The 115,820-nt window shown below is 35.4% G+C and overlaps 4 protein-coding genes across 4 annotated transcripts in view; 3 read left to right on the forward strand and 1 right to left on the reverse strand.

Moving 5' to 3' along the window:
• Positions 1-4,473: 4,473 nt before the first annotated feature.
• On the forward strand, positions 4,474-57,006 carry LOC123541349 (uncharacterized). The gene is made up of 7 exons (XM_053527119.1): positions 4,474-4,592; positions 14,761-14,902; positions 16,465-16,621; positions 18,828-19,679; positions 53,573-53,761; positions 54,501-56,127; positions 56,838-57,006. The coding sequence occupies exons 2-7, from the start codon at positions 14,813-14,815 to the stop codon at positions 56,989-56,991; spliced, it is 3,069 nt and encodes a 1,022-aa protein (XP_053383094.1). The 5' UTR covers positions 4,474-4,592; positions 14,761-14,812; the 3' UTR covers positions 56,992-57,006.
• A 27-nt stretch (positions 57,007-57,033) lies between these two features.
• Positions 57,034-95,285, forward strand: LOC123541348 (uncharacterized protein KIAA1958-like). The gene is made up of 7 exons (XM_053525947.1): positions 57,034-57,073; positions 57,888-58,013; positions 59,367-59,485; positions 62,240-62,435; positions 69,208-69,297; positions 91,998-92,268; positions 92,889-95,285. The coding sequence occupies exons 1-7, from the start codon at positions 57,034-57,036 to the stop codon at positions 93,670-93,672; spliced, it is 1,626 nt and encodes a 541-aa protein (XP_053381922.1). The 3' UTR covers positions 93,673-95,285.
• LOC123541350 (uncharacterized) lies at positions 70,694-77,125 on the reverse strand. Its single transcript, XM_045326778.2, has 2 exons — positions 76,938-77,125; positions 70,694-72,506 (listed from the first exon to the last, which is right to left on the reverse strand). The coding sequence occupies exons 1-2, from the start codon at positions 77,065-77,067 to the stop codon at positions 72,313-72,315; spliced, it is 324 nt and encodes a 107-aa protein (XP_045182713.2). The 5' UTR covers positions 77,068-77,125; the 3' UTR covers positions 70,694-72,312.
• A 9,070-nt stretch (positions 95,286-104,355) lies between the features above and the next one.
• Positions 104,356-115,820, forward strand: part of LOC123540436 (heat shock 70 kDa protein 12A-like) — a 13,390-nt gene continuing 1,925 nt past the window's right edge. The window contains exons 1-6 of the mRNA XM_045325466.2: positions 104,356-104,725; positions 107,930-108,081; positions 108,732-108,956; positions 110,343-110,487; positions 111,309-111,443; positions 111,572-115,820. The exon at positions 111,572-115,820 is cut by the window's right edge and continues 1,925 nt beyond it. Of these exons, the coding sequence (XP_045181401.2) occupies positions 104,578-104,725; positions 107,930-108,081; positions 108,732-108,956; positions 110,343-110,487; positions 111,309-111,443; positions 111,572-112,494 (1,728 nt within the window). The 5' untranslated portion in view covers positions 104,356-104,577 and the 3' untranslated portion in view covers positions 112,495-115,820. The remainder of the gene's footprint in view (positions 104,726-107,929; positions 108,082-108,731; positions 108,957-110,342; positions 110,488-111,308; positions 111,444-111,571) is intronic.

The following is a 115,820-nucleotide window of genomic DNA, read 5'->3' on the forward strand; positions in this document are numbered from 1 at the left end:
TGTTAAAACACACGCTGGAGTTATTCTCTCTATGAACAACCATCCCACATAATGACGGAATAAATGTATGCAAGTATTTGTTTACAACAGGTCGATCATAATAGAAAATTGCCGAATAAGGAAACTGTCCGTTTGTTGAACTTTGTACTTGAAAAGGATAACTTCTGATTTGGCGTTAATTAATATCTACAAGAAACCACACGGCAACTGGAACTACCTGCTTCTCTATTCTGTGAAAAAAAAAAAGATAACAAAAACAAATAACAAGCAATCAATATCGCGACTACACATGATGTCACCAGAAACAATGTAAGGATGGAATCTCTTACGTGTAGTCAGATCAAACCACACAGGAAAATTATACTAACCCATGTTTCAGTAATATGAGCCGCACCATGAGAAAACCAACATAGTGGCTTTGCGACCAGCATGGATCCACGCAATCTGGTCAGGATCCATGCTGTTCGCTAACGGTTTCTCTAATTGCATCTGGCTTTGAAAGCGAACAGCATGGATCCTGACCAGACTGTGCAGATGCGCAGCAGGCTGGTCTGGATCCATGCTGGTCGCAAAGCCCCTGTGTTGGTTTTCTCATGGCGCGGCTCATATCTCTTTTTCATCGGTTATGTAACTTGTTTTTTAGACAGAAATTACCATTCATCTGTGATAGATATAGCTTTTGAAAAAAACTATCACAGATGCCACAAAATGATGTATTATAACGTGTTCCATAAGCAATTTCCATCCTTGGTGCTAAGTTATAATTCATATATAGGTGGTATCAGACCTTTCAAAGCTGTCTATACACTGTTCATAGTAAGTATAAAAGAACCGCTAAATAATTTACGATGAACAACTTAAACAGTGGTGCATCTGATAGCTTAATCTAGCCACTAGACTGATAATAATATATTTCTACATTTTTCATTTTTTGATGAATTTAATATCATAGAGACAAAAGCCAATCTATTTTAAGAGATTTTCACAGAGGACTGATGTTGGACATAGAATAAAGACTGGCTCAGTTCACTAAATTTAATCATAAAAATGTAAAAAAGAGATATATCATAGTCTAGGAGCTAGTCTGCTGATAGTGATACTGATCTACTGATACTGTTTTTTTTATAATATTCTCCTACAGGAAATTTTAGTGTTCTCATATCCGGAATGTACTTTATAAGTATTATGTGCGTGCATTTTGATAAGGTTTTCCACGTTTTTCCGCCGTTCGACGCCACGTCACGTCCGTTGTATATATTATTATGTTTATTATCTTGATAAACGTAGATGTAATAAAATTATACAGACAACATTTCTATGTACGTGTTATTGTTGAAATATCTACCACGTTAATTATCATAATGTTAGGAAAATACAGTAAACAATAAAAGGGGCAATTGCTAAATTAAGAATTAATTCAATACGTAAAATACGTCATAAACACGAAAATGGCTGCCTCCAGGGTTAGCTTTTTTGCTAGAACTTTTTCAAGTGTTCTGTTATAAAGAATTCTTTTAGCGTTATGAATTGCCAGACGATGAGTTTCATATAAAATCAAATTATCATCAGGCATGACCCACCTCTTTAATCGTCACATACTTGTATCTCGCAAAATCAAAACATTTGGAAATGAAAAACGGTGCCTCCGTGATCCAGTAAATAAGTTCTATGGCGTCAAAAATTGACCCTCGAACACCACTTCGGGATGTAGAACTTTGAAATGTCAAGAAGCTATCCAGCTGCCTTATGGAAGTACAGAGTTTAGATAATACTTGGAGAGACACCTGCAGAGGTCTTCCTCCAACATTATAAGCTTGAAAATTGCTTTATGATCTTAGATCTTTTGTCGGTGTAACTTAAAGATCACAGCAAAAAAGCAAAAACAACTAAAAATATTTTAATACGGCTCGCTTTTTAGTCGGTTAGACAGAGAAGGAAATGAAGCATTGTATATTCTGTCTTAAACCAGGGTTGACACGCGGACGGGTGAGAGAACTTCATGCCGTCAATCATGACGTTAAATTGTCACATGACGTCCGTTGCATTACTCAGTGTATGAAAGAAGTCTAACACAATTTTATGAATGAAATAACGCCTTTGTGCGGTTTATCGTCTAACTTACCACAGTTCATTGTTCAGATGCTTGACTATTTAACCACTCGAGCTAACGCCCTCGTGGTTCAATTCCTGCTCTTCTGAATTCTGACCCGTGATAAATCAGATAATAAACCACGCGAAGATGTTGATTATCGTACACATAAAAGTAGGACTATTATATTGCTTGCAGAAATCTATGTGTAAGCTCTTTTTCTGATTGTAAGTTCTTGTTGCGCGTTGTCACCGTTTAATCTGACGTCTATGAAAGACCGGAGGTGACATTTCAATTTCAAGAATTCATGATTTCTGATTATGAATTCGTGAAGTATAGCATAGATAGAAATCGCATGCCAGTTTTTTTTTTTAAAGAAAAGACAGAAACAACAACAACAAATACTTTTATTTCCAGTCAGGTTACAACATGGTAACAACATGACAAAATAAAGTAAAAAGTTTCAACAATATATGGGTGTACAAGCATAGAAAAGCTATTTTTCATGGGGACAGTTAAACGTACAAAATGTATTAACTATTCAGCTTTGGAGAACTGAAAGTAGACAGTTAAAATTATAATTTACACTTATATTTTTATATAAAATTACAGTCGGCCTCTAACTTAAGTTCATAAGTAATTCATAACATAAGGTAATTCGCAAAATGATATAATCATTAGATCTATGCCCTGTTACAAATATTCGATATACACTGTAGTCACAAGTAACACAATAATATGTGCAGTACGTTTTCGTAAACATCGTGTTTGTAAACATTAAAGATTGCCTTTTGTAACCTTAACTCAGGGTTCCATATTTTAGTGTGTCTTGTATAAGAAAAACGTGAGCTTAAGCTACAAGAAGACATAATAAAAAAGTAGAAAGGTTATTTTGTAAGTAGAGAAATTTTGATTTGAAAACGTGTAAACACGGATGACCTAGTAATCGAACTGTCAGCTTGTTGAATAAATACACAGACACTTTTTAAGAGAATTTACATAAATTTCGATGGGTTAGGAGAATTGATCAATGTGCACGTGGGAATCGAATATTTCATTCACTGTATGCTAATAATAGAATGTGGTCAGAGTACTACTAAGAAAAGACAACATCCACACTAAGGCCCGCGGGTTCTTTAGCATAGTGCTAGACGCTTTAAATTTCAAATTGGGCAAAAGTGAGATATTTAATTGTTTTCTGAAGCGATGTTTTATCGTGCAATGTATCATTTAATAATAATCCGATCCTAAATATTCTGGTATTAACATGACCTTTAAAATGATGCATTACTATACAAGTATTGACAATCTGACTAAAGTACATCTCCTATTACGCTACGCTTAGGATCTGAGAACGAGCTATTGATAGCCTCGTTCTGACGACCCTTTCGCTAGCCAATCAAAAATTATCTTACAACATTTTATAAATCTATATTTAGCCTTGGTTTTTGATATTTGCAATTCTTATGTCGTAATGTGTCAGATAGCCGGTTAGCTCAGTCGGTAGGTCACTTGCTCTGTAAGCGAGGGGTCCCAGGTTCGAGCCCTGGAATGACTGCACACTTTTCTTACTCTTTGACATTCGAACAAGTCGTCTGATTGGTTCAAATAAAAGTAGATTTGCGAAACTAAAAATAGCAATATTGGAAATCCAAAATATACAGAAGACGAATGTGAATGGGTCATTCTCAGATCTTCGTTTAGAAGATCAAGTACTTTAGTAAGATTGCAAGTATTTGACTAACTTTCCTTGTAAACATCAACTCACTCCTCCGTTATTTTTCAAAGTCCGTAAATATAAAATAGATCATAAATGCAGCAAATACTTGAATACTTTTTCAAAGTCTAAAAATCTACTGACTTAGAGAATTTACAATACAGGAATGAGTCAGATAATGTTGGCAACATAATTTTAATTTAATTTCAATTTTTCCCCGGCTCCCCCCCCCCCCCCCCTTTGGGTGCATGACTTCTCCAGAAGAATGTAAGTAAAATTTGTTTAGGAAGTGGCTAGTAGTATATATATTTGTGTTAGTCAGAAAAACAAACAGATCAAACAAACAAAAAAATATCATGATCACATCAATCGCATTTTCATTTTAATGGTTCTACTAAATTATTTGAGAGAAAAGTAAAGGTCAAAGATATTTTGCACAGTCGCCATGTATCATAAACTTACCTTATATATAAACATGAATAAAAAAGTGCAAAACTTAGTAATTTGACTGTTTTTTTTTCTATTTTCGAAATTTTGTATCATATTCTTAGTTAGAAAAAAAACCATTGGCATGATTGATAGTCTGGTTCAGTATTGTTAAAATATAAGAAAGTATTTTTTTGTGAAAATAATATCTTACAATTTCTAAATACCTGAGTTTAGTAATGTAATATTGAACCGCATTCCTTCAGGGACGGCTTGTGTCATACGGCGTTTATATAAGCACATTTGTTTCAGTAATCTCCCCTAGGTAGAACTACTGCTGCAAAACAAAAGAAATTTTTGGTAGGTCTGCAAAAATGTTACCATAATTTTCGTATTTTTGACATTGTCAAGTAATTTGATAAATTGTACCGTCGCATCAGCTGTGGATGTAATCGTCAAAAGGCTAAAATGCTTTCATATTTGTTGAACAAATTATTTCAACAGTTGACTCGTCCCAAGTCTGCTCGTACCAGTATGTTCGGTTGTTGCTGTAGGGCACAGGCGCTTGAAACATTGTATTTGGGCTTATAATAGATAAAACAGTTTTTGTGTTGATAAAACAGGAAAGCCTTTCTTGCAGACCAGACAGAGATTTCCAATTTTTTACTAGTGCTGGAAAAATCCATCTCACCCCTCCGAGGGGGTATGACTGAATAGCGAAATCTAGTAGATTTCGCGAAATCTAATCAACTTAGCGAAATCTAGACATAAAATGTAAACTAATGAATATTTTTAAAAATCCTTTTAAGCTTTTGTTAAAAGTGTAAATCTACGTTTGCATGCCAATTTTCAAGAAAAAATGTTTATATTTAGGGTGGGTTTGAAGCGAAAAACGTATACGGGTCTAGATTTCGCCCGATTCTACATGCGCGGAAATCTCAAGTGTCAGGCAAAATCAAGATATAAAATCTAAAATGATGAATTTTCTTTCTAAATCTTTTTAGGTTTTCATTAAAAATATATTTATAAGTTTGCATGTCAATTTTCAAGAAAAAAATATTTATATATAAGGTGGTTTTGAAACGAAAAACGTATACGGGTGATGATTTCGCCAGAGTTTATATGGGCAGAAATTTCAAGTGGCAAGCAAAATCTAGACATAAAATTTAAACTAATGAATATTTTTAAAAATCATTTTAACCTTTTATTAAAAATATAAATTTACGTGTGCATGTCAATTTTCAAGAAAAAATATTTGTATTTAGCGTTTTTTGAAGCGAAAACGTATACGGGTCTAGATTTCGCCCGATTCTACATGTGCGGAAATCTCAAGTGTCGGGCAAAATCAAGATATAAAATCTAAAGTGATGAATTTTCTTTCTAAATCTTTTTAGGTTTTTATTAAGAATATATTTATAAGTTTGCATGTCATTTTTCAAGAAAAAATATTTATATGTAAGGTGGTTTTGAAACGAAAAACGTATACGTGTGATGATTTCGCCAGAGTTTATATGGGCAGAAATTTCAAGTGGCAGGTAAAATCAAGACATAAAATTGAAAGTGATGGATATTTTTTGAAAATCATTTAAAGGTTTTATTCAGAATAAATTTCTACGTGTGCATGTCTATTTTCAGGAAAAAATATTTATATTTAGTATGATTAATAACATATACTGATGTTGATTTCGCCCGATTTTATATGCGCTGAAATCTCAACTGAGAGGCAAAATCAAATCTTAAAATTTTAAGGAATGAGAGTTTCTAAAAAAAAATCCTTGTGAGCTTTTATTAAGAATATATTTCTACGTGTCCATTTTAAGTTTCAAGAAATAATGATAATTAGTGTGGCTTTGAAAAGAAAGCCTATGAATTTGCCTGATTCTATATTTCTACCTGTCCAAGTCAAATTTAAAGAAAAAATATTAATATTTAGCATGGTTTTGAAAAGAAAATCCTATAAGAGTGTTCCTTTCATCCTATTCTGCGCGGAAGCAAAATCAAATCGTTAATTATAAGTTTGTATTATTTATTATATAATTCCACATTTACATGTCGAAAAATAGTATTGTTTTGTATAACGTATACGGGTGTATCTTGATGCATTATTCCAATATTAAATCTAAATTGGGTTTTAAAGTTGCTACTTATTTTCATAATAATCTGGTAATTTAATCAAATAAGGAAGGTGTGATAATAATTGGACCGTGTTGCAGTGGGACAGTGTTACATGCAATGCACGCGGTGGCAATATACAACACAATACACAAAGCTTTTATCAGGAATATAAATATACGTTAGCATGTCAATTTTCAAGAAAAAATATTTATATTTCGGGTGGTTTTGAAGCGAAAAACACAATTATACGGGCCTAGATTTCGCCCGATTCTATATGCGCGGAAATCTCAAGTGACAGGTCATAAAATTTAAACTCTTTAAATTTTAAGGAATGAAATTTCAGGCGTGTAATTTAAATATTATTAAAAATATCGCAGTTATAGTCCTGACCGATTTTAAAAGTCTATGAGTGTATAATCAGTACACTAATATTTAAACATCACTTGGATTTGAAATTAAGATTTCAACATGACGAAAATAATCCCAGATGTATCTAAATAATGCGATTGTGTTTTACGCTCGTTCCAACAATTTTCACGGAACTGCAATCCGTTGATATACAGAGACTATAATTTTCTACAAAAATTTGATTTCTGTAAGTTAAATATTTCTAATCTTACCTCACAGAAGATACAACGGTCGTCACACTGGTCGCATATACAGTTGATTAGTTAATCAAATTAAATTAAATCCAATTAGTTAAGCGGGGGTAAACGATAATTTAATTAAAGGTGGTTTTCTCACACGTTTAAAGAGGTGCGAAATGCAGCAGGTAATCATTCGGTCAAAATTGTGCCGATTTATATCATCCGACAATTATTAGTTTATTATGTAACAAACAGTAATTATTTAGATTTGCAATTTATTTTTCATTAACACATTTTCCATATGAAAACGTCTTTCTAAGAATTAAATTGAAGTTAAATGTTTAGGATATGGCCCATTTTCTTAATGTCATTCATATATGCATTCTTTCCCCAATCATTGTTGAATACAATCTCTTTCAGGTATTAAAAAATTTAGATGATGATTGATAAATATGACATGTGCAAACATAATTATATTCTCAATAACGGCTCAACACGATTTTAATAAATAATACAAACTTTTAATTTTTCGAGTTGATTTTTTTTCTTTCGCGCAGAATAGCACGAATCAACACTCGCATAGGATATTCTTTTCAGAACCTTGCTAAATATAATATTTTTTCTTGAAAACTGACATGCACACGTAGAAATGTATTCTTAATCTTAAAAGGATTTTAAAAAGTATTCATCACTTTAGATTTTATGTCTTGATTTTGCCTGTCACTTGAGATTTCTTCGCATATAAAATCTGGCGAAATCAACACCCGTATACGTTTTTCGCTTCAACACCACCTTAAATATAAATATTTTTTCTTGAAAATTGACATGCAAATGTATATTTTTATTCCTGATAAAAGCTTAATAGGATTTTAAAAATTATTCACTACTTTAAATTTTATGACTTGATTTTGCATGTCACTGACCATCTGTCAAAATCAACATCCGTATATATTTTTCGTTTCTAATTAATAAAAATTCTTGAAAATTGACATGCACACGTAGAAATATATTCTTAATAAAAGCTTAAAAGGATTTTAAAAAGTATTCATCACTTTAGATTTTATGTCTTGATTTTGCCTGTCATTTGAGATTTCTTCGCATATAAAATCTGGCGAAATCAACATCCGTATACGTTTTCGTTTTAAAAACAAACTTTATATAAATACTTTTTCTTGAAAATTGACATGCACACGTAGAAATATATTCTGAATAAAGCTTTAAAGGATTTTTTTTTACTTTAAATTTTATGTCTTGATTTTACTTGTCACTTGTAATGTCTGCCCATATAAACTCTGGCGAAATCATCACCCGTATACGTTTTTCGTTTCAAACCACCTTATATATAAATATTTTTTCTTGAAAATTGACATGCAAACTTATAAATATATTCTTAATAAAAACCTAAAAAGATTTAGAAAGAAAATTTATCACTTTAGATTTTATATCTTGATTTTGCCTGACACTTGGGATTTCCGCGCATGTAGAATCGGGCGAAATCTAGACCCGTATACGTTTTTCGCTTCAAAAACACCTTAAATATAAATATTTTTTCTTGAAAATTGGCATACACACGTAAATTTATATCTTTAATAAAAGCTTTAAACGATTTTTAAAAATATTCATTAGTTTAAATTTTATGTCTAGATTTCGCTAATTTGATTAGATTTCGCGAAATCTACTAGATTTCGCTATTCAGTCATACCGCTCCGAGGTGTAAGATAACTCGTGTTGTAAATGACGTATTACCAACTACATATATTTCTTGATTCAAAAAATGTTTTTTATTTTTATTAAAATTCATAACCTTGGGCTGCAACTGATAAAATAAAACTGGAAGTAAACATTGTTATTTGTCTTTGAAACGTCATTCATGACGTCTTTCATGTTTACAGACATTGCTTTCCCGCACTTTATGCTGCTATAAGAAAAAGTTATAAAAAGAGTGCTGTTCAGTTGATTTTATTTATTTCTTGAATTTGGTATGCAAGAAAAAGATTCTACCACTGGCTGTAGCTTCAGATGGGAATAGAGGCAGAGCCTCGTTACCGCCTAAAAGGTTAATTACCCTCGAAGCTGGAAATTCTCATCTGCACCTACAACCAGTGAAAGAATCTTATATACTCGCCTACCTTATCAGGATCACAGGCAGGGGACACTTTTGGCTGCGATTTTCTTGTGTGTGTGTTTGTTTTTTTTTGCGAAAATCGCATAAAATTTGCACAGATGTGATTAAAAATCGCACCTGTGCGGCCGCGGATATTTTGCCGAAATTGCGACTTTTTGCTGCAATGTGGGCTTGCCATTACTTGCTGATCGTATGATGTTTATTAGGTGCTTGAATTTCGCTTTTATTTCCATAGAGCATCGGGTGATAATGACTACCAGGCAAAAATCACCCGTTTTCGCGGAAGTGTCAAAATGCCAACAAAGGAGAAATTTAAACGTTTGGAAGGCCAAACTTTGCATCCATTTGTGCGGACTAGTAGCGATGAGAATAACAACAAGGTGGAGAAACCCCTGGTAGAGTCCCTTCATAAAAATAACGTTGAGCGCCTGAAATTTCAAACGAAATGTTTGTAATTGAGGGGGAGGGTAGGGTCATTATGAGTTTGACTTCAAAGCTGTTCTGGCCTAATGGAAGTGTATCAGATCCAGAAAGATTAAAATATAACTGAACTTCCACATGGACAGAGCAGCTTTGAAGTGAAAGCTCAACGTTAACTCCTTACTGAAAGGAAAAATGCATATGGACCCTGCACTCGGCTACAATTTTGAGTTATGTTAAAAGTGTCTCTGAAAGAAACTGTTTTGTTTATTTACAAAGATAAATTGTTCTTACAAATAAACAGATGTTTGCTTTTCAGTGTAATAAAGGCTGTTCGCCGATGTAAAATCTCATTATAAAAAGAAAAAATCCCATTCATTTTGTCAAAATCTCATTGATTCAAGGCAAATGAGAATTAATCTCATAAGGGTATCTGCCAAAAGTGATCCCTGCACAGGTAATCTGTGGTTGAATAAAGCTGCTGTGTTGACTTTCTGCTATAATTTGACTGTTATTTTTTTCTATTTGAAATTCTTTACATTTAGGCAGTGGCTAGAGAACCGGATCAGTTCCCAGGACAGCGAACTTATTCGTCCGGAACCGGTTCTCTAGCCAAAGTACCATGCATAGGCTAGGGAACCAGAATTTTATTTTTATGCATAAAGCTGCCAAAATTCACTTTGTATCTTTTGATAAGTATCATGCATGTTATTATCTTAATCAATTTTACCATTTCAAGAAGCCATGCCTATGCGTTTATCTGTGTTAGTGTCTCCAAAAGTGTACTCGCCGCACACTGTCCGCCATATTGGAATGAAAACTAGTATGTACGAATGTGGAAATTGTTATCGGCATCGGAGCAGTTAAGCCAAAATAAACTTGAAATTTAAACTTAAAAGGTGCAATAAATAAAAGAAATAATTCAAACAAATTAAGTAATTTCTGTTAATTAGTATTGTTCACATTTTTTTTTCAATTTGATAATCACTTGCAAACTTTAGTCCAATATAAAAACTGATGCATGTGAAATGCCAGGGTATTATAAACTGATCAAAGAATCCACTGGAAGCTTTAATGGCAATTAAATTATTTTGTACACATCCGTAAGCATCTTATGAGGCATATACGAAACAATACAATTTTACATTTAAATAATCTAAACGTAGTACATGTTTATAAAGCAGATAACATTTAAAAACAGCAAAGTAGTTTTCACACATTCATTCATACTATATATTATATATCATACATATTTATATTATTCCAATATGGCGGACACAGTATGCGGCAAGTACACTTTTCGAGACAGTAAACACAGATAAAAGCAAGGGCAAATTAATCAAGATAATGATATGCAAAATACTTACCAAAGGAAACAAGGTGAATTTCGGAAGCTTTATGCATAGAAATAAAATTCCGATTCCCTAGCCTATGCATGGTACTTCGGTTGGAGAACTGGTTCCAGACAAATAAGTTTGCTGTCTAGGAAACTGATTCCGGTTCTCTAGCCACTGCCTTACAAGTTACATAAATTTTATTGTCACCAAACAACAGGTGATTCAATCTGGCCTGGCAATGAAATGACAAAATCTGCTAGGATAGTTTTAAAGAGCGTAATTCCAGGTGTGCGCATGCGTTTTCACTGCGAAGCTGGGCTCAATCCACTTCTGTTGGTTGAAAAAATGGTGTGAGAGCTACCTTGTCATTTTTTAATTATCATTGGCAAATTCATAATATTTTAAAGAAGCATTTAAAACGAAAGTTCTGGGTCATTTGGCGACTATATGTAAAAATTTGAATAGGAGAAATTACGTCAAATGACGGCAGCTAGTCAAAATGGCGGCTTAGCTATATGTCCAGGTGCAAGGTAACTGTGATATGGATTGCTTATGAATGATTCTGAGACTTTCTAGTTGACACTAAGCTGTGGAGGACAGCGACAACCCATAGTTCATAACGCTGTCCTAAAAGTAAAACAGAGTAATTAGGGGTCCAATTAGCCTACCTACTGGTTTGGCACATTGGAGGCTTAAAACTACAGGTAATTGTTGAATGGTGGTTGTCTGATGATACAAGTTATCTCGAGAAAATTAAATGGTCATTATCACTTTCCTCAAATGACTAAATGAGTGAAACCAACTTATTAGAAGTGACCCGACTTCTGTCCTAGATGCCATAAAACTTTACTCGAAATTACTATGGCATAATTCAAGCTCTGTCTACTTACATGTAGATACATGTAAAATTCTCGGGAGATTATATAGTCTTTGACACTATTTTGTAAACGGATTGTTGTTGAACTAAGCAGTAGGGATTTATATTACATTAATTTAAACTTATACTGTTTTGACTTTTCAAAAAGTATCTTACCTCACATAATTTCACTAAATCAACATTTTATTTACTTGTATTTTTAAAAACACCAGCATGCCCACAGGATTTTTAAAAAGTGGGTACCTGTACCCACTACTTTTGGAAAAAGTGGGTACAGGCTTAAAAAATCTGGGTACACTGAATTTTCCCAAACATGAACATATGTACTGGTATGAAAACTAAAAGCAACAGATATTAGATAATGTTTACAGTATTTATTCAGTAAACACAGTCATACTGTATTTATATAGGCCTAGCCTGTTAACTATATGCTGCTAAGGCATAAAGAACAGTATTTAACTATTACGAATGTCTAAGGCCTAAATGCTTCAGCAGCTTTTGATATGATATTGATAAGATTTTTCTCTGGCTTATGTATTTGCTTACAGTAGTACTCGATGACCATTCTGTTCTGCACATTATCAACAGTACGCCTGCACGAACTTGCTGTATGATGCCTATTTTGTAGTGAAAACCCGGCCTTTCACATGGCACTGAGGTCAATTTAATATTTCCGCCCAGAATGAAGTTTTTCATGCTCGTCTGCCATTTTTAGCTCATCTGATTTTTTGAAAAAATAAGTAATATTTTGTCCCAAACAACAGGTGATTGTCGGCTGGCATGAATGACGAATTGCTGGATAGTTTTAAGGGTAATTCAGGTGCGCATGCGTTTTCACTGCGAAGCTGGCTCAACCTATTGTGGTTGAAAAATGGTGTGAAGCTACTTGTCTTTTTATAATATCATGTGCAAATTCATAACTCATTTAAGAAGCATTTTAAACGAAGTTGGTCATTTGGCCCTATATGTAAATTGAATAGGAAAATTAGTCAATGAGGCAGCTATCAATTGGTTAGCTATATGTTCCAGGGCATAACTGTATTGGATTGCTCTAAATGATTCTGAGCTTTACTGTGACACTAACTTGAGGACAGCGACAACCCATAAGTCAAACCTGTACTCAAAATATAAACCATTGCTTATTAGGGGTTCATTAGCCTCCTACTGTTGGCACTTGAGGTAAATCAGTTATTGTTGAATGTGGTTCTATGATACAAGTTAGTCAGACATTAATGTTCATAAACTTTCTCAAAGACTATGATGAACCAATTTAAAGTTGACCACACTTTGTCCTAGATGCCATAAACTTACCTGAAATACTAAGGCAAATCAAGCTCCGTCTTACATGAATACTGTAAAATTCTCGGGAGATTTATATGTCTTTGACTTATTGTAAACATATAGTTGTGAACTAAGCATAGGTTAATTACATTATTTTAGTCTTAACTTTTTACTTTTAAAAATACTTATCACAAGCTATTTCACTGAAATCAACACTTTATTTACTTGTATTTAAAAACACAGCCTGCCCACAGATTTAAAACAGGGTACCTCCACTCTTTTGGAAAATGGGTACAGGCTAAATAATTGGGTACCTGATTTTCAAACAGAAACATTGTACTGGTAGAACTAAGCAGATATTAGATTGTTTAAGTAATTATTCGTACACAGTCAACTATTTATAAGCTAGCCTGTTAACTAATGCTGCTAGCATAAAGAACAGTATTTTAACCATACAATTCTAAGGCTAAATGCTCACACTTTTGAATGATCATTGATAAATTTATCTCTGCTTGTATTTGCTTACAGTAGTACTGATGGCCTTCTGTTTAGCACATTATCAAATCAGGTACGCCTGCACGAACTTTGCTGTATAGCACTATTGTAGTGAAAAACCGCCTTCAGCACTGAGGTCATTTAATATTCCGCCAGAATGAAGTTTTTATGCTCGTCTGCATTTGTTAGTGACGTATTTGGAGTAATCTAGATCGCGCAGATGTTTGCCGCTGGAAGCTTATTGGTTTTCTGTTCAAAAGCAAGCGTTTCCCAGGTTTCAGGTTAGCGACCACCAATTTTTGAGCCGAATTCGTTTATTTGCCGGCCACAACAAATATGCGTACCTGCACGCACGGCCATCGAAAAATTTGCGTGCACATCGTGTTTTCTGCTTGAAAAACGCAGGATTCTGCCTGACTGGGCATGCTGAAACACTGTAAAACATTACCAAACCGAGACTTTAGAAACATATTACTAACACTTTCTGTGACAAAATAACTTAACTGAAATTCAAGCACCTACATCAGAAACTGGGTTTAACCTGTTTGACATGTCTGTTTCTTCTAATGCATGCCAACACAAGTGGGATCAAAGAACATTTTATCCTATATGATGTCACTGCCGTTGACATGTATTTAATTCAGGACAAGTGCAATACATATTTTATATTAAAAAGGAGTGTACTGTTAAATGCTGTTATGGGTTTTTGTGATTTAACTGTTTGTGCACTTAGCACTTGGAGCTTGATTTCTTTTATTTTCGGAGTATGAAATGTCCTTTACTGTAGATTGTATTTATAATAAAAGGGTTTTCTTGGGTTTTGCCAATGATTAGGCAAGACTGAAGAAAATACTTTGAATAACAATCTAATCACATTAGATTCACAAAGATATATATAAAGAAAACAGATTCATCTTCATTTTCAGTGAATTTGTTACTTACTTTAAATTAATAGACTTTAACAAGAGCATTTAGTTCCTTTTTCAACTTGCAATTTGTTGATGCTAAAATCTTCCCATTTCTCCCTAAAATCTTTCCGTTTCTTTCTAAAACCTCACAGCTTCTCCCTAATTTTAGCTAACTTAAGGGAGAAGTGACTTCTTTCTAAAATCTAAGCTTAGCTTAAGCAGTAGCACATCTAACAAATTTGTGTTGAGAGAGGTCACGACAAGTTAGTATCTGGTTAGGACAGTTACTTTCAGAGAGTACTTGTGTGATGGGACAGGTGAAAAAAAAGTGAATGTCAAGCCCTGTAGCTGCTATATCACCTTCAGCAGAATTTCTGTTTTAGATGTTGACAGGAGAAGCTTGATGTAAGGCTAAAGACTTAAAGGAGTATCACCATGGCAATAACTGGTTTGGAGGAGGTCAGACAAATGCCTGGATTCACCACTATACTGAAAGCAGTTCTGAAGAGCCAGATACAGCACTTGGTTAGTAAAAGTTCAGTGATATACATGTGTTATGTCACTTTATATAATATTTTATTAATAGTAACACTTCATATCACAGTCAGAAGAGGTACTTGTACAAGTTATTTTTGAACAAATTTCTTGCCATGATTAGCCTATATATCTACTACAGATCATATTCTGTAATATTTATTGTTTTACCCATACTGGTTGTGAACGAGTATCCGGACAGGACCAGTTTCCAGACACATGTAATAACAGCTTTATGTCGGCGTTATTCGCGTAATTTTTCATCTGGATCATTTTGATACCTCACCTGTGTTTACAAAACAACTTTCTGTCTTAATGGGGCATGAAGATAGCATTGCGCATGCGCAGTAGATTACACTTGTTGAGGGAAATAAACTACGTTATTGATTGTCTGCTGATAACTTGTGCTACTTTTAATTCCACGGTAATAGTTAAATAAAATGCAGGGCTGTTGATTTTTGCACTAATTTTATTCTATATCTGTTGGAATTATGAAGAATTCGTGTTAGACGAAAAATTTTTTATAGTTAGCCTCTCTATGCCTTTGTAGCTGCTATTGAAAGTCAGGTTATCTTTCATGTGCATTTTTGGAGAGATTTATGATAAAGAAATGTGTAAAAATTGTTTAATTACTTATTTTGATATTAAAATAACAGCAAAACATTGTCAAAATATTTGTTCGGCTACTGGTTTACCTCTAGGGAAAAATAACTTCTTTTTGTGACCCTGTTTGAGGCCCCATGGAACCCATATCTTACGTCACAAAGCGATGCTGATTACAACATCGGATGCAGAAGGAGCTGAAGTTTGTGCAGTCTGGGCTTCATTTATGTCAAATATTTTTTTTAGGAAATAATGGAGCCGAAATATGAAAATTTGTCCGGCTACTCAGGTTCCCAACCAGTAAATCACTTCTGTAAGATTTTTTTTTTCAAAAATAACTTCCTTATTGGAGAGGTAGTTGCAAGTGGTCATTTTTATTTGGTCAAAAATACTCCATGTACGTGTCACATGGTCTTTGGTGACACTGGTATCACTGTATTGAACTCGTCCTGTAAACCGAAAAGGGGAAAACAAGACTTTCAATCCAGAGGTTGCCAGATCCATGATCTCAAATTTCTCAGTGCAGTGTAATCTTAGGAAAAAAAATGATCTTACAATTCTTCTTGGGAATGACAACAGCTTTTCCAACCCTTAGGTAGCATGGATAATCTGGTACATGTAGTGAAAACCCTATCTTACACAGGCAGGCATGTAAGACCATTATTGTTCAATAATTTGTTAGGAATTATCAGTAAGCTGAGGAGAGCAGGTTGGCACTAGTACTTTAAACACCTAGAACAGCATTATTGCCATTTTGGTAATTGTTTTACAACAAAATGAAAGTTAGGAGTTACATGTAAATATCAGTCTGTCAGATTGAGCAAGAGAGAATTTTCATGCATATGGAATGTTACAGAGTTGTAGGTGAAGGACATGAAAGTGTAGCAGAATTTATTGTGTGTTTGTTGGGAATTTTATACATTTATTTATACATACACTTACAATTTTAGGTTGATCAGCTGGCCAGGGAAACACAAGAAGAATCTCTTGTTGTTGCTACGTGTTTAGAAGATGGAACGATTAGCCATCTTGGCTCGGAATTGGGCAAGGATTTTCTGGAAGATAGTGCAGATATGAAATCCAGTTTCTTAGGATTCTGTTTAAAAAGTAAAAAATTCTCCTGTTTTAGTTTTGATTTACCTTTATGTGTCATAAAGATGTAAAATGATTTTGTACCCAGACTTTGAGAGCATGCTAAGAGTCTTTTATGTACTTTAATTTTGATGATGGACTGTTATTTACACCAATGAATGAGACTATTATGAACATTGCATTGTGACATACTTGTTCCAGTTCACATAGCATTGTCCAATAGAGTATAAGTGTGTACTTAACACTGCCTAGCTAGACTGCTGTTATAGCACTCTGGTAGCATGTCCACCTTAAGTGTGAGAAGTCTTGTATTGGAGTTTCCATCAAGCCATAAATATTTTCTGCTTGTTAAAGTATGTATCAGACTGTTCCACTATTCTGTATTATGTGCTCACCTTAACTGAAGGTTTTGGATATGAAGTGTCAGTCATTCACTGACACATGAATATCATAATTCATGTGGAAATTTGTCCTGTGACAGTGCAAGATATTTAGTAGTTGGCACTGGCTCATGTTCCACTAAAATATTACTCATGGAGTGTGATCGGGTTTAAGTTTTGACTGTCGCAGGGATCAGTGTTTTACATAAAACTTAATGTTAAGGAAATGATGAAAAATTTTTCTCTGAAGGTTTTTAGTTAAAGCTTAGAAATGTTTTACAGACAGCAGGAGCTAGTCCTCCTCTAAGCCCGCTCGCTTAGCTCAGTAGGGAGAGCGTTGGTCTACGGATCGCAGGGTCGCGAGTTTGATCCCCGGGCGGGGCATATGTTCTCCGTGACGATTTGATAAAAGACATTGTGTCTGAAATCATTCGTCCTTCACCTTTGATAATTCATGTGTTGAAGTTGGCAGTTACTTGCGGAGAACAAGTTTGTACTGGTACAGAATCCAGGAACACTGGTTAGGTTAACTGCCCACCGTTACATGACTGAAATACTGTTGAAAACGGCGTTAAACCCAAAACAAAAAAACAAACAAAAGTCCTCCTCTAAAGGAGTTTGTGTTTGAAAGGGTTCTTTAAGTCAAATTTGGGATCCTCACAGTCATAGGAGTCATTGTGGTACATAGAGATACATATGGACAGCAAATAATTCCTCTTTTCTCAAAGTGCACTGCATTCACACTAGGGTATTTGTATTTAAATATGTTAAAATCTTGCTACAGGGTTGCCAGGGCTAAAAAAGACCGTACTAGTAAACCTCTCTTGAATGATTTGAGAAACACTAAAACTTCGTTCTTTCAAACTTGATGGGACAAGCAAAATTAGAGTTATGTAGTTTGATCGTTGAAACAATATACAGGAAAGTTGCAGAGAATTGACAGTGTGTTGGAGCAAAGGTGGTGTTTAAATTTTCAAGCAAATCCATTGCCTAAATTTATACAACAATGATTACTGTAGTGGTAAACAAGGCATTTTTATATGCCTGTCTCTGAAAGAGCAGGGTGTATTATGTAAACACCCATGGTGTTTGGGCGGACGGGCGGTTAGCATCCAAAAGCATGTCCTCTCTCTAAGTCAAACAATTTTCATCTGATCTTCACCAAACTTGGTGACAATGTTTGTGTGCATAATATCTTGGCCAAGTTCGATAACCAGCAAAACCGCCCCAGGTACTCTTGGGTTATGGCCCTTGAGTTACTCAAAATCTACACATTTAGCCTTGTCTGCCCTCTTAAGTCAAACAGTTTTCATCCGATCTTCACCAGACTTGGTGACAATGTTTGTGAATATAATATCTCAACCAAGTTTGATAACCAGCAAAATTGCCCCAAGCACTCTTGGATTATGGCCCTTGAATTACTTAAAAAACTGCGAATTTAGCCTTGTCCGCTCTCTGAGTCAAACAGTTTTCATCCGATCTTCCACAAACTTGCAGGTAATGTTTAAAGGCATAATATTTTAGCCAAGTTCGATAACCAGCCGAATCTTTCCAGGCAGTCTTGGATTCTGGCCCTTGAATTACGCGAAATCTGCAAATTTAGCCTTGTCCGCTCTCTAAGTCAGTTTTCATCAGATCTTCACCAAACTTGCTGACAATGTTTGTGGGCGTAATATCTCGGCCAGGTTCGATAACCAGCCAAATTGCTCCAGGCACTCTTGGGTTATAGCCCTTGAATTAGGCCAAGTTCGATGATGGGTGTATTTTGTGACAGTCTGTCACTCTTGTTGGCATTTACAAGAAATGACATTATTTTAATCAAGATTTCTGTCATGTTGCAGGAAAATACAGACAGATGTCAAGCAAAGACCAAGGCCCAAACCGAAGCAGTGAATCAGCAGATTCTTATGTTAGTTCTCCTATGCTTGAATTGGATTACACATCAGCACAGACATCAAGTCCACACCCTGTTACATTATGCCAAGTTTCAAGTTTCGGGCAAGGTGTTGTTCAACTAAAACAGCAAGAATTGTCACATCATGGACAACAGAACTCACCCGGAAAGATTAGAATCTCAGGAAAACATAGACATGAACCATATAAAGGTAAAGGTGAACAGAAAAACAAGACAGGTTCTCGTCAAGAGCAACATAAAGGAGGTAGTACTGTGCAAAGTGAGGACCTTGCTGTAGATTATATTAATGCTTCAAATAATTCTTCTAGTCTTGGAGAAGAAGATGGTAATGTGTCCATCAAAATAGAACCGTTGGATGAAAGTGATAAACAGTTACAAGAAGAAACTGCAGTAGATAGTGATACAAGGTTTCCTGCTCATCTAAGTAAGGGAGCCAGTACTGACCCAATTTCAGGTGATACAAACTCATCTCCAACAAACAAAGTGCAAACAGGTGATGCAACTAAAACTATTCCATACCCATCATCAGTAGGAATGTATTCACCTTCACAAGAGTCATTTAATATGGAAAATCAATTTTCAGAAGTCATTGTAAAAATTGAGACCTCTGTTGACATGTATGATCAAGAGGAAGAAACAAGTAGTTGTAGTTTAGACCTCGCGGAGACAAAATATGAAAAAATGGAGCAGTCAATATGTGAAATCCAGTCAGGCAAAGAGAAGGGAATAAAAGAAACTGTGACAAAACCAGAAGAATGTCTTTTTTCCGAGAAGAAAAGTGAGTAAAGTTTGGTAATTAAAACATAGAATGGCTAATAACAAGAACATTTATGAAATTCTGATAAACATATCAGAAGTATCTAGCAGGTTAAATAATACTGATTTGATAAACATGATAAAGATGAAATCCTTAAAACACTTCAGTCATTTATTGTTTTTGTTGATTTTCCAGCTTAAGGTCTCTGGACTTGGCAGATGTTTTATACTGCATAGCTAAAACATTGAAAAAGTCCTTAAAGACTTCACCTTCATGATACATAAAATAATAGCATTTTAGCAGGTATATTTACCATACCTACAAGATTAAGCATTCACATCCAAATTTCCAGTTCAGCTTCCATTTATAGATGGGGTATTCTGATCACCCTGTGTCTGACAATAAATATAACATCTTCCTACAATGACAGTAACACTTAGTGTTTAGCCCATTCTGGTCTGTATCTTTATGCCAGTAAAATCTCAAACAAGTTCAGTATGGGGTCATTATTGGTAAGAAATTAGAACTATTGGTTAAATCATAGAAAAATCTGTCAAATCATAGAAAAATCTGCTTTGCACTGAAGATCACATTTTGTGAAAATATATTAAATATTTGCTCTGAAATAAAACAGTTAAAATACGTTTTAGGGTCTAGGATATAAACACATAACGAAATAAATATTATGTCGAGCATTACAATAATTTCTTTCAATTATTGTTAACTTCAAAATTTCATAAAATGTAAAAATTATCATAAATCTGGCAATTCCTTTACATCATTTTGAGAAAGCCTGTATTTCAGGACAGTTTGAACTGTTACAGCTTAAAACCTTTCACAGAAAATAAACATGTATCCTTGGCTTGTAGATTTGAATCTAAACTGAAAAGGGGACTTTTGGGTATTGCATTTTCAAAGTTGCTTTTTCTTTTAAGTATGAGTGTGTGTGTTTGGGTTTAATGTCTTTTTAACAACTTTCATTCGCCCGTCTCTGAAAGAGCTGGGCGTATTATATGACCACTGTGGCGGGCGGTCGGCGTCCAAAAGCAAGTCTAACAGTTTTCATCCGATCTTTATCAAACTTGGTGACAATATTTGTTGGCATAATATCATGGCCAAATTCGATAATCAGCAAATTCGCCCCAGGCATTCTTGAGTTATGGCTCTTGAATTACTCAAAATCTGCAAATTTAGCCTTGTCCGCCCTCTAAGTCAAATAGTTTTCATCCGATCTTCACCATCTTGGTGACAATATTTGTGGGCTTAATATTTCGGCCAAGTTCAATAACCAGCCAAATCACCGTAGGCGCTCTTGGATTATGGCCCTTGAATTACTCGAAAAACTGCCGCTGTCTAAGTCAAATAGTTTTCATCCGATCTTCACCAAACATGCAGATAATGTTTATGGGCATAATATCTCAGCCAAGTTCGATAACCAGCCAAATCGCCACTGGCACTCTTAGATTATGGCCCTTGAATTAGGCCAAGTTTGATGACAGGCATATTTTGTGGCAGTGACTCTGCCACTCTTGTTAAGTCATATGAACGATGGTGTCTACTTGTAGGAGAGAGCACAATGCCCAACTTTATGGGCTGCCTCACTGGAATGTCACGCCATAGATAGGGTACATGATACTCCTCCCAGTCACATTATACTGACACCGGGCTGACCAGTCCTAGTACAATCGTCTTCATGATGAGCGCCAAGTGAGAAAGCTATTAGTACCATTTTTAACATCTTTGGTATGACACAGCCAGGGATCAAACCCATTTATCTTTTACTTTTAAGTAGTCAGTGAAATATGCCAGAACTAGAAAAAACCTAAGATACATATAATGTACTTTTGTTATAAGTTTATTTGAACAGGCCTCATAAATGAGTGTTTATTGAAATTAGTCCTTATGCATGGAGCAAATTGTTTCGTTTGCTTTTTATGCATCACACAATGTCAAGAAAGCTTAGTGCCCTTTATCACTGAATACAAATCTCATGTTTTTAGATTATCTGATCATGAAGTGCTCGGGATGAACTATTGTGATCACTGACTGTCAGACAGCCCTCAGTTTTCTATCCCTCTGTCTATCCACTCTTTTCTTCAGACAACATCTGCTCTGAAACCGTTAAATGGAAAATGATGAAAATTAGTCTTGATGTTTCATGGTTGGCCTCAGCTAAAGTTGTTCAAAGAATTCCATTCCATGCAAAGTTATGGTTGCTGTGTATAGGTCCTCTACCAAGTTTGTTCAAATCATGCCCCTGGGTTCAAAATTGGCTGTGTTCTGGAGTTCACTAGAAAAGAAGCCCTGTCCTGGGGGTCTGTAGTTTTACACATACTTATATAGGAAAAAACTTCAAAAATCTTCTTGCCTGAAACTGCAAGGCATAGGCTTTTGATATTTGGTATGTGTAAAACTAGAGACCCCCTGGGGCAGGGCTTCTTCTCACCCCACGGTAATAATTTCAACAATCCTTGTAAAGGAGCATAAGACAATGCTTCATATCAAATATCGAATGCCTAGGTCTTACCGTTTTAGACAAGAAGATTTTCAAAATTTTTTCCTATACAAGTTTATGTAAAACAGTTTATGTAAAACTTTGGGCCCCCGAGGCTGGGCCTCAATTGACCCTAAGGGCACAATTTGAACAATCTTCATACTAGGACCATTTGATGATGTCACATGCAAAATATCAAGGCTCTACGCCTTGCGGTTTTGGACAAGAAGATTTTAAAAAATTTTCCTTTTGGTTGCCATGGAAACAAGAATTCTGCATCAAATTCAATTTCAACAAAGGATCATTCCTGTAAAGTGTGGTGTAATTTTGCACATTGGTTTTTAAGAATAGTTTATTTGTTGATGTGAAAACACAACAGATGACGCAGGACTAACAACGACGACAGACATTGAGCGGTCACAAAGCTCAACCTGAGCGGTGAGCTAAAAACAACTTGTAAGGCACACGTATATATATATGTATAACTTTTTTCTTATGATTATAAATCTACAATACTTCATGTTTTTCGGTGGTTTGTCAATTTGTCATATGTAAGGTTGGATTGTATCCAGATAATCTCACTAATCCACTCAGTGAAAATTATCAAAATTTTCTACCTGCATTAACATCAAAATATATACCTGGTAGCCGGGCTCAATGAATGCTGGAAACCATAAGACAGTGCAAAATGACATCATATTTGCTATGCTTTCTGGTGATGTTACCCACTATATTTGACATTTTATTGAAACAAACTTACCAAAGTTATACATTAAAATTTTCAGAACAAGAGCTGTATGTAAAACACAAATGCCCTCTTGTATGCAATCAGTTATTCGGAAAAAGCTAGTCAAACTATGCAACAAACCTTTCTTAAAGAAAGATATTTAATTAAGTCACTCTAAAACTGGTGCAAACCCTATTAACATGAAAATGAATAGAGGTCAAACCCATCCATTTGTAAAATCAAGTCATGTTTGAAAACTGTATGCCAACTGCTTCTTGACTAAAAACCACCACATCAAGATTTTATAATTAAAGGTAGTTAGTATTGGTGTAATATCATGATAATTTCACTCATGAAAACCAAAACTACTTATTTCACTTGTGGCTGCACCAATCATGGCCATTCATGAATATATTGCTTTTGGTGCCCACTCGGTGAAACCAAGGCATGGTACTCGCCTGCTTAGCTCAGTAGGTAGAACGTTGGTCTATGGATTGCGGGGTCGTGAGTTTGATCCTCAGGCGGGGCATATGTTCTCCGTGACTATTTGATAAACGACATTGTGTCTGCAATCATTAGTCCTCCACCTCTGATTCATGTGGGGATGTTGGCAGTTACTTGCAGAGAACAGGTTTGTACTGGTACAGAATCCAGGAACACTGGTTAGGTTAACTTCCAGCCGTGACATGACTGAAATACTGCTAAAAAACGGCGTTAAAGCCAAACAAACAAACAAACCAAGGCATGATATTACAATGGAACCAACAACTGTCCTCTGTACAATTTCAAAATATAATACAGTCCAGGGAAATGCCTATAGATTACTGCATGATCATTAATCACATTCAATATTGTTTGGGAATTCGCTTACATAATGTGCATCAGGTAACTGAACATCAACACACAAACTAATAATTCTTTGCACATCTGTTATATCATACATGGATGACTTCAGATTTTGCAATACATGAACATGTCTGACAGTCAGTCCTAAATACTTCAGAAAGTTTGGATTACCTATGGGTATGAGAGAATGCTGAATCTTCCTGTAATTTAAGAAATAATGGCAAAAATTGTATTTGAACATTTACACAATTCCTGACATTTGCACTTATTATGTACACCAGATAGTGTAGAAACAGTGCTAGAACTGCTAGTCCCAGACTCAACAGTGGAGAACCGTCTGTCAACTAGTGTTTCGCCCTGTTACTCTCGATACACTCTCCTGATGGTGGGGCCAGCAGTGTTGATCAGGCACTGCTTGTCTGCAATGGCTGCCATTCCTTATCATTTCGGCGTAACCAGAGCCAACTGAACGCTCTCTTGGCAGCTTTTCCTACTGCATGGGCTGTGGCTTTCCTTACTTTCCGTTTGATGCTCAATGCGTCAAGCATTCTCCATAGTGACTGGGCTGGGAATCCCAAATATATCAATGAAACCAAACTGAATATTTCCATCACTGTCAGTGTACATTACTGTGAATGAGTTCCTTTCAGTAACTTGTGTACTTTTGAGAATGAAGTAAAAGATGTCTAATCATCATTCTCATGTAGTATTAAGTGAAAACATGCAGCCTACTTCCAACAAACTCTTTCATTTTTGTTCTCAATCCTTAGGAAGTGTATACTGAATGCTTTTTCCAATACAGAAAACATTGTTGTGCAGTTTAAGACCTAAACTTATTTTGTGCCTTGTCATAAATTCCTTTACAGTAGGCAAGTTGTTTGTGTCATCTGATAAATTTTCAAGTGGTAAAAGTTGGTGACATTTCACTGCACTCAAAATTTGGGCATCAACATTTTGTGTGCCATGAAAGAGTTTTATCAAGTCCTCATTTAAAGATTCAAATGGAAAACAACTGTAGACCCACAATGGACCTAGGTCACGGGCACATTGCGACAAATGTAAAAGGCTGTGTGTATTTAGAGTACAATAGCATTCACTATACAATGGTTGCATCATATTAACAAAATAGTTTATTAATAGCACATTGCGATGTTGAAGTTCTGCAGCTAAAATTCTGTCTTGAGATAGAAGCCAAATCCCTTGCACAAATGCACAATAGTGAAAATAATACACAGGTTCCATTATAGTACATAATATTGGCAAAGAGTAAAGAAAAGCCATGAACTCAATTCAGATGCCTTCCAGTATTTTAGATGGTCTAAAATGGAACGTGGTCTTCTAGTTATCCAGTGTGGCGGTTTAATGTTTGAGAGACAACTATTAACAAAACTAATGTGCTGCACAAGAGAAAAGATTTCTTTAGCGAATGAAACTGAAAACCACAATGTCATTAATTTTTTCGTGATTCCAAGTAATGCACAGTGCATGTAGTCAATACCTGTAGAACATACAAAATCATACGTTTTTAAACCAAGAAAGAAAGTTGGCCCCTTTATAACCTTCACTGTGTTACCTTCTATAATTGCATTTTGTGCAAGTTCTTTTGAAGATAAATGGCTTCTAGCAGAACCCACTGGATCATTTTCTTGATAAGGAAACATATGGGTGTGTGAACGTTCAGCAATTTTGAAAGTTCTGCCTTCTTGCAGGCACCGGGAACAGCTATTTTCCCCATTGAATTGAACCATATTGAATGTAATTGCTCTTGCTGGCAGATCTGCTGAACCACAAATAAGAAAAGCCTTAATATTTAAAGTTTTCCCCTCCATGTTTACCTAAATTCCTTCATTTTCCATTGTTTGTAAACTTTCCATCAACGGTTCACAAAACATATTGATGATTGGCTTCTTTTCTCCAAACCATAATCCATAAAACATCATATTTTGTTTTTCCTTACAAACTTTGTATGGTAACTCGTTTATTATTAAATAAACTGCCCATATTGATATATTGGAACTCTTGAATACTGAAACTCCATCTGTATTCCAAGTAAAGGATATATTATAAGGATTAGATAAAGGTCCACCTTGATAATGTTTTGTATATTTCGCCATCATATAATATTATGTCTTCTATGCCATCTTTCTGCCTTTTTAACTCACCTGTCACAAAGTGACAAGGTGAGCTTTTGTGATCGCGTGGCGTCCGTCGTCCGTCCGTCCGTCTGTCTGTCCGTGCGTGCGTAAACTTTTGCTTGTGACCACTCTAGAGGTCACATTTTTCATGGGATCTTTATGAAAGTTGGTCAGAATGTTCATCTTGATGATATCTAGGTCAAGTTCGAAACTGGGTCACATGCGGTCAAAAACTAGGTCAGTAGGTCTAAAAATAGAAAAACCTTGTGACCTCTCTAGAGGCCATATTTTTCATGAGATCTTCATGAAAATTGGTCAGAATGTTCACCTTGATGATATCTGGGTCAAGTTTGAAACTGGGTCACATGGGGTCAAAAACTAGGTCAGTAGGTCTAAAAATAGAAAAACCTTGTGACCTCTCTAGAGGCCATCTTTCTCAACGGATTTTCATGAAAATTGGTCAGAATGTTCACCTTGATAATATCTAGGTCAAGTTTGAAACTGTGTCACGTGGGGTCAAAAACTAGGTCAGTAGGTCTAAAAATAGAAAAACCTTGTGACCTCGCTAGAGGCCATATTTCTCAAGAGATCTTCATGAAAATTGGTCAGAATGTTCTCCTTGATGATATCTAGGTCAAGTTTGAAACTGGGTCACGTGCGGTCAAAAACTAGGTCAGTAGGTCTGAAAATAGAAAAACTTTGTGACCTCTCTAGAGGCCATATTTTTCATGGGATCTTTATGAAAATTAGTCAGAATGTTCACCTTGATGATATCTAGGTCAAGTTCGTAACTGGGTCATGTGCGGTCAAAAACTAGGTCAGTAGGTCAAAAAATAGAAAAACCTTGTGACCTCTCTAGAGGCCATATTTTTCATGAGATCTTCAGGAAAATTGGTGAGAATGTTCACCTTGATGATATCTAGGTAAAGTTCAAAAGTGGGTCACGTGCCTTCAAAAACTAGGTCATTAGGTCAGATAATAGGAAAACCTTGTGACCTCCCTAGAGGTCATATTTTTCAATGGATCTTCATGAAAATTGGTCAGAATTTTTTATCTTGATGATATCTAGGTCACTGTGTCAAATAATAGAAATAACGACATCATACTCAGTTCAACACTAGGTCATGTGGGGATAGGTGAGCGATTCAGGACCATCATGGTCCTCTTGTTTTACGTTTGTTGTTAAGATTTTGGCAAAAGTCTGAGCGTTGGTACTTACTTCTCAACCATGTCAACTGTTCAATTATTGGAAATTCTATAAAACAGATTTTGCCCCAGGTTTTGTTAAATCTTTGGAACAAAAAGTTAAGTAGGACATTTCATCATCTGTTCTGTGCAATGACTACAGAAATAGTGTTTAATTGAGATTTGTGAAGTAATTTTTAAACCGCTCAACAGTTCTGAGAGCAGGGTTTTCCATTAAACAGTGCGCATTTATTAATGTAAGCAAATCAGCTAACTGACTGGCAGTAACTGAATAAATAAGAATGTAAATCCATATTAAAGACACACTTTAGTGAAAACTGTTGGAAATTTTTTTTTTTTTTTTTTATTAAGGGAGACTTTTCAAAATTATTTTTGTGTCAAAAAATGAATACAAACAAGGGGGTTATACCTTTAGAACATCAGTATGTTGATTTCTAACATCACTGACCATGAATGTTTAAAGCATAAAATGGTCAGTTCTGCTTTAGGACTTTCCATAATCCTGATAATATTTCCTTTTGTCGCCGCGACCGGCCATTCTAAGCTCTTTAACAGCCTTCAATAAAGCTATACTTTCTGGCCATACTTTCTAGTGCTGTATTTCTATGGGCGCAGCCATTGTTAGTGATGGAGTAAATAATCCACGTATGCCGATTGGTCGTAGTATATATCAGTAATTTTAATTGGTCGATTTAAGTGAGGTCATGCATATTTATAAGACAAGTCACGGAAAACCCAGAATATTGACATTAGGAGAATCCAAAGCCATTCGCCGTCTGGGCAACTATATTGGAAAATTGACTCGACCAGCTTTAAATCAGGTTGCACTGGGTGACTGGGCGAGTGTTAATTTATATATTCCCTGTTTTTCCATGGAGCGTTGACTAGTTCTAAACTGCCTGTCTGAACATAATTATTGTAATGTATGAAGAATGGGCGAAAAATTGTCTAAGAAATAAATGGTGGTTCGATTCTATGATCCTCTTGTAAAATAAGTATCAAAAATATTTTACCTTGGTTAAGCGTATTGTCACTTAGGTGATCTGTGATCCTTGTATAACTTGATTTTATTGTAATGAACTTCGAAGAGTCCGAATGACAATACATGTCAGGAATATTGAGGAGCTAACACTGTAAAGTATAGATCTATTGCTGAATCATCCAGGTGAATGTACAGAAACATTTGATTGGATACCGATATATTACGGTCTATTCGGAGAGTTTTACTCGATGGGATTATTTCATTGGTTGTCGGAGTTTTCCGAGTTCCGCTTCGGATATTTGCAAAATAACCAGTTGTTATCGATGCTGTCATTGGTAGATCTGTAAAAGTTACAGAGCGCAGTAAATTCAAAGCACGCTACTAAATATTGAAAGAACAGATTAACAATCCAAAATATCAGCTGAAATATGGCAAAAAGAAGCGTGAATGTGCCAATTCATTTCAGAGAGGGTAAGTAAGTCATCATTCTGTCATATAGGTATGCTTCCTTCTCTAATAGCAAACTGTTGTTGATGTTTTTATGTATGGCATTCAATTTTGCGACTACCGATGCAGCCATTTGACCGATTTGTTTTATTGCGGTCAGTATATTTTTGATTAACGTTTAGTAGATCTATTACATAAGCTGGTAATATGGTGCAAATGATGTCGCCATTCATAATACATAATTATGTAAAATATGTGTTATGGCAAATTTGCTGAATAAAACACATTTAGGAGGTTGCTTCCTCTAGAATAAAAACATGCATACCACAGTATTATACTCCTTCTTACTGGCCACAGCTAGGGCTAAATTTCGATGCTGTTGTGGTTATTTTTTGTATCATTTGAATAGTGATCTAGATCTACAAGATCTTTGATCTAGTGAGTTGTGTCTGGTTGCTGAACAAGACTTAGTAAATAAAATGACTATAATTAATGATCTCTGTTGACAGGGTTTTTAGCTCACCTTCAGCCTTTGTGAGGCATGTCTAGCACCTTGGAAGAGGGAGGGTATGTTCCCTGCAGTGATTGCTATAATAGAAGGTACTATACTTAATTTATTTAATTAAAGAAAATAATTCCATGCAGTATATAAATTATGTAATCATTGCAATATAGATTCTATAGATTCAGAATGATGTAATTAATAATGTACAACCTCTTCAGAGTGGCCCTCAAAAATCCTCGTCTTCTTGAAAACCACAGGGCAGAATTACACCTTACTTCATAGGAATGATCCTTGGGTGGCCCCCTTTTTCAAATTGTTCAAACTTTAAAATCATCTTTTCCAATACCGCAAGGCATAGAGCAGACCTGGGTTCAATTATTTTCAAAAGTAATTAATTAATTATAATTTAAATAGAAATGCTTCAATTAAGTTACAATTATAATTACTTGCTTTTTACGGAAGTAATTAATTAATTACAATTATTTTAAGGAAAATAATTATTTTTTTAATTATTTGGCAATATATTCACAAATAGAATCATGATGTTACTTTCATTCTTTGAATAGTCAAGCTAAAAATTGAAATCCACAAATTTACGTCCCAACAAAACAGCTGTTTTGGCCACAACCACAAAATTTTGTGCCAACAAAACTAAATGATTTCACAGCGACTTTATAAAAAAAATCCAATGCCAACGCCGGGGCCAGTGCAGTAGCTCTACTTTTTCTTTGAAATGTTGAGCCAAAATCTAAAATCTTCATGTTTGGTATAAAATGTCAATTAAATCACATCATTTTCCATTGAATGTCTTACCCCACCTACACCTCCCCCACAACCTCTCCCCCCCACCCCCACCCCCCAAAAAAACAACAAAAAACACATGTACATTACCTGCCTGTTTCCATTTTGTAGAACTTTAAACTGTTCAAGCCAGCAATTAATCTCCCTCTCGTTGTCATAAGGCCAGAGTTTTTTTAATTTTTTGTTACTGGGATTCTGGACAGAAAAATGTTGATAGGAGGAGGAAAAAAAAACCAAAAAACAAAAAAGAAGAAAAAGGCAGTAAATTAAGAGACGATAAGTGATTAAAAGTTTTATCGGATGACTCCTAGAGTAATATATACGCTATCATTACAAAAACTACAAAACATGTGTCAGTATACTGATATAAACATTGAATTCCGGAAAAGGACTGCCTAACCGGGTCCATCTTCCAGACAGTCAAACGCCTTTAAAAACTCACCATTTTCAAAGAACTGTTACACAAGTTTGTTTTGATGCATTTGCAGTTGCGTGCGAGTGTTGAAATTTCACATAACTAGGTGGAACACAGTTTTCAGCAATTGTTTATTTTTATTTCTTTACAAATGGCATTCATTTTCAAAGGGGGACAACTTTTTCAGAATATTTTAAGTACGGGACAGTACGGCAGAACATGTAATGGTCAGTTAAAATATTGGTAACGATGTTGTTCGTTTATCAAAAATTTCTGTGTTTTGGTGGTATACTCCTAAACCTTAAATTTCTGTTTTTATGCCCCCGGCATCTACTGATGCGGGAGGCATATAGTGATCGTCCTGTCCGTTCGTCCATCCGTCCGTACGAGGTTAACCAAATGGGACCGTTTCGTCTAGCATCAGTACCGCTTACAAGAATGAATTGATACTAATACAGATGTAACCTGTGACCATTCCTCATCTTCAAACATCACCTGACCTCAGTTTGACCTTTACCTCATTTTGGACTTAGGTTGCTTTATATGGGGCCATCTCTTGGTTAACCAAATGGGACTGTTTCGTCTAACATCAATACCGCTTACAAGAATGAATTAATACTAATACAGATGTAACCTGTGACTATTCTTCATCTTCAAACATCACCTGACTTCAATTTGACCTTGACCTCGTTTTGGACTTTGGTTGCTTTGTATCAACAAGGATGCCACCAAGGGCATCAAGGGTTTATTGAACGCAGCTCCTTGTTTTTTTTTTTTTTTTTAAATGACAGAAAATAGGGCAGGAGGGTCTAAGTAACAAAAAATCAACAGGCTCTGGCCTAATTAGGTAGGTGTATTTATAATTAACAGCTGATTTTAAATGTGATATGTCTTGTTTGAGGAATTAAGAATTTTACTTGCTTAATTTGCAGAGAAAGTTGCAAAAAAGAGGAAGGACAGCAATCCAGAAAAATCCCCCAAAACTGCTGTTGTCAAAAATGACTTTTAAAACTCCTGCTATTTCTCAAACTTACTCAAAAGCATCCTACTATTACATTTCTGTATACTGTAGCATTCAAATTTGTTAAATTTTGATTGTTACTGTGTTTTTACATTCATTTTGTAAGAGCTAGGGGTATAAACAAAAGTTAATTCTCCACATTATTAAAGTTAATTGCTGAGGTGTACAATGCATGAAAGTACTTTAACTTTTATTTTTCGTGATAATTTTCTGAAAAAAATATTAAAGTACTTTTATTAATTATTTGGAACAGTTTCGAATGAATGAGAAATGAATTCAAGTAGAAGAACTTAAATTTATTGTTTCTTCTTGCAAGAAAAGATTCCAAGCTAACTTGGATGATATGGCAGCAAAACTGGGCAGTGTTTTTGCCACAATTTATCAAGTTCAGTATTACAGCATAAAAGAATCTTTCACTAGTTGCTGGTAAAGATGGGGATGGGTATTCCCATCTTTACCCGCTGCCAGTGACTGATTCTTTTCTTGCAAGCTTTATTTTATTCAACTGGTTTAATATTGTAGAAGATATAAAGAAAAACAAAGGTTTTCATTTAAGGCGCTATTTTGTTATAGTAGCGTATGAATTTACGCATTCATTCACAAGGGCGGCAAATTCAATTGTCCCTATTGCCCAGGTTGTCCCAAAGCATGTACGGACAAGTGAAATTTGACCAGAATTTACTATATAACTGTCATACGGACAAGTACAAAATAGTAATTGACAAAAACCGGACAAGCAAGTCAAAATCAGATTTTGCCGTCCCTTATTCATAAATTGAAGCACGTGAGTCAATTCTTATGAGTTTTTCTAGTACCGGAAAAGCATGCAGGCCTCCTAGTGAAACCTTTTAAACCTTTAAAAACCTTTAATTTCAGAGCAAATCTTTAAAACCTTTAAATCTTCTGAAAAAACCTTTAAAATGGCCAAATAGCCTGTAATTTTCATTCCAAACCTATATTTTTGTTCAGACTGCTTGCCGTGCCAGTTTAAAGCAAGTAATGGTTATACTACTGTATTTCTTCTCCCCTTTTAAGTGTTGTTATTAGGATACTGCTTGTGTATCTTTCATCTTGAGTTTTTCAGAATGCTGTTGTGTTCACCAGACCACATACATGTAGTAAATACCTATATATATTATGTGTTTTCAACGAGAATTCCGACAAAAATAGCCTTTATTTACTCTTTATTTTTTAATATTTTACACTAAAAGGCCTTTATTTCCATAGATTGGTGCCTTTATAAAAACCTTTATTTTTGTTCAGGCCTGCTAGGAGGCCTGAGCATGGGGAAATCCTGTCCGGCATGCAAGAAAAAGTTTGATTATACTCTGCCCAATTAAAATCCAACATAAAAAATAACTCCCCAACAGCCCCTGAGGCAAAAAAGTGTTGAAGTTTTACAACAGTAGCTTTCGGAAGCCAGGTGAGCGTTATAGGGCCATCGTGGCTGTCTTGTTCCCAGAATTTTCTTGATATTAGATTTTGATTTGCTTTCACTCTCTTTGTTTTCTTTCCTTAATGTTCCTTTTGATGATTGTCCCAGTTTGTCGAAGTCAAATTTTACTTTTAACTTTTCCATTCTGGATCTAAAAACACAAGATTTCTTCAGTAACTATCAGGCAGAAAGCGTCCAAAACCTGTTAAAGGCTTAAATTGAAATACATGGATAAAAATATATTGTTTGCACCAGTTCCAACAAGATTAAACCAGATTTTAACTTCCAATTTTCACAACTACCAATTTGTCTGATTTTGATACACAAATAGTTTCATAGACTGCCTTATCCTTGAGCAAAAATTGTTCTTTAATATCGTACTTGCGACCACCTCCATTAAGAGATTTTTTTGTTGTTAAACGGCCTGTCAAAATGCCTCCCAAATGTTTCATAGTTCGATGAAATCATACATGCATGTTCATAATAAATACAGTTACATTAACAGTTAAAAGTAATTTTTCTCTTTCATTAAGACACCATTTCATTTAAGAGACCATTTTTTAGCAGTTCTTTGGGTTGTCTCTAAGACTTATCACAATGTCGACTGTAAATTTAATGTATAATCTTGGCTTGTTACTATGCTGGTGTATTCAGTAAAGACTGTCTAGTGAGTGACCAACCTTCCGAGAATTTTAAAAAGGTCATTGTAGACAGAGAGTCTCTATACACAATCTGACTAAGAAAGGTATTGGTTTAAGGGAAATAAGACATATTCTAGTAAGCATTTATCAAGGACCTTTAAAAATTCTCATAAAACACAGAATATTTTTAAAGGCCTTTCAGTCTGCTTCACCTAATTTTCATTGATAAGGCAGTGACCCAGTTATCAAAATCAAAAAACACACTCCATGATTGGTATTTGAGAAGTTTTCTCTCTTTGAAATAAAGCTTCAAAGACTTGGTTTCGGGCTAATAAATGGTCGTTGTACACATCAGGCAGCGGTTCGCCAGAAAAAAAGCTTATTTTAGTGTGAAATGCATCGGGTGGAAATAAAAAGGTCATTGTAGACAGAAAGTCACTGAAAGCAAGGGGTCGCTAAGCCAGTCTTTACTGTACTTTACATAAATTGTGTAAGAAGTAATGTACTAACACCATGCCTAAAAATTAATAATCATTACATACTTCATTTTTTTAAACAAATACTGATTCAGAACTTGAGGAGCTAAAAGAAAAGACAGAAAATGTGTCCGATGGTCATGCTGGTGAGATGAAGGACTACACACCAAAAAAGGGCATCAAAATCCCAAAGGCGGATTACGTAAGTTTCTTTATTACATACATGCTTCTTTACTCCTTTAAGTTACAATAGTACCAGAAAATGTCTGTATTTTTCCATACATTGACGCCTGAATTTCATATCAGGTGCATTGTATTCTTGATTTAGTTCAGTATTGCCAATCTTATTCAGGCTGTTTAACAAATTCATAATATTTACATATCATTTATACGTGTAGATACATATGTAATAAAAAGATAATGCCCGCCTGGTTAGCTCAGTCAGGTAGAACGTTTGTCTACAGATCTCAGTGTTGTGAGTTCGATCCTCAGGCATGGCATACGTTCTCCGTGACTATTTGATAAACGATGATGTGTCTGAAATTATTAGTACACAGTATCACAGAGTCACTGCAAAACCAAGTGTTAAAACCCAAATAAATAAATAAATAAATTCTTCCCAGCTAATAAACTAAGAATATACTTTTTTTTTTACTGATATATAGATGCATATAGATTTTAGTATACCTAGTGTAATATAGCTATACAATGTATATTCTGATTAATATTATAAAGCAAATTTATTTAAATTTGATTTTCAGATTGTTTCAGACAGTCCTTGTCCTGGGTATATACTTTTTGGGGGCCAAGGCTCTAGAGTGCATGTAAGCTTCATTTATTAGCTGTAATGAACAAATGTTGAAGAATTAACTAATCAGTTGTTTCTCTTTCTATGTAAAACTCTGATATTCATGAAAACATGTAACCAATGTTTGTTTTTAGCTCGACTATTCGAAGAATAGTCTAGCTATTCTACTCACCCTGGCGTCGGCGTCACACCTTGGTTAAGTTTTTGCATGCAAGTACATACAGCTATCATTTAAAGGCATATAGCTTTGAAACTTATTTATTCTTTTTCTAGGTCAATTACCAACCTCACTGGGTCAAGTTCCATAACTCTAACATGTATTTTGAGCAAATTATGCCCCCTTTTGGACTTAGAAAATTTTGGTTAAAGTTTTACATGCAAGTTACTATCTCCAAAACTAATGCAGATATTGAATTGAAACTTCACATGTGTCTTCGGGGTTATAAAACTAGTTGATAGCACCAAGTCCCATAACTCTGACCTTCATTTTGGGCAAATTATGCCCCCTTTTGGACTTAGAAAATTCTGGTTAAAGTTTAGCGTGCAAGTACATACAGCTATTACTAAAAGGCATATAGATTTGAAACTTATTTTTTCTTTTTCTAGATCAATTACCTACCTCACTGGGTCAAGTCCCATAACTCTGACATGTATATTGGGCAAATTATGCCCCCTTTTGGACTTAGAAAATCCTGGTTAAAGTTTTACATGCAAGTTACTATCTCCAAAACTAATGCAGATATTGAATTGAAACTTTACATGTGTCTTCGGGGTTATAAAACTAGTTTATAGCACCAAGTCCCATAACTCTGACCTTCATTTTGGGCAAATTATGCCCCCTTTTGGACTTAGAAAATTCTGGTTAAAGTTTTGCGTGCAAGTACATACAGCTATTACTAAAAGGCATATAGATTTGAAACTTATTTTTTCTTTTTCTAGATCAATTACCTACCTCACTGGGTCAAGTCCCATAACTCTGACATGTATTTAGGCAAATTATGCCCCATTTTGGACTTAGAAAATCCTGGTTAAAGTTTTACATGCAAGTTACTATCTCCAAAACTAATACAGATATTAAATTGAAACTTCACATATGTCTTCGGGGTTATAAAACTAGTTGATAGAATCAAGTCCCATAACTCTGACATGTATTTTGGGCAAATTATGCCCCTTTTGGACTTAGAAAATTCTGGTTAAAGTTTTGCGTGCAAGTACATACAGCTATTACCAAAAGGCATATAGCTTTGAATCTTATTTATTCCTTTTCTAGGTCAATTACCAGCCTCACTAGGTCAAGTTCCATAACTCTTAACATGTATTTTGAACAGATTATGCCCCCTTTTGGACTTAGAAAATTCTGGTTAAAGTTTACATGCAAGTTACTATCTCCAAAACTAATGCAGATATTAATTGAAACCTAACATGTTTCTTCGGGGTTATAAAACTAGTTGATAGCATCAAGTCCCATAACTCTGATATGTATTTTGGTCAAATTATGTCCCCTTTCGAACTTAAAACTCTTTTGATATTTAACATTTTGGGTAATAATTTCCTGCTTCTGTGACAATATTTCGAATAGTCGAGCTTGGCTGTCTTACGGACAGCTCTTGTTTTGGATAACATTATATTTCATACAACTTGATTAGGTAACTGGTAAGAATGTTGTATTTCATTCTAACACCTGCATCACTCACTTTAAACTCAGGAATTTTAACCATTTAGGCCATTCATGGTGGTGAAGTGTTCTTTCCAGATTTAAACTGCACAGTGCAACACATATTTCTGGAGAGTCTTGATACCATGTTTAAAAATGAAGTTTAACTATATTGTAAGATATGACACCCCTGTGATTGGTGTACATGAGCTGCATGCAGTTCAAAGCTTGTGAGTGATATATCAGTGTATAAGCTCAACTATAATTGACATGTTTTTAGCTCGACTATTCATAGAATACTAGAGCTATTGGACTCGCCCATGCGTCGGCATCCGCGTCCGCGTCTGCGTCGGCGTCCGCGTCTGCGTCCCGATTTGGTTAAGTTTTTGTATGTAAGCTGGTATCTCAGCAACCACTTGTGGGAATGGATTGAAACTTCACACACTTATTCACTGTGATAAACTGACTTACATTGCACAGGTTCCATAACTCTGTTTTGCTTTTTTAACAAAATTATGCCCCTTTTTTGACTTAGAAATTTTTGGTTAAGGTTTTGTATGTAAGCTGGTATCTCAGTAACCACTTGTGGGAATAGATTGAAACTTCACACACTTATTTACTGTGATAAACTGACTTACATTGCACAGGTTTCATAACTCTATTTTGCTTTTTTACAAAATTATGCCCCTTTTTCGACTTAGAATTTTTTGGTTAAGGTTTTGTATGTAAGCTGGTATCTCAGTACTCACTAATGGGAATGGATTGAAACTTCACACACTTGTTAACTGTCATGATCTGACATGCACAAAGCAGGTCCCATAACTTTATTTTGCTTTTTTTACAAAATTATGCCCCTTTTTCAACTTAGGAGTTTTTGGGTTAAATTCTTATATGTAAGCTGGTATCTCAGTACCCACTAATGGGAATGAATTGAAACTTCATACACTTGTCCACTGTCATGAGCTGATAAGCACTATGCAGGTTCCATACCCTATTTTACTTTTTTACTAAATTATGCCCCTTTTTCGACTTTCTTATTCATTCAAGCGACAAGGCTGTTAAATAGTCGAGCGTTGCTGTCCTCCGACAGCTCTTGTTTTTTTTAGCTCCACATGTTCAAACAGTAGGTAGAGCTATAATAGATTCACCCATGTGTGCATTGGCATCCCAGTTTGGTTAAGTTTTTTGTGCCCCCCCCATGAGTGGTGGGGGCATATAGATTTGCTCTTGTCCATCCGTCCGAGAATGTTGTGTCGCGCCTAGCTCCAAAAGTATTTGACCTAGAGTCACCAAACTTTACAGGAATGTTGGTCAGCATGTGTAGTTGTGCACCTGGGGTTTCGCGTCCGGATTCATTCAGTCATGTAGGAGTTATGGCCCCTGACTTTGGTCATTTTAGTGTTGTGTCGCGCCTAGCTCCAAAAGTATTTGACGTAGAGTCACAAAACTTTACAGGAATGTTGGTCAGCATGTGTAGTTGTGCACCTGGGGTTTCAAATCTGGATTCATTCAGTCATGTAGGAGTTATGGCCCCTGATTTAGTAAAAAATTGGTCATTTTAATGTTGTGTCGCACATAGCTCCAAAAGTATTTGACCTAGAGTCACCAAAGTTTACAGGAATGTTGGTCAGCATGTGCAGTTGTGCACCTGGGGTTTCGCCTCAGATTCATTCAGTATTGTAGGAGTTATGGCCCCAGACTTAGTACTTGACTTAGAATCATAAAACATTAGAGGATTGTTTTATAGCTTTTTATAGTTTTGGTTCTCTTTAGGATTTTACTCAGCTAGGCCAGAGTTATGGCCAACTAAGTGAAAAATACACATAAGGTTCTTAAAAGTGTGTGTTGCAAATATCTTAAAAATTGTTTAACCTGAGTCATTAAACCATGTTACAGTGGCAGGAGTGGGGGGCGCCTGTGTCCTATGGACATGCATCAAGTTGTATGTTACCTGGGTATCTCACTAACCACTTGCGGGAAAAGATTGACACTTCTCACACATATTCACTGTGATAAACTGACTTATATTACCCATGTTCCATAACTCAATATTGATGTTTAAGCAAATTATGTTGTTTTTTTTTACTTTAGTAATTTTTGGTTAAACGGATTGAATCTTAATTCACATACTTGTTCACTGTGATAATCTGACATGCAATGAATAGGTTCAATAACTATTTTGCATTTTTACAAAATTATGGTCTGTTTTCGTCATAGAAGTTTTAGGTTAAGGATTTATATACAAACTGGTATCTCAGTACCAACTAATGGGAATGAATTGAAACTTTACACACTTGTCCACTGTCATAATCTGATATGCAATATGCAGGTTCCACAATCCTTTTTTTACAATTTCACAAAATTGTGGCCCTTTTGACTTTTATATTAATTCAATTGACGAAGCTGTTGAAAAGTTGAGTGTTGCTGTCCTCCAACAGCTCTTGTTAATTTTTTTATTCTTTTCATTTAATTTATAGGTGTCAGTGAAGTGGTCAGCCACCATGACTGCCAAGACCAGAAATATGACCCCTTCAATGGCCCTCAAGAAATATATGGATGGGTTTCTAGCTCCATGGGAGTTACAGTCTGTGTCATCTTCATCAATATCTGTGCTGACAGGGGACAGAAGAGAAATTTTTGACGGCTTACGCTGTAAGTAGTTTGATTTTTGAAGTCATTAATTTAAATTTTATCACTATTCAGTAAATACAAATTGTGTGTGGGGTGGGGGGTGCGAGTATTGAATTCACAAAGATTTCTGAAACAAACAGTTTCCTTAAAGCTATAATACTGTTCAAAATTATCAGACTGATGGTCAACAACATGCTTATTAGAAAATTAAAAGAAAATAAGTTATGCTCAACCATTTCTCTTATTAGTGGATACAAAAAACTTTATCATATAAAATTGTTATGCCCCGGCAATGAAATCTTGAGGGGGGTATTGAAATGGCGTTGTCCATCCGTCCATGCATGCGTCAGTCCGCAGCCATTTCTCAGTAACTAGCAGGTACAATTTCATAAAACTTGAAATAAACATTAATCAACATACTGCGATGATGCCTGTCAAGTTTTTTTTTTTGATTGGTCAATTTCCCTTAGAGTTATTGCCCTTGATTTCATGAAAAATCCACTTGTGCAGCCATTTCTCAGTAACAAGCTGGTAGAATTTCATGAACCAATATACTTAAATGATGCCCGTCATTTTTTTTTTAATTGGTCCATTTTTCTTAGAGTAATTGCCCTTTAATTGTTTAAAAATCCACAGATTTATACATAACAAACCAACCAGTTGGTAGAATTTCATTAAACTTCTTTCATTCTTTTCCATGAACATTTATTATAAACATGAAATTGTGTACCCACACCTGGTCACCATTTTGCCTTGGTCACACCCCCTCCCCCTCCCAACCTTGGTCACACTCCCAGCCCCCCACCCCCACCCCAAAAAAAATCAATATTTTGGGAGCGAAGACATAAGACCAAATGTCCAAATGGCTGTTCAGTGTATGTGCGTGCGTCACTGCGTCCGTCCGGATTTCTTTGTCTGGATCATAAGTTTGTCATTGATTGTGGAATTTTAAAATAACTTGACAGAATTGTTCACCACCATGAAACAGCATGTCGCGCGCAAAACCCATGTCAATATCATAAAGGTCAAGGTCACACTTTGAGTTTAAAGGTCAAATATGGCTATAATTGACTTTGTTGTACTGTTTCCCCACCTCACTCTTTCACCCAGTCATGCCCACCACCCCGATCATGCATGCACCCTCCACTCCTTGTCTTTTTTAGCTCATCTGATTTTTTGAAAAAAAATGATGAGTTATTGTCATCACTTGATCGATGTTGGTGTCGGCGTCGGCTGGTTAAGTTTTATGTTTAGGTCAGCTTTTCTCCTAGACTGTCAAAGGTATTGCTTTGAAACTTGGAACACTTGTTCACCATCAATAGCTGACCTTGTACAGCATGAAACATAACTCCATCCTGCTTTTTGCAAGAATTATGGCCCCTTTTGGACTTAGAAAATATCAGATTTCCTGGTTAAGTTTTATGTTTAGGTCAACTTTTCTCCTAAACTATCAAAGCTATTGCTTTGAAACTTGCAACACCTGTTCACCATTATAAGCTGACCCTGTACATCAATAAACTTAACTCCATCCTGCTTTTTTCAAGAATTATTGCCCCTTTTGGACTTAGAAAATCAGATTTCTTGGTTAAGTTTTATGTTTAGGTCAGCTTTTCTTATAAACTATCAAAGCTATTTCTTTAAAACTTGCAACTCTTGTTCACCATCATAAGTTGACCATGTACAGCAAGAAACATAACTCTGTCCTGCTTTTTGCAAGAATTATGGCCCTTTTTGGACTTAGAAAATATCAGATTTATTGGTTAAGTTTTGTTTAGGTCAGCTTTTCTCCTAAACTATTCAAGCTATTGCTTTGAAACTTGCAACAGTTGTTCACCATCATAAGCTGACTCTGTACATCAAGAGACATAACTCCATCCTGCTTTTTGCAAGAATTATGGCCCTTTTTGGACTTAGAAAATCATGGGTAGGACAATTTTTCTATTATACAAAAAAAATCAGATGAGCGTCAGCACTCGCAAGGCAGTGCTCTTGTTTATATTTACCATCAATTTTTATAATCAACATGTGAATTTTTGTACCCTCACCTGGTCACCTTCCCCCCTACCCCCCAAAGAAAAAAAACAAAAAACTCATGAAATTATTTGCTTCTTGGTAACATCCTTAACTTTTTGCCAGATATATTTTTTGCCATTCCTCACCACAAACCTTTCGGTGGGGGATACCAGTTCAGCGAATTTGCTTGTTTTAAAATCATTTTATTCTCCCTAAAGGGTGAGCATATAGTTGCCACTTTATCCTTCTGTCCATCTGTCACAGTTTTGTCCGGATTATAACTTGAAAGGTAAATGTATTAATCGCATTTGATTGAAACTTCATATAATTTAAGAGGCCATTGAGACAAAGTACAGTGACAAAGAATCATAATTCTGCCTTTACTAGTTTTTGAATTATCCCCCTTGATCAAATAAGGCTTGTCCAGAGCATTACTTGAAAAGTATTAATGGCATTTCATTGAAGCCACTGATGGGAAATGCAGTATTAAAGAACCATAATTCTACTTTACCTAGTTTTGATTGTCATTTTTGTCTTTTTATTAGATCCATTTTTAAAAAATTTTTTCTTTCACAATCATTGTTTTTAAATGCATACTAAACCATTGGTGAATGTTGAACTATTTGAGATTGTCAAATTGAGGCATTAAATTTTATTACATATTCGAGAACATAACTATTAAAATGGTTGCAATTTTAAATCTTTGCTTAAATCATTAATTTATTAACATGCTTTAGGAATAGTGGGGGCATAATAAAAGAATGTATGCCATCTAAATCATTTAAAAATGTGTTACAAACTGTCCAGGTAAAAATGAAAGGTATAACCTTTAGAATAATTTAAATCATCTTCATTTTGTTTTTCGGAACCAACTGCCTGCTGTATTTTATTCAACGATAAAAAAGGGAACAATTTATGATTTCGCTTTGAACATTTTATTTCGCTGCAACTAGCCCAAACTTTATTTAATGCATAATAGCAGTCATGCAAAATACTGTGTGGAGGCACTTGTTTGCAAACGTCATGTTATTTATGACACATTGTCCTTTGAATAACATGCTGTATTTATTATAAAATAGAATACAGGCTTTTCCAAATATGTTCATATACGAAAAGCAGCCCCTTGTGTTAGAATGAATCTTAAGGCCACAACAGACGGTAGGTTCTAGTTGTACAACACTAATTATCTCAAAGATGTACAATTTTAAAATTGTACATCTTTCACATTCAGACAGTATTCCACTCCCATATAAATCACAGAGATTTACCTAGTAAACATAGTGCATCAGGTACTGAAAAGAATGTAACCATTAATAATAAAAAATGATATTCACCTATTTATGTCCCATGAATTTGATTACGCATGACACAAATGAGCCACGCCATGAGAAAACCAACATAGTGGCTTTGCGACCAGCATGGATCCAGACCAGCCTGTGCACCCGCGCAGTCTGGTCAGGATCAGTGATGTTTGCTTTTAAAGCCTAATGCAATTAGAGAAACCGTAAGCGAACAGCATGGTCCAGAGTGAGCAGATGCTGGTTGGAAACGCACTATGCATGTTAGTTTTCTCATGGCGTGGCTCAAATCATTTAACTTTTCAGTGTCATCCTTTTTCCATTATGCATTGGAAGCCATTTTATATTCAGATTTGTGTTTATTTTTTGAGCAGTTGTTTCTGGAATTTCATTCACTTGCCTCTTATCAACTAATTATTTACCAATTTCTTGCTTGTCAACGTGGATGGTACGTAAGGCAAATCTTACGAAATAGAACGTGTCCTAATCTGTAAGTCAAGACTTGAGATTTATGAAATGAAGGAATAGCATCGTACACATGATAATATTTGGCAGTACATCCTAAATTTAATTGGTGTTGTACAACAAAAACCTATGGTCTGTTGAGGGCTTTAATGATTTGTGTAAACAATTATATTTGAGTCATTTATTTTTCAGTGTTTGCAAGTAACCATCTAAAGATGTCCGAACAAGAGTTTAAAAAGGCAGTGAACACCAAGGCAGGAGCCTGCCGACGGACAATGCACAACATTTCTCCAGACACAGCCATTCCAAAAAGGAAAAAAGGATTCCCATTGTCACACATAGAGGTCAAAAGTCAAATTCAAGAATGACTTTGTCCAGAGCATTTCTTTTTCATGCATGAAGAGATTTTGATGTAACTTGGCACAAATGTTCACCAACATGAAGTACCATTGTTTTTAGAATGACTTCCCTGTTTTTTCCCTTTATAAATAGCTTATAAGTAGAGAAAATTTGATGCCTTTCAGTTCAGGTACCTTGCAGCTTGAAATGCAGCCAGAGTTTTGACTAGGCCCAGTGATTTGATTTTTTTTTATTTCCTGTTTGAAATTCTTTACATACATAGTCACTAAATCAACAACCACATTTGATTTAAATGCTTTTTGAATTATCCAGAATTTTCCAGTGATATAAAAAAAATGAGAAGGTAGCTGTCGTGCCATTTTTTCAACTAATGGAAGTAGATTGAGCCGGCTCGGAAGTGAAAATACATGCTCATGCCGGGAATCTCGCTCTTTTTACATGTCCTCACAGATTTTGTTGTTTTTATTGCTTGGCCAGATTCAATCCACTTCCATTGGTTGAAAAGATGACATGAGAAATACCTTGTAATTTTTTTTAATATCATCGGCAAAGAAGCATTTAATTTGAAAGCTGTGGGTAATTTGGTGACTGTTAATGTAAAGAATTTCAAATAGCTATCAGAAATAACAGTCAAATCACTGCGGGTAGTTAACAAAGAAGCTTTATTTCCAGCGGTAGAGTACCTGTGCCATCCTGTAGGGAATTTTGTATTGCATGGCAATACATTGTACTTCATTCACTTGTTTTATTAGCTCACCTGTCACATAGTGACAAGGTGAGCTTTTGTGATCACCCTTCGTCCGTCGTCTGTCATCTGTGCATGCGTCCGTCCGTCCGTGCATCAACAATTTCTTGTCTGCACGATAGTGGTTTCATTTATGATTTTATTTTAACCAAACTTGCACAAAACTTGTATCACCATAAGATCTAGGTTCCTTTCTTGAACCGGCCAGATCCCATTATGGGTTCCAGAGTTATGGCCCCTGAAAGGGCCAGAATTAGCTATTTTGACCTTGTCTGCACAATAGCAGCTTCATTTATGATTTGAATTTAATCAAACTTGCACAAAACTTGTGTCACCATAAGATCTCAGTTCCTTTTTTAAACCGGCCAGATCCCTTAATGGGTTCCAGAGTTATGGCCCCTGAAAGGGCCAAAATTAGCTATTTTGACCTTGTCTGCACAACAGCAGCTTCATTTATGATTTGATTTTAACCAAACTTGCACACAACTTGTATTACCACAAGATCTGGGTTCTTTTCTTGAACTGGCCAGATTCCATCATGGGTTCCAGAGTTATGGCCCCTTAAATGTCCAAAATTGGCTATTTTGGCTTTTGCAGCCATATAGATACTTCTTTTATGGTTTTATTTGATACAAACTTCCAAAATATCTTCAACAACAATAAATCTTGGATTCCATGACAAATCAGATCCAGTCGTAGGTTCCAGAGTTATTTTATATCTGATTACCTCCCCTGATTGTAATCAAAATGGATTTATATCAGTAAGTACTTATAGGACTTATTCGAAATTTCATTATTGTCATTAGTTGGACTGAGCCAATCAGGGTAGATAACTATGGACTGATTTTATGTCAAATTACCTCCCTTTATTTCAAATTAAAAAGGGTATATCTCTGTAACTAATGAAGATACTGATCTGAAATTTCATTTATGTCAACAGATTTATTTGGCAGATCCTTCTTTTGTTCACTTACAATAATTTTTTTTTAATTGCTTCCCTTTTGCGTTACTATAAATAGCTTATTTTTAGTAACTTTTTTATTATTGGCCGTAGGGAAAAACTGAGACCACTTTTCTGTGGTACAACATGGATGGTACCTCCAATTTTTAGGTGTATTTTGACATATCTGTACCTTGTAAGAATTTTTTTTCTTTTTGGTTAAATTTCTTCTCTTTGTTGTTCCTGTCCTTTGTGGACTTAGATATTTTTTCTGAGGACCTTCTTGTCCTCAAGTGCAGTGATAACAGGTGAGCGATGTAGGGCCATCATGGCCCTCTTGTTCATTTTTCATTGTAAATCAATTACATTAAAATGTATGAAAAACAGAAATTAGCATTTGAGATTTCTAGACATTTTCAAACTTCAGAATGCAAAATTAATCTTCATGAATTATATGACATATAGACTTAGTTATGTCTTGTATATTATTGATTGCCAGTTAAGCAAAAAAGAAGTGCAAGCGCTGTATATTGTGCAATAAACTATGGTTGATGCATGGACTGGTAAAAGAACATTATGAAGTTAAATTGCTGCTAGATGGTCAGTTCATTACTACTCATATAGATTAAGCGAAGCTTATTTTTTATAATATTATTTAGATGGACATATAAGAATGATATCAGTGGAGGCCTTCATGTGGTTTGTAGTCTAATTTACCATGGTTCATCCTTCAGATGCTTTGATATTTATAAACTAGGGCTAAAGCCCTCTTTGTTCAATTCCTGCACATATGAAATATGAACCGTGATGAAACTTGATGACAGTCCACTCGAAAGACATGATTATTATTTTGTTAAGTATTAACTACACTGTTTAAAAATGTATTAAAGAACCAAAGCTATACATTGTGTTCATGACATTATTCTTTCACCAAATGTAATAGGAAGAAATAAAAATGAAACATAATTCTATACCCCCCAAAAAAGTTATATATATATATATATATATATATATATATATATATATATATATATATAGTTGTCACCTTGTGGTTCGTCAGGCAGTCGGTCCGTAGCATAACTTGAAAACTACTGGTTGCATGGATTCCAATAAAACTCTACATTAATTGTCAAGCACATTGAGAGGAAGGGCATTAAGGCCTAAAAAAATTCTTTGTTTCTGGTAACATGCTAAAAAAAAGTCAGGTTAGGTAGGTCAGATTTTTTTTTAATTTTGTTTTATTAAGGGAGATTTTTCAGAAATTATCTTTGTGTCAAACAAATTAATACAAGTAAGGGGGTTATGACTTTAGAGCATCAGTAAGTTGATTTCTAACATCACTGACCATGTTTAAAGCATAAATAGTGCAGTTTTGCACAGCTTTGATTGACAAGAGGCAGAACTTTCTAACTCCAGATGCTTCAAAGAAAATTTCAGCAGATCAAATCGACACACGGGACATTTTCGGTGCGGGTCAAATATGAATTTTTTCTAGATTTTTCTCGGGTCAACCCAACCAAATTTTGTTGTTGTTTTTTTTTTTTTGATAATAAAAAAGTTATGGTTGGCAGGAAAAAATAGGGTCGGTCGGGAAACCGGAACCACACATTTTATTTTATTCAGCCTAATGGTAGTCTATTGGAAAACCACAGTTTCCATAACATTTTCGCAAATAGAATTTTTTGTACAATGTAGATTTTGATGAAACTTCTCACAGTCATAAATAAACATAATGATTACTGGTTGAGTTCATTTTCCTCTGTTAAATGTTTATTGTACGATCTCAACACGCTTACAACGTCATTTCAATACATACAAAAGTAGCTCCCTATCTTGGACCACTAGAAATGTCACAGTCTTGGACAAATATTTCCGAGCTTTTCCCGATGCATTACTCTTGGGGCTTACAAGCGGAAAGAGACAAATTCAGAAATGCACAGAGAACCTGATTACACTTTTTGGAAACATCCAACAACCTCGAGGTGACAACGTGGTATAAAATTAAGGTAAGCATGCTGACACAGGATGTTAAACTGTTCCAATTTTTGGTAATACTGAAAAGTTATTTATGCTGCTTTTATGAAGTAAACAATCACGTTCAATTTAATGCAGGCAGATGTTCTTCTTTTAGGGTTTCTGACAGAGTTTAGGAATAGAAAAAAGGTTTTAGCATATAATTATATAATTGTGGTTTGAGTGATAATAGGCACAGATCAGGCACTGCTGTAGTTTTTCTATAGATTTTCATTACCAATAATGGCCCAGTCTCATACACCAAAATACAGAAATGACCAAATATGATTCTTTCAGTGAGATAATATAACACACACACAAATGAAATTATAATTTATAGGCTTATCCACTCCCATTTTTTAGCTCATCTGATTTTTTGAAAAAAAATGATGAGTTATTGTCATCACTTGAGCGGTTGTCGGCGTCGGCGTCGGCGTCGGCGTTGCCTGGTTAAGTTTTATGTTTAGGTCAGCTTTTCTCCTAACTATCAAAGCTATTGCTTTGAAACTTGGAAGACTTGTTCACCATCATAAGCTGACCAGTATAGCAAGAAACATAACTCCATCTTGCTTTTTGCAAGATTTATGGCCCCTTTTGTACTTAGAACAAAATCAGATTTCTTGGTTAAGTTTTATGTTTAGGTCAACTTTTCTCCTAAACTATCAAGCTATTGCTTTGAAACTTGGAATACTTGTTCACCATCATAAGCAGACCCTGTACATCAAGAAACATAACTCCATCTTGCTTTTTGCAAGAATTATTGCCCCTTTTGGACTTAGAAAATCAGTTTTCTTGGTTAAGTTTTATGTTATGGTCAGCTTTTATCCTAAACTATCAAAGCTATTGCTTTAAAACTTGCAACACTTGTTCACCATCATAAGCTGACCCTGTACAGCAAGAAACATAACTCCATCCTGCTTTTTGCAAGATTTATGGCCCTTTTGGACTTAGAAAATATCAGATTTCTTGGTTAAGTTTTATGTTTAGGTCAACTTTTTCTCTTAAACTATCAAAGCTATTGCTTTGAAACTTGCAACACTTGTTCACCATCATAAGCTGACCCTGTACAGCAAGCAACATAACTCCATCCTGCTTTTTGCAATAATTATTGCCCCTTTTGGACTTAGAAAATCATTTTTCTTGGTTGAGTATTATGTTTAAGGCAACTTTTCTCATAAACTATCAAAGCTATTGCTTTAAAACTTTGCAACAGTTTTTCCACAATCATAAGTGGACACTGTACATCAAGAAACATAACTCTATCCTGCTTTTTGGCAAGATGATGGCCCTTTTTAGACTTAGAAAATCATGGTAGGACAATATTTCTATTATACAAAAAAAATCAGATGAGCGTCAGCACCCGCAAGGCGGTGCTCTTGTTTATTCACATGAAACCACTTTAGGGCTCAAGATGAGCTATGGTTCATCGTCTTTTGTCAACAATACACTTTAAAAAACATCTTTTCCTCTGAAAATACAGGTCAAAATAACACCCTGCTTGTCTGTAGCATCACTTTTCAAGTTTGTTCAAAAGAAGGCATTTGGCACCTTTTAGGAGCTGCAAGAGCTAGAAATAGAAAAGTTTTGACCTGTAAACAACTGTTACTTCTCGTGAACAACTTTATGGATCTTCGTCAAACTTGGTCTTCATTATTTTAAGGTCCTTTTTATGCCCCCGAAGGGAGGCATATAGTTTTTGAACCGTCTGTTGGTCTGTCTGTCAGTCTGTCAGTCTGTCCGCAATTTTCGTGTCCGGTCCATATCTTTGTCATCGATGGATGGATTTTCAAATAACTTGGCATGAATGTGTACCACAGTAAGACGACATGTCGCGCGCAAGACCCAGGCCCGTAGCTCAAAGGTCAAGGTCACACTTAGACATTAAAGGATAGTGCATTAATGGGCGTGTCCGGTCCATATCTTTGTCGTCGATGGATGGATTTTCAAATAACTTGGCATGAATGTGTACCACAGTAAGACGACGTGTCGCGCGCAAGACCCAGGTCCATAGCTCAAAGGTCAAGGTCACACTTAGACGTTAAAGGATAGTGCATTGATGGGCGTGTCCGGTCCATATCTTTGTCATCGATGGATGGATTTTCAAATAACTTGGCATGAATGTGTACCACAATAAGACGACGTGTCGCACGCAAGACCCAGGTCCGTAGCTCAAAGGTCAAGGTCACACTTAGACGTTAAAGGATAGTGCATTGATGGGCGTGTCCGGTCCATATCTTTGTCATCGAGGATGGATTTTCAAATAACTTGGCATGAATGTGTACCACAGTAAGACGACGTGTAGCACGCAAGACCCAGGTCCGTAGCTCAAAGGTCAAGGTCACACTTAGACATTAAAGGTCATTTTTCATGATAGTGCATTGATGGGCGTGTCCGGTCCATATCATTGTCATTCATGCATGGATTTTAAAATAACTACGCATGAATGTGTGACACAGTAAGACGATGTGTCGCGCGCAAGACCCAGCTCCGTAGGTCAAAGGTCCTAAACTCTAACATCGGCCATAATTATTCATTCAAAGTGCCATCGGGGGCATGTGTCATCCTATGGAGACAGCTCTTGTTCAATTTTTTTTTTCAACTGGAGGCACTTGGTCCGTGTTAGAGGCCACTAGAGCTGAAAATAGAAACACCTATTTAGCTCGTCTATTCGAAGAATAAGTAGAGCTATCCTATTCACCACGGGATCGGAGTTGTAGTTGGCGTCAGACCTCAGTTAAGTTTTTCGTACCAGTCCACATTATGGCAAAGTCTATTGAGATAGCGCTTTGAAACTTTCAACACTTGTTTACCATCATCATGTCCAGTTTTAGGCAAGAGTACATATATCCATCAAGGATTTTGGCTGAATAATGGCCCCTTTTAACTTACAAATCTTGGTTAAGTTTTTCATACTAGTTCATATTTTGTGTAAAGTGTTTCACATATGGCTTTGAAACTTTTATCACTTGTTTATTATAACAGTCTCTATCTGTAGGCAAGAGTACATAACTGTCAGCTATTTTGGCTGAATTATTGCTCTTTTTGGACTTTGAAATTTGTACAATTTTTGTACAAATCAGTGTTCTGTCAAAACTATTTGACATGTGGCTTTGAAATTTTGAACTCTTTTTTATCATCATGATTTCCATCTATAAGCAAGAGTACATAACTCTTTCAACTATTTTGACTGAATTATGGCCCTTTTTGAACTTGGAAATTGGTTCAGTTTTTGTACAAGTTCAAACTTTGTCAAAACTATTTTACATGTTGCTTTTAAACTTTGGACACTTGCTCGTCATCACAGTGTCCATCTGTGGGCAAGAGTACATAACTCTGTCAGTTATTTTGGCTGAATTTTGGCCCGTTTTGGACTTGGAAATTGGTTCAGTTTTTGTATCATTCATTGCTTTGAATAAGAATAGTCATATTGTCCAAAGCAGAATGAATTTTTACACTAAATCTTGTGGGGGTACTTATGTACATGTATTGCACTAATACGAATAAATGCTCTCTAATGTAAGCAGGTGCTCTTTAAGAATAAGACTGAGTTTAACCTGATTGACCCTGCATGCGACTGGTGACCATTTAAGACGTTCAAAATGTCCCTTATCAACATTGGGTTTAAACTGAAAATAAATCTGATTAATTTGTTCTGGTTACTTGTAACTTCTGTTCTTTAACTTGGCCCCTTTCAGGGGCTGTAAGACTTACAAATAGAAATACCTTTTAATGAGTTCTACTCATGAACCACTTGAAGGATCTTCATTAAACTTGGTCTATAGAATAATTTTAAGGCAGTCTTACAATCTTTTTCAAAGGGGGCACTTGGTCACTTTTATGGGCAACTAGAGCCAAAAATAGAAAAAAAACCCAAAACATTTAACAGCTTTTTCTCGGGAACTGCTTGATGGATCTTCATCAAACTTGGTTTACGTCAGCATCATTTTAAGGTCCTCTTACAAAATTTTGTTGAAACTGGGGCACTTGGATCCTTTCAGGGGCTGTTAAAGCTAAAAATAGAAATACATTTTAAAAACTTATAAGGTCATTTCACAATTTGTACAAATTTGGGTCCTTTGCCTCTTTTAGGAGCCACTAGAGATGAAAATAGAGAAACCTTTAAACAGTCTCTTTTCATGAACCACTTGATGGATCTTAAAGGGAAAGGCAATGTTGTTTTGATGTTAATTCCATCTGCTGGGATTTCTTTAACCATTTAAAAATGTGAAAGAATTTTCAAAATTGAGATAAAAATAAGAAAGTTGTGAGCATTTATATTTGATTAAAAAGGCAGCCATTTTGTTTCCATGGCAACAAAACAAAATGGCAGATTTATTAAATTTCTAGACACATATTTGAACTCTGTAAAATAATTTCTCCAATTTTTCAATCTATAATGAATCAGTTAGCATATTTTACATATTACATTTAGGAAACATTTAAAATTAATCTATTTAAAAGGTTATTTGCTGAAAAAAGAATTCAGCAGCTTGTAAATGATGTCCTAAACACACAAAAAGGCTGCCTCCATGATCAGCAACTTTCTTAAAATTCAAACTGCCATATCTTTTTCAATAGTGGTCCGATTTTAAAAATTCTTTCAGCGTTATGAAGGGCTTAATAATGGCTTTCATATAAACTTAACATATTATCAGACTTTCCTTGTTCTTTAATAACACTTGGTCTGTAGTTTCATAGAAAGGTCCTTACTCAATTTTGTTCAAATGGGGGCAGTTGGCTCCATTAGGGACTGCTGAAAATAGAAAAAGCTTTAAATAAATTCTTTCTGTGAACCATGTGATGGATGTCTATAGGTTTATTTTAAGGTCCTCTCAAATTTGCTCTGTTGGGTACATTTGGCCTCTTTTCAGGGACTGCAACAGCTGAAAATAGAAAAAAGTAAACTTTTAATGACTTCTTCTCAGGAACAGCTTGATGGATCTTCATCAGTCTTAGTCTGTAATATCATTGTAAGGTTCCCCTTTAAAAATTTTTCTAATGGGGTACTTGACCTCTTTTTAGGAACACTAGAGCTAAAAATAGGAAACCCTTAAACAACATTTTCTATTGATCAATTTCCATCAAACCTGGTATCTAGAATCATTATAAGGTCCTCCCTCAAAGTTGCTGAAATGGGTGCTATTGACCTGTAATATGTTTTTGTATGGTACCGGTAAACACAGATATTACCATTCCAAGTTCATTGTTTTATACATGTATTCAAAGTCAAAAAGTCAGGTGAGCTATTTAGGGCCGCTTTAGCCCTCTTCTTTATGATTGTTCTGCAGTCAAACCTACCCCTTTTGTTGAATGACATTTAGAGGCAAAAATGCCCACTGACACCTACTGTTAGAAAGAGACAATAAGAAAATAGTGCATTCATCCAGACACTTATAGAATATTCCAAGTTTCGCAGAAAGCATTGTATTGCTTGATTTTGATACAAGTTTTATGATTGCAATTAGTACCTTTTTATCCAGTTGACTTATGTCTCATTCATTCTTGCGGGTTAAATCCCTATACTTTGCAATAGTCAAAAACAACCTCTGACCTGAAGGTAAATTTTATTTACCATTGCTTTTAAGCTCACCTGAGCACAGAATGCTCAGGATGAGCTATTGTGATCACTCACCGTTCAGCGTGGTGAGGGAGACATATTGATTTACTCTTGTTTCTGTGTGTCTGTCTTGCCATAAGTCGTCGGCCAAGTTCGCTAATTACCGGTAGGCCGCTAACTCCAACATGCTTACTCCAACATACCAATAGGCCGCTTGCTCCAACATGCTTTAACTCCAACATTTATCTGATAGGCGGCTTACTCCAAAATGCTTACTCCAACACTTACCCGATAGGCCACTTGCTCCAACATGCTTACTCCAACACTTACCCAATAGGCGGCTTACTCCAACATGCTTACTCCAGCACTTACCCGATAGGCCACTTGCTCCAACATGCTTAAACTCCAACATTTATCTGATAGGCGGCTTACTCCAAAATGCTTACTCCAACACTTACCCGATAGGCCACTTGCTCCAACATGCTTACTCCAACACTTACCCAATCAGCAGCTTACTCCAACATGCTTACTCCAACACTTACCCGATAGGCCACTTGCTCCAACATGTTTACTCCAACACTTATCCGATAGGTCGCTTACTCCAACATGTTTACTCCAACACTTTTCAGAAAGGCTGCTTACTCCAACATGCTTACTCCAACACTTATCAGATAGGATGCTTACTCCATCATGCTACTCCAACACTTATCAGATAGGCCGCTTACTCAAACACTTATTCCAAAGCTATCAAAGATATATTTTCTGTGGGTCAACAGTATATTAAGACAGACTTACTGTTCAGATGATTAGGCAGTTGTGGGAGAAATGCATTTTTCTCAATAGCAGCTCTAGTTTCTAAACAGATTTTAGTAGTTATCTGGAATAATCTTTACCATGACCTACTCACCTAGTTTTTGTCACTGAAGCCAAAGCAAAGAAGTCTGTTTAATCAAGCAACTTAACTCAGGTGAGCAATATAGGGCCATCCTGGCCCTCTTGTTGAAAAAGTTAACATGTAGAGCATTCAAGCGACCCTATTTTAATGACTATTCAAACCAATTTTACCTTACTCCAAGCACTTAGCTGGTACATGTACCGTTTTACAGCTGGTTTGACTAAGACAATTGTGACAAAGTGCCTTGTCCAAGGACATACCACAATGGGCATGTGAAAGAGAGAATGTATAGAAAAGAACTTACAGGTGTATAAGATACTGTTCCTAACTATCCTTATACATTAATTTTGTATTTTATTTGATCTTTAAGTTATCACCAGGCTCTATCTTAGTTTTATTTGCAGATAGTAATGGTTGCGGCCTTGCTTCTGGCAATCTCCAAGGTGCAACCAGTGACCAGACCACAGGGTGCACTGTTGACCAGACCATAGTCTTCACGGGTGACCAGAACACTATAGACAACAGTAACAAGAGTACAGCATGCATTACTGAACAGACCACAGCTGATACCAGTGACCAGATCAGTAAAATAGGTAAAATTTGTGGAGATAAGAATAGCGTTATTATAACAGTAGCTTGATATGGGATATTGTATTTGATTTCAGTGGATTTTACTAAACCTTGATTACCCAAGGAGTGCAAGCAGTCTGATATGGTCTGGTAAAATCAGACTTGGTCAGAAGCATCCTTTTATGGATCTTTTTCAATAGAAATGCTATGGAAAAGCCAGGGAAATTCAGTTTTAATCAAGTGTGGGAAACCTAAAACTTGGAAAAGATGTTCACCATCATATAATTTTTTAGGACTAGTTACCTGAAAAATATTGTGTGGTTCTGGTCACCCGACCCTAGCTTTAAATTATGTTGACTCTAGCATATTTTAGACTAGTTTGTGAAACAATATTGTTTCATTCCTTAGTGCTTGTTTGCCTTTTGTGGTCATATGAGAAAATTAATGCTGTGCAAATCACTCTGCCTTTATTGCAGCCTGCATGAATGTTTACATGTGCAAATAGTACTGAAACAACATTTATGGCTATATTGGTGTTATATCTAAAATCTACATGCTGATAGTTTTTCACACTCAAGAATATTAAATTTGCACAGTATTGAATTCAGTATACTTACCAACCTAAACTGAAGCTAAATAATTGCTTTAAGGTCCTACTGAACAATGACCTATCCGACCTATTTTAAAAAAGCATGTTACACTTACCTCACAGTTTCTTTCAATACCTAGCTCTACTAGATATGTTCCTTTTTGAACTTTCAGAATTGGTCTGTGATGAAGTTACATTGGACAGCATCTGTGATCAACCCTTATCTGAGGTAATTAGTGACATGGTGGGCAGCATCAGTGACCAACCCTTATCTGACTTAATATGTGATAAAAACACAGCTGACATGATCCAGAATTGTACTGTTGAACTTGATAGACTTGATAATTTGTGGGATATGACTGATGACATTGACAATGACCCGGATTATGAAGAAGGAAGCTCTGCTGAAGATAGTGAAAGTTGTGCTGAAAATAGTGACTCTGATGAATTTTCTGACTCTACTGAAAGGAGAGATGAGTTGCAGGAATTTTTGCCAAGATCTACCTACACCAAAAAGACACCAGTTGAAATTATTGACTTGCGGAAAGCTTCCAGTGAAATCATGCCTTGCTCAAGACCATTCAATGAAGATGATTTTGATAGGTGTGTTAATTGCCCAAATATATACACAAAGAAATTAAGTAAAAACAGCAATGAAAATTCAAAAATCGGAAGGCTTTATGACAAGGTGCATGCCTGCTTTTACTGCAGAAATCTTAAAACAAACATTCAGTCACACCTATTGAACAAACATGGGAAAAAGGAAGATGTATCTGAAATAAAACAGCTGCAAAATAGGGAAAAGATGTTGCAAACCGAAGATTGTAGGACAGAAGTTCGAAAAGAGATAAAAAGGAAACAAGCTCTTCTAAGAAACAAAGGAGATGATAAGCATAATAATAGCATATGTCTTCTTAAACAAGGTGAACTTTTATTGGTACGCAGAAGACAGGTAAAGTTTAATTCAAGACTATATGGTGCTTGCCCTGAATGTAGAGAATGGATGTTACTGAAAGTGAACTATGGAAAACACATAAAAGTGTGTCCAGCTAAAACTATAATGTCTGTGTCATCTGCCATTGTACAATCAATGATTTTTAAAGACCATATTAAAACAAATCCATCTAAAGAACTACATGAAGTCTTCAGTTCAATGCTCAAGGATGATATAGGATATATTGCTCTTGGAGACAAGCTTATAATAGCATTAGGAGAGGCATACTTCCTGAACACATATGCAGACAAGTTAAAAAGAAAAAATTATTCTAGTTTTAGAATGCGTCTAGCAGCACGTTTATTGAACCTTATACGGAAAGAAATTGGTGATGATAATGCTTCGATGAGTGATTGCATGGTGGTGGAAAATGTTGACATATTTGCAAAGTGTGTCTTGCTGGCTTGTGGGAAAACCAATGATGAAGAGTTAAAATATCCCAGTGTTGCCTTGAAAATAGTCGAGGACTTAAAAAAGATGGTAGCAGCAAAAATTGCTTACGCAGCTAAAAGCAGAGATTTTCAAGCTAGAGAGGAAGGGAAGTTGTTTGATGATTTTCTTACAAATGAATGGAAAGCAAAGGTGAAAAACCAGGCAGCTGAGCTGCTTAAGCAACGACAGTTGAAGAAAAAAGACCCATTGCCTGATCCACAAGATATCGCCACATTGACAAAGTTTCTGATTGAGAATCTTGAAACAATCAAATTAGACAGTGACATAACAGTATACAGGAGAGTTGTCCTCCTGACAGAGGCTCGTCTTCTCTTATATAATCGTCAAAGACCTGGAGAATTGGAGTCATTAGAGTAAGTACATATTTTGTATTTCGTTAGCTTTATGATTATTGAATGGCCAGTTTGATCATTCTTTTAACACAAACTGCCATAAGGTCTTCTGTCAAGAGCAATCTTTCTGAATATTAACCATATTTAACATAGAGTATAATAGATATGTTGACCTGGCGTATCTTTGTGTCATGTAAATATTCCTCAGGGATGTTATATTAAAAATGGATAACCATTCTTATCACCAACAAATATTAAAATTAGAAGTGTGATTACTGCATTCAGTTTGCAAGATTTGTGAAATCAAAAATAATGTTCTTATGAGAGCTAGGTACCAGTAATTAGGTTATGCATGTTTGTCTGTGTGATTGCTGGACACCTAAGTTGGAGACATGGTTGGAATTATAAAATGATATATATGTGTGTTGTTTATTGAGTAATTAATATCAGTATGGAGGACTGTATATTCGATTTAATCAATTACTGTAACAATCAATGAAATAATGACCAGGCCATAAGTTACCCAAAAGTGGTAAATGACTGGGCAAGCACCGACAGAATTTTGTAATTGGCTAGATTGTAATCAATTCCCATATTAAAATCTAGTTGCTCCAAATAGTACCCCTGTAAAAGACTTTTTCCATTATGTAAACTTAGGTTTCTTTGTATTTGCATCATCAAACAGATTCTGAAGTTAATTTTGACTAAACACTTAAACCTTTATCTTGCAGCATTGAAACATACAAAAAGAGGTTGGCTAGTGTAAATGAAACAGACCTCAGTCTGCGTAACCAGTTGACTACATTGGAAAACAAGTTAATGGAGTCTCGGGAACTCGAGTTGAGAGGGAAGGTCAGTTTCATGTATTCTTCTTGTAACATGTAAAGAGTTGGCAGAAGTGACTATTTGACAAGAGTCACAGTTACAATGAATAGGAAAGAGGTATTTCGTGATGACTTAACTTTTTGTAAACTTTAAGGTATTGTAAGAGGCCGACATGCTTAAAAGGCATTATATATTACATATCAAGGACTGAGCGCAAATTTATTGTATCTTGTTCTTTATTCATACACTGTTACAATAGTTTCAGGCTCAGCCCATGATATTTACAAACTTCACAATGATGCAAAAATATTACCCCCAAGCTTAGCCTTGAATGATAATTTTATTCTCTTTTTTTGTGTGCAATATTTAGTCATCTGCAGTAGCATTTACCAATATGCTCAACCTCCTGCATCTAAGCACATGAATTTTTACTTTGATTCATTATTTCTCTGGAAAGTCAGTGGTTCTGCCAAGGTACCCGCTTGTGATGAAATAATGCACGGGGCACCCAGGGTCTTCCGCCACCATCAGAAGCTGGAAATTCATCATATGACTATAATTGTGTTGGTGTGACGTTAAACCCAATAAAACAGATTTAGTATACTGTTGCTTACAATTTTTGCTTTCTTTAGCATGTTCCAGATTACACTGGCATCAACTAATTAGTTTGAAAACAGTGAAACAAAACCAAAAACACTGTGCGTCATTAAATAGAATTTTGTTAACAGTTGTGTAACTGTTCATTTTGCTGAATTAAGTAAACATTTATTTAACAGTATCTTAAAAGAGACTGTGATTGCATTTTATCAGATGTTTGAAGACTCCCAAAACTGCATGTTAACTTGTCAGCCGAAGTAGCATGTTTTGTCAGTCCAAATGAACTTTTCTGACAGAGAGACATATATGAAAGATCTATCTTTCATGTTATATCCTGTATTTATTTTCATTTCATTCAGTCAAACAACAAGTACCTCTGCTGCTACCAGATGACGTAAAAAAGCCTTTAGCTTATCTTGCTGACAGCCATGTGAGAGACATTGTTGGGATTGCAAAGGACATGCCATATGTTTTTGCAAGTACAGGTATCCAACTTGTTTTTTTGATCAGCCACATCAGTTTCTTAGGTTTCAAATTTTTTAGCTCATAAACTTTGGAATTCATAGTTTAAACTGTCAAAATAAAATGTGCAACTGATTTGAAAAGACATTGTTGTTGGTGGTATAGTGTCTCTTCAGATCCAATCAAAGATAGGGATGTATAAGTCTTTTTTTTTTTTAAATACCTTTTTTACGGATTCATTGGTGTTCACAATTGTAGAACAAAAATGCTATCAGATATATAAAAAAATAAGAAAATAAGAAAATTATAATGTGTTAAACCTTTTATTTTTGGACAGATTTTTATGTTTTATGTGAGTTTTACTGCTTTTCAATACTCACTTTGCCATTGAAATGTATGCTACACATGGTAAAATTTCACTGGAATGTGTAAAGAGAACTATTTTAATACAGTTGACGTACATGGTATATATTTTTTGAAGCTTCTAACATTAACCTGTCAAATGGTACTTTTATGATACTTATGTGATCAGATTTAACAAGCTTTTAAGGGTCAAAGTTTACCTGTTTTGACCACTGTCAATGGGATCACTGTCATCCATTATTTTAATAGCATTAAGCATATACAAAAAGAATTAAGTAGAAATCTCGAACCATAAAAAAGATATGATATAATTTGTCAGGGCACTGTTAATCAAATAAAACCATTTCAAATTAGCTTCTAACTTGTTTTGCATGAGAAAAGCTTTCCTCTTGAATTGTATGGCTAGAAAATTATTTTAAAATGCAAAATATAACATCTACCTTTAAAGAACCTTTTGTCTACCTCTGCACTAGGGAAAAATTACTGTAAACTGGTTTAACACAAGTGATATATTTGCTTCTGTCACGGTATTGTAATCTGATTGGTGCTGGCAGGCAATACAAGTGATCCAGTGAACCCAATTTTAGTATAGAGTATAATCCTATAAAACTGATCATTTCAGGGTTCAATTGTGTCCAGGGGCAACAAGTTTTTTTTTTTTAAACATGTCTAAGGTCAGAATTGTTATAAAGAAAATGAATAAATGATAAATTTCCATGACCAATTTTCATTAATTGTTTGAAATCAAAACCTTACAGTTATCATTACTTGTTCAATTAATTTCTTGCTCACTTTGCTCTAGTGGGTGAGAAAATGAAAGGGCAAAAATGTCAGAAGCATTAAATTTTTCAGGGAAATTTCTTAAAACTATATTCCAACGAATTGAGGGAACCATGCATTCTCAATGACACTGAATTTTCAAAGTTTTGGACCCTGAACCATTCCAGATCAAATGGGAAATGTGGCTGGATAAGTGTTTTTCCAAATAAATCTACTTTCTGTTAACATTTAAGGTAAGGAGCCAATGAGGGCTGGGGCTGCCCTAGATGTGGTCAAGTACGAAGCAGAATTGAAACACCCAGAGAGGATCTACGCAACAAATTTAAGAAAGTATACAGCCACTATATCACAGGTTAGTTTATTGAAACTGTCACTTTTCTCATTTTCAGCTTCACTATACAAAGTATGTGTAGAGCTATCCTACTCAACCTGGCATTGGCGTTGCATCCTTCCTCACACAGCTTACTTAAAGTTTTGATGCACTTCCTCTTTTTAGCTCACCAAAGACTCATGGTGTGCTTTCGTGACCTCTCGATGTCCGTCTTTCGTCGTCTGTCTGTCAACAATTTGTAAAAAAATCTTCTTCGAAACCACTGTGCAGATTTACACCAATCTTCACTGGTATGATCCTTGGGTGGCCCCTCTCAAAAATTGTTCAAAGAATTGAATTCCACACAGAACTTTAAAAATTTTCTTGTCCAAAACCGCAAGGCATAGAGCCTCGATATTTGGCATGTGACATCATTTAATAGTCCTCTATGAGATTGTTCAAATTATGCCCTGGGGGATGAACAGAGGCCCCACTCCTGGTGTTCCAAGTTTTACATAGATTTATATAGGAAAAAACTTTTTAAAAATCTTCTTGTCTGAAACCACAAGACCCAGGCCTTTGATATTTGGTATATAGCATTGCTTTGTGGACCTCTACCAAGATTGTTCACATTATTACCCTTGGGTGAAAAGGGGCACTGACCTACTGACCTACTTTCTTGTTTTGTAAGATACAGTCTTGAAATTAAGATGACAGTTTTGCACACCGATCTTAATGCTGACATTCAGTGACCATGAATATGGCCTACTGACCTACTTTCTTAATATTTTAGCATCAGTTTGACATTTGGAACATGTAGCTCATATTACTCAGGTGAGCAATCCAGGGTCATCTGACACTGTTATTTCTCTTCATATCTGTAATTACTTAATGGATTTGCTTCAAACTATTCCTCATCATCACCCACATCATATGGCACAAGGGCCATAACTCTTGCACCAATATCTCATGAATTATCTCCCATTTTACTTAGAATTTCAGGCTAAAGTGTTGGTGCACCCTGTCTAAGTTATTGATAAATGGATTTGATTCAAACTTAGACAGTTGTTCCTTATCATCACTCACATCATATGACACAAGGTGCATAACCTTGCACCAATTTTTCATGAATTATGCCCCATTTTTACTTTGAATTTTAGGTTAATTTCAATGTATTTTCACTATATCTCTCTTATCATAGAAGTGATTTGATTCATTTAAAATTTCGCATGCAACTAACTCAAGCTGAATCAGAGTAACAGTGATATATATTGAATTAAAATTTCATGCAATGCTTCAAAGTCATGAAACCTTCTGAAATAACCAGGTTAGATAACTCTTGATTGAATTTGATCAGTTATGGCCATTTTTTTGACATTGCAAATATGGTTAAAGCTTTGCTAACTATCAGGCTCAATTACAACTGAAACATCACACAATGCTTCCAAGTTCTCAGACCTACTGAAGTAATCAAATATATCTTGGTGTAATTTGATTTAAATTATGTTCCTCTTTTTACTGGCGAACCACTGCACCCAGGACCTTCAAACTTCACATGCTGATAGTACTTATTGAGTACACCACTCCTACTGACTTTGGGATCACCAGGTCAAAGGTCAAGGTCACAGGGGCCAATGTTAACTTTTTGCATGAAGGCACTTTACTCGCGAACCACTGCACCCAGGACCTTCAAACTTCACATGCTGATAGTACTTACTGAGTACTTCACCCCTACTGACTTTTGGATCACCAGGCCAAAGGTCAAGGTCACAGGGGCCAGCATTAACTTTTTGCATGAAGGCACATTACTCGCGAACCACTGCACCCAGGACCTTCAAACTTCACATGCTGATAGCACTTTTTGAGTACACCACTACTACTGACTTTGGGGTCAAAGGTTAAGGTCACAGGGGCCAATGTTAACTTTTTGCATGAAGGCACTTTACTCGTGAACCACTGCACCCAGGACCTTCAAGCTGCACATAGCACTTATTGAGTACATTACCCTTACTGACTTTGGGGACACCAGGTCAAAGGTCAAGGTGCTGCAGGGGCATTTGTCACCATTAGTGACAGCTCTTTTTATTTAGAAAATTCTGATGAAGTTTTGCATGCAAGTAATATATCAAGCTGTATCTTGGAAACAGCTATTTGTATAAGATTGAAACTCCATTCATTGCTTCCCAGTCATCAGACCTACCAAAATAACCAAATTAGAGAACTCTTGGTTGAATTTGGTTTAAAGTATGGTCCTTCCCCAACAAAGAAATTATGATTAAGTTTTGCATGCAGTTGTTACAGTTGTCATAATAGAATTAAAATTTGTAATAAATTTTAATAAAATAACTTAGTCTTGCCAAGTTATGGTCCTTGTTCAATTTAGAAGCCGTAGAATAGTCAAGTGGGCAGATTTGGAGAGCTCTTGTTATTCTTGAAACAGTATCAGCATCATTATTGTTAATGAGCATTCATTGCTCAAACGTCATGTGAATTATCCTTGCAATTACCTCCACCTTTTTGTTGAAAGTAAAGAAATCTGTGGAATATCATGATTATTTGGCCATTTTGGCCTTTTAAGGCTAGTAGGTCTATTTTTAAAAATCACAGGGATGCTTAAGATGGTAACTGCATTAGTTGTCTGATACACTAATGTTGGGAAGCTGTATCATTAAAGTCATATGTAAATTCTTTACCATGTACAAAGAGGTAAGTTATACGTAAAATGCTTTATTAACAAATTGAGTACCTTGAGAGCTGGACTAAACAGCAATGATGCTAAAAATGCTTTTCTTGCAGGTGATGGATCTTAGAGAACATGAATTACACTGGTTAACCAAATATCTTGGGCATGCGCAAAAACTTAAAATGTCTCACTACAGCCAAACGTCTGGTTTAGTTGAGCATTTGGATATCGCCAAGATAATGCTGTTACAGGAGCCAAACAATGTTGGAAGATTTGATGGAGTTGATGTCGCGAACATTAACTTCGAAGGTATTATATAATAATATTTTAAAGTCATCTCTTCTGGAGAAGTTTGCTTCTTGAGTTTGTTTAGCTACCCTGGTTGTTTGGTCTAGGCCATTGGCTAATGATCACACGCCCTATATATGGTTTAGTGGCCTGCTAGGGCAATAACATTCATGTGTGAAAGCTTTATAGCTGGCTTGCTGGACACTGATGGTTCAACCCATGTTTCCGATTTGTGCATGAAAACTGCGTTGAGGAGCAACTGCTGTCTTCATCCACAAGGAAAAGCAGGAAGTGACTATTTGGCCAAAGTTGTCGATGCCATATTTTAAAAATATAACAAATTAATACACCAGGAAAAATAAAGGTAACTATATGACAACAGTGATTGGTGCCATATGTAATGCAATAAAGAAAAAACAAGTTATTCATAAAGATGACTGAGACTCTCTAGCAGAACTCCATACAAAACATGTTAGTATTTTATACTTCTCTAAAGAGAGTTGGAGTAACATTTAAAGAGAACTTTAGACAGAAAAAAAACAGCATTACTTTCGTACTTTTTCTTTTCATACTCGAACCACTAGCTATTTGTTCTTCCACAAGCAGTCACTGGTAGCTTTTCTCATTGTCCTGTTGTCATATGACGTACGTCGCACCCTATTTTACACATAGGCAATTTCGAGATACATGTTGATGTGCATGCAGCTATTTAAATTATAAGTAACTGACGTCCATGTATGTTTTTACTACAGTGATTAAAAGATTTAAATTACATTTTTCCCCGTTTAATTTTTAGAGAATTTATAATCGTAAAATACATAAAAAATCGAATTATCATCAACAAAAATGACGAAAAATGTAACGTTACGCGTAACAAGATGTTAGTATGGCAGTCGGTTTTTTGACGATAAATCTGTCAATTTTAAAGATATCTGGACAAAATAACCAGCAGACGACATTGAATTTTGCCGCGCATCATTCAATGCGTTTATTTTACGTCATTTCCGTATTTACTCGCTTTAACAAAACCTTGACGGCTTTTTCTACAAGCGTTACGCTCGTCATCCTGGTGCGTATTTATTCAATTATACTGTAATAATTTATCGGAAAAAAATACCAAAACTTATACTATCATAAAATGCATACATTAACAATTATGTACATGTTTAAATCAATAATCATTAACAAGTATTAAACGACTACGGTATATTTTAAAAAAATACATACTGAAAATGTTACGTCAAAAAGTCCAATTCAAAAGTGAGTTTCCCCATTTTATGCGAGTTATTATTGAAAGTTGGCATTGATCTTTATAGATGGCTAAAAGTGCATTGTATGAACTTTCTAAAGATATCTGACTTATCTTGTTAGTATAAAACTTTCATGAACCATCATTCTGTGAAAATATTACATCGTTTACAGTAAAGCTGCAAATATTAGATTGCATAACGTTACGTCGTATAATTTCACTTTGCTGTACATAAAAACGCAACGTCTTTGATGATTTTATTAGCTCGATTTCCATTAAATAACTTTAAAGTATTTGGTTCATTTTACAAATTTGTGACGCATATTATAGATCTTTATTATCTTTCTTCTATATTTTCAGTATCTTCGAAATAATTTATTCTGAACATTGTGCCTAGAAGTAAACTTAAAGTATGAACGTCTCATCTTTGATAATTTTAACAAATCACTTTTACATTTAAATCTAAGGTCCAGTCCAAAAAATAATGTTCTGTAAGAAAATTGTACTGGACCTATAAAGAAAGAGAAAATTGCATGGCAAGCGTCATTTTATTTGATGTGCCACGAAAATAGAAGTATTTTTAAATTACTTTCTCAACGAATTTATATTACATATTCCTACAGACCTACCATATATGAACTAATCAAATGTTCTGTTTCCCGTTTAGTTTTTCATAAAAACCAGTGTTTTAAGTGGTAATTTACAGGTCTATATGAATGCATTACATTCGAGGCATTGTAATACCGTGATAAAATTAAGGCGATCAGTTAACCTACGAAGTTGAAATAAATAAAAGTAATACTTTTTATCTACACTTAAGTTAGGACAATTTCATTTTGCATTTTCGCTCGGAGTCGATTTTACATGATTTTATCATATCATATACGCATATGCATTTATGTATCATAATTATACAGCTTTCAAAAGTAGAACAGTCACTCTTGGATACTTTTCTAATATAATAAATCAAAGAGGGGAAAATTATACTTTTATGTTCTAATGAGCACACAAAAAGAATAAAAATCATTAGGCACAGTCATGGTGTCTTAATTGATAAATTTCAAATGAAAAGAAGTCTGCTTCGTCCGCAGTCCCTCACTCACATGGTCACACAATAACTGCTCCCTCGCTCCCTCACGTAGGTCATTCTGCTGGTTTTTGATGTTATACAGCAGTAATTCGGTCAAAAATATGCTTCCGCAGTGTAGCGTAGTCGTTAAGATCCCTAATAAATGGAGTTTTTTTTTTCATTTTAGCGCATTTGCGCGTAATCCCGGGAAAAAAAGATACCTTTCATTATTGTTTTTTTTTTCTTTTTAACTTTTTATTACTCTAAAAACGAAAGTACGGTGTTTATTCTGCGGATCGCTTTCTGGAATGCGACAATATGAGGGTACTTATCTTCAGCTGACTTGTATTCAACTGCAAACTTATCAACACCATTTTTTCTTTTTCGTTTTCTTAAAGCATATTCATAAATGTCTTTTTGGAAATAGGTCTATAACGAAGTGAAAAACTAGAAACTGTATCAAAAAGGACCTGAAGCAGCTGAATTGTATATTAAATTTCTTTCATAAGTATATAACCTAGATTAATGTATGCTTTGACATACTTATCTTTATATATCATTCCATTGTTGTATATTTCGTTTGCTAATATAAAATTCGAAAAAGTTCGTACACAGCTTAGTGTCCGAATTTTAACTATAGCCGTCCAATTTTTAGTGTTTCGTTTATTTTCGCTCTATTTTTTCCGAATAAATATGCAAGTTGTGTATTATTTACTGCGGTAATAATAATAGGTATAAATGAATATACATAACAAATAATGAAACGCAACATTCAATCAACCATTCAATCCATCCGCGTGTCTTTTTGCAGTCGAATAGCCGATGAGTATGCAAGAATTCATGACCAGTTGGTAATTATTTACTCGATCATTCATTTAGTCAGCCTGAAAGATTTGTTTCTTCAGTATGTCCGTTTATCTGTCTGTCTTACTAGAGATTATGTCGGTCAGTATCTATACGTAGTTGATATACAAATGTTATGAATTTTGTCAATGATTACTCTATCTTATTGATATTTACACAAATTAAGTGTGATACCCCCTCCCCACATCCCCCACCCCACCCTTGTCTGAGCATTGCAGAGAGGCGAGAGTGGTACCGCCAAAAGAAAAAAAAGCACAGAAACAAACGGCCACTTGAACAGAAACGTGAACGCTAGATGCAGAACTGTGACTAGTATCGGATGTGAAGTTTCAAGGCTTTCCGCACAAATATAAAATATAAAAAGCTGATTTGACATTTTGATGCTTTACATGTGTTTTGAATACCGTAGATATAAAGAAACTATGTTTTTTTCCTGTTTATAATACACGGTCTTTAATAAAGACAATAAACAAAATTTAATCGATAACGCAGTTATTTATTAATTTATTATGATAGTGCACACAATGTCTATAGATCTAGGTATGTTTGTCCAAAGCACTGAGATTATTAAACTTTTTTTTAACATTTTATTTCATTTTGAGCACGAAACATTTTTCATTTGTAGTGTTGCACATGATGTGAATAAAAAAGGTGTTATTTAAACGGTACTTAAGCTGGTTGAGAACTGGTTATAGGGCCTAAATAATTTCTTTATGAAATAATAACTTCCCAATCGTTGTTTAACGTAGGATAACACGTCTTTTGATTTCGTATGCATAATAATATATGAGCCGCGCCACGAGAAAAACAAACATAGTGCGGTTGCAACCAGCATGGATCCAGACCAGCCTGCGCATCAGGATCCATTCTGTTCGCTAACAGTTTCTCTAATTTCAATAGGCCTTGAAAGCGAAGCGTATGGATCCCGACCAGACTGAGCGGAGGTGCAGGCTGGTCTGGATCCATGCTGGTCGCAAACGCACTATGCTGGTTTTCTCATGGCACAGTTCATACTGATTGATATATTGTTTCGCATAAGAAAGAAACATTAGGGTTATTCTATGATAAATCACACTTGCGAATTTGTTATTTCGATTCTAATAAGACATACTAGTATTAACAGTGTTAGAAAAAAATGGTAACTACGTTTTACGACCGTGCTACGCACCAGGATCGGATGACATCACTGCACGCGCAGGATTATCGCAAAATAACCTTTGTCTGATTTTCTTCTATTTGTAGGGTTATTTGTTGGTCGTGTTAGAATTAAATTTTTGGTGTTGTTTTAAACAAAAGTCAGAGTACAAACTGAATTTAGCATGAAAAAAATTTTAAATCCACAGGACCTGTTATATTCTTAAATGCATAAATTTTTTCTAAAATTAACTGCTTTACGGTTTAATGAAAATATTTTTTTCAAATATTTTCGTGCGACAGCACTGCCTCTTTGTGGGTTATAATCATCCTGATCACTGTTGATGCTAGGTTTGTTAACGTCCGGAGGTTGATATAAATGTTTGCGATCAACACGGTACAACATGATAAAATTAATTGCAGATTAAAATGCATATATATTATTTAATTTGAAGAAACGGGCGGTAATAATTAATGATTAAAAACAATAACAATGTGTTCAAAGCAATAACTGTAAATTACGATACCATTAAAGAATATGCAGATTTATCTCAACGCATTTTTGCTATTTATTTTCTCAATTAGTAATTTGTACGTCGAACTGACGTCAAAATGACGTTACGCATTTGTGCAAAATAGCGTGCGACGTACGATGAGCAGCACCATGAGAAAACCAACATAATGGCTTTGCGACCAGCATGGATCCAGACCAGCCTGCACATCCACACAGTCTGGTCAGGATCCATGCTGTTCTCTTTTTAGCCCACCTGTCACATAGTGACATGGTGAGCATTTGTGATCACCCTTCGTCCGTCGTCTGTGCGTATGTGCGTCCGTCCGTCTGTCCGTCCGTCAATAATTTCTTGTCTGCGCGATAGTGATTTCATTTATGATTTTATTTGTACCAAACTTGCACACAGCTTGTATCACCATAAGATCTAGATTCTTTTCTTGAACTGGCCAGATTCCTTAATGGGTTCCAGAGTTATGGCCCCTGAAAGGCCAAAATTAGCTATTTTGACCTTGTCTACACAATAGCAGCTTTATTTATGATCTGATTTTAACCAAACTTGCACACAACTTGTATCACCATAAGATCTTGGTTCCTTTCTTGAACTGGCCAGATTCCATTATGGGTTCCAGAGTTATGGCCCCTGAAAGGACCAGAATTAGCTATTTTGACCTTGTCTGCACTATAGCAACTTCATTTATGATTTTATTTTTACCAAACTTGCACACAACTTGTATCACCATAAGATCTGGGTTCCTTTCTTGAACTGGCCAGATCCTGTTATGTGTTCTGGAGTGATGGCCCCTGAAAGGGCCAGAATTAGCTATTTTGACCTTGTCTGCACAATAGCAGCTTCATTTATGATTCAAATTTAATCAAACTTGCACAAAACTTGTGTCACCATAAGATCTCAATTCCTTTTTTGAACTGGCCATATCCCGTAATGGGTTTCAGAGTTATGGCCCCTGAAAGGGCCAGAATTAGCTATTTTGACCTTGTCTGCACAATAGCAGCTTCGTTCATGATTTGATTTTAACCAAACTTGCACACAACTTGTATCACCACAAGACCTTGATGCCTTTCTTGAACTGGTCAGATTCCTTTATGGGTTCCAGAGTTATGGCCCCTTAATAGTCCAAAATTTGCTATTTTGGTTGTTGCAGCCATATAGAGACTTCATTTATTGTTTGATTTGATACAAACTTCCAAAATATCTTTAACAACAATAAATCTTGGATTCCATGATGAATCTGTCAGATCCAATCGTAGGTTCCAGAGTTATTTTATATCTGATTACCTCCCCTGATTGTAATCAAAATGGATTTATATCAGTAAGTACTTATAGGACTTATTTGAAATTTCATTATTGTCATTAGTTGGACTAAGACAATCAGGGTAGATAACTATGGACTGATTTTATTTCGAATTACCTTCCTTTATTTCAAATTAAAATGGGTATATCTCCGTAACTAATGAAGATACAGATCTGAAAATTCATTTATGTCAACAGATGGACTTGGACAATCAATGAAGATACATATTGACTGAATTTATGACAAATTACCTCCCTTTATTTTTTATCTAAATGAATACACCTTAGCAGCTTCTAATGAGATTGGTTTGAAACGATCATATCATTTTAAGCAATGGGACTCAGGTGAGCGATACAGGGCCATCATGGCCCTCTTGTAAAGACTTTTGCAATTCGAGAAACTGTTAGTGAACAGCATGGATCCTGACCAGACTGCAGGATGTGCAGGCTGATCTAGATCCATGCTGGTCGCAAAGCCACTATGTTAGTTTTCTCATAGCGCAGCTCGTATATGCTCCTCTGGCAGGCCTTACCTTTCCCTTTAAAACCACTTGATAACCCCAAAATCTGTCCAGGCATTCTTTTCACTTAATCTTTACAAAATTTACATTCCTGCAAGGTTTTTTATATCATTGTTTCTTACTTTTTTTTAAGACTTAGACAGTGGCAAAGAGGATGTTGGTACAATGACTGAGCTGACAGTAGTTAAAGATGACCCAGACATGAGTGGAGATGATGACAATGGTAAGTATTCTTAAAAGTAAAATATATTTTATTCATTTAGGCATCCAGTATATACTAGTACATAGTATTATAGTACATTTACACAAACATTTGTTCTTGCCAATTTGTACATGTAACAATCTTAGCTTATGTATCTTTCAAATTGAAGGCTTTAAAAACAGTTTGTTTAGGGTAACGCAACCATACTTACAAAAGGCCGGGATGTATTATGATCGAATACCAGTTTATTTCAAGATAGAAGCTGCGATCTAATCCTTTAGCACTATGAACTTGGACAGTGAATAATAAGAACAACTGAAGTAAATTGCATTTTGATAATCTTTTCACATTATAAGGTTTCTCCCACATCACTAACATATCAATTGGCATTTTTATAATTAAAGATTTAAACAGTGGCATATTTCGACCGCAATGACAAATAAGTGTGTAAAAACTTCCCCTGATCGTCAAACACATAGTTCCTGTCATAAGGTAAATACCTTTGATCATCAGTTACCAGTGAATGTCATAAGGAAGTTTGGAAAACTTCAAGACCGTCGATGATCAGACAGTGTCATTGTGCTTAATATTTATCGGTCGTGGTTATGCAACCCTAATAATTGTACAGATAATTTTCCACTGTAAAATTTCAATAATAGATAGTCTCAGCTCTAAACAAAATATGGTCTATACTCTGAGCCAAATATATCTCCGCTCTAGTGATAATATATCTCCGCTCTACTGATACTGTTCAGAGTAAAATAAGATCTCAATTTTATTATTACATCTCCTTAAATGCAGCTGAGCCCGCCTGTTCCGAGCTGACCCAGCAATGTGAAACAAAATATACAACATTAGCATCTGTCCCGCATTGGTCATCAACTATGTACCCATTGTGCCATATGAAGGGAAGTAGCCAACGCAATATAATAATGCTTATTTGTATAAAGTTAAAGTGTACAATAAATTATGAATTATGTGTGCAGTTAGAGACAAGTTTGATAATGACACCATCTAATCCCCAGCAGCCTAGAATTTTCCGATGCTTAAAGACAAGAAAAAATCATTGCGGTACCTAAAAATATAAACAAGGTTAAACATATCATATTCTTAATATTACATGAATACTGTCAATATAATGTATGGCGGCCAGATGGCATTGTTCATTGAACTTAAGTTTAAACACTATTATAAAACACAATTATAGCTTCACTCCTCGGAATGTCACACAGTTCAGTCACTTATAACTGTAATACACAACAACAGCTTCCTATCCGAATGTTATTCACAGTGCACTAGGTCCATGGAAAATTCCTGTTCACAATCTTAAGTTTCTCAAAATAATCTCACTGGTAATTGTCGACTGTTCATTACAAAATTTGAAATCCCAGTGTAGTCTGGACAGATTCGTCTGTTGTTGTGTTAATGCCCATCTGGACTTTAAAGTGGCTCACCATCTCAGTTCATATACCAATGTCTATATACTGAAAAGATAAAACTTCACGGCAGTTCAACAGCTCACAACATGATTAAACACAATAACAGTAAAGAAGTGATACAGATCTTTTACAGCTGAATCCTACAGAGCAAAGCTTAATGGGTGTGGCGGGTGGGTTTAAAAAATTTTTGACCTTGTTTGTTTTGCAGACAGTTTTGAAAGGGAGATAACTTTTAAAGTACTTCCTGTTTATAAAATAACAAAGGGAGAGAAAACCATACCTAAACTAATAATTAATGGTAGCAATGGTTTCCTCCCTTGAAGCACTCAGCTCTACTGAAATAAACTGGCATTATAGCATAAAGCAATAAGCCTTGTTATTTCAAGATAGAAGCTGCGATCTAATCCTTTAGCACTAAGAACTTGGACAGTGAATAATAAGAACAACTGAAGTAAATTGCATTTTGATAATCTTTTCACATTATAAGGTTTCTCCCACATCACAAACATATCAATTGGCATTTTTATAATTAAAGATTTAAACAGTGGCATATTTCGACCGCAATGACAAATAAGTGTGTAAAAACTTCCCCTGATCGTCAAACACATAGTTCCTGTCATAAGGTAAATGCATTTGATCATCAGTTACCAGTGAATGTCATAAGGAAGTTTGGAAAACTTCAAGACCGCCGAGGATCAGACAGTGTCATTGTGCTTAATATTTATCGGTCGTGGTTATGCAACCCTAATAATTGTACAGATAATTTTCCACTGTAAAATTTCAATAATAGATAATCTCAGCTCTAAACAAAATATGGTCTATACTCTGAGCCAAATATATCTCCGCTCTAGTGATAATATATCTCCGCTCTACTGATACTGTTCAGAGTAAAATAAGATCTCCATTTTATTATTACATCTCCTTAAATGCAGCTGAGCCCGCCTGTTCCGAGCTGACCCAGCAGTGTGAAACAAAATATACAACATTAGCATCTGTCCCGCATTGGTCATCAACAATGTACCCATTGTGCCATATGAAGAGAAGTAGCCAACGCAATATAATAATGCTTATTTGTATAAAGTTAAAGTGCACAATAAATTATGAATTATGTGTGCAGATAGAGACAAGTTTAATAATGACACCATCTAATCCCCAGCTGCCTAGAATTTTCCGCCACAACAAATTGACGCAGAAAGACAATTTGTCCGCCAAAATTCAGGCCTAATGTTCAAGGAATGTTGTACCAGAAGAACTAAGAAATTGTGTAATTGCCTCACCAATAGCAAGAATGTACATTTCATTTCCAACATTTGATTGATGGACCTTATCGGTATGAAACCCTGAGTTTGAGTATCTATAGATTTCATGTTAAGAGCCCTGCCATTAGTATGATTAAGGGTAAAATTTGACATTTGTCTATTAATGGATAAACGTTTCTTATTCATGTTACGATTATATACAGCTGATTGATTATTGTATGACCAGGATAAACGAGGTAGTATGAAAGTCCAGACAATAAGTGATCTGGGGAAATTAGAAAATAAATATTCGAATTCAGTTTTAAGTTTTCTTACAATTTTACATTGATTGGTATTGGTTATATAACATGTACAAAAATAATTTTAGGGTCCTTGCCTTGGATTAGCCCATACTTCAACTTGGCATGTAGACCGTCTAGCTTCAACTCACTAGTTCCATCCCATGAGATATTGTTACAGAAACGCGGCCTTTGCCTTTGGGAAAACAGACGCCCTGCCCATCTAACAAGGGAATCCCCCAGTATCCAGATATCTGTAATACAATTAAGATACATCAAGTGATGTTTGATCTCTTAGTTTACAAAACGTTATGGGGTTCAAAGCCTTATATACCTGGAGTAACAGTCAGAGGACCAACGACCCATTTGCTTTATTAGATCCGCAGGGTATCCATTTATTGCCAAATCAGTTGCACGGCCAATGCGAAAACTATGAGTTTTAAACATGTGTGAATGAAAACCTGCCTGTCGACATGCTGTGGTGAGGACTGCAGAAAACTGATACCGTGTTAGGGGGGATTTGCTAGTATGACAAAAGAAATGACTTGCTCCAGCTGGAATCAGTGACATGTAATTTTCAATTGCTTTAATGCATTTTGTTGTTTCATCATTATTTGGGATTCTCACTATTAAAGGCATGCCCATTTGTCTGGTTTTGGTAACCCTTAAACATACTTGTATGGCTTTCGAGTTTTGTTCCAGTGAAATATCATTCCTCATAAGAGCTCTATGCGAGGCAGTCGTTGAACACACAACTAACTCACCTACCCTAAAAAGGCCAAAGCATGCTAGATAAAAAACTGCACTAAAGAGTTGCCGTTCATAGTACGAATAGCATACATTGTGTAACGTAGCCACAATTGCTTTAAGCATTTTAAGGAGGTAGGCTACCTTGTTACAAGGGTAAATTCAAATTAGTTGAATCGCAGCATCTTTTTGTATTTCGTGTAATATGAAGTTTTAACTGTTAACATCTCAGTTTCATTTGTCTCTGTCCCTTCAAGTTCAGTTTTTATCCAGGTTTAAAGAACATGACCCTCCAAAGGTATTTCATATTGAAAGAAGAAGGAAAATACGGATATTTAGCACTTTTCAGTGTATTTTAGTTTCATTGATATCCGTAGAAGTCAGCATAATCTATAATTTTACTAGTATGCACGTTAGCTTTCTAATATAAGCTTAAAATGTATATGTCGCGGGGCTCGTGTTTCCGTGGTAACGCATTTTCTCTCATTTTCAAACAACTATGTATAAAAATAGGGGTTTTCGACGGCTTCAGTGCCATTCTGTTAATGACCAACATGGAATTTTTGGGTAATATTGTTAGCAAAATACCAAGCACTATACATGGTACCCTATTTTTCTTCAAGTTTAAAGTAACCATGGCAACAGAGATGTTTAAAATGGCTTATATTTTGCTTTTTGTCGTATTTTCTTATAAAAATAATATTGAATAAGATTATCTTTCTAGTTGATGTAGCTTTAAAACATATTATTTCTAACGTAAGTTATATTTTCGTGTTATCTGCATTTATTCAAACAAATTTCTAAGCTTAGAATACTTACAGCAGTACCTCTCGTCTGGCATTGTTCATGGAAAAATCGGTCAGCATGCTACTATTATTCTCATGGATATTGTTGAAATGAAAATAAAAACTCGAAGCTGTGTTTCTTAAATAGACTAGTGTCAACGCTTTTGAATTTTACATTTAGATACATAGGTCACGGGCTTCGTTTCCATGGTAACATCAATTCAATTCAAGAAACCACAATTTTCTACTGAAAATTGAACAATTTTAGATCTTAGTTTTAGTATATAAGTAACAAATTATCAACGGAACCTGAAAAATATGTATTACAAACCAAACTGCTAGATTTTTAATTTGAAAGTGGACGTAACAAGTAACCTCTCACCCAACTATTTTCCAAATAACGTTGGTTACCATCATCCATTTTCTTACATTCCGCATAACATTTCAATATTACTACATAAAAGAAGCAGAATATTGATTATTATTCAGAGCAAAAGACTCATAAAAAATATTTCAGCAAATAATGGTTATTTGAAAATAGTTTGAATAAAGGAAATGCACAGAATTACGTACTTTCAAGATAAAAGCTATTAATTTTGCGCGGTAACTGACACGTAACGTCATGACGTCAATGACGTCATTTTAAGGCAACATTGTTTTGAAGCATTTCTGCGGCAATTTATTCATTATTTCTGCATTATTAAACCATAAAGCGTCAGATCGAAGACAGGTCTATGATTTGTTTCCAGAAGAATGAATATACAAACACATTTAGTTTGTCGTAAATGTCGTCGTAAATCGTCACGTTAGCTTCCGGTTGGACATGCGCACTTACAAATATAAAGGTAACCTACCTCCTTAAGGGATATTGGAGCCCTGAAGTCTGCCCGCGGCCTTAGCCGTTTACAGCCTTCCAGCATTTTTTAACGACAAAATTTTCAGTGATATCAACCATCCCTATAAGTTTATGAATGAAACGTATACTTGCAACATATGTTGTTATAGTAGAATGAGCATAGTTTTTCTCAAAACAATAGGCAATATACAGAATCAGATGATTTATAGGTACTGGCCATTGACTGGCTAAATTGTATTGCATTCGAAAAGCATTAAAATTTATCATTGCTGTGTTATAGGCCTTTTTGGTATTAGTTGATAAGCTAGACAGACTTAATCTATTAGCTCTAGATTGAATATCTGCCAAAGATGGACTGGGACCTTGTGTTGCTCTGGTTCTGCTTCTGGGGCTAACATGTGGAATCTCTCCATCTGAAATCGTGACAAGGCATCCGTTAATACAATACTGACTCCGCAGACATGCTCTGCTTTAATAACTATGTTCAATTTCAGACATTTAAGCGTCAGGTTTCTGAGAAGCACCATTACTGGCTCTGATTTTGATGTCATTTTGTTAATGATGTGACAGACAGCCATATTATCACACCTAAATTTTATTTTTTTGTTCTGTAACTTAGTACCCCACATGTACAAAGCTACGAGTATTGGAAATAGCTCTAAAACAGTTATATCAGCTGTATAACCTTTTTGTTGCCATTCATCAGGCCACTTAGCACAAGCCCACTTTCCAGCAAAATAAATACCAAAGCCTAAGCCTTGTCCACTTGCGCTGTCCGTAAAGAGCTAGACAACCTCGTTACTTGCCCAAAATCTATCATGAAACAACTGTACACCATTAAACTGTTAAAAGAAAATTTTCCACATGCGTAGGTCTTGTTTAATTGCTTTTGTTATTCTTAAGTGTTGATAGTGTTTAGTCAGACCACATATGGCATTGATTAACCTCCTGCAAAAAGGCCTGCCTGGTATCACTGCCCTACACGCAAAATTTAGCATGCCAATTAAACTTTGCATCTCCTTTAGAGTACACCTCTTTTTGTGTAAGAATAAATTTATAATGATTAAAATATCTTGTATCTTGGTTAATGGTAAACGAACAATCATCTCTTCTGAATCAAGTTCTGAGCAATTGTTTGGATCGATAAAATCATTCAAGGCGAATCCTTCCAGATACGATAAATGGTGAACTAATCTGAAATTATTTTCGGTCTTTTTTGGAACTAAACCAATTGGGGATACCCTGGGTAATTTAATGCTGATTTCAGATTTTTTGAATCTGTAGCTATTCTAGGGCCTTCATACTGCAAGGAAAATCCAAATTTAAAGCCATTCAACAAAAAATCAGCCTCAGAAGGATCATAATTTGATAAGTACATTTCTAACTGCCTTATATTGACAGGAGAGGGTGCCAAGTTAAATGATAAATTACTGGTATTTGTTTGCTCTAAAGGCTCCCCGCTGACCCCTCCAACCAGTACCTGATCCTGCTCGTGTTCCACGAAATTGGCCACGAAAGGAATGTGACCTGTTTTGACCAGCTGAATTTCTATTTGGACAATTCCAAAGGCCATGATGTGGTGCATAGCATATAGAACATACATGTTTATAGCGACAATTAACCCACTTGCAAAACCCTTTGTTAAAGTCGATGCATGGTGGTGGTTTGGAGTGATCGGGTGCCATTGTCGCTAGGGGTGGATTACCAGCACCAGAGAAACATCTCGGCCAAAGATCTGAGTTTATTGATGACCATGGCATGAATTGAGAGGCTTGGCGTAAACGAAACTGTTCATCATATACCCGCCAAAAATCACCTTTATATTTGCCAGCAGCTTCACGGATAATAAACATATATTGTAGTAAGTCTTGAGTTTGTTCTGGATGTGCACTCAAGTAAATGCTACTAAATATTAAAAAAAGCATCTGACCATTTTTTTTTTTTAATTTTTTCAGAACATGCCTTAGGCTTTGTTACCAAGCGGCCATCTTCATCGACCCCAAGAAAACAATTATCTTGCAAATTAGCCAGTTCAGTACCACCTTTTAATAGTAAAGACAGATTCACATATTCATGTTGTTTGATTTTGGTTTGGATTGGTTCAGGGACATGGCAACCCAAATTATCCCCGCCACACCTCATCCTTTCTGGAACACCCAGATCTAAATTTTGAGTTGTATTTCTAGATTCAATAGTATAGATATTATCAGGGGTGGCATTATCAATATTTGAACATGGGGGTGTCAATTCTAAAGATTCCTGGATAAGTTTCTCAAAATCAATTATTTTATTTTTACCCCTCTGAGTTGAGCTGCCCAAAATGTTCAATCTTTCAGGCTCCTTCTCCATTGAAGACAAATTTTCAGCTTCTATCACACTGACAGTGTTCTGTCTCTTTCTAGACTTGGGTTTCCCTCTACCTGGCATCTTCTTTACACAGGATTACGTTGATTTTTAATTTTTAAAAAACATTTTGACCTTGTTTGTTTTGCAGAGTTTTGAAAGGGAGATAACTTTTGAGGTACTTCCTGTTTATAAAATTACAAAGGGAGAAAACCATACCTAAACTAATAATTAATGGTAGCAATGGTTTCCTCCCTTGAAGCACTTAGCTCTACTGAAATAAACTGGCATTATAGCATAAAGCAATAAGCCTTGTTATTTCTCCAAATCTCTTGAGTTACTGCCTATGGATTACTTAAAATTGCAAAATTTGACAGTGTTGGCTATCTTACCTGAGCAGTTCTTATCCATTATTCACCAAACTTCAGTAGTTCTTACCCAATGTTTACAAACTTCAGTAGTTCTTATCCAATGTTCAGCAAACTTCAGTAGTTCTTATCCAGTGTTCACCAAACTTCAGTAGTTCTTATCCAATGTTTACCAAACTTCTGTAATTTCTTATCCAATGTTTATACCAAAGACGTAAAAAATGGTACAAGCAGCTTCTTCGCTTGGCGCTCAGCATTAAGGGGATAGTGCTAGGACTGGTCAGCCCAGTGTTAATATAATGTGACTGGGTGGGGTTTTATTCCACGTGTCTACGGCGTGATATTCCAGTGAGGCAGCACTATAAAGTTGGCCATTGTGCTCACTGCTACAAGTATACACCGTCGTTTATATGACTGAAAAATTGTTGAAAAAGACGTTAAACCCGAACACACACACACACACACACACACACACACACACACACTTATCCAATGTTTACCAAACTTCAGTAGTTCTTCCCCAATGTTTACCAAACTTCAGTAGTTCTTATCCAACGTTCACCAAACTTCAGTAGTTCTTATCCAATGTTCACCAAAGTTCAATGTTTACCAAACTTCAGTAGTTCTTACCCAATGTTTACCAAACTTCAGTAGTTCTTACCCAATGTTTACCAAACTTCAGTAGTTCTTATCCAGTGTTTACCAAACTTCAGTAATTTCTTACCCAATGTTCACCAAACTTCAGTAGTTCTTACCCAATGTTTACCAAACTTCAGTAGTTCTTACCCAATGTTTACCAAACTTCAGTAGTTCTTATCCAATGTTCTCCAAACTTCAGTAGTTCTTATCCAATGTTTACCAAACTTTAGTAATTTCTTACCCAATGTTCACCAAACTTCAGTAGTTCTTACCCAACATTCACCAAACTTCAGTAGTTCTTATCCAACGTTCACCAAACTTCAGTAGTTCTTACCCAATGTTCACCAAACTTCATTAGTTCTTATCCAATGTTCACCAAACTTCAGTAGTTCTTATCCAATGTTTACCAAACTTAAGTAGTTCTTACCCAGTGTTGACCAAACTTCAGTAGTTCTTACCCAATGTTCACCAAACTTCTGTAGTTCTTATCCAATGTTTACCAAACTTCAGTAGTTCTTACCCAATGTTCACCAAACTTCAGTAGTTCTTATCCAATGTTTACCAAACTTTAGTAATTTCTTACCCAATGTTCAACAAACTTTAGTAGTTCTTATTCATGTTCACCAAACTTCAGTAGTTCTTATCCAGTGTTCACCAAACTTCAGTAATTTCTTACCCAATGTTCACCAAACTTCAGTATTTCTTATCCATTGTTCACCAAACTTCAGTAAGTTTTTACCCATTGTTCACCAGCTTTCAGTATTTCTTATCCAATGTTCACCAAACCCGGTCACAAGGTTTGTGTGCTTGATATCTTGGACAAGACAGGTAACCAGCTGGATATTCCCAATCACTTGATTTATGGTCCTTTAATTACTTAAAAATGTGAATGTTGACAGTGTCCATTTAATTACTAAACCACTTTTTATGCAATGTTAACCCAACTTTGTCACAATATAAATGGGTACATTATCTTGGTCAAGTTCAGTAAACAGCCAGTCTATGTTACTCTGGAGTGAGTCAAAATTGACGAGTATTCTGTTCAGTATGTAGACTAATTTTGAAATCAAAAGTAATTTTCTATGAGGGGCATTTATTATAACAGGTTTGCCATCCCTGTTTTACTATTTCATCGAACACTTGTACTGGTTAATGTTCATTTTAATAGTTATTCAAGGCAACAAATGTTAAACTGGATGCCTTATTCTTGGTTTTTTTTTTAATTGTAAGGGTAATAAAGTATTGGAATACAAAACTTTTTTTAAATTGCTTAAGCATAGAGTACCACAAAGCCCGGCCTGTAAACTTCGAAGAACAATTATGTAGATGTAATGAATTTGAATCTTGTGATTTACTGCATTTGCAACACCTCCTACTGGGTGTGTAGATATATGGTGAAAAATGGCAGAAGTTATAACATTCATTTTAGTTATTCCTATACTCTACAATTCAAATACGGCCTTTTAAGAAAATGCTGAATAATTTGAAATCATAATATTCTTTGGGGACTATTCTTCGTGAATTTCATTGTCAAGTCAATCCACGAAATTTAATCCCAATGATCAAGTAAAATTCCCATTCTTTTATGTTCAGAAGTTGAAATATCCCCACGAAATGCCGTTTTGACCAAAACCACGAAATTTTATGCCCACGAAATTAAATGATTTTACAATAGAATCTCTTGGAAAAAGAATTTTATGCATTTGTTACTACATTTTTCCAGATGTCCAAAGCCAACCAGTAAAGCTATGGAGAAAAACAAAGAGAAAGCATGGTTAGTATGAATGTAATTACCTTCTTTTAATCCAGAATATTTTCTTTAACAAAGAGTAAAATGTACAAGCCAGTGAACAATCTAGTTAACAGCTGCATAGCTTAATTGACAGTGTGGTGACATACAGTGTATGTTGTCCCCAGCTGGCTTGAAACATGATGTACTACACATCTTCAAACCAAGTATGCATTGCTAGCCTGCTGTGTTCATTTTAATCTCACCTGAAATGTAGACACAGCGGCACCTGGCATCTGCTGTCTGTCAGCAGGGCAAGCTTTTGTGATAACTTGATGTGCGTTGTGCATCTGTAAACAATTTCTTGTCTTCATGATAGTGGTTTCATTTATGATTTGATTTTAACCAAACTTGCATACAACTTTTATCACCATAAAATCTGGGTTCATTTTTTTTTTTAACCAGCAATATCCCACTATCGATTCCAGAGTTACAGCCCCTGAAAGCGCAAAAATAGGCTATTTGTCTTGTCTGCACAATAGTGGTTTCATTAATGATTTAATTTAAACCAGTCATGTACACAACTTGTATCATCATAAGATCTCAGTTTCTTTCTGGAACTAGCCATATTTCACTGTGGGTTCCAGAGTAACAGCCCCTGAATAAGGCAACAATTGGCTATTTTGACCATGTCTGCACAATAGTGGTTTCATTTATGATTCGATTTTAACCAAACTTGCATATAACTTGTATCACCATAAGATCTGGGTTCTTTTTAGCTCGACTATTCGAAGAATAGTCTAGCTATTCTACTCACCCTGGCTATCATTTAAAGGCATATAGCTTTGAAACTTATTTATTCTTTTTCTAGGTCAATTACCAACCTCACTGGGTCAAGTTCCATAACTCTAACATGTATTTTGAGCAAATTATGCCCCCTTTTGGACTTAGAAAATTCTGGTTAAAGTTTTACATGCAAGTTACTATCTCCAAAACTAATGCAGATATTGAATTGAAACTTCACATGTGTCTTCGGGGTTATAAAACTAGTTGATAGCACCAAGTCCCATAACTCTGACCTTCATTTTGGCCAAATTATGCCCCCTTTTGGACTTAGAAAATTCTGGTTAAAGTTTTGCGTGCAAGTACATACAGCTATTACTAAAAGGCATATAGATTTGAAACTTATTTTTTCTTTTTCTAGATCAATTACCTACCTCACTGGGTCAAGTCCCATAACTCTGACATGTATTTTGGCCAAATTATGCCCCCTTTTGGACTTAGAAAATTCTGGTTGAAGTTTTGCATGCAAGTACATACAGCTATTACTAAAAGGCATATAGATTTGAAACTTATTTTTTCTTTTTCTAGATCAATTACCTAACTCACTTGGTCAAGTCCCATAACTCTGACATGTATTTTGGCCAAATTATGCCCCCTTTTGGACTTAGAAAATCCTGGTTAAAGTTTTACATGCAAGTAACTATCTCCAAAACTACTACAGATATTAAATTGAAACATCACATGTGTCTTCTGGGTTATAAAACTAGTTGATAGCACCAAGTCCCATAACTCTGACATGTATTTTGGGCAAATTATGCCCCCTTTTGGACTTAGAAAATCCTGGTTAAAGTTTTGCGTGCAAGTACATACAGCTATTACCAAAAGGCATATAGCTTTGAAACTTATTTATTCTTTTTCTAGGTCAATAACCAACCTCACTGGGTCAAGTTCCATAACTCATAACATGTATTTTGAGCAAATTATGCCCCCTTTTGGACTTAGAAAATTCTGGTTAAAGTTTTACATGCAAGTTACTATCCCCAAAACTAATGCAGATTTTGAATTGAAACTTAACATGTTTCTTCGGGGTTATTAAACAAGTTGATAGCATCAAGTCCCATAACTCGGATATGTATTTTGGTCAAATTATGTCCCCTTTCGAACTTAATACTCTTTTGATATTTAACATTTTGGGTAATAATTTCCTGCTTCTGTGACAATATTTTGAATAGTCGAGCTTGGCTGTCTTACGGACAGCTCTTGTTTTATGAACCAGCCACATCACACTATGAAATTCAGAGTTACAGCCCGTGAAATGGCAAAATAGGCTATTTGTCTGCAAGATAGTGGTTTCATTAATGGTTTGATTTTAACCAAACTTGTACACAACTTGTATCATCATAAGATCTCAGTACCTTTCAGGAACCAGCCACATTTCATTATGGGTTTCAGTTACAGCCCCTGAAAATGGCAACAGTTGGTTATTTTGGCCTTGTCTGCACAACTGTGGTTTCATTAATGATTTGGTTTTAATCAAACTTGTACACAACTTGTATAATCATAAGATTTCAGTTCCTTTTGTTTTCATTGTAATTTTCAGAGCTTCAACCCCTGAAATGGCAACAATTGGCTATTTTGGCCTTGTCTGCACAAAAGTGGTTTTATTTATGATATGGTTTCAATCAAACTTGCGCACAACTTGTATTACCATAAGAACTTGGTTCTTTTCTTGAACCAGCCATATCCCACCATCAGTTTAAAAGTAACTGCCCCTGAAAGGGCAACAATTGGCTATTTTGGTCTTGTCTGCACGATATTGGTTTCATTTGTGATTTTATGTTAAGCAAACTTGCACACAACTTGAATCACCATAAGATCTTGGTTCCTTCCTTTAACCAGCCATTTCCCACCATGTGTTCCAGAGTTATGGCCCCTGAAATGGCAAAAATTGGCTATATGGGTCTTGTCTGCATGATAGTGGTTTCATTTGTGATTTTATTTTAACCAAACTTGTACACAACTTGTATCATCATAAAATCTCGGTTCCTTTCTTGAACCAGCCATATTTCACTATGGGTTCCAGAGATACTGCCCCTGTGCATCCACAAACTTTGTTCTCATGCATGGAGGGATTTTAATATAGCTTGGCACAAATGTTCACCATTATGAGAGTTTCATGCACAAGAACCAGGTCCCTTGGTCTAAGGTCAAGGTCACACTTAGAATTCAAAGATCAAATTCAAAAATGTCTTTGTTCGGAACATGTCTTCTTCATGCACAGATGGATTTTGATGCAACTTGGCACAAATGTCCACCATCATGAGATGGAATGTCATGCGCAAGAACCAGGTCCTAAGATCAAGGTCACACTTAGAAGTCATAGGTCAAATTCAAGAATGACTTTTTCCGGAACATTACTTCTTCATGCATTGAGGGATTTTTAGCTCGACTATACCAAGTATAAGGCGAGCTATCCTACTCGCCCCAGCATCGGCGTCTTTCCGCGTCCCCGCCTTGGTTAAAGATTTTTTACACTTTCTCTTTTTTCAACTTATCTCTGTAATTACTTCATGGATTTTATTCAAACTTGAAATACTTACTGCTCATCATCATCCACGTCATCTGACGTAAAGGCCAAAACTCTGGCACCAATATTTCATGAATTATCCCCCCTTTCACTTAGATTTGCACTTTCACTCCATCTCTGTTATTAGCTCATCTGATTTTTTGAAAAAAAATGATGAGTTATTGTCATCACTTGAGCGGTTGTCGGCGTCGGCGTCGGCGTTGCCTGGTTAAGTTTTATGTTTAGGTCAGCTTTTCTCCTAAACTATCAAAGCTATTGCTTTGAAACTTGGAATACTTGTTCACCATCATAAGCTGACCCTGTATAGCAAGAAACATAACTCCATCTTGCTTTTTGCAAGATTTATGGCCCCTTTTGTACTTAGAAAATATCAGATTTCTTGGTTAAGTTTTATGTTTAGGTCAACTTTTCTCCCAAACTATCAAAGCTATTGCTTTGAAACTTGGAATACTTGTTCACCATCATAAGCTGACCCTGTACAGCAAGAAACATAACTCCATCTTGCTTTTTGCAAGATTTATTGCCCCTTTTGGACTTAGAAAATCAGTTTTCTTGGTTAAGTTTTATGTTTAGGTCAGCTTTTATCCTAAACTATCAAAGCTATTGCTTTAAAACTTGCAACACTTGTTCACCATCATAAGTTGACCCTGTACAGCAAGAAACATAACTCCATCCTGCTTTTTGCAAGATTTATGGCCCCTTTTGGACTTAGAAAATATCAGATTTCTTGGTTAAGTTTTATGTTTAGGTCAACTTTTTCTCTTAAACTATCAAAGCTATTGCTTTGAAACTTGCAACACTTGTTCACCATCATAAGCTGACCCTGTACAGCAAGCAGCGTAACTCCATCCTGATTTTTGCAATAATTATTGCCCCTTTTGGACTTAGAAAATCATTTTCTTGGTTGAGTATTATGTTTAAGTCAACTTTTCTCATAAACTATCAAAGCTATTGCTTTAAAACTTGCAACAGTTTTTCACCATCATAAGTGGACACTGTACATCAAGAAACATAACTCTATCCTGCTTTTTGCAAGAATGATGGCCCTTTTTAGACTTAGAAAATCATGGGTAGGACAATATTTCTATTACACAAAAAAAATCAGATGAGCGTCAGCACCCGCAAGGCGGTGCTCTTGTTACTTAATGGATTTGATTCAAACTTAAAATTGTTGTTCAACATCATCACCCACATCATATGACACAAGGTGCATAACTCTGGCACCATTTTTTCATGAATTATTCCTCCTTTTTACTTAGAATTTCAGGTTAAAGTTTTGGTGCACTTTCACTCTACTTCTGTTACTACTGAATGGATTTGATTCAAATTTAAAATAGTTGTTCAGCATCATCACCCACATCATATGACACAAGATGCACAATTTTTCATGAATTATTACCCTTTTTACTTAGAATTTCAGGTTAAAGTTTTATGCACTTTCACTCTATCTCTGTTATTACTGAATGGATCTGATTCAAACTTAAACAATTGTTCAGCAGCATTACCCTTATCATATGACACAAGGTGCATAACTCTGGGACCAATTTTTCATGAATTATTTCCCCTTTTTACTTAGAATTTTAGGTTTAAGTTTTGATGCACTTTCACTCTGTCTCTGTTATTACTGAATGGATTTGATTCAAACTTAAAATAGTTGTTCAACATCATCACCCACACAATATGACACAAGGTGCATAACTCTGGCACCAATATTTAATGAATTATGCCCCTTTTTGCTTAGGATATACTTATATAGTGTTTTGATACATTTTATCTTTACCTCTCTTATTATCTTAAGTTGATATTTTTGACATAGACTTAGGCTGTTGTGCAATATCTTCATCCACAATTGGAGTCATTAAACACTCCAGTGACAGCTCTAGATTCCTCAGATGTGCCCAGTTTCACTATCCAGCATCGAAATAGTCGAGGGCGCTGTCTCCTGTGACAGCTCTTGTGATGTAACTTGGCACAAATGTTCAGCACCATGAGGCACTCATGTTTTAGAGTTGCTTCCCTTTGTTATAACTATAATTAGCTTATATTGTAACCTTTTTTATTACTGGCCATAGGGAAAATCAAGACCACTTTCCTGCATTTCAAAATGCATTTTATATCCAACTTTTAGGCGTATTTTGACTTATCTCTGTCTGAATAGGAGTTTTGTGCGGGCTTATATTAGGGCTGGGATGTTTTTAAAATTTTGGAACTGGTTAATCTTTTGTATGAAATCGAATCGAACCAGTTAATTGGCCGCTTTTTAAAAGGCTATTTTCTTTCTTGATGACCATATGAGGGTACTTCCAGCTGCTGACTTCAGGAAGAACTTATGGATTTTATCGTTTGCAGGCAGTGTGCATTTTGGTGTATTTCACTTTAGATATATCATGACAGGCAAATCCAAGACTTCTGTATTGATTATGTTCAAGTTGATGTAATTTAGCGGAAATATACTGCAGGTGTATGTACTGGTCAAAGAAATGTATAAAGATAAGGTACCATTCGTGAAGTTTGTTGTTTGAGAACGATTAGCGGTTTTGCAAAATTGAAACTGGTTTCACTTAGTAATCAAATCGGATCCCGTTAACCGAGTAATTGTCCTAATCCTAGCTTATATTATATAGACTTGTTTTTAGGATTAACTTCCCTTTGTTGTTACTACATGTAACTTCGATTATAACTTATTTATAATTGGCCAAAAAATTCCATATGCAAATACAGGTGCTAGTGTAAAAAATGCTATTATGGGTGTATATTGTAACATTCTGGGACTCTTGTTTCCCTATAGATATATATTGGAAACTTTTGAAATGTTCTTGTCAGAAACAGCAGGCCAAATTTTAAAACATTACACAAATGTTTCTTGGATATTTACTGATGATATTGGGGTTTGACTGTCTACCATAATTGTTTATGGCCTTGCCTGGGTATGTGACATATATATAATATATATTTATTTAAAAGAAACTTTGAATATCTTCTCTGAATCCACAATAGCTAGAGCGTTGGTATTTATATAAACCCAACTCTGTACTTGTACCATTATGTTGAAGTCTTACATAGGTGAGCACTTTAGGGTCATTGACCCACTTGTTTAAGAATATTGATGTTTCTAAATATGTATTGATGTTTTATCCACTCTTTTGCTTAGATATTATATCGATATCATTTCTGTTGATGCCTTCCCTAGTTATAGAAGAAGTTCAAATGGTAAATCTGGGAAAATTCCATCATAAAAAAGTTCTTAGGTAAATTGTTTAAGGTACTTTAAAGAGCAAATTTACTCTCATTTCAGTGACCAGAGTTCCATGGACAATAGAAGAACTGGAAGAAATTCAGAACTACTTTTCAGACTGCCTGTCATTGCAGAAAAGTTGCCCTGGAAAAAAAGATTGTCTTGCTGCTTTGGCAAAGAGTAAATCCAACAGTGGACACATTTGGAAGAGACAGTGGGAAACAGTGAAGAAGAAAGTGTCACATTTAATGACACAGGCCAAAAATGCTGGCAAAGTTTGATTTTGTGGCATCAAGGACAAAAACTTGTAGACAAAAATGCTGAACTCAGAAGTGTTTTGAAATATCATAGTTAACAAAACCTAAAACTAGAATTCAGATAAAATCTGCTCTATAATTTCTTCAAGCATGAGATAAATTATATGAAATTTCTGAACATGTTATGGATTTTATTAGCTCACCTGTTAACACTTCTTTTCAAATGACATCTTTGAAACCTTGTGTAATTCTTAATTGCAAAATTAAATAGATTTTAAAACTTGAGTCTTGTTCTTTACATATAACCAAGATTATCCTAGAGTTCCAAACCTTTCTTTGTGGAGTTAGTTCCCCCACTATTAGAAGAATATGTCAAGCAAAAGTACTTGCACTGTAATCTGTGTCGGATTGTTAAAATTTGTTTCATAAATACAGAATCAGGTTAAAGTTTGCATGCAACTTTATTATCAATGCAAATACGACTGTGTTTGATTAAAACTTCTTACTTGTAAGCTTTCCTATCAGTTTACAACTATTTGAACCAAGCTGCATAACTCTTGGTTACATTCTGTGTGAATTAAACTTTTTATACGAGTACAAACGAAGTTTGCGGGTGTATATAGGAGTGAGCTTGTTGGTATGTCAATCCGTTGATTTTCAGTTTCCAGACAACAACTCATGAAAGGCTTGACAGATTTAAATGATGTTTGGTACACAGCTATTAAATCATAAACTTGAAGTACAGGTCAGGTTCAAATTTTAGTTCAGTAGGCCAAAGGTCAAGGTCACAATGACCTGGAACAGTAGTACAGTTCCCAGATGATAAACTGAGAATGCTTGTGCCTAGGATCATAAATTTTGCTACACAGGTGTAACATCTTAAAATACAGGTCAAGGGTCAAGGTCACAATGACCTGGAACAGTTAAACAGTTTTCGGATGATAACGAGAACACTTGGGCCAAGGATAATAAACAGGTGTAACATCATAAAATACAGGTCAAGGTCGATTTTTAGGTCAGTAGGCCAGAGGTCAAGGTCACAATGACCTGGAACAGTTGAACAGTTCCCATATGATAAATTGAGAATGCCTGTGCCTAGGATTATTAATTTTGCTACACAGGTGTAACATCTTAAAATATAGGTCAAGGGTCAAGGTCACAGTGACCTGGAACACTTAAACAGTTTCCAGATGATAATGAGAACGCTTGGGCCAAGGATCATAAACAGGTGTAACATCATAAAACAGGTCAAGTTAAACATTGTGGTCAGAGGTCAAGGTCAAAATGACCAGCAACAATTGAACGGTCATAAGACTTGAGAATGCCTGGGCCTAGGATCATAAATTTTTGTACACCTGTAAAATCATAAAATACAGACCAAGTTCGACTTTGAGGTCAAGGGCCAAAATCACAATGACCCGGAACAGTTAAACGGTTTTCAGATGATAACTTAAAAATGTTTGGGCCTGGGATCATGAAAGTTGATAGGGAGGTTGGTCATGGACATCAGATGACACTTATTGATTTTGAGGTCAGTATGTCGAAGATCAAGGTCACAGTGACACGGAACATTTAAACCATTTTCAGATAATAACTTTGGAATGCTTGGGACTGGTATCTAAAAGTTGACAGGATGGTTGGTCATGACCAGCAGATGACCCCTGCTGATTTTAGAGCAGTAGGTCAATGGTCAAGTTTACATTGACCTGGAACAGTAAACTATTTCCTGACGATAAATTGAGAACGCTTGGGCTTAGGATCAAAAACCTTCATAGAGAAGTTATCATGACCAGCAGATAACCCCTATTGAATTTTAGGTCAGTAGGTCGAAGGTCAAGGCCACAGGGACACAGAACAGTTCAAATATTTCCGGACGATAACTTCAGAACTCTTGGGCCTAGGATGATTGAAGTTTATAGGTTGGGCAAAACCAGCAGAATACACCTATTCATTTTTAGGTCAGTAAGTCAAAGGTGAAAGTCGCAGTGACCCGGAATAGTTAAACCATTTCCTGACGATACCTTAGAACGCTTGGGCCTAGGATCACAAAACTTAAAAAGAAGGTTGATCATGACCAGCAGATGGCCCCTATTGATTTTGAAGTTCGACTTTGCCATTGGCATACTTCCGTAACAAGGCTGTATTGTTATGGTATAATTTGTCACTCCTGTGATAGCTGTAGTTTGACTTAGAAAAGCAGGGCCCCATGTGGTTCTGGGACGATCGGTGTATGAAAAGAAATTGAACCACTGCCTTACCCTGTATGATCGTAAGAAGCGACTAATAGGGCCTTAACACTTGGTTTTGCAGTAACTGTGATTCCAGCACGTATGCAAATTTTGATTCCATACCTTATGTTTTTATTTCGATGTAAATGAGATGTGGAACCAAAATTTGTAGTCCTATTTGACGCCATATAACCTGTACCGTGTTGGTGCGCCGTAAAACCCAAATAATTAGAAAAGAAGGGTCAAGTTTGCATGCAATGTGATATTTAAAGCACCTATCCCGAAAACCATTTAAGGTGTTTTATTGAATCTTTCTATAGCCCACTCTAACCATCAGATCTATGCAGATTTTATCAAAAAGTATAGACTGTGGCTGGTCAAAGTAAACGGAACGGTTCTTCAGTTCATCATTTTGGTCATTCTGTTAACTGTTATGGTTTTAGAAGAATAAAGCCCTACATCAACCTTGTTTGACTACTGTGTATGATGTTCGTTTTATATGGATATTTAAGTTCAAAGACAGTTTGAATGGAAAATTGCTGTTGTTAAATATCTATGGGCAGTAAGTCCTTTCATCAAATAACTATTTCTATACAGTCATTTTACTTTTAATTTGAAAAGTTTGCAATTGGAAAAAATCAGCTGAACAACTGTAACGCCCAGCAGCTTATGCCAGTGTTGTTTTTTATGGTTAAAACCATGCCCCAGTGCCAGTATTGGCTTCGCCATGGGGTTGATCGTTTGTTTTAAATTGGCTTTTATGGGAAAATCTTTTAAACTCTTGTAGCAAGGGGCAGAGGTCCTTTATTAATGTATCAGGTACCCTTTTGAGTCAGTTGAGTGATATAGGGTCACCATGGCTCTCTTGTTAGTATGAAATGTTTATCTCGTGTTTGACACAATGGGAGTGAAATAAAACCTTTACATAATTTTGGTATAACACTAGTGAAATAAATCTACACTGACGTCGTTTCAGTATAGGAGAAGTTTGTCAGATTGACTCTGAAAAAGTCTGTAATGTGTAAATAAAGAAACATTTCTTTATGTTTCAGTAGGAAAAGCCAACATAAAAAGAAATATTACATTTTGTCTTGCCATATTGAAGAAATTATTGAATTCGTAAAAATGCTTGGCAGAGCCTCGAAGTTTGTTTAGCTCGTTTGATAATTTCAGTATGAAAAATACACTTGTGTAATATCCTGTATCTATAGTTTTCTTAAAAATTAAAGGAATCGTTCTCTGTAGTGTAGCAAAGGCTTCTGAAATAAATGTATATAGACAACACCATTTGAAAATCTTCTTATAAGAAACCAATGGCCAGATGTTTTCACATCTATTTTAATTACTTTATCATCTATCAAATCAGATATTTATGTCATCTGTAAAAAATTAAGTTGGCTATGTTGTATTGTCCTTACTGCATTTTTTGACGAAGTCAAGGACAATAACTCTGATCATCAGAGTGAAATCCAAACCAAATTTCAGACGCATAAATTCAGAGTCTGAAATAGTATTCCGACATGGCTTCATGACTCTAGGTGAAACCATTTTGATATACATGCAACAAAAATTTTAAGTACTTTAGGAGTATTTTTCACTAAGTCGAGGACCATAACTCTGATCTGACTAAGGGAAAATCCAAAGGAACACCAGGTGAACAACTTCAAATAAACTGGCTCCTGTTTGTTTTGTCATTTTTCTCTTTTTCTTCATTATCAGGGAAGTACCTCCAACAGGCTGTTTTGTTTTAACACAGTTTATTGCCACTGGCTTCGAACATAGGGGCTGTGTTGTTCAGCCATCAGGAAAAAATGTTCCATTGTAAAGGCTTAAAACTTACTTAAAAATATTTGCAGTATCTATAGAAAATAATCACGCAGCCTGGGAGACAGGCTCAACTTCACATACAGTATAATTATGTTAAATACTTTATTAGATGTATGTGACACAAACTTATATGCCTTTTTATGCACATTTTGACTAAGTCAAAGGCTATACCTCTCGTCTTGCAGAGTTAAATCCGAAATAAAATTCTGATGCACAACTTAACATGCTGAATAATATACAGTATTCCTATAATGTTTCATAAACCTAAGTAAAACACTTTGAGATACATATGACACAAATATTTTATGTATATTTGTTACTAATTTAAGAGCTATAACTCTGTTGTGGCTGTGTGAAATCGCAGTGAATATATCATGTCAAGGGGAAGAATGAAACATCTTTCTAGTCCAGTCTATAGTGTAGTTTGTTGTTTTGAGTAAATTTATGCTCTCTGGCATACATCACTATCATTCAAGTCTCTTGCAGTTTGGAAATATAAATAAATACATAGTAGAAGTGTTTTAAAACTTGTATCTTTTTTCTGAATCTACTGCATTTAAATATTGAACGTGCGCCAAAATTCTGCATTTTAGGCAACATTAACGAATATTTCTGACCTGTAAAATTCTTCGAATTGTCTTCAATTTTCAATCTTCCTCACGGATCATTGCTGATAACAGAGTGCCGATTAAGAGATAGAAACTACAAGCGGCCACCGCAAAAATAGATCAACAGTAAACTTATTGATAACAGTAATAATTATTATGATATCTCTGGTTTCACCAATTGCTTGACGGGTCAACTTACCTTTAATTTGCTACATTGAAAATTTATTCCACGTTTTGACTGTTGATAGATTTCTTCATTTTCATTACCAGGATCCATAATAAAAACTAAACTTTGAATTTCAATATTGTTTTATAGACACTGTTAGAATTTATCCATTGTTCATTATTGATTGTTGAAGAAATTACATTGTTAGAATTTGTGATATGAAATAAAATTTGTATAACCGCAAATTTTAGGTCTTTATTGCACTTCTAAAGTTTGTCGTTTGATTGCAAATGTCTATCTATTATGGCCAAGCATCTGCCTGTAAGTCTGGGTAGCGGGTCAAGTTGAAGAGAGACCTGCTTTTGAGACGGCAGTTTGTCAAACGATGGTTACCCTGGATCATGAAACTTAAATAGGATTAGGAAAGTAGTGCTACCCAGTGTCTGTAAGTGTATCACACATGTTTGGTCATTCAAGAGAACACTTATACCTTCATTTTACTTTTCACTCATTTTCTCTCTAAGCCAGATTTATGCTTGTAAGATCTTAATATAAGTAAAATAGCAATACATTTTATTTATTTCTAGAATTTTCTCAGACTGGATTGGACAAAGATTTGCACGAGGAAAGGGATTACGTAGCAGAATTTCCACATGGATACAGGATGTATGCGGGCAATAAAATTGTTGTTATTCCTCAAGCTACATCGGATCAGCCAAGCCAAAATAAAACCACTACCGCATTAAAACAACCAACATTTATTACCATAGATGAATCTGATAAAGACAAGTTCATAAATGACTCGAGAAATATAAACACACTTAAAAAGAATGAGTCAGCTGTCAGACAGTTCCAGAGGTGAATTTCATGTTTGTTAAATGTTGAAGAATAACAGTTACTAGATTTTCAAATGTTTAGATTTTTAACTAAGCAAATTGTTTTCGTATTATTTGTTTTAATTTGAAATGGTGTGTCAACTTAAATTTTAGAATATTCATAAATGAAATGTTCTTCAATTCGAATGCCATACCTAGTAAATGCTTAGTTTTGTCATGGTAGAACATTTCTTTAACCTTTAGCCTGCTGGCGCCAAGCGATTTTGCCTTTGCGACCAGTACAGACCAAGATCAGCCTGCACATCCGTGCAGTCTGTTCGCTATTCAGGCAGTTAATTTTCAGTGAACACCCCTTTAAATAATAAGTGCTATTGCCCAAACTGAATGATGGACCAGTCCCTTTCAGAAATTTAGCAGGCTAAAGGTTAATATATGGTTTTAGGAGCTCAGTTTATTTTAAAGAATGTAATACAAAGTAATCAAATTATTTGGAAAGACTAAGACTAAATGTATCTCTTCTCCTTATAGAATATGCTCATAGTTCTTAAATTGCAGGAATGATGTATGAAATGTCTCATTAAAATTCGTTTACTTAAATGCTGTTCAGATTAAGTACTGTACGTAACGCATTTAATGTTGCAGGTGGCTGTCGAGTGAACCTAGGCATGTGACAGTTGAGCTAACCGAGATTCCCGTAGAAAGGTTGGACGACTATATTGGCTCCTTCCTACTGTCAATTAGGAAAGCAGATGGATCCAACTATGAACCTGATACTCTCACCAGTTACCACCGTGGAATTGATCGGTATTTACGTGAACAAAACTATCCCTTTAGCATGGTAAATGACCGTGAATTTTCCTCATCAAGGGCTGTTCTAGCAGCTAAACGCAAAGAGTTGAAGATGATTGGGAAAGGAGGTCGCCCGAACGCAGCCAAGCCACCCACAACAGATATGCAAATACTGTTAAAAGAGAAGAAATGCATTGGATTCGATACCCCACAGCAGCTGATAAACAAAATGTGGCTCAATAATACAACGTTGTTTGGACTTCGGATGGGTACAGAACACCATAATCTTCGCTGGGGGGATATCACACTGAAAACAGATGCAGACGGGACTGATTACCTTGAATTCAAGGGGCGTGGCAATAAACCAAGAACTGTCTCAAGTCAGCTTGCTTTCAAATCAAAACCTTATTCACAGGAGTCTCTTGAAAGTTGTCCGATATATTCTTACAAGGAATTCACGAGAAGGCGTCCAGATGATTCATGCACGCCCGAGTCACCCTTCTATCTGGCTATAAACCGCACTAGACGGCCAGATGCTGAAGTGTGGTATAAAAACGAACCTTTAGGTGAAAACAGGGTGCGTGTTTTGATGAGGAAATTGACACAAAAAGTCAGTGATGGAAAGACCAATCAGTAGGCTTGAAAAATTATTTGCATAATATAAATGCATACTTACCTCGCTTTATTGCAAACAGTATTTTAAGACCTGCCCTGTATTAAACACGAGTTCCACAACCATGTCTTATACAACGCCCACGTACCAGGTGTTACTTTGTTAAGGTTTAACTTCATATGTGGAAGTTATTCTTAAAACTTAATAACTGCAAGATCGTTATGCCTTATCTGAAACCGATTCAAGGAATGTACATGCATTGTGACACAGAATTTTAACATTGAAAATAATTTTTCAGAGGTTAAACAGCCAGATAATTTATCTACCAGTTCTGAAAAAATCCTAATGTGATAGTTTCACTCATTCTTATTAGCTCATCTGATTTTTTGAAAAAAAATGATGAGTTATTGTCATCACTTGAGCGGTTGTCGGCGTCGGCGTCGGCGTCGGCGTCGGCGTCGGCGTTGCCTGGTTAAGTTTTATGTTTAGGTCAGCTTTTCTCCTAAACTATCAAAGCTATTGCTTTGAAACTTGGAATACTTGTTCACCATCATAAGCTGACCCTGTATAGCAAGAAACATAACTCCATCTTGCTTTTTGCAAGATTTATGGCCCCTTTTGTACTTAGAAAATATCAGATTTCTTGGTTAAGTTTTATGTTTAGGTCAACTTTTCTCCTAAACTATCAAATCAATTGCTTTGAAACTTGGCATACTTGTTCACCATCATAAGCAGACCCTGTACATCAAGAAACATAACTCCATCTTGCTTTTTGCAAGAATTATTGCCCCTTTTGGACTTACAAAATCAGTTTTCTTGGTTAAGTTTTATGTTTAGGTCAGCTTTTGTCCTAAACTATCAAAGCTATTCCTTTAAAACTTGCAACACTTGTTCACCATCATAAGCTGACCCTGTACAGCAAGAAACATAACTCCATCCTGCTTTTTGCAAGATTTATGGCCCCTTTTGGACTTAGAAAATATCAGATTTCTTGGTTAAGTTTTATGTTTAGGTCAACTTTTTCTCTTAAACTATCGAAGCTATTGCTTTAAAACTTGCAACTCTTGTTCACCATCATAAGCTGACCCTGTACAGCAAGCAACATAACTCCATCCTGCTTTTTGCAATAATTATTGCCCTTTTTGGACTTAGAAAAATCATTTTCTTGCTTGAATATTATGTTTAAGTCAACTTTTCTCATAAACTATCAAAGCTATTGCTTTAAAACTTGCAACAGTTTTTCACCATCATAAGTGGACACTGTACATCAAGAAACATAACTCTATCCTGCTTTTTGCAAGAGTGATGGTCCTTTTTAGAATTAGAAAATCATGGGTAGGACAATATTTCTATTATACAAAAAAAATCAAATGAGCGTCAGCACCCGCAAGGCGATGCTCTTGTTTAAATATTAGACCAGTTAGAAACACTTGAGTGTTTGTTCATGATTTTATATACATGTATATTTAAAGGAGAGTATATTACGTTGAATTGAGTTGAAAATTCATGAAAAGGTTCCGTTATTTATATAACTCTGGGATGTTTCTAGAATAGTAGAATCACTTCTGCTTACATACAAGTATATGTTAGTTTGTATTCCCGTGATACTTTTATTAAATGAATGAATTTCTTTACCAGACGAGTTCATAATCTTTTCTAACTAAAATGAAAACAAATAATAGGCAGAGTTTACTTATTTCATGCGCACCTCATGTGAACTAAGCTTTACAAAATCCACCTGCCGAATAGGGCACCCTAGATCACATAGTTATTGTAACTTTTGTATTAACTATTAATTAGTTTTAAAGATGGCAGTTCAGTCAGGATTATTATTTTTCTGCAGAGACATTTTAAGATACAGATGCCCGGTACGCACTCTTCCCTAAAATAGTCTATTTTCAGAAACAAATTTTAAATATAGACCACTTTGACTGGACTAATATTTGAACTAACACTGCTTTTAGATGTACATTCTCAGTTAACTGGCATTTCCTAGATACAACAGCCATTTGTGAAAAGAAATCTTCCAGAGTTTTAGCGGTAATACACAGCTATATATATGTATTTGCTGTGTACTACTAGTATATTAAACCACCGGTGCTTGACACATAATCAAATATTTACTTAATAGGCCTATATATGTATGTAAAGATTTTTATACATATATAGGCCTATTGAGTAAAATGTTTAAGTGTATAGCACCTATGTATTAAACTGAACACAAGTATATTGTTTATACACAGAAACGTGTACGATCTATGTTTAGGTACATATATTAGGAAAAGTGATTGTTCATATTTTCGAACGTAAATTTAGGTTTAATATCTCTCAGATTTACAAGAATTTGTCTGCAGCAACGTCGCATGGAAAATTTCGAGCGAATTCAAATGGTTCGGCTTGGATGCATTTTAGGGTCGCCAAAACTTAGAATGGAAAAGCATGTAAATTTCTAATTAAAAGCTGGATGTATCTCCACAAAACATTGGATGGAACTTTTGTCAAATGGTTTCGTCTGCATTTGAATGTGCATTTCGCCAAGACTTAAAATAGAAAGCCTTAAAACAACTCGATTGTCACGTTATCGATCTTCACTCAACTTGTCCTGTGCTCACATAAAACGATTGACTGCATTTTAGAGCTATAATTATAGGAAAGTTTTTATTGCGGACATAGCTGAGGCAACCCGGGTTCGATTCCCGACATATTGTTTTCTTGATTTAGCATTTTTAGCTCGACTATTCGAAGAATAGGGGAGCTATCCTACTCGCCTCGGCGTCAGCGTTAGCGTCACACAAATGTTAAAGTCTGCGTACCACCCCAAATATTTTCAAAGTCCATTGAGATATTGCTTTCATATTTTGCATACTTGTTTACCATCATGACCCCATTCTGTAAACAGGAGCAGACAACTCTATCAAGCATTTTGACTGAATTATGGCCTATTTTCGACTTAGAATATGCTTATTGTAATGTTAAAGTTTGCGTAGCACCCCAAATATTTTCAAAGTCCATTGGGATATTGCTTTCATATTTTGCATACTTGTTTACCATCATGACCCCATTCTGTAAACAGGAGCAGACAACTCTATCAAGCATTTTGACTGAATTATGGCCCCTTTTCGACTTAGAATATGCTTATTGTAATGTTAAAGTTTTACTCATAGCTTTTATCATACTATCAAGCACTGAGAATAGTCGAGCGCGCTGTCAATTGACAGCTCTTGTTAGCTCGACTATTCGAATAATAAGTAGAGCTATCCTCCTCTCCACGGCGTTGATGTCGGCGTCACACCTTGGTTAAGTGTTCCGTACCAGTCCACATTTTGACAAAACCTTTTGAGATAAAGCTTTGAAACTTTCAACACATGTGTACTATCACCTTGTTAAGTTTTAGGCAAGAGTACATAACTCCATCAAGGATTTTGCTGGAATTATGGCCCCTTTAAAGGAAGTAAAACATATAAATAGGATCATTTTGGAGTCTTACACGTAGCCTTCCGTGCAACAAAAATTGTTTTGGTTGTGGGATGTCTTTCTTCTCGTCGAAAAATCATTCACTCACATTTTTTGGATAAACTTCCATAACTGCATTGTAGGCTTACAAGATACGTAATAAAATTCTCTTTACATACTATAATCTCGCTAACTTTGTCTATGTCATGAACAATAACAATATTGTTTTAGTGTTTCCCGAAATTTGAAATGAGCCTGAGTTCGGGGGTCCTTCCCAATGAATTTTTAAAACTAATACACGCAATTGGTGAATTCTTGGTGTATTTTTTTGGGTCTTGGACGAAGCTTCCCCTGCATTAAAACTATAATGTTATTTTTTCGTTGTGAGGAAAGACTCCTATCACAATAAAAATCTTTCAAAGCATTACCTCTTTAAGAAAAACTTCGGTAACTGCAGATATTTTGAACTACCAGGAACCAGTACCGTAATTAAAACTGAAAAACAAAGAGGTAGGATTGGTTGTAGGGAGTTGAAATGGGGGTACAAACTTAAACATTAATTGATACATGTATTAAAGATACATAAGAGTATGGTTCCAGCCCAGATCCAGATGCATAAGAACGGTGGCATATGTAAAGTTGAATTATTCAGATGTTCTCTCCCCCACCTACTAGAAATTTTCTAATTCTAAAAGGTAGAATGCTGCATTTTGTTACGCCATGTCAGGCAAAACAATCTGTCAGGGAAAATCAGATTGAAAGTACACAGTACTAGTATGAATAATAATGAGTGCGTAATGATGAGGGTCCAGGCGCCCATACCCCGAGTAAATTTGAAATTCTACAAGACAAAGGGATGCATTAGGAAACCTAAAATAATCAGGTTGAAGAGTTCACAATACTTGCTTGGATAACTAAGTAACGAATGGGTTCGGGGTACATGGCTTCTTGATAATAAAATATAGGTCCATGCGTCCTCCCCGAGACCGTTTTAAAAGCCAGTTTGGATAAAAAAACAGAGAAAACCGGGTTGATAAGTATACATTTCTAGCCTTATTACTTAGGAGTACAGGTGAGGGGGGGGGGGGGGGGGGGGGGTTCCTCGATAAATTTTGCAAGACAAATTTTACAATACAGTATGCACATTCAAAAAAAAAAGACAAGAAATTAGAACTACAAAGACGATTTGAATGGATGATTTACAAAATACATTTACTTATAAATGTATAACGGATCGGACCAGATCTGGTACGGCATTTTCATGCGTCCGTTGTTTGTATAAAACATCAACTCGTACTGTACATGTATTATACAACCTAAACACTAACCTCCAGATCGTACGACAAAAAAGGAGAAAAAATTCAGATATTACAAAATTATTGCTGATTTTTCTTAAGAAGACTTTGAAATAGTTAGTGACAGATTATATATTGTCGAATCACATAAGAATCAGTTGTTTTTACTATTTTTTTCCATTCCGGCAAAATTGAAAGGCGTTTGTGACGGGGTACCCGAGGTAAAGTTATCTTTAATATCTGTTAGTGTTTAAGTTTGTACGTCCTAATATCCTCATTCCACCTCTCCACACCCAACGCCTACCCCTGTAGGAATGTCTTACCTCATGGTTATGGCACTGGTTCCTGGTAGTGCTATGGAAGTTTTTCTAAAAGAGGCGGTCTTTTGAAGGCTTTTCTTTGTTGTTGTGACAGAAGTCTTATCTCACACCTGAAAAATGAAAAGATCATAGTTTTAATGCAGTGGGAGCTACGTTCAAGACCAAAAACAATACGCCAAGAATTCACCAATTGCGTGCATTAGTTATAAAAATTCTTGGGGGGATGACTCGATCCCGAACTCGCGCTCATTAATTGTTCTAGTTCATGACATAGAAAAAGTTAGCGAGATTATAGTATGTAACTATAATTTTATTACGTTACTGGTAGACCTACTTGAACAAGTGTAGTTATTGAAGTTCATCAAGAAGATTTGAGTTAATGATTTTTCGATGTGAAGAAAGACTTATCCCACATCTGAAACAAACTTTAGATGCGTGGAAAATTACTTTTAAGCCAGAATTCATAATTTGCGAGCATTTGTTTCTAAAATATTTCAGGGGAGGATCTGCGTACCTCTCTCGTTTTAAAGGAGGGGGATACATACAAATGTAAATATATATTGAACCGCGATTCGGTTCCTGAGAAAGATATTATTGTGAAGGGCAGCTTTGTAATTTGAATAGTAAACTGTAAAATATTAAGCATTTTGTCGTTTGCGTTTCGGATGACCGGAAGGACAACGCCACAACAGTATCCTACTGCCTTCGTCGGGGCTAAAATCTGATGCATCTTCTTTAACCCAGAAAACAGTTAGGAACTCGAGCTGCAAAATGAATTTTTATTTTGCAAGTCAATGTATGATATCCGCGATTCTATCTCAGAAGAAAGTATTGTGTACATTTCGTTAAAACTGAATGTTTTGGTCGCTTTTGCGTTTACTACTTTGAATTGCAAACTGCAAAATGCAAACCGTTTGCATTTTACGAGTTACAATGCACACTGAACTCTGGATATATTTTGAGCCGCGATTCAGTTTCTCTTAACACCCACTCCCATACCCGACACAACTCCTCCCGTGGAGAACGCACATACACCGCTAACGGGTTTAATGCCTGACCTAGAAAGCAGTACAGTGACTATCATAAGAGCGTTTGCCTTAAAAAAGATACAATCATCTGGTGGCCTATTGGAACCACATCCTTTAATCTGATCTTCTGCAGTGCACATATAAGATATATACTGGAAGAGACGCACACACCTTGTGCAACGACGAGATGCATCTTCAGACCAGATTGGTGAAGCTCTTAATAGCGCAGATACCAACATCAAGGAGAACGAAGGCCCAATTTCAAATCTAATTGCGTCGAAATCTTAACTTGCGTTGAAACATATATGCGTTGTCGGAAACTGCGTGAAAATAATAACTACGTTGTATGACACGCCCACATGTTATATTGATGATAGAATAAACTCATAATACGCACGCTCGCACGTATTTCCTCAAAAAGCGGGTATTGTTTTGTGCGTTTCAGACTTTAAAACTGAATATTTGATACTCTTCTACGCTTTGTAGATTATAATCTGAAATTTTATAGTGCAATTCAAGATGTGATATATTTCGCTCTGTGATTCAATTTATAAATTCGAAGGTATTCATAGGGCATTGCAGACTTTATAAACTGAATATTTCAGTCACAATTATTCTGCGAGTTGAATGGCGATAAACTGAATCTTTTCCACGGTTACGGCCATAAAATGCCATTTTTTTCCCTGAGAATCCGAGTTACGGTTCCACATATCCTTTGAAAATAAAATTTCAGTTTTCAAGTATAATCCCTAAAAAACAAAAGTGCAAAATGATTTGCAGTACGCAGTTCAAATTACTAGTGCAAACCTGTTATCCAAAGGAAAGCTTCACATGAATCAAAGGTGGATGACGAAGTTTTTCAGACACATGGTCGTATGGGAGAATTAGACCCTTTGATTTTCGGTGAAAATATTTTTATAGCGGAAAGTAGGAGTCCTTTATTTAAATTAAAGAAAAAAGTGTTGTAGGTATTTTCGCTTTGCAAACGATATTGTTATTCAATATATTGTCTGTCTTATGAATATTTAAGTTTTGAAATGAATATAAAAGAAAATGGTCTTTTTTGCGTATACTTTATGGCTGTCAACAAAATAGCTATGTAGTAAAATACGGATTATATACTAAAATTTCTTCTGTTTGGTACAAAAATAAATAGTTTATTTTTGTTCTTTAAGACCATTGCAAACGACTTTATAATCTATATTCCTTTAGCTGTTGTTTCAAATCAACTTCAGTTGTCTAGGTGAAAAAGAAAATAGTCTTTTTTAAGCATTTTATAGATGAGTATAGAAAACATTTCGTTATCGACAAGACTCGAACGTTCTCGTATAGTTCATAAATTCTTACGGATTTAAGTTCCCTAACATTAAAGACTGATTTCTTCTCACCAATATACGGATTTAGAAACTTCGTTTACAGTTAGTAGCCTTTTTAAACAGCTTGAGGATCGAAATTCAAATTCTCAAAAGTTCGCATTGAATTTGGTTCTAGCTAAAAGTTTTAGCGTTTAATTCGAGTCAGCATTAAAGTTCGAGTCTGGCGAAATTGAATTTGAGCTTGAATTAAATTTCGAGGCTGAAAGAAGAAAGAAGTCAAGAGAATTTTGAGGTGGCGTATTTTGGACAAGTTAGAAGGTCGAAATTTAATTTTCGAAAGGATGACGTTGAATTTCGCTTACATTGAATTTTTTGCGAACTCGGACAACGAAATCAAAATCAAAAGAAAACGCTGAATTCTTAAGTAGAATTTCAGTCAGTGCCAACGGGATTGAAATTAAAATATTTCGAGCTATAGCATGAATTTCCAGTCAATTTCATTTCAAAAATTTGAATTGCGATCTTCAAGGAGGCTCTAACGATATTCAAACTGAAAATTTAAATTTTGATATACCAGCTGGTTCCACACGCAGCATTCAACTCGAGCTTTAAATTCGATTGTTTTGACAATTCGAGTAGGCTTGAAATATAATACCAGGAGTAATATATTTAGCGTCTTAAAAACTTGAATTTCGATATTAGGTCTGGCACGACTTTTTAACATTTAAATCATGATCTTCAGCAGCATTACATTGAAATGCGGCTTTTCAAAATTTGAAGTACGATTTTCGAGCCGGCTCAACAATCAATGTTAGCATTTTCAGTATCAGTCTCTGAACAGGCTGTTAATTCAATACCAGGTTGGAATATTATGAATTTCGATCATTGTGCTGGCAGGAAATCAAATGCCATTTTGAGATTATACCTTTTTAAAATTTGACTTTCGATCTTAGAATCAAAATTAGGCAAGTTATGAAGTTGAATATCGATCTTCCAGCTGACGTAAGATTATAAGCTAGTTAGAAATTGGTAACAGTCTTGAAAATAAATGTGCAGCCACAGTTATTTAATTTCTCACAAAACCTTTCTTTCATTGTTATGATGTTCAAATAAAGTATTACAAACGCAAGCTTCTGATCGATCCTAAGATAATAGAACTTATTCTTTGCAAAGTGATTATTCCGTTATTATTATAATGTGTTTGCTGTGAATACCTTTAATAAAGGTATTCTGTCTGACCCACCAAATAACACCGAGGTTCTGATTGGTCCGCCAATTTAATTTTGTTTGTAACCGTTCTCATTTATCTTTACAAGCAGTGTAAATAAGACTTTATAATCTTTGTTTAATCCATATGATCAAACTACTAATATAGCGGCACTCTGGTGAAAAAGGGATTTTGACTTTGAACACAAATAACGGAGTAGACCAAGAAATTCCAAACATTTCCAACAGCCGATTTACCTGGCCAGACTGATTGTCGGCTTTTGTGGCGATTTCCACGATGTGCCTAATTTCCCCATATGCATGTAGTTTCGGAGTAGATGCGGCTCACCCGGGTATCGAACTCACGATCTCGAGATTCTTAGATTCGCGCTATACCTATGGAGCTGTTCTGAGTTGGGAAAAAATCTGTCACGAATTTCACAACGATTAACATTTTGAATGTTGCGAAAGAGATTGAAAAGTTCAGTTTTAAAGCCTGATCTACCATCGTTTTGAGAAACTGAATATATCAGTGAATTACAAAATAAAAATCAGTTTGCAGTTAGAATCGCAACAAGCAAACTATTTTGCAGTTTCTAAATTAAATCAGAAAGTGTACATGAAACAAAAAGTTTTAATTTTAAAGTCTGATCTGCCCTGAAAATACTATACTTAGATAGAAATATCATATGTTGAATCGCAAATTACAAAATCAATTGCAAAATACAACATAATCTATGCTCTCATAACATTTTATGGGGATAAATTGAAATATTTGTGTATCATTAATCGATTCGCCAAGAAATCTATATGTGTTAAAATATAAACCATTATGTTGTACCCAGACGCAAACTGCTGACCAACATTTGGAAAACTAAAACTTGTCTTAGAATATGTTTTGATCATTCAAAGCGATTGCATGGGTACATTAATTAAAAAAGTGACCGAGTATTGCATTGGCAATACAGAAGTCCCCTACCAGTGAAAAACAAACAATTTTACTTGATCTTGATCTTAATGACCTTGACTTGTGACCGACAACCATGGGTCATGCGCGTGACACATAGTCTAATCATAGGGAACAGTTCTGTGTAGTACTAAAATCCTTCAATGCAATTAAAACTAATGGAGCAGAAACAAATTTTTACTTGACCTTTAACCGACAAGCATAGAACATGCGTTGACACATTGTCTCATCATGGGGAACATTTATGTGTAACACTAAATATAATCTATCAATGCATATGAATGTTATGGAGCAGAAACAATTTTCACTTGACCTTCAATAGTGATCTTGACCTTTGACCTACAAGCTAAGTCATATACGTGCATAATCATAATCCACATATTGCTTTCTATACACGTACCAAGTTTTATGAACCTGGCTTGAATACTTTTTGAATTATCGCAGGATCCAGATTTGTAGACGGACGGACGGAGGGCATGTCATCGGTAGGGAACTAACAAGCTGGCAACACTTGCATTGGCCAAACAATATATGCGAGTCTATGAATGGTGTTCTGAAACTACTTTATGTCAACATTGTTTCAAGTAACCTTTCAAATATATATCTCAATTCTGTGTAACCTTATAGGGGTAGACGTGGTATAGTCGAATACAGCGCGAAACAAAATATGTTTGATGAACTTCCATTTATATTATTTAAAAATGTATAGCAATACATACTATATAGTAGTTTTGTGATTAAGATTATTATCACCCTGTGTACAATGTCAAATGTACGTGTCGGTTAATTAATGCTAATACCTCTGACATAACTGCATTTTTAAAATTTGTAAAATCTAAGTTTTAGATTTAATACAATGTCAAAATTAAATCTTAAACTACATTTCATTTTTATCAATGGAATGAGTCTTGATCTAAAACTATATTAATTAAAAGAGATGATTTCTGTATTTTCAGACATTGGCCAAATACCAGTTATAATGTTAGCTGTTTGATTCACTATATTTAGCAAACTCCAACACTGTATTTCTTCCCCTAATCGGTACAGCAGATTGTTTAACAATATTCCTGCGCGGAGGTTGTATATTTATTTATTGATTTAGGTAGGCCTACTGGCGATTAAACCGGAAGAGGAAGTAGTGCACATTGATACATATCATTCGCATGTTAGATACATTGCAATATTTCAATTTAAACGATGAGAACTTTCTTGTATAAATTAATTTTACACTTGAATTATACTATTGTGTCTTTTGTAATGGATTAAAGTTATTTAACGTTGTAAGTGAAGGTCAAACAGAAGTGATATAGGAAACTCATGATAAGCTAACGATTTACATAAGTCATGTCTACTTCACTTTTGGTAGCAGCTATAGACTTCGGGACAACGTTTTCAAGTTGGGGATTCTCATTTAAGCATGAATTTGATTTGGAACCAACTAAGGTTACAGCAAAACACTGGGCAGGACTGCAGTCTGCTGTATCTTTAAAAGGCAAGTACATTGTAAGAAAACTGTAGGAAATCTGAGCCAACTTTGTATCTGATTTGTTTGGTTTTATGTCACACCGCTACAGGTTTAGGTCATCTGACGACTCTCAAGGAAGACCCATATGTGACCCTCTTGGTATTATCACAGACACCGGCGGGCACCTGTCTTAATGGCTCCCTCACACGAAATAATTCTACAAATCAAGCGAGACTCGAACATACGGAAGTGAGTTACACGTCATTTGCTTGTAACCATTCGGCCACGGCAGTTCAGAAAGACAAAACTGTTGATGAAATTTAATATACCAAATTATTCTTTTTCAGGTTTGTAAATGAATGCGAATTTTCATTATGTGATCAGACAGTTAATACCTATATAAGATAATGAGTACCTGTTTCAGATAATTAAATCAGATATTCTAACACGGTCCGATTTTTTTCCATATAAACGTACAACAAATCATCACTGTAACGTCATGGTATCGGCTCTTCCATTAATTAAACCTACGCATTTACCGACATTTTATAAATGAAAATTACGTGACTTCGGAAAACACATCCGTAGTATTTTTTACTTCCGATCGATAGTAGGTAATGGCTGGAATCAAGACCGGAGCAGTCGTTGAGCTTCGTGGAAGCAGAGATAATAGGGGACTGATAAATATCATAAATACTCGATATGATAGTCATGTGAATAACTTTATTATGCAATCTACATACACCAGACAGGTTGAATCTGTATTCGAGAATGAAATATTTGACAAGAACAATTCCACCTATAAAAGAGTTTTTCGAGAACAAGCTTCTTTAATACTGGTATATTATTTGAGGACAGCATTTAGTTGTATGTGGGCGACCTTCCAGGAGAAGTAAACGAGGCTGTAGGGTTAGCTTTACAAACAGAATGCAATGGAATCACTGTACCGGATATGTCACTGGAGCCTTCTCATGATACACAGTTCAGCATACTTGCTTTGTCTGACCTAGTACAGACACTAGACTGTAATGCGCCGCTGTCTCATGAACCTGTCAAAATAAAAACGATTAAAGACGGTTACAAGGCAACAAATAAATGATATGAAAGACAAGAACTGAGGTTACCGCCAAAAGACAAACTACATGGGCAGTAAAGCTTTTAAATTGTACCAATTTTTAAACTTCTACTGTAGTGCTTTGTCTTTTCTGTGTTACATTTGTACGTACAGTGTTAAACAATTATTTGAAACAATGATGTATGCTACCATATACCCCTGTATAAACATGTCACACATATTACACAAAACAATTATTTATCTCACAAGTGAATTTCAGCATCATTTTGTTAAAACATTACCATTCATTAGTAGTTTTATCATAGCTGTAATAAGTAATGACACTGAAGCCAAAAACACTATCGTTAATTTTGATTTTATAGCTCATCTTCAGATTTGGATAACCACTTTTAGAAAGTCACAGCTGCTGACTAATCTAGCAGCCCAGACTTGTTGGAATTCGGACTGGGATCAACCGTCACATCACAAGTCCGCCTTTTTTGAGGAAAGTATCTCTAATGCGCGATCGTGAGTTCATGTCATCAAATCAGATGTTATCGGGACTGATTTAAACCCTGAAAAGAGAAGGTAAAACCATTAGTAAACACGAGGACCTATTACAGAGGCAGACAAAAATAAGCTATATCAGTTTGATGAAACACCACAAACTTTACAAAACAAGGTACAATTTTATTCAAATGGTTTCAGGTATGTTAAATGTCAGTCAAAAAATGTGACAAGAATCACCATGGTCTGGACAGTAGGGAGCAAAACAACAGCCAAAAATGTATGAAACAAAAATGAATATATATTGTCCGGTTAAAAGTTTTGAAAGGTTGAATCCAGAGAGTGAAAGTGCTAACAGGCAGCAGATTCTGGTACTCAAAAGTTCCCATTGGCATAAATAAGCTTTACAATTTCATGCCACGATTCTCTGCTGAAGCCAATCTTAGTCAGAGATACACAAATCACTGTATACGCGCCACTTCTGCTTCGAATCAAAATTTCGCATCATACATGTGGCCATCTGAAGAGGACCGCAAGAGAATCAGTGGCATACTGTCGCACAGTGGGTCTGACGAGAAAATTTAGCAACTGCCTGTCCTTCCAATTATGACAGATGATGAACGGCAGTGACTACGCAATCCCTGCCTCTGTGTCCATTGAAAGAAACTGACAGCGACACTCAAGTTTCTACATACATGAAAACACACCCAAGCAACATCGACATAAAAATTTCAAAATCAGCTGTCAAATTTTATCTGCTTATATTACATCCAACACAAATAATATTGTAAATATATACCATGCAAAGTGCTAACTTCACTTTAGACTGCCTAAAATCCACAAAATGTGAGATTTAAATCCCAGTAGTTTCGCTTTTGTATCCCGGTACAACCCGTTTCCGACAGTCTAACGGTTAATTGCTCCCTAATTCTTTAAATATATTAGAGAAAATAAATTTTGTACCAAATATTATTAAGAGCATCTCTACCTTAAGTGAGGAAGAAATAAAGAAATGCTTTTTATTGTTTTATTTATGCTGATGTAAATTGACTGACGTAATATGCCACCATTGTTGTATGGTAACTGTAATTAAGGAACGTAACATTCCCTTTTGAATATTCATCCTTGTTCCATTTTCCCCTTCGACACCCCCCCCCCCCCCCCCCTCTTTTCTACCCCCTACCCCTTCCTCCCCCTTTTCTAGAGTTCGCATAAAATTAAAATGTACAAGTTTTTTGGATTTTTGAATTTTTCCGTTACAGCTTCTTTTTGTTGTGGGCCTACTTTGCAAATGCGTGCCTCTGTGGCTGGCTGTGTTTATGGTGCTCTGTGCTTCCGAGAAATCTTTCCTTACCTTTTATCTTTTGATAATCAGCCAAATGTAATAAATCTAACGTTCATCAAATAACAAATGATACATTTAACTGCTTTTGGTCACGATGTTTTTGACATTTTTATTGATCAAATTAGAATATACATATTTCTGTTAATTGGTTATCAGTTATTAGTTAACAATTGGAAAAAGAACACAAAGTCATAGTGTTTTCCCTGTTATGTAAGTTATTAATCAGTCGACGTTATCAAATATAATTCGAAAGCTAAATGTTTGTATGAGTGATTTAAGCCATCGCTAACACACATTAAAAATGATATAACATTTTCATCACCAGGACCCACGACAATATTGATCAAACCTGACGGGCAAACTATAGATTCTTTCGGATTTGATGCTGAAACTAAGTATGCCGAACTCGCAGACGAACAACAACACAAAGAATGGTACTTTTTCAAGACGTTCAAGATGCAACTTTTTGGCAAAATTGTAAGTTTAACAGTAGTTTGTTTTCCATTTGATGAATTATCTTATGTTTAATGCAATAGTACATGAACATAGGATATGGAACCAAAAATGGCAGTTGGTTCTCGTTTGTGAAGAAAGCACCAACAGTTATACGAAACTACGTCAGTCCTACAAGAAAACGCTCTATCTGAAGAGTGGCCAATTACAACAAGTCTAGAAGATGCAGACAACATTTCACCCTATGTTGAATGAGTTTATTTTGCTACTCTGGAGATACATATTTCAGAACAAAATTCTGTCCTCTCATAGAGTGCTCAACATGATGATTTCCATGACATAAGTATACAGGTCGGTTAGAAACCTAAGAACAAAATATATTGTTTAATTAGTTGTAACACGTGCTTGAACCATTATCTATGACAAACGAGAGACATGCTGATGCATTGACTAGATTAAAAGGTCAGTTAAAAAAACTTATGTCTTTTGAAAAGACTTTGTAAACCTACCGATCTTGGCTTTCAATGTTTATATTTTATAGTCTGTTTGACTTCTTTGTTTTTATATTCGTATTTTTAGCTGGCTATAAACTTTCTATGCACTGTATTCAAGAATGTTACAGAAGGTATGTGTTAACAGTTTCCAATGATTTAGCTTTTTATGTCTGTATGTAGGGACTTCAGAGAGATTTTACAATAGAAGACGCTACGGGTAAATCTCTTCAGGCGAAAAACGTTTTCTCACTGTCAATAAGATACCTAAAAGATGACCTGCTAGATATGGTAAAGAGACAGGTTCTTGACGAATATTTAACGGAAAGTGACATTCACTGGGTATTGACAGTGCCTGCCATATGGAATGATGCAGCTAAACAGTTTATGAGAGAAGCTGCCGAAGAGGTAAGCTAATACTTTACAAATGCTGCCATTATTCATAACTATGAAAATGATACTTATGTTGTTTACTTGATGTACGACTTAATTTGAAAACAATGTTTAAGGTAGCCATTAAAAATATTTTCATGGAATCAAAAAACAAAATCTTTGCTTTTCTTTTAATTAGCTCTGGCATGTTCTTCAGGAATCTGTAAAGCACACATTTAAAAGGTGTAATGGTGTGTACTTCAATTTGTCAATTTCATGTACATAGAATAGTTTTCATGCCTTAAAACATTCAACAATACGCCATGCGCTTAGTTCTATTTTAATCAATTTCAATTGAATAGAATTTCATACCACATAAATGTTATCTGATAAGCATGATATGCTGTGCACCTATATCCCCCTCTTATTTCACAGCGAACATTTTAGAATTTTAATCGCATGATTAATGCTTTATAGAGTTGCAGACAAATAAATTGAAATATGTTTGATTTTCAGGTTAAATGCTTGAACTTCATACGTGTATTGCCTTTAGTATGATTGAGTGATACGAATTTTATAATCTTATACTCAAACATGTTTTCTCAAAAAGATCTGTTGAACAAGAACGTCTTTACAATAAAGTCTTACGTACTGAACGAGATGCCGTTATAATATTCGTTGATCGTATTGTTTGCCTAAAATAGAAGTGGTCTAAAATGACCGCAAAGACAATGTATAAAAATCCTCAAGCCCTCTTGAACTTTGTGAATTACAGCTATAAGAGGTTTCGAGACATAAAAAAAAGACAAAAATACTATTTAAAACAGATCTGAAAATTTTTGTACAGAAAATAATGCATTAATTGTTAAAAATTGATTTCATATTGTATCTCGTTCAACTTCCAACTACTGTTGTTACTGCTTTAACTTCCAACAGTAGCAGCAGTAATACTGTTGTTACTGTTAAAACTGTCAATAGTAATAAAGTAATACTGCTGTTACTGCTATAACTTTACCTGCTGTTACTGCTATATAGTTATAGAAATATCTTTTTCTATAATAGTTTCCATAAATATTTTAACTTTGATTAAGATGCCATGATAATATAAGAATTGTTATAAATATTAATCTGATATAATACGTTTTGCTTTCATTTCTTTAAGTTATTTTGTTCTACATCAGCACCATTTTTGTATTTTCATTGGTTTTCAGAACCTGTTTTCAAGCTTTTTTGTATTATTTGCAGAGTGAATCATACAGTAGAAAAATAATGTTCCTTCTCATGTTATATATTTCTTATTTCAAAAGTAAGCTATGACGTCTTTCAATTGTTAATAAAGATGGACATTTATTCTTAGTAAAGCTCCTTTTCAAGGAATTCATATGTTGTAATCGATATCATCTTTTATATTCATTCAAACAGGCAGGAATAAAGAAAGAACATCTGATGATTGCACTTGAGCCCGAGGCTGCCTCTCTCTATTGTAGATTACTTCCAACGGCACGAAACCAGGACTCCCTCGTAAAATTACAACCAGGAAGCAAGTATCTCATACTAGATGCTGGAGGTATATTATTCCTTATGAAATACATGTATTCTCATGCATAGATTCCATCAAACCGAGTCTGTGGTTGCATTCTGTGCTTCCAAAAGGTCTTTTTACAGATTTTATTTCTTATTCATTATGTTTATTGTCAGTCCTAACAACAATATTGCTCTCATTTTACATCTATTTTTGTTGTGAGGTAAATGTATGTAATCATGCAATTGCTATCTGATCTTGGTGTATATTATTATTATTATTTGTATGGTTGGAAAAGGAACTTCGTTTCAATTCCTAGGAAAAATAAACTTGTGTTCTGTCCTGTTCTGTTCTGTTCTATTTGTAAGTACAGTTGCGGAGCAATATACACTTTCGATGAATGTATATTATACCTTCATATTGTGATTGCCCAGTGGTAGAGCGTCCGCTTCGAGTGCGGGAGGTCGTGGGTTCGATCACCGGCCGCGTCATACCAAAGGCGTAAATAAATGGTACTAGCAGCTTCCTCACTTGGCGCTCAGCATTAAGAGGGTAGTGCTAGGACTGGTCAGCCCGATGTCAGTATAATGTGACTGGGTGGGGTATCATGTCACGTGTCTACGGTGTGATATTCCAGTGAGGCAGCACTATAAAGTTGGGCATTGTGCTCACTGCTACAAGTAGACACCGTCATTTATTTGACTGGAAAATTGTTGAAAAAGACGTTAAACCCGAACACACACACACACACACACACACACACTCATATTGTGATTCATTCATAAGGGCTATAAGAAATATATATAAAAGGATTTTAATAAGAACTGAATTAAGTATCATAGATGGTGTTTACGTGTTTTATTCAGGGGGAACAGTAGATATAACAGTTCATGAAATTACGCAACATCATGACCTTAAGGAAATCTACAAAGCAAATGGCGGTGACTGGGGTGGCACAAACGTTGACCAAGCATTCGAAGAATTCCTTTCTGAAATTACAGGTAATCATTTAAACTTTTGATTCTGAAGCGTTTTCGTTAGTATGGTGCCAGTAAAATGTATTTGTAGTTCATATTTGTATACAAGTATGTGGTGCCTAACCTGTTATAATCCATTTTATTATTTATAGGTACGGGTGTAATGGACAGTTTTAAAGAAAAAATCATAGAAGAGTACCTTGATCTAATGAGGGGGTTTGAGGTAAAGAAAAGAGAGATTCGAGCTGATAAACAGATGGTCATGAAAATACCCGTAGCATTATTTGACCTGGCAGAAGAGCTGACGGGGAAAAGGGTTAGTAATACACTATCCAATTCGAGATACCAGGGAAAGGTGCAACTGACCGGAGACAAACTTAAACTTCATCCAGACGTATTGGCAGAATTTTTCAAACATTCTTTGCAAAATATAACTGATCATCTCGAAACACTCTTTGAAAAGCCGGAGGTAGAAGACTGCGAAGCTTTACTGATGGTAGGAGGTTACTCCGAGTCGCATGTTTTACAACACAGCATCAAAAATAAGTTTCCCACAAAGAAAATTGTTGTACCAGCTGATGCAGGGCTTGCTGTGCTGAAAGGTGCGGTAATATTTGGACATAATCCAACTCTTATTGCACAGCGTGTTTGCAAATACACATATGGCAATCAAGTTGCACATGAATACAGCCAGAGCTGCAGTCACAAACCTAGCAGAAAATTATATGAAAATGGCATATGCCACTGTAATGATATATTCTATGCGCATGTTCGTGCTGGAGACGTCATAAAACTTGGTTCTGAGCAAGATGAACAAACTTTTTGTCCAATTTACCCGTTACAAACTAGTATATGGTTTGACCTTTATTGTACAGAAAAACGTTATCCTGAGCTGGTAACAGACCCGGGTTGCGTGAAGTTAGGAAGTGTTACAATTCCAATGTCAGATACAACAGGTGGCTGTACTCGAATGGTCGGAGTGAGTTTTCTGTTTGATGGAACAGAAATAGAAGTCAAGGCAAGAGATGTAACGAAAGGTACAGAAAGAAAAGTGACAGTTACGTTCATGGGGTAATGACTGTTGCAAACGGTAGACTTGAAAATGACCTTGACGGGTCATTTACTTTTGTTAACAGTCAAGGACCAAGTACCATAGATTATTTGCTATTAAATGACCAACACTTTTATGGCATTGATAACTTCCATGTCGAACCATTATGTGATGGTCAGATCATTGTGCATTGGCATTTACCATTTTATGTAATTATGTCACACAAGCTGAAAAATCTCCTTATGATAAAACGACTATTAAAATCGTCAGAGGATACCAAAGCTGCCTTTAGGAGAAATCTAAGAGCGCCGATTTTAAATAATGTTGTTATAATGAATAATAGAAGTATAGTGACAACGAAACTATAAACTGCTGTATTAACCGATTTACAGGGGTAATAAATGATTCTGCAAAGCCACTATTCTGTAAGGTAACTACTGTCGACCCATATAAATATACAAAAAGAGTGAACGTTTTGATAACGATTGCCGTCAAGAAAAATGTTCATATTTTGATGCTCTTACATTATTTAATAGAATCAAAACAGATGAAAACAGGTTAAATATGCTTAAGCTGAAATCGGTTTAGTCAAAACGGTGAGAAAAAGTTTGAATATGGAAAAGTAAAAGAATTAGAAAAATTACGTCATTCAAAACCAAAGGATATTTGGAGACTGTTTCGCAAAATTAACAAGAAATCAAACAGTTCCATTTCTGTAGATGATTTTTAAAAATATTTTCAGGATTACAAAATGATATGCAACATGTTGTTAATAATGAAGCTGAGCACTTTTATTCGGAAACTAATTTCGAAGATAATGTCTGTAGATTTGAGGAATTAGATAGTCCAATTACTGTATTGAAGTTGTATATGTTATTAAAAGTTTAAAGAGAAGTAAGATCATCTTGGTAATGATAATCTGATACACTGCCATCGCATTTAGTTGATATATTTAATATTGTATTGAATTCTGGACATTTTCCTGTGGAGTGGTCGAGGGGTATAATTGTGTCTGTATTTAAAAAGAACGATTCATGCAATGTTCAGAATTACAGAGGCGTGACGCTTGTGAGTTGTTTACCAAAAATACTCACTGGAATTTCAAATAAGCGAGTTAGCAACTGGGTAGTAAATAATAATATTTTAAGCGATGCGCAGTTCGGATTTCGCAAGAGTCGCCCCGTATTGTTGTATGATAGATATGAAAAGGGCATTTGACTCTGTATATTTAAATGGTCTTTGGACAAAGTTGTTTAAATTAGGCATTGATGGAAAATTACTAAAATTGTTAGAGAAATGTATTCGCAAGTAAAGGATTGTGTTAAAGGTTGAAACTGCTATTCTGGATATTTTGAATGTGCTGTAGGATTAAAACAAGGGGAGGTAATGTCCCCTTTGCTATTTTCATTAATATTTGTTGGTGATCTTGAACTATTTTTACAACAAAACCCTGACAGTAGCTTAAGCTTAGATGTTATCACATTTATGCTTATTTTATTTGCAGATGACGTGGTTATTTTAGGAGATATTGTGGTCAAAATGATTTACAAAATAATCTAGAACTTTTAATAAATCAATAAATGGGGACTTGAAGTAAATACTCTAAAGACAAAGATTATGGTTTTTAGAAAGCGATGTCCAGTTAAAAAATATTGAAAAGTGGTATTACAACAATCAGGGACTGGATATTGTTGATAATTTCAATTACCTTGGGATAGTTTTAATTACAAGGGTACAAGAAACCTTTGCGTAAAGGGCTTAAAGCTTTAAATGTTTTAAAGCTGCGTTCCACAATCAAATTAAATTATGTTATAGGAAAAAAATCTACTTGTACGTGGTCAAATAATTCTGGTTTCAAAAGTGAAACATTGATAATTGTTAAATTCAGCGTACTTGAAATATTTCAATGGTAAACTATTTACTGTCGTCGATAACACTTAGGTGGAAGGGGAGCAGTTTCGAATTATGGCCCCGGTCGATTTTTTAAATATTTAGGGTAGCTTTGTTCAAATTGTATTAATATTAATGTTTTAATTATTGAAAGTTTATTCTGAAAGAAATCAATGTTTACATGCATGAAGCTATAAATAGCAGATGCGAATATTTTGCTACACCTAGATCCATAAATTTTGTGAGTCATTATTTATGGAGGCATATTTGAACGAATCAGGTGTTTTCTACAGCAAAATGGACAGCAAGTATCTTAGACCTGCCAAGGAACATTTTTTAAATTCTATATATGTATTTTGACCTGTCAAGGAACATTTTTTAAATTCTATATATATCTAACATTTAAAATATGTGCTATAATTTGTTCAGATAGAGAGTCTAGTCATTTAAATGTTTGTTTTTACATGTGCTTTAAAGAATTTTAGTATAGTCTAGTCATATCCTAGTCATTTTAATGTTTCACGGTAATTCAGAATAATTCTCATTTTTCCTGTGTCACACCATACTACATCTCAAGGACCACAATGGAAATAAGTGTTTATTAAAACTCTTTTTTGTGTTATCCTTGACATGTAATGCGGATTGACATGGCTATATTAATTCATACGTTGTTTGTTGTATGTATTGATGTCATACTTGCCATGTAATTGAACATTTTATGTTGAAATAAATCTATCTATCTATCTATCTATCTATCTATTCTCCTGAAACTTGGTGGTTGACAGACACTTTGCTTAGCAGGACTTTAATTGTATGAAAGTTTACAAACGAGTGAATGGCATGTGTTGAAAGTAAGGAAAAAATGCTCAAATTTTCTTGATTTTAATAGGGGTTAGTGGTAGGCTGTAATGTGTACTCTTTTGAAAGTTGACCACATGGATTAAAATTAATGCTTTCATTTTGAAGCTTACCTTAGTGCCATATCACAATGTAAAGCAGAAGTACTTTTTTTGTACTGATAACTTATAAAGAAAAATTGTTGCGAATCGTGGACTTGCTTAAAATCTAGCAAAAACACTTAAGGTGGCACTGGGGAGCAGTTTCGAATTATGACCCCGGTCGAATTTTTAAATATTTAGGGTAGCTTTGTTCAAAGTGTATTAATATTAATGTTTTAATTGTTAAAAAGTTATTCTAAAAGAAATCAATGTGTACACGCATGAAGCTATAAATAGCAGATGCGAATATTTTGCTACACCTAGATCCATAAATTTCGTGAGTCATTATTTATGAAGGCAGATTTGAAAGAATTAGGTTTTTTCTTCAGCAAAATGGACAGTGAGAGTCTTTGACCTGCTTTTTCTCCTGCAATTTGGTGGTTGACAGACACTTTGCTTAAGCACCGTTAACCTCGGCGCATGCGCTTACATAATTCATCATTCAGCGGCGTCAGTATCATA

This window comes from Mercenaria mercenaria, chromosome 16 (genome assembly GCF_021730395.1).
Source record: "Mercenaria mercenaria strain notata chromosome 16, MADL_Memer_1, whole genome shotgun sequence".
Taxonomy (NCBI): Eukaryota; Metazoa; Mollusca; class Bivalvia; order Venerida; family Veneridae; genus Mercenaria; species Mercenaria mercenaria.

Coding starts and splice junctions, on each gene's coding strand:
- LOC123541349 (XM_053527119.1), top strand. CDS start 14,813: ATGGCAATAACTGGTTTGGAGGAGGTCAGACAAATGCCTGGATTCACC. Junction 14,903..16,464: donor AGAGCCAGATACAGCACTTG/GTTAGTAAAAGT, acceptor TTACAATTTTAG/GTTGATCAGCTGGCCAGGGA. Junction 53,762..54,500: donor TGACCAGATCAGTAAAATAG/GTAAAATTTGTG, acceptor TTGAACTTTCAG/AATTGGTCTGTGATGAAGTT.
- LOC123541348 (XM_053525947.1), top strand. CDS start 57,034: ATGAATAGGAAAGAGGTATTTCGTGATGACTTAACTTTTT. Junction 59,486..62,239: donor ATACAGCCACTATATCACAG/GTTAGTTTATTG, acceptor CTTTTCTTGCAG/GTGATGGATCTTAGAGAACA. Junction 92,269..92,888: donor GCTGTCAGACAGTTCCAGAG/GTGAATTTCATG, acceptor TTAATGTTGCAG/GTGGCTGTCGAGTGAACCTA.
- LOC123541350 (XM_045326778.2), bottom strand. CDS start 77,067: ATGCCAGGTAGAGGGAAACCCAAGTCTAGAAAGAGACAGAACACTGTC. Junction 72,507..76,937: donor GGGCAGCTCAACTCAGAGGG/GTAAAAATAAAA, acceptor ATTGTATTACAG/ATATCTGGATACTGGGGGAT.